A 144,179-nucleotide genomic window follows, 5' to 3' on the forward strand; every position below is an offset into this window, starting at 1 on the left:
ACTGTAACTCAACAGGGGTTATTTATGTCATTGTGTGCCCCTGTGGGTTTTTGTATGTAGGCCAGACAATACAGAGTCAAATGCTGTATTTTACAGCACATGAGCCGCATACGTTGCAACACACCAGGTGCCCCCTTGGTTGAACACTTTACCACGTTCAAACATGAGGCCACTAGCTTGAGGTGGTGGGTTATTGAGAAGGTAAAGGTGAATCCAAGAGGTGGTGACCATAGCGTTGTCCTGAGTAGAAGGAAATGTAAATGGATACATCAACTTGACACAGTAAATAAAGGATTGAATGAATTAGAGGAGATTAATAGACAGGTGTTGTTGTTGAAGGTATAATCATGCCCCCACTGTCAGTAGTTTTAAATTTTCTCTGCAATAATAGAACACGAAAGAGTCCCTTATGTGAATGGACATAACACTTCCAATATCTGTTTACTAACATACACTATGATTTCAACACATATGGTATAGATGTGACTGCTCTGATTTCACATGCGGTCCTGTTAACACATACTATGATAATTTTTTATTGTCAATTGTCTCGATTGTTGATTTGCAAAATGTAAATATTGTATAGCTTCTCAGTAATGTTTTGCTGGGACGTTTTTGTAATTATATGTTTGATTTTAATGTTCATTAGTGTGCGACCATAGTAAGGCGTCTGCAATTATAAAAGGAAATGGCACTGTATGAATTGCTTACAATATACTTTGACAACAAACCATCTTAGATAGATGGACTCGCTTAGGGCTGGTATTACAAGGATCACTGAGTTGAACCCTCCTGAGGCACAGCCGGGAGTAGCAAGGAAAACTGAGCATAACTTTGTTTTAAAACTGTAAAATGTCACTTTGCTTTTAAAATCACTCACCTTCCCTGTCACATCACCCCAGTGTGCAGGCACCCTTTCCTGCTGAAAAACGAGCACTGGTAAGGGCAAAATCGCCGTTTTCCCGCCAACTTCATTCCCTCTCCCTGACTGGGACACGCCCACTTTGAGGCCACGCCCCCCTCTTCAAAGTTATAAAAGACGCACTGACTACTAGCGCTTTAGATAACTTTTGAACCCTCCTGAGGCACAGCCGGGAGTAGCAAGGAAAACTGAGCATAACTTTGTTTTAAAACTGTAAAATTTCACTTTGCTTTTAAAATCACTCACCTTCCCTGTCACATCACTGCAGTATGCAGGCACCCTTTCCTGCTGAAAAACGAGCACTGGTAAGGGCAAAATCGCCGTTTTCCCGCCAACTTCATTCCCTCTCCCTGACTGGGACACGCCCACTTTGAGGCCACGCCCCCCTCTTCAAAGTTATAAAAGACGCACTGACTACTAGCGCTTTAGATAACTTTTGAACCCTCCTGAGGCACAGCCGGGAGTAGCAAGGAAAACTGAGCATAACTTTGTTTTAAAACTGTAAAATTTCACTTTGCTTTTAAAATCACTCACCTTCCCTGTCACATCACTGCAGTGTGCAGGCACCCTTTCCTGCTGAAAAACGAGCACTGGTAAGGGCAAAATCGCCGTTTTCCCGCCAACTTCATTCCCTCTCCCTGACTGGGACACACCCGCTTCGAGGCCACGCCTCTTGCATTGCTCCCTCCCTACAAATATGTGCATGTTCCGGAAGCGCAGCGGACAAGCGCAGAAGGCGCGCATAAGGCAAGCTCGTCTGTGCTCGTCCGTGCCGAGACCGGGCCAAGGCCCAGAACCTCTGATCAATCTCCACGACAGGCTCCCCACATCTACCCCAAATCCACATTGATGGCACTGCGCACGCCTAACACCGACTGCGCTCAATATAATCCACACTTATGGTCAGATACCACAAAATGTACATGTCCTCACTGCAACGTGAAGCTACAGATAACGAATGAAAAAATCAAAACACATGCTGTCACTGTATCAATGTCTTCCGACATCACCGCTGCACTAATCAATGCACGATCCCTTGTCAAGCACCGGCAAGAAATACACGATCTTATTATCAACAACAACCTTGATTGTCTCTTTCTCACGGAGACATGGACGGATGGAGCATCCGATCCTGACATGGCAGTTGCAACCCCCCCAGCCTATAACGCCTATCGCCTAGATAGAGTGGGGCAGCGCGGAGGAGGACTAGCCATCATCGCCCGCGACCACATAACGGTCAGAATATCTCACATCCACTCAACCTCCTGCGAAGCCCTTCTTTTCGATCTTAAACTCACCCCATCGTTTCATTTTAAAGGCATCCTATATCGACCACCAGGCTCTCGCACCAACTTTCTAGCAAATCTGGGTGCAATACTAGAAGTTCCAGCGCTGGAAGACTCATTTACATTATTGGGCGACTTGAACTTCCATCTTGAGAATGCAGCTGACAAAGATACCCACTCCTTGATATCAGACATGCACACTATGAGTCTTCGGCAACTGGTAACCGCCCCCACCCATATAGCCGGTCACACGCTAGATGGCATTTTTACTAATATGCAAGGCGTTAATATAATAGATACCTTACCAATGCCATGGACCGACCACTTCGCCATTTTAATAAAAATATCAGTCACATTAAATAGACTCAGACCCCACTCCGTACCGAAACCACAAACCATTAAAGTTTGGAAGGACATCGATCACACTGAGCTAACGAGTCTACTTGAAAAAACTCGTCCTGACTCGACATTTGATCCAAACTTGGCCACACGACAATTTCAGGAGTGGATAGGTACCGCCACCCACTCCTTAGCCCCAACTAAAAAATTCTCTAGAAATAGAGCAACGCCATCAGCCCCATGGTTTACAGAGGAGCTCCGTATTAAGAGGCAATTCTGTAGAAACAGGGAGAGACATTGGCGCAGATCCTACAGCGCTGAAAGCAAGACCAGCTATAAGGAAGCACTCGGACAATACAAAGCCCTTATAGTCGAGACAAAAAAATCCTATTTCACTGAACAAATCAATTCTGCTAAAAACTCAAGTAAAAAACTTTTTGAGATAACTAAGGTTTTAGCGGGAAACGCATCGGACCTGAATCCTCCACAATCCCAAGTCTTTTGTGATTCTGTGGCTGATTCTTTTTCTCAAAGGTGAATGATATATATCAAGCATTCTCCACAAAAACCGTAATCAGCCCCCCCACATCTAACAACGGGACTAACCATATCAAACTTTCTCAGTTCTTAGACCTTGGAGAAACACAAATCAAGGAAATAACGGCCACAATTAAATCAAGCTCAGCATTAGATCCTTGCCCTCTAAAAGTCATTCGTCCGATCATGGACTATCTCTCCCCTGACATTGTATCAATCTGCAACACAATGTTCAGAACTGGGATATACCCAGACTCCCTTAAAAACACCTTGGTCAAACCCCTACTTAAGAAAGCTAATCTGGACAAGGACCAACCAAAAAACTACCGCCCCATAGCCAGTCTCTCCTTTTTAGCCAAGGTAGTGGAAAAGGCTATGAACTCACAACTCTCAGAGGTCATAGAAAAACATCAACTACTGGACAACACCCAATTTGGTTTCCGCAAGTTCCACGGAACCGAAACTGCCTTAATAAAAGCTACAGAGGACATAAGAGTGATCCGGGACCAGGGAGGTACAGCAATACTCGTACTGTTCGATCTGTCAGCGCCCTTCGACACGGTCGACCACAAGATCCTGGTCGACCGTGCCGAAAACCTGGGCATCCGCCACATGGCTAGAAATCTACTTTCCTCCTTCTTGGCCAGTAGATCACAGGTGGTCACACTGGGGCCCTTCCAATCCCACAAGCTGTCACTATCGTGTGGGGTTCCCCAAGGTTCATCCCTTAGTCCGACACTATTCAATATCTACGTGTCAGACCTGGCCTCTGTCATCAAGGCCTATGGGATGAGCCTTACCTCGTACGCGGATGACACCCAGCAGGTGTTGGCCATCAACGGGAATGGAGACAAGGTAGCTGAAAACTTCCAAGAGGGCATGCGGGCGATCGGTGAGTGGATGGCCTCTAACTGCCTAAAGTTAAATGCTGAAAAAACGGAGGTCGTCATATTTGGACATCTCTCCCCCGGATGGTCAAACACCTGGTGGCCCCCTACGCACAGAACACCACCTACACCAGCCATCACCGTCAGAAATCTGGGGGTGATTTTTGACGATAAATTAAATTTCATGGCCCACTCAAATAAAATAGCAGCAACAGCCCATCACAAACTTAGGCTGATCAAGAAAATCATGCCGTTTCTACCAACCTCAGCAGGTAAGACGCTGGTAAGCGCCCTCGTGCTGTCATCTCTTGACTATTGTCATGGCTTATTCATCAACGCCCAAGCAAGAGTGACCAACAAAATGCAGACCATCCAGAATGCTGCAGCCCGCCTCTTGTCTGAAATCCCAAAGTTCTCACCAATTTCTGAGTTTATAAGAGACCTGCATTGGCTCAAGATTCGAAACAGGATCAAGTTTAAAGCGCTGTGCATACTCTATAAAGCACTGCACAACTGTGGTCCACATTTCCTGAAATCCCATCTCAGATACCAGTCCTCCATAAGATCGCTCCGATCTAACAACCTTAAAATCCTTCAAATACCACGAACAAAAACAGTTAAGTGGGGCGATAGACGCTTCCTTGTGGCAGCTCCTAGGTTATGGAACTCCCTGCCAGCTTCCATCAAAGACAGCCCATCCCTGATGCATTTCCGCAGAAAGATAAAGACCTGGCTGTTTGATCAAGAATAGTTACCGGCCTAACCTCGGGAATACATTCAAAGTTTCTAGCGCCGAGACGCCTACGGGCAATTGTACGCGCTGTATAAATCTCAAAAATGAATAAATAAATAAATCCCTTTCCAAGATGGTGGACAAAATTCCCTCGTTTTGTTTTTAATTAAATTTCCCCCTGTTTGGGTTTTGTCCTAATATCAGTTATACCTTCGAGTGCCCAACTCCCATTCATAACCGGCAAAGATTATCTTAATCTGATAGGGTTGCATAGACACATATCGGTTCCTTTCAGTCGGGAAGATCTAGTCTCTTCTCTATTTTTATCACTAGTAATACGGAAGCTGCGAGTTGCGGGAACAGAGGCTGCTTCACAGCTGTGATTCATGACAGATACGGTTGTGCTAGTCGATGTAGATACTCGGTAAGCATTACCGCCGCTTTTTACAGTATCTTAGTTAATGAATACGCTGGATAAGTTTTTGGTTCCGTGAATGATGACGGTTAATTAATTGTTTGTATAGATTTGAGAAGTGGGAATACACTGCCCCAACTAAGTTTGTGGTGATTAACACACCTTGAAGAGGAGCATCTGATCGACCCTCGTATACAGGTAATCGCTAGAGTTTCACGTGTCTTGCTTATAACGTATGGGCATGGTTGGAGCGTATAGTAATGGCTCCACTATCCCCTTTTTGCAGTAATCTACATTGTAGATACAGGCGAGAACTAAGTGATATAGATACACCTTTAGATCGAGCATAACAGACACCCGGAATACTAAGGTATAAATTCCTCCTTTTTTGAATATCATCTCACGAGTAGGATCTTTGTGGGATGTTGTAGGCACTGATAGTCATATTTGTATTGTTTACAGCGTTTGACTCGCTATTGAGACTGCTTCTTTTGGACTACACACCTGACATTCGAGAAGTGGGAATACACTGCCCTAACTAAGTTTGTGGTGATTTACATACCTTGCACAGGAGCATTTGATCGACCCTCGCATACAGGTAATCGCTAGAGTTTCACGTGTCTTGCTTATAACGTATGGGCACGGATGGAGCATGTAGTAATGGCTCCACTATCCCCTTTCTGCAGGAATCTACAACGTAGATACACACGAGAACTAAGTGACATAGATACATCTTGAGATCAAGCATATGAGACACCCGGAATACTAAGGTACATATAATTCCCCATGTTTTGAATATCATCTCACGAGTAGAATCTTTGTGGGATGTTGTTGGTACTGATAGTCATATTTGTATCGTTTGCAGTGCTTGACTGGCTACTGAGACCGCGTTTTTCTGACTACACACCTGACAATATAAATTCATGGAGTAAGCCATCTCCTTTGACGTTTTTGGTAAATATTGATATTGGAGTCTCATTATGATTATTGGACTTTTCCCATTGCGAGTTGAGTCTTTCTATATTTTTAATATTTATTGTTGTAGGATTGAAAGTCCGTGGGAACGTGTTTTAAAACGCCACTCCATCGTCTGAATAGGGTAAGCCACTAGGACATGATTAGGGCGTCCCTACCATAGAAGTGTACAGCAGCTTATAGAATTTATTGTCTTTTGTTGTAGGGTCATCTATTACCCTTGGTTTCCCCATCAGTTTTTTGTCCTGATGAAGACTCGCATGGCCAAGGCTGAACTGACCGATAGGCCATAAAGACGAGTCGAAACGTCGACACCCCTATTAAAAATAACTTGGACCAATTTGTTTCTGTAAATTGATGTGCAGTTCTTATCTCTGACACTGATGAGTCATCAACATTGAGAAACTCGGTTAAATTTGTTTTCCTTTGGCCAGGTTGAACATCACGATTAAATATATTTTTTCGTCCGTTGTATAAAAAAATTGTTATGTATATTGTATGTCACAAATATTCTCTGTGAATTCTTTTCCTTCTTAATCTCCCACACTTTATTCACTTATAACTTTTCTATCTGCACGCTCTAATTGGGGCAGCCATTGTTATTAACTAAAATAATGTTTGAAGTGATTAACTTGCTGACCTGGAGATATTAAACATTACACTGGGTTAGATATTGTGTTCCTCCTGCTGTTATACTTCTTGTGTTGTGTATAATGAGATACATTTATTGATTAGAGCTGATCCGTAGTGACAAGCTTCTGAGTATATTGAATTAGAAAGGTTATTGATTAATTCATGTATTGCAAAATATAGAGGTCCTGGACCATTTTTCTGTATCGTAAGATATTTTATATGTTTAGGGTTCCAAGTAAAGTTGGCGAACTTAAAATCATCCTTAAAGGTGTATTTGGTTACGGGTAGTATCTCACATTTTCCTATATTCAGTTTATAGCCAGATACCAAACCATAGGCCTCCACCTCTCTCATGAAAGCTGCAAGTGAAGATTGTGGTTGGGAGAGAAAAACTAAAATATCATCAGCATTTGCTGCCAACTTAATTTGTTGAGGGTCCGAGACAAAACCTGTGATTAAGTTATTCTGGTGTATTCTTGAGAGAAAGGGTTCTAAGCCCAAATTTAAACGAAAAGGGGACAAGGGTCATCCTTGGCGTACTCCTTGTTTAAGATTAAAGTATGGGGAGATGAGGCCGTTGGTAGACATGGCAGCCTTGGGTTCAGAGTAAAGCAGGGCTATTAAAGAAATTATGTTTGGTCCAAACCACTTAGGAGCGTGGAAGATAAATGGCAAGTATACCCTATCAAAGGCCTTTTCTGCGTCTAACGCGATTGCGGCTAAGGAGTCTGGATAATGTGATGATTTAGATAAAATGTCAAAGAATGAGTGTGTATTGGCAATAATGTTGCAACCTTTGACAAAACCTGATTGTACTTTTCTAAGCAGCATGGGAAGATGTGGTTCTAATCTTAGGGCTAGGGCTTTCGTGAAAATGTTATAATCTACGTTGACTAAGGATATAGGTCTATAATTCTTACAATAACGTAAATCCTTATCAGCCTTCGGTATTAGACAGATCAAGGCTTCGGAAAAAAAGCTAGTGGAATTACAGGAAGTAATAAACGAAGAAAGAAGAGTGTGGAAGTAATAAGGCCTGGGGCCTTGTCTTTTTTAAGAGTGTTTAAAGCATTTAACTATTCTGTTTGTGTAAGTTCAACTTCCAAAGAAGCTAAATCTATTTGGGGATTAATATGTTTTTGAATTGTGGAGACATAACGGGCTAAGTCTGGATCTGAGAGTGTGTTTTCTGGTGTGTAGAGGGATTGACAGGAAATGTACAAATTCTTGGAGTATTTCAGTGTCTTTGAATTTCGATGCTTGGCTATCATCTATATTGGAATCAATATAACGTTACTGTTGTTTAATCTTTAGGTAATTGGCTAGAAGTTTGCCTGATTTGTTTTGGCCACTAAATACTTTGCTGAGGATTGCAGTAAGTATAGGGAGGCCTGTTCGGTAGTGGATTCATTAAAGGCGATTTTTGCATTGATGAGATCCTTAAGGGAGTCCTTCGACTTGGAGGTATTGAAGGAGTGCTCAAGTTTTTAAATCTTAGCAAGAAGTGTGTTATGTAATGTGCAGGAAACCTTATGTTTATTTGACACAAATCTAATGATTAAATTCCGAGCAGTGGCCCTAAAGGCGTCCCACACTGTATGAAAGGAGACATCATTTGTTAAATTAATGTGAAAAAGCTCTTGAGCGAAAGATAAAAGATTAATTGAAAATAGAGTCAAGGAGTAAGGAATTTTTGAAGCGCTGTTTTTTTGGGAATGTGGATTGGTTTAAATTGTCTAATTGAATAGGAACTGGTGCATGATCCAAAATGAGTATAGGACCTATGTCAGCGGAACGTAAGGATTGGGAAATGTTGTGTGAAATAAAAATATGGTCTATCCGAGATTGTGTTTGATGTGGAGAGGAAAAAAAGGAGTATTCTCTTGTGGATGGGTTACAGAGGCGCCATGAGTCTAATAGGTTCCTCTGTTGAATAGTTTGTGTGAAACCCTTGTGTGGTGTGTTTGGGATAAAGGGGGATTTAGAATTCCTATCAATAAACGGGTCCATCACTTGGTTGCAGTCTCCTGCAAGAATAATGTTTTCTGATGGGTACTTGAGCAATAACTGAGATATGCGAGACCAAAACATGGCATCACCGCTAGTAGGGGCATAAATGTTAAGCAAAGACAGAAGGGTCTTCCCCAGCAGGAGGTTAGTGAGAATCCACCTACCCTCTGTGTCAGATTCTTGAGATACAAGCTTGTCATTCAGTGCTTTGTGACAGAGAGTTATAACCCCATTCCTTTTGCCATCTCCTGGATGAGACAAATATTTTACCAACCCAATTTCTTTTGAGTTTTAGTGATTCGCCTTCGGTGAGATATGATTCTTGTAATAACGCAATATTAACATCTAATTTAGAAAGGTGAGATAAGACTCTTTGTCGCTTAATGGGGGAGTTCAAACCTCTGACATTCCATGTGACAATTTTCAAAAACATGTGTGAAATAAAGGTAATAAAAACATATGTGAACCAATAAAATCCTGTGTATTGTGAACAATGGTACTTGTGAAAAATTCAACAATGAGAACTATAAAAAACATTGAAGTAAACCTTATATTAGGTACGAAGATATTGAAAGTTAAAACTAATTGAGAGAATCTGAAAAGGTAGGAAAACTGAAGAAAAGGAAGAAACAAGATTAGAAAAAGAGACCAATGATAGAAACATGTATGATAAAATGAAAGAAGAGATAATAAAGGCGAAGGTGTGAGAGGTGTAAAGAAGAAAATAAGAAAAAGGATCATATCCACATAGAAGTCAAAACAATGGAAGGGCGAGGGGGAGAGACCACATGGAACGATGACGTACCCGGACTCCATGAGGTAAGGCAGGGAAGACTTTGGGATGTAAACAACATTCAAAACTAAAAGGTCAAGCACATGAGGTTAGGTCCTGTGTAAAAAGAAACAAAAAAATGGTCAATTCAAACAGGATGGATTATGTCATGACTTATGGTGATATCAGAAATTATAAGGTCGTAACCTGAAATGGAGGAAGGTAATGAGAACAAAACAATCATTATACCATGACAAATCTATTCCAAAGTTCTGTACGTAAAACAACATATTGAAAAGATAAACCCTATTGCGGTATATAACAGAAGAAGAGCTATTTAAAGCGAGTACTAGAAATGTCCATCTTTTCTGGGCAATGTGTATTAAGGAAACTCTTCAACTTTGTTGGATTCTCATAGGTCGTGGTATTATTATTGAGAGTGACCTTGAACAAGCAGGGGTGGAATAGTCTGAATCGTTCTCCAATAGAACATAATGCTGGACACATAGCAAGGAATTATTTACGTCTATCTGCTGTGGATATGGTATAGTCCTGTAAAAAAAAGAAAAATTGATGACCAGAGAATGAAATACGCTTCAGGAGCCTAACTGCTGATAGTACTTTGAGGAGATCCGTATACTCAAGAAAATACAGTATGACTTCTCTTGGTCTTTTCGTACTTGAGGATGATAAATGCAGTGGGCCCAATCTATATTGTATATTGAGAGTAGTGTCCTCCGGTAGATTTAGTGTTGACGGTAAGAAATTTTGAAAAAAAGAGATAGGATCCGACCCCTCCACACCTTCTGATAAGCCATGAATGCGGAGATTGTTATGTTTGTTTCTGTTTTCAAGGTTTTCAACCTGTTTTTGCAAAGATGTGATTTGGGAGTGAAGAATGTCTACTTTGGAGTAAGATGCATTAAGAGTTTCATCATTATGTTCAACCTTATCGACTCTTTCTTCCAATTTTTCCCAACCGTCTGTTATGATTTGTATCTTGAAGTTTGTGTCTTTGACAAATGGTCGTAGGGCTCAGATTTCCTCCAGAAGTAGATTCATTGAAACAGACGAAGATTGCTTTGGTCGAGAAGGAACCATTAGCCATAGCTGAAGAAGCAGCTGTTTTGGAAGTTAATGCTTTAGAATTCTCCATTTGAAAGAAGTTTGCACGTGACTTTGAACGAACAATGAAACTGCGATGCGGGATACTTGCAGAGGGGATACTCTTTTTAACCTGCCCATGCAATAGGAGGAGTAAAAGCCTATACGTAAGAGGTTGCATAAAACTGCAAGATACAACTTAAGTGTGCAATTCCACTGAATAAAAATAGAAAAAAAACACACTGAAATGGAAATGATGTGCATTTGGCATGTAACAGATTATTGTAACACACATTTACCAATAAGCATGAAATAAGGTATAGTAGTGGTAACCTTAGGCTTAATGAGAAAAAGTGTGTGAAATGTAAGTCACCACAATTCATTACAGAAGCATGTCCATAGTATAGTGAGCAAAACAAAATGCTAAACTTAATGCTATATCCAAGAGACTCATTATAAAGAAATAGCTTTTTGGTACATCCATATAACATTGCAGGCTCTGGAAAAATCAACCAAGTAATGCAGATAATTCCATACAAGCAGATTGGCAATATAGAAATGAGTTTGCTAATATGCCTATTCAAAGCCTACTAATAATAAAAAGGTTAAGCGTATTGAAGAAAGGCCAAATTTCGCTTTTCCTCCTAACTTCTCGTGCCAAACATCAATAGTCTTTAATGTAGAAGTAATAAATCACTGCCCTCTATGAAAAGATACAGCGAGCTATAAAAGCTATTTCCTCAGCGTGCAGGCAACTTTGAAGTAAAAGTTCCTGTTTTATTTAGTCACCACGCAAAAAAGACCAGAAAGGGACATTGCGGGTCAAAAAGAGGCTATAAATCCTTGCATTACTTAGCTCTTGAACTCCGTCTCATACTGGTTCATTTCCTTGTCGACCGTGAATTCATGCTGTCAGTGGAATATACTAGAAAAAAGACAATTGTACCTGGTCTCGAATTTAAGTGCTGTTTTTTAATTATCAGCAACTAAGCTTTTAATTAAATTATAAAGCTTATGTGTATTTTCACATGTTTACATTATTAGAATCATTTTTTTTTGGTTGAAAACGAGGTTTAAACATAACCTTTACACAAACATCATACACTTATTGTGAATACATGAAAAGGATATTTCCGAAATGTGAAACATTTGTTCAGTGCAAAAAAGAATTACATGCAAATTACATATATACAAAAAACAATCAATAAATTCGTAGGTACACCAGTGATAATGAAGACAGTCCTATGTGCCTATTTCTTTGGCGGTCTTGGACTGTGAGACACCATAGGTTTTGTTTGATTTTAATAATGTCCAATGGTCTAGGACTATTGTTATGTGCCTTTGGTGAAATGAAGTAAAGGGATGACTCCTTTAGGAAAGCCGACGCGTTTCCAAACCCGGTCCTAAGTATATCGGGTTTTTCCTCAGGGCAATCTGGGTACCTGGTGTTGTGAAACATAAAAATAGACTTCATTTAGTGCCTACTCCTGAATTGTTTTGAATTCTGCTTCTCACTGTGCGGAACATAGGATTACCTTTTTGTTCCTGCGCGGTGTAGTCCTGTTTTGTCGGTTGAAGAAATTTTCGAACCTATAGTTATGAAAATAGACACTGTTTGTCTCTGTTTTATCGAACGGAAGGCATTTGACTTATTGTACATCAGATAGATTCTGGATTACAACTTACTTGTGAGAGCTTGTATGAAAGCCTGGTTCCAATGTGACGTGTTCCTAGTATTCTACCCCGTCTGGAGGAGAAAGACTAGTTTTAATTGCTTGTAGGTATGAATTACTGAAGGATAACTTTTTCAAGTATTAAACCAGCTTACTTGGGGCGGCACTGTTGTTGGACGCGGTGCTTCTCCTTTAATGATATGCTACCGCGGGAACTCGGTCCTACTGGGAGAGAATCAACAAAGACTAAGTGTCACTGTGTTCGAGCTAGCTTAATCTTTTTGTTTGCGGGATTAGGATTTGTATCTGCTCACCTTGTTTGGAGGTATAGTTCAACCGCACTTGCTCTAACTGCTGTTTGGTGTGCTGCTCCGTGGAATATAGCCATGTCTGAACTGGGGTGGCAGAGTGGGCTAAAGAACGGTGATGGATTAAACCCAGATCTTTTGACTGGGTGTGAGTGTTTGATTGATTCAGATGCTCCGTTCATCACCACCCCCTTTTGTACCGCTTTCGGCCGCCATAAGTGTGGCAGGGTATGCTCAGACGTGAGTCCCTTGTTCACTTTGCCACTGGATTCAAGCAAGCCGGGATGAAGACGGCTGGAATGCCAGAAACCGGTCCTCGAAGCTTGTTTTCGGTCCAGGGAAGACATGGCTTGGCAGTTCGGGCTGGACTGTTCCCATGAGGCACAGGGTCAGACTGATTTGCATACAGCCATGTCTGAACTGGGGTGGCAGAGTGGGCTAAAGAACGGTGATGGATTAAACACAGATATTTTGACTGGGTGTGAGTGTTTGATTGATTCAGATGCTCCGTCCATCACCACCCCCTTTTGTACCGCTTTTGGCCGCCATAAGTGTGGCAGGGTATGCTCAGACGTGAGTCCCTTGCTCACTTTGCCACTGGATTCAAGCAAGCCGGGCTGAAGACGGCTGGAATGCCAGAAACCAGTCCTCGGAAGCTTGTTTCTGGTCCAGGGAAGACATGGCTTGGCAGTTCGGGCTGGACTGTTTCCATGAGGCACACGGTCAGACTGATTTGCATATAGCCATGTCTGAACTGGGGTGGCAGAGTGGGCTAAAAAACGGTGATGGATTAAACCCAGATCTTTTGACTCAGTGTGAGTGTTTGATTGATTCAGATGCTCCGTCCATCACCACCCCCTTTTGTACCGCTTTTGGCCGCCATAAGTGTGGCAGGGTATGCTCAGACGTGAGTCCCTTGCTCACTTTGCCACTGGATTCAAGCAAGCCGGGCTGAAGACGGCTGGAATGCCAGAAACCGGTCCTCGGAAGCTTGTTTCCGGTCCAGGGAAGCATGGCTTGGCAGTTCGGGCTGGACTGTTCCCATGAGGCACAGGGTCAGACTGATTTGCATATAGCCATGTCTGAACTGGGGTGGCAGAGTGGGCTAAAGAACGGTGATGGATTAAACCCAGATATTTTGACTGGGTGTGAGTGTTTAATTGATTCAGATGCTCCGTCCATCACCACCCCCTTTTGTACCGCTTTCGGCCGCCATAAGTGTGGCAGGGTATGCGCAGACGTGAGTCCCTTGCTCACTTTGCCACTGGATTCAAGCAAGCCGGGCTGAAGACGGCTGGAATGCCAGAAACTGGTTCTCGGAAGCTTGTTTTCGGTCCAGGGAAGACATGGCTTGGCAGTTCGGGCTGGACTGTTCGCATGAGGCACAGGGTCAGACTGATTTGCATATAGCCATGTCTGAACTGGGGTGGCAGAGTGGGCTAAAGAAGGGTGATGGATTAAACCCAGATCTTTTGACTGGGTGTGAGTGTTTGATTGATTCAGATGCTCCGTCCATCACCACCCCCTTTTGTACCGCTTTCGGCTGCCCTAAGTGTGGCAGGGTATGCTCAGACGTGAGTCCCTTGCTCACTTTGCCACTGGATTCAAGCAAGCCGGGCTGAAGACGGCTGGAATGCCAGAAACCGGTCCTCGGAAGCTTGTTTTCGGTCCAGGGAAGACATGGCTTGGCAGTTCGGGCTGGACTGTTCCCATGAGGCACAGGGGCAGACTGATTTGCCTATAGCCATGTCTGAACTGGGGTGGCAGAGTGGGCTAAAGAACGGTGATGGATTAAACCTAGATTTTTTGACTGGGTGTGAGTGTTTGATTGATTCAGATGCTCCGTCCATCACTACCCCCTTTTGTACCACGTCAGTGGAAACTCAACACGCGATGAAAAACGGCTCCCTCAGCGCGCGAACAACAATGGAGTAACACCTGTCAGTGCCTCAGTTGTAAGCGTGAAGCATGGTAAAAGGGCAAAGCTTATCAGAAAAGGGTCAAACGTCCTGTTAATTGAAAGCGCTCACATTCCGACCTTCTTTCAATTCATTTGCCGAACTTCCAGGGGCTGGTGGTCCAGGAAAATCCCTTAGGCAGCGCGTCCTCTCAGGGGAGTCACTGGGGGGCTGCCATGTTCCTCGGGTGCTAGCCACGCCCCTTAAATTTACAAACCCAATAGGTAACATTGATCCAGGTGTTAGGGATCTATCGCTTTATAAGAGGATCATGTGCCTTATACTGACATCTCTGGCTAATAAATACGATTTTACACATTGGGACCATCAGGTATCTCGTCCTCCCAGTCTGCGCCCATGTAGTCACGAGCGTGACCCTGCGTGCGCCCAGGATTCTAACGCTAATACATGTGGGATCTACAGCACTCATCACCACTTGTCTATCACGATGCACAATTTTGTAGTTAGGAGTGCTACACTGTTCACGCCACTTTGGTAACGTTGAGCTTCGCGCCACTTTGGTAACGTTGAGCATACCCTCACGGCTCTTCAAATCAAAGAATGATGCTTGTGTTCAGCATCCTCATTCCCGGCGCGTCCCGGACTTTTACAGGGGCCGTAATATGTGATTGTAGTGGGTTTAAACTGTGAAGACATTAAACTGTGCATTACCGATTTTTGCCAACATGGATTTCTCCTGTGGTTTTCTAGTACACAATATGAATTCCTCAGCCATGTCTGTTTGTTAGTTTTTTCCAGTCTGTTTTCTCTGTTGGTTTTCATATATTGTTCTATTTTCTTTTCGGGAGTCTTAGCCTAGTCTATGTTTTTGGGTCTATCAGTGCAACAGTGAGTTTGCTAAACATTTACTATATGACATTATTTAATCTAGTGCTTATTCCATAAAGGCAAATAATAGTCGTTGAAGTGTTGCCCCGTGTTCTCTTAATCCCCACTTGACTGCCTTCGCGATCAGTGTATCTGCTATGTACGTGCAAGCTCATGAGCCACTCTACTTAACAGCGCATGCATACAGAGCACTTAAGCATGTGGGGCAAGGAAGAGGAGGAGAATAAGGAACCAGGAGTCCCAGGCAGGAGACCCATGTGCCTGCCAAATGTCCACCAGCCAGATTGAAAGTCAGCCAAAGAAAAAACTCAAACCAGAACTCAAACCGGGCAACAGATGACAGGGGGAAACCATACCACACCAAGCTGTGGGAGCACACAAACTGTGGACCACTCTGCACTCTCAGCCACAATCTGCTTGTCAACTACACCAGAGGGCACATGTGGGCTCTTCAATGGGATTCCATGTGTCAGTGGACTCAGCAATAAGGGAACCTGTCAGATTCCTTCCAGGATTCAGACGAAACTGCATAAGACCTGCAGTGGTGGCTGATTGACACCAACTGGACCAACTGCAGACCCCTCTACATTCTCCACACATAACTGATGGTAGTGAAGATGCGCAGTGAAGATGCATAACTGCGTAACTGCTGAAATGGGGACGTCAGCTTGGAGAGGTGGAAATCGGTTGCCTCTGTGTGGAGACTCTGGTCAACATCACCTTGTTGGAGTTACACGCAATTCACTTGACATTGAAGGCCTTGCTTCCAATCATCAAAGGGAGGTTTGTTCAGGTCCTTACAGACAACACCATTGGAGTGAGTCTTTGGTCCTATGCAAGGAGGGTTTACATCTCTGGACTTTGCTGAGCTGTGCAGGCATTTCCCTGGTTGTGAACCACTGGGTGGGCTCCTTAAGCACCAGCGCAGATGAACTAAGCTGTGGATGCTTACCGGATCACGAAAGGCAGTTACACCCATAAATGTTGCTGGGTGTCTTCCAGCACTGGGGAGAACCCTTGCTTAATCTCTTTGCCACCACTGAGAAGGCGCAATGTCAGGCCCGGACTGCCCGTTGCGGGCACCGGGCAATCCCCCGGTGTGCCGCAAGGGTGGGGGCCGGTTTTGGGCCTCTGGGGGCCGTTTTTGTTACAGGGCCATTTTTGCAGCGTCGGCCCTGTAACAAAATTGGCCGAAAACCGGCCCTGGCAAAGAGCGCAGTCGCACCCCCAAACACCCCCCACACCCCGGGGGCATGGGGGGGGCTGGCCGAGCACTTTGCCAGGGCCGGTTTTGGTTCCCAGTCCGGCCCTGCTCAATGTTAACACTTTTACACACTGGAGTACTCAAGATGTCTCTTTCTCTGAGAAGCATTCCACTTAGTGTGGTGCCCTGGACTCCTGTTTGCCTTCCCCAGGGGCGGCCCCTACATTATGGTGGAGGAGTGTCACTCACCAAATAAAATTCCCCCAGATGAAAAATGAAATGGTATTAAACATTACCATTTTATTTTTCATCAATTCTGCGAACCCGTGTCTCGGGCCGTGTGTAAGGATGGGGCGGGTGCTGCTGAGTGGAAGCAGCAGAGAGGACTGATGGGCTGGGCACTTTAAGTTTAAAGTGTGCATGTCTCTATGGTGACACACCCTGGAAATATAAAGGCATGTTTTGCTTTAGACTGTTGAATGTTGATCCCCTGTGACGGTGCTAAGGGAGCAGTCGGGCGAAGTCGGGCGGAGTCAGCTGGTGGTTATGAATCTTAAGGGTCATAAATGCCATCCTTCTCCCTGCCCTGTCCTACGGGCAACAGGCCTACCCAGAGGCATGTGCGCCCAGCCTTGACCTCTCCCAATGCAGGACCTTCAAACGTGTCTTCCAACGTCCCAAATACATACACAGGGCAAGATAATGGCTCTAGCTGGGCCTCTCAAAATAATCATTTACGCCTCTCAAAATAATCACTTACCTGCAAGGCCGACACCCTGCAATTCTACATTAGGGTACTAAAAGCCCCAGAAAACACTCTCAAAGCCTGCTTAGAACAAACATTCAAGTGCCCAGGGAACCCTTGGAACCCACAAATTCAAAAGGCAATAAGCTCACTTCAAATCAAAGACACAGTGCACAAATCGGACTCCATCCTCTACAGAGCCTGGCAAAGGGTCATAAACAGGCAGGTGAGATTTATCTTGCATCAGCAGGACATTCGGTCCATAAATGCCTCAACAATCCTTTCTCCCTTGAATGATTCTTATCTGCCAGGGAAACCTCAACCATACCTATTATACCGCCTAAAATGACTGTCGAGAAGGAATATCATGCCATGTTTTAAGATCAGGAAAAGAATGTTTTAAGACAGTTTAGCAACTGTAATACCACAAATTTGGTGTACAGGTTGCAATGTGAATGTTGTCTGGATTACATAGGCCTTACTACAAGAAAAATAAAAGCAAGGATCCAGGAGCACCTGAGTACGATAAGAACTGGTAAACTAACTACGAAACTTGTCCAGCATTGCAATACCACCAAACACAGTTTTACCTGGACAGTTCTTGAGAAAGTGAGAGGTGATTCCCAAACTGTAGAAAGAATGTTGATATCAAAGGAGGCATGATGGATTTTTCAAGAGAAAAGCGAGCAGTTGGGACTTAATGAACTTTTGGAATGGAATAAAGTACATTAAGAGCAGCAATTTTCCCATATCCAGCACCAGTTTGGCCAGATCCAATAACATCGCCCAGTCGAGTAGTGAAATACCTGTCATTACTGTCTTTTTCTTTACACAATTGGTCTTGGTGAAAGTGGATACTTGATATATGCCTCCTAAGCAGTCCCTATGAACATGTCTCCTAGGATCCGTCTATACTTGGTATCAGCGAACAATGCTATAGTGGAGTTTAATTATTTATAATGAGACTACATCTCATGGTATTGGAAGAATAGATGTTGGATGCTTAATGCCATTAGATTAGCCATGATAGATTAGCATGATACACTGGGGAAACATGGTCCAAGATGGCCGCTATGACCCGCCATAAAGAACATGCAGCCTATCAGGTACCCCTCTACACACGAAAAAAAGATATGAAGATTTAGTAGAAGTATGGGATTATTTAACTTGCTCCCGCTACTTTTGCAATCAGGACAGTAATTTATAGAAGTCCCGGCTAGGTGGGGACGCCCACGTTTTTATTTTGAATGTGCGATATAATTATACAAATCCTATCTTCTGTTAAATGTACTACTAAACTCTCTTTAGGAATTGAGCATTCCGAGCGTGTTTAATATAGTTTAATGTACCAGGCTAAGCATCAAAATCTAAAAACCTGCGGACGCGCACATACGTGATTGTTAGACGGACCGGGAGGGTCGGCCGAGGTACGGGGAGAGGTCTCCAGGGAGAGCCGTCTCCAACGACTGTACAGATGAATAACTTCCCCCCCACAGACGGACACCACACAAGACTGAAGGTTAACGAGACTTTATAGGCAATTCTTAGGTTACGATGATATGGTACAAGGAGGTCTGGACTCAGGGGTCCCCTCTAGCTTAGTCTTTGGTTGAGGAAAGGGTAGCGGGACAGTCTTTAGTTACCGGTAAGTTCAACAATAGCTCTCAATCCTTGAGCTCGGCGTTCTTGATGATCGGGCCGTGGAGGAGCCAAGCAGGTCCCGAGATGGTCGGATGAAAGATGACGGTCCGCGGCGGAGCCTGCAGGTCCCGATGAAGATGACGGTTACAACGGTCCGCGGCCACGCCAGCAGATCCGGACGACGATGAAGGATGAAGGTTACAACGGCTGTGGCAGCGCCAACAGGCAGGATGATGGTACACAGGACAGAGCTACGGCAGCGCCAGTAGTCCGTTCAGGATGAGTTCCTCTTTACGTCTCTCGACTCCAAGATACAACTGCCTTCCTGCTCTGGAGCTGCCCCAGTTATAGGGCTGGCGTGCTTTGATGTCCGGACCCTCGCACTTGGAGGTCGGGGGGTCCGGGATGCGGGGTTCCAGACACCCAGCAGGGGGGTGGAGCCAGCGCCCGGGGAGGCGATGGGCGAGCGGCACTTGGCGGGGAGAGCCATCGACACCTCTTTCTCCCATTGACTTGCCAAGTAGCCCGCTCACCTCCTGGGTGGATGGTGGTGCCGAGATGTCTGAGGCCGGGCCAGGCCCAGGGTCGGGGTCGATCGGGGGCCAGGCGACCTCGTGGTGAAGTGTCCAAGATGGCGGTTCAGGTTGGCCGCGTGGGCCGGCAGGGGATCGGGCCCACGAGGTTAGCTTGCCTCGCAGGCAGGGGCCCTGAGAGGGCAGCAGATGTACAATGATGATGCGTGGTACTGTCGTGGCGGTTCTCGGGCCTGGTTGGGCTGGGGGAGAGTGGCCCTTCATGCGGCCTGTCCAACATGCGTCCCCCCCAGCTGAAGGCGGGGAGAGTTACCCATCTTCTTGGGGACTCTCGTCGTCGAGGCGGAAAAACCGGGACAGGCCGTCTGCGTTGGCGTGGTCTGGTCCTGGCCGGTGTTCGACTGTGAAGTCCATACCTTGCAAGGAGATGGACCAGCGCAGCAATTTTGGGTTTTCCCCCCGCATATGCATCAGCCACTGCAGGGGTCGGTGGTCGGTCTGCACCCGGAAGTGGGTGCCAAAAAGGTAGGGCCGGAGCTTTTTGAGGGCCCATACCACTGCGAATGCTTCTCTCTCTATGGTGCTCCAGCGTTGCTCCCGGGGTAGGAGCCTCCGGCTGATGAAGGCCACGGGTTGATCAAGGCCTTCGGTGTTCACTTGGGACAGGACCGCCCCAATGCCCTGGTCGGAGGCGTCCGTCTGGACGAGGAACTCCCGGCTGTAGTCGGGGGCCTGGAGCACAGGAGCGGAACACATGGCGGCCTTCAATTGTTCGAATGCCGTTTGACACTCTGGGGTCCAGTTCACTTTCTTTGGTTGATTCTTTGACGTGAGTTCCGTGAGAGGCCCCACTATGGTTCCATAGTCCTTTACAAACCTTCGGTAATAGCCTGTGAGGCCCAGGAATGCTCGTACCTCGGTTTGGGTGATAGGGGGCTGCCAGTCCTGGATGGCAGCAATTTTTAGCTGTAGAGGGGCCACTAGGCCGCTTCCCACCTGGTGCCCGAGGTAGGTCACAGACCCTTGTCCAATTTGGCATTTGCTGGCCTTGATCGTGAGGCCAGCTCGTTGAAGGGCTTGCAGCACTGCTCGGAGGTGGTGGAGGTGTTCGGTCCAGTGGTGGCTGTACACAGCGATGTCGTCTAGGTAGGCGGCGCTGAACCCTTCGAGCCCCGCCAGGACCTTATTGGCGAGCCGTTGGAAAGTCGCTGGTGCATTTTTCATGCCGAAAGGCATGACCGTAAAATGATAGTGGCCATCGGGGGTGGAGAAGGCAGAACGTTCCTGTGCTCGGGGTGTGAGGCCGATCTGCCAGTAACCTGCTGTCAGGTCGAAGATGCTGAGGTAGCGGGCAGCTCCCATTCGGTCGACCAGTTCATCTGCCCGGGGGATGGGGTGTGCGTCCGTCCGGGTGACCTCATTCAGGCCCCGGTAGTCGACACAGAACCGGAGTTCTGGGGTGGTTCCGGGGGCGGCTGCTTTGGGGACCAGCACGACCGGGCTGGCCCATGGACTGTCTGAGGGCTCGATGACCCCGAGCGTGAGCATCTTGGCCACTTCCGCCTGGATGCAGGCCCGTACCCGATCAGGTACGCGGTAGGCCCGGTGGCGGATAGGAGGGCTATCTCCGGTGTCCACATCGTGCACACACCAGGACGTGACACCTGGGGTGAGGGAGAACAGGCTGGCGAACTGTGACAGGAGGGCTTGGCACTCTTGGCGTTGTTCTCTGGTGAGGGTCTCCGAGAGGCGGACCCCATCTACGGAGCCGTCTTGCTCCTGGGTCCGCAGGAGGTCAGGGAGAGGCTCGGAGTCGTCTTCAGCCCCGTTGTCTGTGGCCATCAGTAGGCTGAGTTCGGTTCGTGCAAAGTGAGGTTTCAGCCTGTTGGTGTGGAGGACCCGGAGTGGGTTCCGGGAGGACCCCATATCGATCAGATAGGTGGCAGGACCCTTGCGCTCGATCACCTTGAAGGGCCCCGTCCATTTGTCTTGGAGAGCGCAAGGTTCTGTGGGGGACATCACCCATACTTGTTGCCCCGGCTCGAATTCAATGGATGAGGCGTTCTGGTCATACCATTTTTTCATATCCTCTTGACTGGCCTCTAGGTTGGCTTTTGCTAGGTCCCTGAACCGCTGGGACTGGTTGCGGAGGGTGAGGAGGTACCGGAAGACGTCTGGAGGGTTCTTGGCCGGAGGCATCTCCCAGCCTTCTTTGATCAGGCTGAGCGGCCCCCGCACTGGGTGCCCGTATAGCAGTTCAAATGGGCTGAAGCCTAGTGATTTTTGTGGGACCTCCCGGTAGGCGAAGAGGAGGCACGGCAGCAGTACATCCCACTGGCGACGAAGGGGCTCTTCCAATCCCCCGATCATCCCTTTTAGTGTGCGGTTGAACCGCTCAACCAGTCCGTTCCCTTGGGGGTGATAGGGGGTCGTGAATCGGTAGGTGACCCCACACTGTTGCCAGAGTGATTTCATGTATTTAGAAATAAAGTTTGTGCCTCTGTCGCTGACGACTTCTCGGGGGAACCCCACACGGGAGAAGATCCCCATCAGGGCCCGGCCGACCACTGGGGCTGTCACGGTCCGGAGAGGTATAGCCTCAGGGTAGCGGGTGGCGTGGTCCACCAGCACCAGAATAAAGCGATGGCCTTGTTTTGTACGCGGGTCTAGGGGTCCCACAATGTCTATTCCGACCCTCTCAAATGGGGTCGTGACTACTGGAAAGGGTTGCAAGGGGGCCTTTAGTTTGCGGCCGCTCTTCCCACTGGCTTGGCACGTGGGGCAAGATCGGCAATGCTGGTGCACATCGTTTCTCATTTTGGGCCAGAAGAAGTGGGTCACTAGGCGGCTGTAAGTTTTATCTTGTCCGAGGTGCCCTGCCAGGGGGACATCGTGGGCCAAGTTTAACAGGAAGTCTCTGAAACGGAGGGGTACCGCTAGTACTCTGTTGGCCCCCAGCTCGGCGATTCTTTGCTCGCTGTACAGTAGATCATTGTCCCAGTAGACCCAATGAGTTCCGGAAGTATCCCCTGCGCCTTGGGCGAGCGCTTGTTGACGGAGTCCCTCTAGGGAGGGACAGGTCTTCTGCTCCCGGCGAAATTGTTCTTGCGTGGGTCCCCCCTCTTGGGCCCACTGGTCGAGGTTAGCGATGTCGGAAGGTTGAGCAGGTTCGAGAGGGGTGTCATGGTCGGTGGTCTCGGCTGGGGCGACCGGAGGCGGCGGCGCCGGCCATTCTGGTTCTTCGGGGTGAGGGTTGGCCCGGGTGGCCATGGACCGGGTGGTGACGCACGCCCAGTCCGGGACGCCTAACATCCCCAAGTGTTCTTTTCGCTCCACGGCTGCCCACGGGGAGCTCTCCAGGTCATTTCCGAGTAGGCAGTCCACGGGGGAGTCGTCTCGGACCGTCACCTTCAGCATGCCGGAGACCCCTCCCCACTCAAAGGGGACGCAGGCCATCCGACACAGACTTTCCGAGTTGTCGGCTGATCGCACAGGGCAGAGGATGTTCGGTAGATATTGTTCTGGGGTCACCAGGTGACAGCGGACGGCTGTCACACTGGCCCCGGTGTCCCGAAGGGCTTCGGCCCGTCGTCCATTGATGCTTACCCATTGGCTGTACTTCTGGGTGTTAGCGGGTAGGGGGACCCGCGGGACCATGTCTCTTCCCCCTAAGCACGCGAGAGTCATGGCGGCTGGCTCCCACTCTGGATACTCTTGCTGGTCTGTTTCTTGTTCCTCGGGGATCTGTTCTTCCCCTAGGGCCGCGGCGGCCATTTGGCGGGGTTTTGGACTCTGATACTGTGGGCAGCTTGGGTCATTTGCATAGTGGCCGACTCGCTGGCATCGGTGACATGTGACATTGGCTCTGTACCCCGGTCGCGCCGGGGTGCTGCCCCGGTTGGCCGGGGGGGTGGTGCTGGCAGCGGGGGCGGCCGGAGTGTTGTCTCTTCCTCGTCCTTGGCCCCCTCCTCTCGGTCGGTGGTGTCCATTGTTGTTCCTGTTTTGCTCGTAGGACCCATTCCGGCCCACTCTGGTTATCTCCCACCGGTCAGCTTCGGCTGCGAGCTGCCGGGGATCGGTCAACTTGCTGTCGAGGAGGTGTTGGCGTAGTTCGATGAAGCAATTGTTGGACAGATGCTCCCATACCATCAGATTGAACAGCTGCTCGTATGTCGTGACGTTGTTTCCTTTGATCCAGCCTTCGAAAGCTCTGCTAAAGTACGTTACATAGTCCACCCAAGTTGTACCCGGGATGCGTGTGCAGTCTCGGAACCTCTGGCGGTACATCTCGGGCGTGAGACCATAGCGGGTGAGGAGGGCCGCTTTCATATGGTCGTAGGAGGTCATCTGGTGGTCTGGGAGCTGTAACAGGGTATCGCGGCCTTCATTGAGGAATCTGCCCCATAGGCCGGCACCCCAGTCGGTTCTATCGATCCGGTGCGCAGTCATAGCGATTTCATAAGCCTTAAACCATTGTTGGATGTCGTCCTCTCGGAAATATTCTCGGACCACATCCTTGGGGATGTGTACTTTTTTCTCCGCGGTCCCCGGGGTGTGTGGTCTCTCGGGCACCCCTAACTCTTTATTCTGTTTGCGCAGGTTGATCTCGGCTATGTTCCGTTCGTGTTCGTACGCCAGTTTCTTTTCCTCGAGCTCCCTTTGTCTCTGTTTCTCTTCTCTTTCTTCTCGGAGACGTAGGTGCTCTAAGTTGATTTTTTGTTCGGCCAACTTGAGTTCTATTTCCATCTTGAGTCGGGCCATTTCTAGCTCGTGTAGTCGGATTTTTTCTCTTTCTTGGATCTCGTCTTGCGGGAGACCGGTTCTCTGCCCTTCAGGGGCTGTGGTGGTTTTTTTCTGCGGTGCTTTGCTCAGGGGCTTCGGTATCCCCGGTCTCTGCCCAAGATTGTAGGGCATGTTTAAAATCGTCCTTGGTGCTTAGTCCGGTGGTAGCGATACCTAGTTCGATGCAGAACTGCTTTAGTTCACGGTGGCTGTACTCCTCTAGTTTTTCCATTTGGAACTTCTCGGTTGATCCGCTTTCTTTAGTTGTCATTATGGTTTGTTGTGGGGTGAGCTATTTTCTGTACGTTATGCGGTGATTCGAATCCCACCGCTGCCACCAATGTTAGACGGACCGGGAGGGTCGGCCGAGGTACGGGGAGAGGTCTCCAGGGAGAGCCGTCTCCAACGACTGTACAGATGAATAACTTCCCCCCCACAGACGGACACCACACAAGACTGAAGGTTAACGAGACTTTATAGGCAATTCTTAGGTTACGATGATATGGTACAAGGAGGTCTGGACTCAGGGGTCCCCTCTAGCTTAGTCTTTGGTTGAGGAAAGGGTAGCGGGACAGTCTTTAGTTACCGGTAAGTTCAACAATAGCTCTCAATCCTTGAGCTCGGCGTTCTTGATGATCGGGCCGTGGAGGAGCCAAGCAGGTCCCGAGATGGTCGGATGAAAGATGACGGTCCGCGGCGGAGCCTGCAGGTCCCGATGAAGATGACGGTTACAACGGTCCGCGGCCACGCCAGCAGATCCGGACGACGATGAAGGATGAAGGTTACAACGGCTGTGGCAGCGCCAACAGGCAGGATGATGGTACACAGGACAGAGCTACGGCAGCGCCAGTAGTCCGTTCAGGATGAGTTCCTCTTTACGTCTCTCGACTCCAAGATACAACTGCCTTCCTGCTCTGGAGCTGCCCCAGTTATAGGGCTGGCGTGCTTTGATGTCCGGACCCTCGCACTTGGAGGTCGGGGGGTCCGGGATGCGGGGTTCCAGACACCCAGCAGGGGGGTGGAGCCAGCGCCCGGGGAGGCGATGGGCGAGCGGCACTTGGCGGGGAGAGCCATCGACACCTCTTTCTCCCATTGACTTGCCAAGTAGCCCGCTCACCTCCTGGGTGGATGGTGGTGCCGAGATGTCTGAGGCCGGGCCAGGCCCAGGGTCGGGGTCGATCGGGGGCCAGGCGACCTCGTGGTGAAGTGTCCAAGATGGCGGTTCAGGTTGGCCGCGTGGGCCGGCAGGGGATCGGGCCCACGAGGTTAGCTTGCCTCGCAGGCAGGGGCCCTGAGAGGGCAGCAGATGTACAATGATGATGCGTGGTACTGTCGTGGCGGTTCTCGGGCCTGGTTGGGCTGGGGGAGAGTGGCCCTTCATGCGGCCTGTCCAACAGTGATCATGCGCGCCCGGCGTTTGTATGATCATGAAGCCTGAGAGTCCCAATCCAAAATGGTGGCCGCGTCTCCTCGCCTGAATGGGCGCGTCCCAGATGGGATTTCGGGAACTGAGATCGGTTTAAGAGAAAGACCGGCAGAATACCTTGTAACCGGTGGAGGTAACGTACAGAGGTCTCTACAGATCGGTAAGGAGAGGGGGGCCCCTTAATACAATCACGCTACTGGAGCATTATTAGAAGAGCAGAACGCATTGGAGTCTTGACACACTTTAACAATGCGCGTTCTTTACATGTCTTTTTACAGTTAAAAAAACAACATGAGACCTGGGACTACCCACTAGAGGGGTCGAACCTAAGTTTTAATCTCATCCTTACGGCTGGTAGGAGTCACCTTGGCTTTGTAAGGGTAAATATGGAGTGACACTACGTTCTCTGTACAGTTGGTGTATTACATTTTGTTATTTATAAGTTTGTATGGGCATGTGGCAAAGGAATTTTAATTATTGTTTGTCTTTCGACAGTCATGAAGAATGGTGTGTCCAGCATTTGATGCAGTGGTAAAATTTACTTGCCCTGAAGAAATTGACTAAAAAGATATAAGGCAATGAAACATGTTGGCGTGTGGTATATGGTTATATCATTAATAGCCACTCCCTGCTTTTTAAATGATAGGTTGCACGAAGAAGAATAAAGGTCATATGTATGTGCAGACTCTATCCCGTCACATTACACTGTTTGCTTGTCTTGTGTGTTTGCACTTTCATCCACTGCACTTTAAATTGCACTTACACATTGGTTTGGACACTTTACTTTTAAGCTTGATGAATGCCGATGATGATAACAGGGCAACACTGGTGAGTACCTACCAGGTTCCCCGTTGGTGGTTCGCCCGTGAGGGGTCATCTCACTTTCTCACATTTTTTTCGCAAAACACTGTGTTGTTTGTTGTCCATTTTTTCTTGACTGTTTTAGAAGGGAGGGAGGCCTTTTAGATTTGGCATGGCAACACTGTACTCTCTACCCCATAGTTTCTAAAGGAAGGGGAGATAGTTGTTACAAATATTGTAATATGAGATACATTGCTTGAAGTAAACATTATACATTGCCTAATTGGACCAGGTCATTATTGTTTGCATGACTTTACAAGTGGAGGGCGACCTGGGTCCTTCTTTCCCCTCTATGTTCCTCATTGTATACACAGAGAAGGGATATCATGTCAATGCACCTGCTAGGTCTGTAAACTGTCGACTTCAACCAATGATTCACACGCGGAGTGGGAGGGGCCTGCAGACTATGTAACTTTATGACCGAATCATGGCTCCGCTTCCTGTGCTGTTGTCCTTTGCTGGACACTCCTAAGAGATCTCTCCTCAAGCCCCTCTATTTGAAAAGAGGCATCCATTCATGCCTTCAGGCATTAGCACTATGCTTCTCCCACACAGACACTCAAACCCTAGCGAGGTGTGGCAAATACATCAGGAAGCTGGAAGATCTACTATTACCTCACCAAGCCCCCTCCAAACCAACCACTGCCATTCAAATACCAATAACAGAATATTTTATGGCTTCACCCTAAGCTTTCCCTTCCTGTCAAATTCATTCACACTGGGTCAATATTTCACAATTGTCCACGAGAGATCGGGCTGCTATTAACCTTTACGCTTTTTAATTACATTTGGCACTAAGCAAGTTTTACCTAAATCATGTATTTAAGAATTCAGACCGACAAAGTGAGTGACCGGCTGTTGGGAGTGGGTATCAATGTCAAACTGGGTCAGTCCGGTCAAAACAGAAGCAATGGCTGAGCACCTTTTACTTTCAGTTGACAATCCCCTGCATCTCTTGCACATGGCGATGGAACGCTAGCTCACACCAATGGGAAGCAGCCTCTGACCTGGTCCCCCTCTCTGTCTTAGCCTGCAACTGGGACTTCTTGCTACAAACTTTTTCACTTGCCTTTCCTGCTTTTAAACGCTCATCTGATATCTCCTGCACATTGACAACTAAAAAGACCTCTAATCACTGCAGTCGCAAATCCGGTTTAATTACTGATATTTATCGTTTTATTTCTTCTTTAGCATTGCTTTCGCACAGGATGTATTTCCCTTGAAAGAAGATTTTATGCTAATACATGCACAACACAGCATTTCCAAAGTATTTAATGTTTTTTTTGTTGGCGTTATTACTGCAATGGTTTTAAGTAACTGTGCAAATAATCAAATCAATAAATAAAATAATTGTCTCTATGGCCGGTTGTCTTGCAACAGCCAGCCAGACACTGGCACTTTAAACCTCTCAACCCAGCTGCTTAGAAAGCAACGCCCCTGGTGCCCTTTGGAATGATGAGAGCCCGCTCCATCTACTCCTGGCCCTTCTCTCATGCTGGTTAACAGAATGAGTGTAGCACCAGGATTGGTTAGGAGAGTTAGCTGGTCCCCACTGGAGGTCAAAAGAACACCGGGACCAGAGCAAGGACGAGCAGCAAGGTAGGTGACTTATTTTTTTTAAATGTATTTTTATGTGTGTATGTATGCCCTAATAAGGCGACATGCATTACAATAACATTTTAAAGTTAAACATTTTAACTTTAGAATGATAATGTAATGCATGTCGGCGTGAATTTGGTCAATATAGGTTTGCCTGTGCATGCACCCACGACCCACTCTCTTAGATGGCAGTTGCAACTGGCCTTCCTACCTCTACCTCTCCTGCTCGAGGTCTGAAGAAGTTCAGCAGGGCAGGGTCCTTTACCCGGGCCTGCACAATCTACGTCTCCATGCGTGGATATTGAACACCCACTGTTGACCGTGTTTGACCTCCCTCCTGCAGTCGTAGATGTAATTCAAGTGGCAGGCGTCTATCAACAGGATCAATTTACACCGGATGCTAGGATTAGTTTGTATCCTGGCGTAGTTCCTGCCATAGATACCCATTGAACGTAAAGTAGTCAGATGCTGCAAGCTTTTTGTGCTATCTTTAGCCCAGCACAGACTTTGGCACTGTTAAAGTTATTTGTCAGCCCTCTCAGGCTTTTTGTCGTTCCCAGATCCAACATGCTTGTTTAAATCACCAGTTTTTATGCATTTTCTTACAGGTTTAGTTCATATGTTCCCACTTAACCCTTTTCCTTTTTTTGAGGCTGCAGTGGGACCTTAATTTGGTTCTCACATTCTTTATGTGTACCCCATTTGAGCTTATGAGCGGCTGCCCTTAGCGTCTCTTGACTCTTAAAATTGTCTTTATCATTTGGATAACTTCAATTAATTGCTTGAGTGAACTGCAGGCTCTGTCTGTTCAACTTCCGTACACCACTTTGTTCTCCAGACATACTATTATTGAGGACCAGAGAGATCTCCCATTTATGTTGGCAGTACTGCCTTGGCACAAGCAGCATTTTGCACGTTCGGTACTGCAAGACTTTTTGCTATGAGACATTCCACATTAGGAGGCATTGCTTTGGTATATATTCACAAGGTGAGGAATTTCCAGTTAGAAGTATCCATCAGAAAAACAAGTTACTTACTTTTGGTAAAAACCTTTATGGTGGTTACTCTTTCTAACCACAGATTCCTCACCAAGCTCCCACCTCCCCATTCTGTAGAATTGTCTCTTTTTCTATCAATAACAAGGGCCCAATCTAGAGATATCCACACTGTCATATCTGTTCAATTATTTTGCTCTGCGTCCACCAACACGGATGGAGTCAATAAAGAAACTGACATCAGCACTCAGGCATGGTGCAAAGCTGGTGCAGACCCACATAATGGCATCTGCTGGTGCACTGGAGCAATGCTGAGAAAAAATTCTGGATACAGTCTGGCATCTGATATTCACAAGGTTAGCAATCTGTGGTTAGATAGAGGATCCACCAGAAATTGAGTTACTGAAGGTAAGTAACTTGTTCTTATTTTCTTTAGGGCTAGACCTTTCTTATAAAATAATTAATGTATCCAGATTAGAGTTATTACTCAATTGAAGTGGATAGCTGACTCTATTCTAGAAAGAATTCATTATAGAGACCGATCACATGCACTTTGAAAGACAGAATTTATCGAAAAGAGCAGAAAAATGAGAGCACAGCTGGAAAAGCATCAACTGAGACAAAAAGGTTTTGGATGGTCGTTTGGCCAAAGAAGATACAAAAGCACTTAGGCTACACATGGGTCAGTGATCTGGACACCTTGGGCCTGATTCACAAAAGTAATCCGAGACAAAATCCTAATCTTACTACTTTTGGTATTCACAGAAGGCATTTAGTAGTAGTAAAGTTAGGATTCCTAACTTTACTACTACTAAAATCAGAAAAATCCTAACTTTACGACTTTCGGTATTCACAAAAGGCATTTAAAAGTAGTAAAGCTAGAAATCCTAACTTTACTACTACTAAATCCCTTTTGTGAATACCGAAAGGTCGTAAAAACGACATCTTCCAAGAGCAGCTCTTTTCCTGTGACTTTCATTGACTGACCTATTGGTCCTTTCCCTCCAAGACCTTCCCACTTGGTCAATAAGTTACATCTGCTGTTAAGCAGGGCTTCAGCACAAGTGCAAAGTATTTGCATTGGCTGTTAGTGTAGATACTCGGTGGGAGGGCTAAATATGATATTAGATTTAGTTGCATTTGAAAGCATTTGGATTTCCAATTTGGCCTGGGAGGAGTTTGTGGAGTTCCGCATAGCAGAACTCTGCGAAGTGACCCAAAAACTCTGCTGTGCTACACGGAGTTCTGCAAGCGGCGAAGTGCATTACATCCCTCACTCTGGTTTTTAGGACCAGATGTTTGTCCTGCGCTGTGAAATCAGTGCGAATAGCATCACTCACAGTGCAAAAGGGTGTCGCATCTTTTTGCCACTCAGCGGATGGTTTCTCAAAGCAAGCAGAAGCGACCATCCACATGGAGTGGTGATAAACTTCACAGACTATGCGAGCGGTGCGGAATTTCACACCCAGGCCAATTTCCAATATGGCAGATAATCTGATAAATTTAGAAGTTGTGTCACATGATTACAATGAATGGAGCATACATGGCACTACGACTTGTAAGTACAGTAAACTGTGGGCAAGTGTTTTAAGTAGAAGGGATTAGCAGTTGATGTGGTACAGCCCTTAACTGTTGAACAGTTAATCAAAATTCGGCCTGCAAGTTGGTCTTACTGATGAGGATGCTAGACCCAATGCCTCCGCTAATATGTTAACCCATTTTTCTTCCACGCTTATACTTGCAATGCCGACTCCAAAGTGGGATTAACTTGAAATTAATTAAATCTTATCAGTTGTAAATTGTAATTGTTCGAACTGTTGGAATCTGGAGAAACTGAGAACGAAGCAACAGGTTAGAAAAGATATACTAAAATTCAAGCTCAAGGCCAGTGATGCATTACTTACATCAAAGAGAGAGGGATCTTAAGAGCAGTTTAACAAAACAAGCATATAACATTTTTAGCTATTTATACAGAGTACTCTTCAGGCCATATTGGGGGCATTATTGACTGTACAGAAAAAGCAATCAACTACTGTGTGTGACGACTTAATTGAAACTAATGGGAAGATTTAAACTGGCCTAAAACAAGTAGCCCTTTGTCTCTCTGTAATGGTCGTGAAGAGACAAAGGTTGTTTTCTAATTGAGATACGCCCCCTGTAAAAGAGGCAATTGATGAGTTCATTAATTGTAGCATTACTCTCTTGAAAATTGTTAAGACTACCCCAATGTCACTGCAAAGTAATTTGGCCCTTCAAAATATGTGGGCTGGAGAGCTGGTCAGATTAATTGGTGATTCGAGAAAGGGCAGATATGTTAGCAACAAGGTCAGTTTTTTAGGCATCAGGCAATGGTGTACATTTTAAGGAGATCCCCAGAAAGAAATTTTGCAGAGGTTGGGGTAAAACCTAAGGGGAGGACTATCACTCAATGAGGTAGGTAAAATGGGAGATCGATGATTATCTCTCTAAGAGACCTGCTTGTTAAACACTTTGGACATTCGGGCTGTGTTGCACTAACTATGTCTGCTTGTGGAACTAAAGGGGAAAGAGCTTCCAGTGGGTTGTTGACGTTAGTCTCAATTGATACAATTAGATCCTACTTGAAGCTTGGCACATCCTATGAAGGCAGCTTAGCAGTACTAAACCGGCTAAATAAAAGTGTAGATCATTATGAGGAGCTGATCATACACAACCTCTGTGATAAATTGATGTAATTTGGAAGAATTAGCAGCAGTTTCAATGTGACCTGCTGAGCATGGCAAGGTTCTTCCCAAAGGGGCACACGATATTAGATGGGAACTTAAATATGAAATTGGATTCGAAGAAGATGGATATTTTAGAGTCTTTATTGGAAACCTTTAAAATACCTGAAGGGGAGTATGTTAACTGTTCTGATTCAAAATATGGAAGTGAAATAATATAGATTTTACTAGCTTAACATTTAATTGCTTTGAATGAGATAGTTGAAAAAAAGGACCCGTTGGTAAGAAGGTTACTCGTAGCCAATCTAAGAATTTGATTGATTACATTTTTATTTCCACATATTTCTGAAATGCCTACTTGGATCACTGAATGTCCTTTTGAGATAACAATGGTCATTACCCTGTTAGAGGGAAACTGTTGACTACCTTTTCCTCAAAGTTTGAGAATTTGTTATACTGATGAATCAGGTAACAGCTCTTCAGTTGAGGTGGAATGATATTCCCAAACTGACAGTCTGATAAGTCTTAGGACTGGTATGAAGAAATAATCAATAGGATCAGGACATGAATTACCTCTGTTTTGGCTGAAGCCAGGCATAAGCTTTGTACATTTACATGGTTTGGCAGGGAGTATTTGAACTTGGAAAAGTAGTTTAGAAAGTGGGAGGAGATTATATCTGACAATAAAGATAAGGATTCTACCAGTGTCAAGGTTGAATGCAGGAATGTGTTCTGCCTAAAGAAGCGCAAAGGCATCATGGACGAATGATCTCCGATGATCACTGTAGTAGAAAAAGCCACCTCAGGCAAAGGGTGCAAGAGCTTGTGGGAGATCAATGCACATGCAAGATAGAACAAATGTAGTAAAACTGAAAACTGTAACATTGCAATTAGTGGTGCTTAACAGAACCGAACACCTGGCGCAAGTGAATGATTTACGCTGCTGTTTATTTATTCATAGTCACCAAGAATTGTTAATAGAGGATTGAAGTAAATTATCATAGTCCTAAATCAATGGCGTGTGATAATGGCCGTCTCAAACATAATGCTATGCCAATTGTACTTTATTGTGTTACTCAAAACAGTGTGTTACTAAGATGACACTGCTGCTTGTGTTCTTTGTTCTTTGTTCCTACGGCTTTCTTGGGTCTTTCCACTTAGTGACACCTGAACAAACATTGCCCATAACATATATCAATGTACAAACCACTGCAGCTCATACAGCCTATGCTAAAGGGGGAAACGGCATTTACGACGCGGGCTGATCCATGTGTGCCGTATGCTTGCAAGCGGAAGAATAGTTGCCTAAACCACGCATCTGCCTTAACCATGCACATGCGTGGTTAAGGCAGACAGTGGTCTAGATGTGCGGATGGGCGGGGAGAGGAACATGACCAGGAAGAGAGAGGAAACTCTGGATTAGACCAGGTAAGTGAGGCTAGTTTTTACGGGTGGGGTTCCGTTTTAGGACGGGGGGCTGGAATCAGGGTCATTTTTTTGGCAAGGTTTTAGGCCTCAGGGCACGAGGAGGGGATGGGGTAGTTTTAGGGGTAGGGCATGTTGGTTTTAGGGCTCAGGGTGGGGGGTCGGGGTAGTTTAAGGACACAGCTGGTCAGTTTCAGGGCTCAGGGCCAGGGGCGGGGTAGTTTTCCGGTAGGGTGCAGATTTCTAGGGCTCGGGTGGGGGGGTCAGGGTAGTTTCAAGGGCTGGGGCTGGGTTTTAGGGCTCAGGGGGAGAGGGAGAGAAGGGGGAGTTTCAGGGGTGGGGGCCAGTGTCAGGACTCGGGGCAGTTAGGGTTGGGTAGTTTTTAGCAGGGGAAGGATTTTTGGGCTCAGGGTGGGGGGTCGGGTGGTTTTGAGGGCTGGTACCGGGTTTAAGGGCTCAAGCGGGGTGGGGGAGAAGAGGCAGTTTTCAAAGGTGGGGGTCTGTTTTAGGACCCAGTGCAGTTAGTTAGGGTTGGGTAGTTTTTTGGCAGGAGGCAGGATTTTAGGGCTCAGGAGGGGGAGGGTCGGGGTAGGTTGAAAGGCTGGGACTGGTTTTTAGGGTTCAGGATAGGGATGAGGGAAGGGTCCGTTTTCAGGGGTGGGGGTCAGTTTTAGAGCTCTGGGCTGTGGGTTATTTCTTTGACAGGGCACAAGGTTTCAAGGTGAGGAGATTTGGGGTATTGTTTTGGCAGGGGGCAGGGTTTTAGGGCTCAGGGCTGTCTGGGTAGTTCTTGGGGCAGGAACCAAGTGTTAGGGCTCAGATTGAGGGGTTGGGGTAGTTTAAAGGCCTGGGACCGGGTTAAAAATAGACCTCAGAGCGGGGAGGAAGTGGCAGTTTTCAGCGGTGGGGGTCGGTTTTAGGGCTCTGGGCAGTTAGGGTGGGTTAGTTTTTTGGGTGGGTCAAAGGGTTTTAGGGCTCACAGCGAGGGGTTTGGTAAGTTATTTTGCAGGGGGCAGGGTTTTTAGGGCTCAGGGTGGTGTGTGTATTTTTTGGGGCAGGGCCCGAGTGTTAGGGCTCAGATTGAGATGCCAGGCTAGTTTTAAAGACTGGAGTGGGGTGGATTGCATGGCTGGGGCGGGGTGGACTGCAGGGCTGGGATATTGGGTATTAGGGCACAGGACGGGGGGATGGGGTCTGCAATTTACCCTCGTATTACTTTAGCAATCAAGCTTTTACAACAAAATCTGTTGTAAAGGCAGGCGTGATAAAGGGATGCGTTGTAAACGCATGCCTTTATCACGCATGTTGTAAACGCATGCATGGTAAAGACACGGTCGTGGTTCAGACCGCGTTGTTTAGGCATGCTTGGTTGTATCATACAACCGCTAAAAAGTACTGAGGACTATTTTACAAATAGGGGAATCTTGCCTATGTGTTCTACTAACAAGTAACCAGAGTGTGTTTTAAATTGGCTGCTAACGCGGGAAAATGTACTTCGCATGTGTCGGTTGAACCTACGCAGCATGACGTCTTTACACTTGCTTCTGCACAAATGCATCTAAAATGGCCGCTTGGAAACTCACATGCTAAGCATCTGCTTTGCTGAAATTCAAATGAGTTATATACTAAATGCTAATGCTTGAAGTGTCTTTATAAGTAAAAGGGATTAGAGTAGAAATAGGTGGTATACAGTGAAATCATTTTACTTTGAAATTAATACTTTCTCTTTTGACTTCTCTATTAGTTTGTATTTGGGCCTCTGAACAATGCTAAAGTCCCCCACCCACGTGGTTTCTCCTGCATGCGCAGAAATGACAATATATTGACAATTTGCTAGTTGCCTCAAAGTCATGAGATGATTGTGTTCCATTGCTTTATTAAATCATTTGGCTGATGGAGGACACAAGGTGTCACCAGAGAAGTTCCAATTTTGACAGACTAGAGTTAAATATTTGGGACATCAATTAGAAAGAGGAGCAAGAAGAGCGACACGTGAAAGAATAAAAATAATAAAACAAATGCAGGTACCACAAACCCAGAGAGAAATCAGAATGTTTCTTGGTGTGGTAGGGTATTGTAGACAATGGATTGTAGGGTTTTCATTATTGGCTAAACCACTAATACAAATGACAAGAAAGTGAGCAAAGGACCCAATAGATTGGGATGATGAAAGCCTGGAGGCTTTTGTGAGATTACCAAATTGTCTATGTGAAGCACCTGCCCTAGGTATGCCAGATTATACAAAAGAATTTGCATTATTTTGTTGTGAATGAAAAAATCGTGCTTTGTCAGTATTAACTCAGTGACATGGTTTGATGCAACGTCTGGTAGCATATTTTTCTGCTACTTTGGACCCTGTAGCTTCAGCAATACCCGGCTGCTTAAAAGCTTAAAAGCAGTAGCTGCTGCCTGCATGAGTTTAGAACAAAGTGAGTCTATAGTGATGGGATACCCAGTGAAAGTGTTGTAAATGAATCTAGGACCCTAGTGTAATTTTCCCAATTCATGCCTTTATATAGGTATATATTACCCGATCCTTATATAGGCATAGAAATCATTATCATATTTAGACTGAGCCTAACCAAGCCCAAATACGGCATGTCTACTTCTACTAAGTTCCGAGAATCAACAACGATTTCTTAGAAAAACCCGCCTTCAGCAGCTAGGGACATCCCCTTGCCTGAATACTAATTTATGTAGGAAATCATTAAGTTTTCGAAGAACTGCATCTTCAATTACGTTATTAAGTCCAATCATACGTCAAACTCGGCACCTTCAAAGTATTAATATGCCTACATTTGCCCAGAAAAACACACGGTGGTTTGGAGCAGATAGACTATCTACTTGCCCGACACCTGCAGCAGCAAGTGCCGAAGGAAGCCGACCCTCCAGCAGATGCACTGAGAGACTCTGTCTTTTCTCCAGCCTAGAAATCCAGCTCCAGTGTTTCCAGGCTACCCTTGCCTGTTGCTGGGAAATCGAGTCCTAAGAGAGAGATACAAGACCTCCTTCATTCTAAACCAAGGTACGGAGCTGATTAGACCCTTAGAGAATTCTTGGATAGATTCTTGGCAGAGAAATACTGAACTTAATTTACTCCTCACTTACTTCCTCCCTTGTACTAGACTTCAGTTAGGTACACCGGGGTAGGCGTATTTTAGAAGCACCAGTTGAGTACTTTTAGTCATTATTTTATAACTGTATGCATTTTATATGTTTTAAGGCAATTTATGGCTTAGAAACCATATCATGCTTTTACAGTACTACTTTATAATACTTTTCATATTATATACCTTGTACTTTACAACAAGTATTACGATTGTAGCAGTACAATTCTTAATAACAAGTACTACGATTGTAGCAGTACATTTCTTATGCTTGAGAAAGAAGACTGTTCAATAAATACTTTTTATTGAAAATGCCCGTCTCTCTATTTTCTCAGCACCTCTGGTGAAACGAAGCATGCACGATTGACTGAGTAAAATAGATATCTCTTGTTTCCGCAACTCTGGAGATTGATTAATTATTCTTGGGAAACAAAGTTGTCATGTTTATGCGGTTGCAGAAGCTAATCCCTTCTTGTGAATTCGAGAACGTTTCCAGAGACCTCTGAGCTAGCTGGCACTCACTATTAAGTCTAATATATACGATAGAGGCCTAGTCGACCTCAGTCCTACGTCTAAACTATAGTATATGTTATTCCAATGTGCAGAGCCTATTGGGAATATAGGTACTACACTACAAAAGTTTATGTCCCACATTCAGTGGAAATTCTTTTAACCAGACTAAGAACTCAGTATCTTACTCCAAGTCGAATGACTAAGTATGGAAGAATCCTTTTGGGAGCTGAAAACGTGACAGTAATCAGGTGTACAATTCTAAACCCAGCCACCCTATTGTCCGATGTACATGGAGAAGAAGTGAGGGAAGACGTTGAGCATGATTGCCTAGATGTAATATTGTACCAAACCCCGCCCAGACATACAGGAAGAGCCTCTGAAAGAATGTGAAAATGAGCTTTTTGTGGATGGGTCGTCCATGAGGCATGAAGAAGGATGTTTAAGTGCTGCTAATGCTGTCTGTACATTGGCTGGAATAGTCGAAGCATCCTATTTACCAGGAGTCAAGTCTGCACAAATAGCCAAATTGATAGCTTTAATCGAAGCATGTAAAACTGGGAAAAATTGGAGAGTAACCAGGTACACTGATTGTCAGTATGGTTACGGGGTTGTGCATGACTGGCCAACTTTGGATGCAAAGGGATTTCATGACTTCTTCAGGAACCCCTATTAAAAATGGAAAATTTGTGAAAGAGGTTTTAGAAGCAATACAATTGCCAAAAGAAATGGCAGTGGTCAAGTGTGCTGCACATCATTCTGGAGATGACTATGTGACTACTGGTAATCGATATGCTGACCAAGATGCCCAGTACTGTGCCAAAACCAAAATGGCAGTAAACAAGAAAATTGAAACAAGTGGAATCAGATGCCAACTTATGTTAATTTCAGCATTGGAAACATGGGATGAAGTAAGACATTTACAGGATTAGGTAGAAGTGAGTGAAAAGGAAGGTTGGATTGAAACAGGCGGTTACAGGAGAGCAGAAGATGGTGTCTGGATTTATCCTAATGGTAGAACGATCATGCCAGGCTGCTTACTTTCACAAATGGCCAGGATGTACCACAGTGATACACACTTACGGACGCCATGATCAGACTATTTAGACAACATTGGTATAATCTGAAATTAAGGACTGTCGCAGAGAGCCTTTGCCAGACATGTTTAATTTGTCAACAGAACAACCCAGGCAGACAAACAGTGGTCAGTTGGGGAAGAATTGTAAGATTGCAGATTGATTTAATTCAGTTACCACCATGTAGAGGATTGAAGTACATTTTTGTCATAGTGTGTTTATACTCACCAGGGGTGGAGGCATATCCTACTAGAAGAATTGACAGCATAGCAGTTGCCAAATTTGTGTTGAGAGAACTGATTCCACGTTTCGATTTTACAGTAACTGCGGAATCAGATAGAGGATCTCACTTTAATAATGAAACAATTTGTTTGATCTGTGAAGCATTTAAAATTGAACACCAATTGCACTGTGCTTACCGTCCAGAGACTTCTGGGGCGGTAGAACAATTGAATGGCACAATTAAATCAAGATTGGCAAAGGTGTGCGAATCTACATCACTGTGTTGGCAAGATGCACTACATCTTGTTCTGATGGGAACTCAGAAACAATCCTGACAGAAACACAGGATTAAGTGCCCATGAAATTCTCATGGGAAGAACAATGATATTAGTCTTTATACCAGAACATAAACTGTTAAGTATAACTGTTGATCTGGTATTAGACTATTGTCAAAGATTGGCTGACCTGGTGAATTCTGTCTCTCATCAGGTTGGAGAAGACGCAGTTGCCAGACAGCCGGATCCAGCACATGATCTCAATCCTGGAGACTGGGTGGTGGTGAAGAATCACACCAGAGAGACGTGCCTAGCACCCAGGTGGGATACCCCAAAATAGGTTAAACTGGTTACAACAACAGCAGTGAAATGTGCAGATTTGCCTAACTGGATACACGCCAGTAATACCAAGAAAGTACCAGCTCCTGAGGAAGAAAATTCACAACTGATACCAGCAGTTGAGGGTGTTGAAGGTTTTGCAGCTGAGGAGTCTAGAACAACAGACTGTGAAGTAGATGATCAAGAACAACCAAGCACAAGTCAGGAGGATTGGATACCAGTGGTTGATGTACCTGAGGTAAATATCAAAACAAGAAACTAGAGAGGACCAGACAGGTATAGAAGAGCAAGCTCAGGAAATTGAATTTGAAATTGTTGGAGACCCTGAGCAGGAACAGATGAGGAAAGATAAATATACTCAGACAGAGGTGAACCAAAATATTCACAAATCTGAGAAGGGGCAGACTGGATTAGAAGAACGCATTCGGGCTGAAAACAATCAAAGTGCAGAAAGACCTGAGCAGGACCAGTTAGAAAAAGAAGAGCTAGTTCAGGAAGAAGAAAGGGTTGAAGAAAACCTGAACAGGATCAGATAGAAGAAGAACACGTTCAGGCGAATGGTGCCACAAAAATAAGCCCTGTAAAAGATGAAAAATTACTTGGCCCTTTGCTGAATGACAATATTAAATTGAACCGTAGTTTATATTAATTTCTGTCTGTAACCTGCTTGCAAATAAACAGATCCCACTAGTCAAAATGAAATGTTGCTCCATGGTGCACGGCTGGTGCACAGAGGGTTAAATTAAGTTGTCTGAAATTCAGCTGAAACCAGGAAAGAAAGGCAAGTGAACTTGTGCGTGCCCATTCTGTTGAAGCTCCAAGTTGTTTAATGATTTATTTTATTTATTTATTTATTTATTTATGGAATTTTTAATGCGCAGCTACTACCCAAGGGTGTCTAGGCGCAGTATGATACTTTAAGATACAGTGGTAAGCACAAACCTATTGGTTGAAGAGCCAAGTCTTCAATGCCCTACGAAAACAGATGAGAGTAGGAGCAGTTTTGATATGTGAGGGTAGAGCGTTCCACAATCTAGGAGTTGCTACCAAGAAGCGTCTGTCTCCCCAGGTGGCGGTTCTTGTTCGGGGAACAGCTAGTAGACAACTGGCTGCTGATCTTAGGTTCCTTATAGGGGTGTATGGCTGAAATGCCTCTCTTAGAAATTTCAGGTCGATATGATGTATGGCCTTATAGGCAATACATAATGCCTTAAATTTAATCCTGCTCTCCACTCTTAGCCAATGAAGATGGCGTATAGCTGCCGAGGTGGACTGGCGCCTTGGAATGTTGAGGAGGACTCTGGCTGCCATATTTTGAACGGATTGAAGCTTGTTCAGAATATATTTGTGCGTGATAAAAAAGAGCGCATTTCCGTAATCAAGCTTGGAAAACACCAAGGTGGTAATCAGTGTTTTTCCAGCTGATGCTGGCAAGTACGGTAGCAGCTTTTTTTATCTTTTTCAACGTGAAAAAGGCAACTGAAACAACCTTATTTACATGATGTTTGAAGGACAGATGTTTATCAAAGATCACTCCAAGATTCCTGACCTTTGCAACTGGGACCGGAGGCGGACCCATCTGAGTAGGCCACCAAATCGGGGACCATTCAGGAGAGATGTTAACGAAGGTCATAACCTCCGTTTTCTCCGCATTCAGTTTTAGGCAATTGCTGTGCATCCAAGCTTGTACCTCCAATATCCCCTCTTGAAAATTAGCTGCCACCACTGGGCCGTTCTTATGCACCGCCAACACAAGTTGGGTGTCATCAGCGTAGGTAGTTAGGCGCATCCCGTGAGATTTTATGACCCTTGCCAAATCTGCAACATAAATGTTAAAAAGCGCAGGGCTTAACGACATCCTTGGGGGACCCCGCATGGCAGTTTGGAAGTCGACGAATAATAATTGCCCAGTTTAACTGCCTGTATGCGGTTAGCTAAAAAAGAAGCTATAAGATCTTTGGCCAGATTGTTAATCCCCAGGGCTGTGACACGGTCGACCAAGATGGTATGGTCGACCGTGTCAAAGGCCGCCGAGAGATCCAAAAGGATGAGCACTGCTGCTCCTCCCGAATCCAAGATGTTTCTGATTTCATCGGAGGCCTTTATCAGCGCTGTTTCGGTTCCGTGTCCCCTCTGGAAACCGAACTGTGTATCATCCAGAAGTTCATGTTGTTCAATGAACTCTGAAAGCTGCTGGGTCATGATGGCCTCTACGATTTTAGCGGGAAAGGGCAGGCAAGCAATGGGTCTGTAATTGGCCGTAACAGTGGGGTCTAAAGAAGGCTTTTTGAGCAAAGGTTTAACGATGGCCTTCTTCCAGATCTCCGGGTAGACGCCTGTTTTAAAGATGGCATTACAAATGGTGGTGAGCGGCTGAGAGATGGTATTGTGGAGTTGGTTCATTATATCAGGAGGGCAAGGATCAAGCGGAGAGCCTGATTTGATCTTGGCAGCAAGTATGCTAACCTGATCTTCTGTCACTGGCTTGAAACCAGAAAAAGAAGGATGGATCACAGCCAAGTGGGAGGATGGTTCAGTCCTGACTTCCGCCGGTAACTGAGGGAAAATTGAATAAATATCCATGACCTTGGTGGTGAAGAAATTGGCCAACGAGTTACAGAATTCCTGAGAATGTTCAGTTGCAGAGCCAGTGGGAGGAGTAGAGAGAGAATTCACGACCTGGAATAACATCCTTGCTGAGTTCTGGGCTTGTTCAATTTGACCAGTAAAGAATGTGTTTTTTTGAGTGATGATAGCTTTCTTATAAATTGCCAGAGCATCTTTATAAGTTTGCTTAGCAGAGGGGCTATAATGCTTTCTCCAGCGTCTTTCTAGACTTCTACAATATTGACGCTGGAGGCGCAGCTCCTCTGTGAACCACTGGGCCGATGGTGTAGCTCTATTTGGGCAGTAAGATTTCTCAGGTGCCACTTGATTAGCTGCATTTAGTAACCATTCCTGAAAGCTAGTAGACAGAGTTTCAGGATCATAAGAACTTTCCGGGACTGAAGTCCTAAGGAGGTTTGCGAGATGGAGAATATCGGCAGTTTTCCAGGCTCGTGTTCCCAGTGATGACCGGGCTTTGGTCTGGGGGGGGTTAGATTGTACTGCTCGGATTCTGAAGATGATGGCTTGGTGATCAGACCATACCAATGGTAGTACTGCTATCAGGTCAATACCTGGATTATTTGTGAACAGACCGTCTAGTGTGTGCCCCGCTTCATGTCTGGACCCCCAGGAAAGAAAGGCAAGTGAACTTGTGCGTGCCCATTCTGTTGAAGCTCCAAGTTGTTTAATGATTCACTAGCTTTTCACCTATGTACCAGAGGCAGTTCAGTCAGTTCAGCGAGCCTTTTTCCAGGAATCGCTCGCTGACCTAGAACGTGACAAGTTTGGCCTGCCCTTGCCTTGTCATCGTAAAGGGGCAAAGTGTTTGCCCAGCACAGATAGCAAGTGCGTCATTGTGTGGGAAAGCAGAAAACACGGGCCTCTGCTGATAGTAGATCAACACTGCATATGTACATTTCAAGATAACCGGCCAAGGCAAGGCTGACACGGGCCTCTGCTGATAGTAGATCAACATTGCATATGTACATTCAAGATAACCGGCCAAGGCAAAGCTGAAAGTCAGGAGGTGGTGGTTTAAAGATTAACCTGTAGCTGCATGGTCAGATGCGTCGCAAATAATGTAAAATGTGAACGTAGACATATTTTTGAAATGCACCTTGATACTGTAATGTACACGTGGATCTAATTCTAGCATGGTCACACCATGATGTAATAGTTAATGAACAACCTGTCAAGAGATTGTGAACATATATAAAGGCTGATTTCTTTCTGTAAAAACCAGATCACTTTGCACTCCTGCAAATTGTCTCAAGCTGCAGCTTTATTGGCAATAAAGCCACTTTCTTTTGAAACCTTGTATGTGCCCTTCTTCTTGTCCCTATTAATACATTTTTATGCTTTAACAGATGGCGCCGTGACTCTACAGGAACTGATGGTCTCTGCAGGGGATAAAGAACTGCTGTCTTTGGATTCTTCAGGAGCCTTCCTGTCTCGGTGTATTCTGCGCAGCTACTGAGAGGACTTGTTTCCTGACACGCCCAGATGACAAGGCTCCCGCTGATAAGCCTTTGACAAAAGACACCACCAGCTTCCTTTGAGCCATCAGGTGATTTTGCCACAGCTAAGAAGGGTGCATAAAACGGCATACAACTGGTCTGATGATCAGGTAGGCAGGGCTTAATTGCACTGAACTCAATTTTATCAATTGAATAGTGTTTTTCTAAAATACATAAGAAAGTACAAACTGAGATTCATTAGGGGTCTCTAGGGGAGGTCTGAGAGCGCCTTTAAGATAGGTGCCTGAGGAGGACTGTCCAACCTGTGAAAGATCTTAAGGATCCCAAGGACAGGAGAAGGACCGTGGGTGGTCGCTTTTAGGAGAGGGACCGTGGGTGGTCGCCTTTAGACAGAGCATGCTTCTGAAAGACGTCTAAAAAAAATAAATAAAAGTACATATGCATATTGTTGAAATAGGTCATACAACTGTATCTTGCAAAAAGTGTTGAAAAATAGTATAAAAAGTGTGTAAAATAGTGTACAATAGTGTATTTTAAGTGCACTTTAAAATAAAATGAAATAAAAAGCGATAGAAGAGGAAAAATAATAAAATTAGTAACTAAATAAAATTCAAAATGCTTAGCAAACTATTTTTGAGCACAGCTAAAGGCCGCAGGGCAGCCTTAGATGTCACTCAACCAACACCTCCTCGTGGCACGCCAGCATGGTACGTGTCACGGAAAAAAGGGTACCATACAGCTATTCACCTAGATCAATGGACTCATTATACCAGGAAAAATCCTGATCTACAGTGGCCAGAATATGGGACATTTGACAGAGATAAAATGCTTTATTTAGAAGATTGTTTAAGGAAACGTGAAAAGCAAGGGAAGAAAGTACGTTTATTACAATGGGATGCATTTCATGCATGGCGGTCATACGCCGCTAACAGATGGCCAGGGGAACCTAGGACAACGAAAGGAAAAGCTTTGGCACATGATAGGGAGAAGGCAAAAGAAAGATGTGTAACAAGTTGTAGGGAAAAATAAATGGAAATGGACAAATGCCTTACAGTTCACAAGCCGATACCAGATGTGTACCCCACTCTACCTAATGCTCCCTTAGAACAGGAACATACTGAAGTTCCTGTAATAGAGGCATTATTAACAACTCCACCACCATACAGCCCGCAAACAATGCAAACTTCACAAATTTCATCAGCATCACACACACGCACACCACAAGCTACGTCACCAACGAGTAAGACAGTACCTATACCACTACAAGAAACGCCTCTTTCTACCTCTGGTAGATAAGGGTTACGGCCAAAAATAACAGAAAAAGAACAGAAAATGATACACGATTGGGTGATGGAGGTTATGAAAAATGGTACTTCTACATGGCGTAGTGCAAAAAACCGCTTCCCGCCTGAATTCACGCCTGCACTTCAACGCAGTGCTTTGGATAAATTGGACAAGAAAAGTTAGCACCCTTGAAATACAGTATAGGCCCAATTCAGGACACGCATTCATTCCTTATATCAGACAAATGTGCATTTAATTTGTTGGGATTAGACTTGCTAAAAAAGATGAATGCCACTATTAAGTGCACTGCAGACGGAGTTTTCTTGGAAGTAGATGGACCAATGACAGAGGAAATGGGCAACTGTTTCCTATCAATAGGAATACAAAATATTGCCGCACAAATAATGGATCAGATAGATTCAAGGATATGGGCAAAACACAAAAATGACACAGGGAAAAGGAACATCACACCTGTAACAATTACAGTCAAACAGAATGTAAAATTACCAAGAATACCACAGTACAAAATAGCTCCAGAGGGTCTAAAGGGATTGCAGGATATAATAGCTGACTTACTAAAAGAAGGGATTGTTAAAGAAATATCAGGCAGTCCTTGTAACAGCCCTATTCTTCCGGTCTTGAAGAAGAGCGATGGAAATACTAATGAAAGAAGTTACAGATTCATAGTTGATCTAAGAGAAATTAATAAAATAGTGGTGCCACAGTTCCCGGTTGTCCCAAATGTAGTATCAATATTGTCAACACTGTCACCAGAAATGGCATATTTTTCTGTGGTGGATTTGAAGAATGCCTTCTTCTCAATTCCAGTAGATGAAGGTAGCATGTACCTCTTTTCATTCTCTATAGGCGGGAGAACGTTCTGCTTCTGTAGGATCCCTCAAGGGTTCACAGAAAGCCCGAGCATTTACAACCAGGCTTTAAAGAGAGAACTAGACACATTCAATTTATCACCTAACTCTGTGCTAATACAATATATTGATGACCTGCTGCTTGGTAGCATCTCTGAGGCACAATGTACAACTGACACCATTAATTTGTTAAATTTCTTAGCTGAACGTGGTCACAAAGTTTCACCAGAAAAGATTCAATTTGTTCAACAGGAAGTATCCTACCTAGGACACATCCTGTCGAAAGGACAGAGAAGATTGGATGATAAGCGCATTAAATTGATTCTGCAGACACCAATGCCACACACCCAAAAACAGGTGCGAGCCTTTTTAGGCATGGCCAGTTATTGTCGACATTGGATTGCTAACTTCTCCTTGATTTCAAAACCCTTATTGGCCCTGACCCACAAGGACACGCCCGAACCCCTTCAGTGGATGCCAGAACATGAACAAAGCTTCCTTGCCATTCGGCAAGCTCTCTGCTCTGCTCCTGCTTTAGGCCTACCAGACTATTCTAAGTCTTTCCAACTTTATGTTCACGAGTCTGACGGGAGTGCTCTTGGGGTTCTATGCCAGCAGTTTGGTGACCACAAAAGACCATGCGCATATTTCTCTGCCACCTTGGATACTGTAGCCAAGGCTTTACCTTCCTGTATACGTTCTGTTGCAGCAACCGCCTTAGCACGACAACGTGCAGAAAGCATAATAATGGGACATGAAGTTGATGTCTATGTTCCACATGCCGTAGAGCTGATACTAAATAAGACACGTACGCAGCACCTCACAAATGCCAGGCTCACGCAGTATGAGATCTGTTTATTTGCAGCACATGTGACACTTCACAAATGCAATGTGCTTAACCCTGCCACTCTGTTACCTATTCCGACTGATGATCTAGTGGACTCAGACCATGATTGTATTTTGTTAACTGAAGAGCAAACAAAAGGGAGAATAGACATGACGGACATAGCCTATGCAGATGCAGAGGGAGAATTGTGGGTGGATGGTTCCTGCCTTAGAACAGAGGATGGAAATACATCAGCAGCCTATGCAGTTGTAACAAATAAAACTGTAGTTGAGTCCTGTAAGATACCTGAGTTGTCTGCACAAGCAGCAGAACTTGTGGCACTCACACGAGCTTGTGAATTATCTGAAGGAAGGTGTGTTAACATATATACAGACAGCCAATATGCCTTTAATGTGGCACATTCCTTTGGAAGACTCTGGAAGGAAAGAGGTTTCATTACCTCACAAGGCACAAAGATACAGCACGGAGTGCTCATCACCAAATTACTTAACTCCCTGGCACTTCCAAAGAAATTGGCCATAGTTAAATGCAGCGCTCACAAAAAAGTTACCGACAAGGTAGGCCAGGGAAATGCATTTGCTGACATAACAGCAAAACAGACAGCAAGAAATAATTCAGCACTAGTACTAACTGTCCAAGAATTACCAGATGAAGTGAAGTCACTAGATCTAACAAGTGAAGGTATAAGACTAATGCAACAAGGAGCAACCGCAGAAGAACAGATGAGTTGGTCAAAGAACGGGTCATTTGTTCAAGGATGTTGGATGAATGGCGCCAAGGATAAATATATGTTACCAGACAGGATGGTCTACTCTATGTGTTTGGCCATGCATGGCCCAGCACATATATGCAGGGATGGAATTGTAAATTGCATGGACAAATTCTGGGAGAACAAGAACATAAGAAAAATAGCACAGGAGATATGTCAAACATGTATGGTATGTGCACAGTACAATGTGGGTAAGACTGCTCCAGTACCCAAAGGCCACTTTCAGAAGCCAACAATGCCATTTGAAGCCCTGCAAATAGACTATGTGGAGATGCCCCCTACAAATAAGTATAGGTATATCCTGGTGGTGGTGTGCATGTATTCAAAGTGGATAGAGGCATATCCGGTGAAACACAATGATGCCATCTCAACAGCCAAGTGCTTGATAAAGGAACTGATCCCACGTTTTGGGGTCCCAAAAACAATATTTTCAGACAATGGCAGTCACTTCTGTAATGAACTAATAAAGCTGACATGCAAAGCCTTGGGAATACAGCAGAAGCTTCACTGTGCCTATCATCCAGAGGCCGCTGGTGCAGTGGAAAGAAAAAATGGCGTGCTTAAGTCCAAGATAGCAAAAATATGTGCTGACACAAAATTGACCTGGATGGATGCCTTACCTATTGCCCTAATGAGCATGAGGAGCACACCAGATGCCAAGACCAAACTCAGTGCACACGAGATTGTCACTGGGTTGCCAATGGTAGCTTGGGGAGTTCCAGACAAAAATGCTCTGCCTATGATGACGAATGAACTGTTGAATGATTACTGCATGTCACTTACACGTACTCTTGCTTCTATCAACCAGCACGTGAAGGGAGCCCTTCCAGAGCCGCTGCAGGTCGAGGGGCACAAGTTCAAGCCCGGTGACTGGGTGCTCATCAAAGCATTCCAGAGGTCCAACTGTCTCCAAGCTCGCTGGAAGGAACCACAACAGGTGCTACTCGCCACAAAGACAGCAGTGAAGTGCACCAACAACAAATCTTGGATTCATGCCAGCCACGTCAAGAGGGCACCTCCTGAGACTGCATCCAGCCAAGACCCAGGTCAGCAGAACATGCCAACACCAGAACTGATCAAAGAAGAAAAAAGGTACAATTTAAGATCTACAAAGAAGAAGGAGATGAAATGTCAGTAATTCTGGTACCTGATCTTCTGCAGGAAATAGATGAAGTACTACTATTAGATATTATCCTAACAGATATTTTGACGACGATTTTTGACTTTGAGAATAGCAGTGAAGAAGACAACGAAGACACACTCAGTTACCTTGAGGAAGTATTTAGTCAGCTAGAATACCAACTAATGCAAGATTTAAATAGTCTAGCATTACAAGAAGCCTTGAATAGAGTACTTGATGACTGAGAAAAATAAACTAGGGTATATTGCACACTACCACCAGGAATAACAGCCTGTCTGCATAACAGGAAGAGACTACAACACTTCATCAGGGAAGTTCTTAGTAAAAAGTGGGCCAGTACAACGTTGAGTAGATGAACTGATCCAGGAGGTATTTGCGAGTCCTCCTGTAACTGCATAGTGCCCGTGCCACTGCAGTAATTAGTAGATGAACTGATCCAGAAGGTATTTGCGGGTCCTTCTGTCACTGCGAGCACCCGTGCTGCTGCAGCAACCAGCAAAGGACTTGAACGGATCCAGAAGGAATTTGCGGGTCCTTCTGTCACTGCGAGCACCCGTGCTGCTGCAGCAACCAGCAAAGGACTTTTTCCAGATCATCAGGACAGCCAGCTTCAGAAAGATACATTTGGGGTGAGGTATAGTGGACACTCCTGTAAATGTAAATGTGGCTTCACTAACAATTGATATTCATGATCAAAGGGTCGTGTTTTACAAGAATTACATGCATATCTTTGGGAGGAGAGAAGTACCAAGAAATACTCAAAGACCATCTGAAATATTAATGAATAGCTGTTCGCAATATATTTTATACTACAGCCTCACCTTATATGTGTTTATGCTTTTTGTGTGTTTAGCTTATATTATAGTAAAGATTCATAGTGATAATTCACAACATAGTGTCATCAATAGCACTACATCCAATTAAAGAAAGTATAAGAATAGATAGATATGGATAGGGAAAATACAGTTCTAAAAATGAAGAGAAAATGGTACAAGTCTAAAATGTGCATATCTGGGGTGATATTCTGTCTGTTATTATTAGCATTAATTACTGTATATCTATTAGATGTGTTCTATCCCATGGAAAAGTTGATCCCAACACCAACAACACCTGCTACAATACCTGCATATACTTTGTCACCTGAAGAAATAGCCCACAGAGAAGATATGCACCACAATTCCTTTGTGACTTTGATGCATCATACCAATAAGATATTAACAAGGGGAGATTGCTGGATATGTTTGCAATTCCCAGCTTCTGTAGACCAAAGTTTGCCCCTGGTTCAAGTCCCACTACCGTTTGCAGCATCCTGTTATGCCATTTACATAACAATAGTAAAAATAGAACTGATAGCTGTTTTGCAGAACTTAAAGAAAAGTACTGCTGGTGCAGGGACAACTATGGCCCCACCTGCAGGAACATTATATAACAAATATATGGCAGATATTCTGACACTAGGGAACTGCACGGAAGTGATAGAACAAAATGCAACATTTCCCCTGTCTGACATCTTTACTCCGCTCTTTCCAAATAAGAATACAAGCATTAAGATAGCAGGCCCATCAAAAGAGGCAAATAAGAATATACCATTTTTAAAGTTAAAATTAAGAAAAAACAACGCAATAGGGAGTATATGTATTAAGAGTAATGGGACCTATCAGGTGGGAAATAGCACAAATTGTAACATGACATTTGAAATGACGGCCGGAAATATTAGCATTCCACTTTACGTAGGTGACTCAATTTATTTCATTTGTGGAGAGAAGGCTTATACATGGCTTCCAACAAATTGGGGTGGTTGTTGTCACCTAGGTTTTGTATTACCTGCTATAGCAATAAAAGACACAAAAGAAGTTCGAAGGGACATGCAGAGACATGCACCACGGCGAGGCAGGAGAAGTGTGGATGTGGATCAAAGAGATACAGCATCACAGATAGCGGGTGACATATTTAAAGGAGTGATACCATGGATTGGTCCAGCTATCAACTCCAGAGATATACATAGATTATCCAGGCTACTAGAAGCAACAATAAATGAAACAACAAGTATACTTGAAAATATTACAGTAGAGCTTCAAGCTGTGAGATTAGTTTTGTTACAAAATAGAATGATTCTCGACATGATGCTAGCAGAAAGGGGAGGAGTCTGTGCAATTATAGGGGCGTCCTGTTGCACCTATGTCCCGGACTCCTCTGTTACTGTCAGGGAAGCAATAAAAAGATTGCATCATATAGGTGTAGAAGCACATCAGGATTCTGGTACATGGGATATAGGAGGTTCACTTTGGAGTTGGTTGAGCGCATGGGGTTGGAAGATAGGAATGGTGTTCATAACAATTTTCCTACTAATAATAGGCTGTTGTCTATTAGTTAATTGCCTGCCAATGTGCTGTCAACTATTGGGACAGCTGACAAAATGCCAAGTGAGGAAATTAAAGGAAAAAGAAAGAATGCTGATGCAAACAGTCACTACTGAGTTAATGAACATAGACATTTCTGACGATGATAAGAATGAACAATATAATTATTAAATTGTGATATGCTGCGTGATGAAATTATTTTAAACTGAGGTTCAAAGGGTCGATTTGTAAAAGATGAAAAATTACTTGGCCCTTTGCTGAATGACAATATTAAATTGAACCGTAGTTTATATTAATTTCTGTCTGTAACCTGCTTGCAAATAAACAGATCCCACTAGTCAAAATTAAATGTTGCTCCATGGTGCACGGCTGGTGCACAGAGGGTTAAATTAAGTTGTCTGAAATTCAGCTAAACCAGGAAAGAAAGGCAAGTGAACTTGTGCGTGCCCATTCTGTTGAAGCTCCAAGTTGTTTAATGATTCACTAGCTTTTCACCTATGTACCAGAGGCAGTTCAGTCAGTTCAGCGAGCCTTTTTCCAGGAATCGCTCGCTGACCTAGAACGTGACAAGTTTGGCCTGCCCTTGCCTTGTCATCGTAAAGGGGCAAAGTGTTTGCCCAGCATAGATAGCAAGTGCGTCATTGTGTGGGAAAGCAGAAAACACGGGCCTCTGCTGATAGTAGATCAACACTGCATATGTACATTTCAAGATAACCGGCCAAGGCAAGGCTGACACGGGCCTCTGCTGATAGTAGATCAACATTGCATATGTACATTTCAAGATAACCGGCCAAGGCAAAGCTGAAAGTCAGGAGGTGGTGGTTTAAAGATTAACCTGTAGCTGCATGGTCAGATGCGTCGCAAATAATGTAAAATGTGAACGTAGACATATTTTTGAAATGCACCTTGATACTGTAATGTACACGTGGATCTAATTCTAGCATGGTCACACCATGATGTAATAGTTAATGAACAACCTGTCAAGAGATTGTGAACATATATAAAGGCTGATTTCTTTCTGTAAAAACCAGATCACTTTGCACTCCTGCAAATTGTCTCAAGCTGCAGCTTTATTGGCAATAAAGCCACTTTCTTTTGAAACCTTGTATGTGCCCTTCTTCTTGTCCCTATTAATAAATTTTTATGCTTTAACAGCCCTGAACCAAGACAGATGGAGTGGGATTCAGAACACGAAGAAAATCAGATTGTGCCACAACTTAACAAAAATAAAAGAACTCCTGAGAGAGACGAGGACAGTGAAAGAACAGTGCAAGGTAAAAGGGTAAGAAAAGGAGATTGCTGGCCTATTTGTGTCAAAAGATTAAAATATCACCTAAAGTCAATAAGTGAAGAACCTGAAAAAGTTAATAAAGTTACTAGTTGGTCAGGAAAATCAGTTGAGAAATGCAGGCAAAGAAGTCAAAGGCTAAAAATACTGAATAATAAATTCAAAGGCCCTGAGTGGACCTATGTGATTCTACAAGAACTTGAGAATTTAGATTTAAATGAAGAAAGTGATGAAGAAATAATTGCTGAACAGATTGACGAAGGAGAAGTGATACCCCCTTGAACTAAAAAAGAAATTTAAAAATAAAGTGAGAGAAATAAGAGAAATCTTCTTAAAATGGCTAGAGAAAGAGTTGCTGGAAGACCGAAACAAAATTGCTTAAAGAAGTATTGTAGAATATTTATATGTAGCATAGTATTAGTGATGGTAGTTTGGTAATGTTTAACCATAGCAATACCTTATTTGATGAATGTAGAAAAGAAAAATAATACAGACACTAATGGAAAGTTAGCTAACATAAAGGGAGATAGAGTAGAATTAGAAGCATCAGACGAGTCAGAAATACATCACACAGTAACAGATAGTAACACAACTTTAATGTCTTCACCAAGTTATTCTTCCAGTATGTAGACACTATGGAAATTAGTGATTGTTATGTATGCATGAAATTGCCAGCCTCAGTAGCAGAAGGTGTCACATATCAACATATACCGCTAACATATGGCATATCATGTAGTGTATTAACTAGCCTATTTTATAGAACAGGAAAGATACAACATTATTATTCAAATTTAGATGTGATATTTCCGGAGGTTCCTTTTCGAAAGAATATGAATCCAATGATTAGTAATCAAGCTGCACAGTTTATAAGTTAATTTTTCTTAACACAAAAGACAATAGATATAGCAGAAGCTCATAAGAACAATTTAACTTGCACATCAAAAGAAGAAGAACTTAGTAGACGAGAGGAGACAGGATTTTAAGAAGAAAGCAAGTGAACTGAAAAGCCATATTCCTCCATGGGCTGAAAAAGAAAGGATTTATACACCTGACAAGACTCATGCTGTGATGTCTCTAGATGTCGAAAAGAAAGGGAAAACCTGTCTCCATAGATTAAAGACTGACTATAACAATGTATTTGTTGGTTCCAGTGAGTGTGAACATAACTTCCTAATTTTTGGAGGTTGGGGACTAAAAGGGGGAACTGATCTAGTATTTCCTGGAATTTATTCTGTATGTGGGAATGAAGCTTATTTCAAGCTACCCTCATGATGGTATGGGAATTGCTTTTTTGGAATAGTATTCCCTAAAGTTTATCATGTGAAAAGAATCACTGGCAGCAATGAGAACAATAATGAACTAATCTGTAATAAAAGAGCCAGTTTCTCTGAAATAGTAGGTGACATATTCAGTGCATTGACACCTTCAGTGGGAGTAATTCTGAATTCACAAAGAATTTGTCAGTTATCAACAGTAGTTGATCGCTCATTGACTGACACTACAGGAGGGTTTCTCATGATCAATACTGAAATGGTTGTGATCAGATCAATGGTTTTGCAAAATCAACTTGCCCTTGATATATTATAGGCAAAAGAGGGTGGAGTTTGTAAAATGCTGAAAGCGCAACATTGTTGCACTTATATTCTGGATAAAAGTGTAGAAATTGGAGGGTACATTAAAAATATTACAAAATTGGAAGTAGATTTGAAACCATTGGAAGTTGATAATGTATGAAAGAAATTAACAAATAGCCTAACATCAATAGGGTCTTGGTTTGCTAACCTAGGTAAATGAGTTGTAGTTCAAATAATACTACCTATGATCGGAATAACAATAAAAGCTCTAGTAATAATGATATGGTTCAAATGTTGCTGAAGGAGAAGAAAGTGCAAAGTCAATAAACAGAGAAAGGAAAGGAAATATGAAGAAATCAAAGTTGAAGAAATAAAGGGAGAATTGTACAAGAAAATGAAAAACATGAAAGATAAAGTGGAAATTGAAAAGACAGGGAAGGGATTTGAGATGTGATGAAGTTGCAATCTTGTTGGGTATAAGTAGTTTATGATGGCATAAATGCAATCAGAGAGGGGATTGATGGAGCAAGGACTCGTATAAAAAAGACTTGCTCAGACGAGATCCTCTCATATAAACCCGTAACGAAGTATTAACAATGTAATGTTATACTAATATGCACAACATTTCATATATATTTGACAAATAGGGGAAGCTTGCCTATGTGTTCTCCTAACAAGTAACCCAGGTGTGTTTTAAAATGGCTGCTAAGGCGGGAAACTCTACTGCGCATGCGTCGGTTGCACCTATGCAGCATGAGGTCGTTACGCTTGGAGGGAAAACTTTGCTTCTATGCAAATGCATCTAAAATGCTGCTTGGAAACTCACGTGCTAAGCATCTGCTTTGCTGAAACTAAAATGAGTTATATACTAAATGCTAATGCTTGAAGAGTCTTTATAAGTAAAAGGGATTACAGTAGAAATAGGTGGTTTACAGTGAAATTTTATTTTGAAATTAATACTTTCTCTTTTGACTTTTCCATTAGTTCGAATTTGGGCCTCTGAACGATGTGCAGAAATGACAAGCGCGAAACAGTGACAACAAATCTATGTTCAGCTGGTTCCCAGGACATGTACTGAGACTGTCAGTGGACGAGTTTCACTCTCCACCTTCATATACTTTAAAACTACAATTTCCCCCATCTATAATCTGTAGCATCAAGCTTACCACAAAGGGCCCCAGGTAGTGGCAGAGGCAAGATACCTGACACTCTAGTATTTGTCTATCATTAAGTCCATTTTTTAGAAGGGGGGATTTATCTGATCAATCAGGATTTCAATCAGGATTTATAAAGAGTGTCTAATCACCCAATAGGGCATCCAGGCGCTAGCAGGCCATAGAGACTTATTCGAACAACCAGGTTATGAAGGACATTCGGAATTCCAGAAGTGAGGTGATTGTCTGGAGGTGCATGGGGGGGGGCTTTCGCAGGTCTTTGCTGCGATGTGGGGAAGGAGCGTCTTCCACTTTTGCTTCGATAGATGTGGAGAGTGTATGGGCAAGTGAGAGGGAGGCGGAATGAAGGTTTCTCAATGGTTGGTGGGAGTTCAGTTATATCTGTTTATTTTGGATTCATGATCCATAAAACATACAAGAATTAAAAATATACGGTTTGGTACAGTAGAAACATCCTAGCTAAAAAGGATCAATACATTTCTAATATGGAAACAATGATTAGCTCTGCAACCTACAGTGCAAAATAGCAATACAGTAATTCTTTCTAACATGATAGGACACACTTTCATACTTTCATGTGGAAATGAAGTGACACGAAGTAAAATGTATCCTTGTACTTGAGAAGATTTATAAGATAGCTAAGTAAAAGTGCATCATAATAGAATAAAAGAGAAAATAGGCAGAGCAGCAAGAATATGCAAATAAGGTGTACTCCTGGTAGAATGTAGGCAGTCTATCAAATATTACTGGAAGGACTACAAAAGGTGCTTTCAAGATAATGTTTTCATGTAAGCCAAGTGTTGTAATGTATCTAATGCTTACATATTGTTAGAATGTATCCTCACTAATGTTCTCTAGGTTCTGTGTTCTTGTATCCATGGTGATGCCTCTTGATTGTAGGAGGTTGAAGACTGAAGCAGCAGCAGGCATCCGTTGGTGGTGTAATCTTGAATAAATAACTTCTTCCTCCTACCCAGTGTATTGCTTATTTAACACTGGCGACGAGGGAAAGCTTGGAAGGGACAAACTTCTACACCACCCTGAACCCTAAACCCATGGAATGTTTTTAAAAGATTTATTTTATTTTTGAAAGCTTATTGTGCCTTGCTTCTGCGCAAAATAAAGGAAAGGAAAATTACTAAGTAACAAACTGGACTGCTTCTACACATAGAAATATCAAAGCTACAAACTGTGAGTATTGTCCTTAGCTTTGTTTCCCTTCAAAGAAATCTTTGGATTCATCGTTCGTCTTGAGTCTTCTAAGGACATATTATCAAAGAATAATTGCTCCTTTCGACCTTCGCTTTGCGGTTTACCCGACTTGTGACTGTTTTCCTTCAAAACTCTTTTTATGGCATTTTGAACTATGTGGCTTAAAGACTCTTCGTATCATCTTTAACTAATGCTGCCTCAACGGACAACGTTCCTGTTTACCTTTAAATTGCAGGACTCGAGCTTCTCCTACTTTGTTTTGCTCGCGCTATACTCCATTCTCCAAGCGCATCCGCATCGTCACTGCACGCACGCATTGACACTGACGCTCTGTGTCATCCCGTCAAGAACGTGCGTGGCGGCCTTCTTGGATCTCCATAGTAACGCGTATAAACGTGTTTAACTCGGGAAGCCCTGCAACTTGTGCTCTGTTCGCCACAAATGTAAAGAACTTGTGTGTCATTTCCTTATTACCAATTGTACAGTAAGACTCATACTTTTATAAATTTATTGTACATTTACTACAAGTTGTTTTTACTGGAACTTTGGAACTATTCAGTGTTACAAACACTTCACCATTTTTCTTTTTATTCTAAAGAATAGTGTTTGTGTTGAGTTGATGCACATACTTTTATTTTTGTCCACATTATATTTGAGTGCCCACGCAGGTTTTATCTCTTACTTCAACAGGCTGCACAATGTCTTCTACTTCCATGACTCAACCTCCTGCGTTTTTATCGGAAAAAGGTGAACCTCTTCTTCCATGGAAGAGATGGAAGAACTTATTTGACTCTTACTTAGTAGCTATTGGAGGTGAAAGATTTTCTGCAATTAGGAAACAAGCTATACTTCTCCATAATCTGGGAGTGGAAGGTTGTAATATTTATGACAGTATTGATGAAATTCCGAATGGTGAGGGTTCTGGTCAATCTTCCGACGTTTTTGAAATGTCATTGAAAATGTTGGAGAATTATTTTGGTACACAAATTAATGTTGTCCTTGAACACCACAAGTTTTTTATGAGGGCACAAGAGTCCAATGAAAAAGTTGGGAACTATGTTGCTTCCTTAAAGACATTAGCACGAACTTGCGAATTTGGAGAACTTACTCTCCCAGGGTGCAAGAAAAACTGTTATCAAAAAATCCTTCTTTGAAAGAGGCCATATCCATAGTGGAAGGTATAGAGAATAATTCGGGATGGGCGAAAGAAATGAAAGAGCATAAGTCTTCTGCGGACTGCTCCCACACTGCCAGCAACATTCATGAAGTCTCTAATAGTTCCTAACCAACTAATGGGGCAATTCATCCAAGTACAATTGGAGATAATGTATGTAAAGTTCTTCAAAACCGAAAAAGAGTTCAAATTGATCATAGGTAGATAAAATGTTATCGTTGTGGAATGTTAGTTATGCTAAATCAGCAACATGTCTTAAATGTGGTATAAAAAGTCATTATGCTAGATTTTTGCAGATCCACTGGAAAATTACAGAGTATTGAGTGTGTAGAAGCGGTATCTGTAAATCCTAGACTAATTATATCCAGTGTGAGAGGTGATGGTGTGATTGATGCTGATCCTATCACCATGCCTGAATGTAGCGTTGAAATTGGGGGTGAGATTTTTATTGTGTTAGCAGATTCTGGTTCTCCCTTCACTATTATTGGTAATGAAATCTGGAACAAAACATTTCCCAATGTACAGTTACTTGAACCAGACATTAACCCAGTTAGCTATGGTGGTTCTCATATTGATGTTTCTGGTTATACTGTTATGAGGATACACTTCAAAGGTCGTGAGACTGTTGGTGAGATATATGTTGCTCATAGAGGGGACAATCTTTTTGGGTTGGAGACACCAGAGAGATTTGGGAATCATTCTCAATCCGAATGCCCTTAAACCATCTGATCAAGTCATGTTAGTTGACCAAGTTTCTTCTTCTAACACATTTTTTGATGAGTTTCCGCAAGTGTTTTCAGACAAACTTGGGTTACTAAAAGATTTTGAACATCGCATCATTCTCAAAAAGAATTCTGTACCATCTGTGCAGAAAGTTAGGAAGGTCCCTAATATGATGTTGACCCCACTCAAACATGAGCTTTCCAGACGTAAGGAATTGAACATAATTGAAGAGATTGAATCTTCAGAGTGGTTCGCCCCAGTGGTTTTGGCCCCAAAGGATGGTGGGAAGAGCATTCGCATGTGTGTGGACCTTAGGGGATTAAATAAATGGATATGGGTGGATCGCCAGCCTCTTCCGAATATTGCGGAATCTATCACTATGTTATCTGGAGCCAGTACTTTATTTGTCTTCGGCATATCATCAGGTGCCTCTTCATCAGGGTTCAAAGCATCTGACGTCCTTACCATTGGGGACATTTCATTTTGTAAGAATGTCTTTTGGTTTGGCATTGTCCGCAGCATGTTTTCAAAGGATAATGAAGTTGGTAGTTGGTGAGATGTCGAATGTTATCTTTTTCCAAGATGACATCTTAGTTTATGGCAAGGATGACTGTGAACGTGATTCAGTTCTGAGGGAAGTTTTGAGGAAATTGGCTAATGTGAACAAAGCCAAATGCAAAATTGGAGTAACTTCGGTGACTTACCTGGGCCATGTGATTTCCAGTGAGGGGATCCAACCAAAACTTGAGTTAGCTAGTATAGTAGATGCTCCCACTCCAGGTGATAAGATTCAAGTCAGGTCCTTTCTCGGTTTGCCAAGTTTATCAAAGGTTTTGCATCAGTAGTTGAGCCCATTAGGAATTTGTTAAAAAAAGGTGCTAATTTTGAGCGGAATGATGAATGTAAGAATGCTTTTTTGTTTGTTAAAAAGGCGATCAGCCAACTACCTAGTCTTGGTCATTTTGACACTAAGAAGAAGACCTTTTTAACCACTGATGCCAGTTTGTCATGTTTGGGAGCTGTCCTTACTCAAAGTGATGCTGGAGGAGAAAAAGTTGTAGCATTTGCTTCAAGGGCATTGAAGAAGGCTGAGGGACAATATTCATGTATTGAAAGGGAAGCTCTTGCTATAGTTTGGGCGGTTAAGCATCTTAAGTTTTATCTTTGGGGTAACCCTTTCATTGTGAGAATGGATCATCAGCCCCTTGTACAGATATTTTCTTGTATGGAAAGTGAAAGGTTAACCCCAAGACTTAAACATTGGAGTGAAGGGCTGGAAGAGTTTAACGTTCAAGTGTAATACTTACCTGGCTCTTCTAATAAGGCTGCAGATTGTCTTTCCAGGTTGCCCATACAAAATCAAGATTACATTATAGATGTTGGCTGTGTCAGTGTTTCTTGGGTTAGAGAAAGTGCTATTTCTCTTGAAGAATGGGGTGAAGATAGGTCTCATAATCAAATATTTCCCCTTGTGAAAGATTTAGTCATAAAAGTTTGGCCTGCTCGCAGCAAGGGTCTTGATGCTGACCTTATGCCTTTCTGGTCTGTAAAAGATTAATTGACTGTAATTGATGATGTCCTAATGAGAGGTGATAGATTAGTTCCTCCTGTGATTTTGAGACCTAAGTTGATCAATTTGGCTCATGAGGGACACCTTAGAAGGAGTCTCACAAAGTCACGTTTGCGAGAGCGGTATAATATGGACCATGAAGTTGAGTATGTTGCCAAAGATTGTTATCAATGCGCTTCTAATGACAAATCCAAGGTGATCAACAAAGTACCCTTGTCGCCAGTTGATATTCCCAGTCAACCCTGGTAAAAGCTAGGATTGGACATAATGGGTCCGTTTGATTTATTGTCATCCTCTGAAAGATTTGTGATTCTCTTGGAAGACTACACATCCAAGTGGGTTTCTACCAAGTGTGTGAATTTTGTCAACAGGAAAGTTGTTTTGGATTTCTTGAGAGATGAGTTTGCATGTGAAGGAATTTCGAAGTTCATTATTTCAGATAACGGGGTGAAGTTTGTCTCCATTGAAATGAAAAATTTCCTGGATGACCATGGTATTTTCCATCTCAAAACTGCGCTTTACTCTCCACAAGCAAATGGTCTTGCTGAACGCATGAACCGTGTGGTTAAAAGCTGTGTTCAAAGATCTTTGGATACAAAGATTCCCCTCAAGGATGTTTTACGTGACACGTGGTGGGCTCATCGCACCACGGTTAATCAGGTCTTCAAGAACTCCCCGTTTTTTCTATTACGGGGTAGGCAAGTTAATTCTAAATTAAACCCTACATGGCTTCCTGCTCAAAATGTTATTCCCTTGGATAAGGAGGAGGTGGAGTCTAGAATTCATTCTTATCAAAAGAAATATAAGGAACGTTCTGATTTGAAACATTCTACAAGAGACAGATTGTGGAATATTGGTCAATGGGTCATGTGAAAAAAACAAGGTTCCATAAGAAGGGTGTTACATAATTTATGGGTCCTTTTAGAATTATTGGCATACAAAGAAATGTTGTAACCATGCAAAATGACAGTAAATGGAGCACGTCTAGACTTGTGAAATTCCCTGATGTTAATTCTCCATCTTCACCATGTTTTGATGATGCTTCATCTTCTTTTTCCAATGCTGGAGAAGTTCAACCAAACAGGTTTCCACAGAGATCTTGTCGAGCTCCTGCACGTTTCAAAGATTTAGTTTAGTTTATATTTCTGTTTATTTTTGTTTCTATTTTCTCTTTTATTGTAGCATTTCCATTTAGTGTTAGTAAAGGGAATGTGTTGCAATATATCTAATGCTTACATATTGTTAGAATTTATCCTCACTAATGTTCTCTAGTTTCTGTGTTCTTGTATCCATGGTGATGCCTCTGGATTGTATGAGGTTTAAGACTGAAGCAGCAGAAGGCATCCTTTGGTGGTGTAATCTTGAATAAATAACTTCTTCATCCTACCCATTGTATTGCTTATTTAACACTAAGCAGCATGCAAACATATAGCAACACTAATGACTACCACAGCTCTAGTATCAGACTTCATAATTCTTAGGGCAGTCTTATATTGCCTGAAGCCTAGCAATTGGCAAACTGGTATGTTCCACTTCTTGCAAGGGTACTTATAAGCATTGCAAAATAGAAATAAGTGATTCCTTGTTTTTGGAACAACCTTGCATGCAGGGCAAAGATTGGGGCGATTTATCAAATCCAGCTTCTCACGGTCTTACTTTGGTTTTAGATGTTATTGATTATGTTTTTGAGAAATTCTAATTGTTGTGTTTGAGATACTGGGGTTCTTCTTTTCAATAAATCCCTGTTGAACTGGTGGGATTTCATGCAGAATGCTCGATGATGGATTAATTTTCCTTAACTGAGTACAGATCGTCCTCGCTGCAGCATTTACACAATGAGCATTAGCCTCCATGACAGAAAACTCCAAAGAAACAGTTAACCAGCTATTTTCTTATCTCTCCAATATAGCTGACTTCCTCTTCCCCTTAAGTTTCATAAAAAGGAGAGTCACCCAAGCACAAATCCTGTTTTCTAAAGCCTAAAAAATGAAGACGCCCAACATAGGCTGGGATTGATGGGAAACTATATTTTAGTGAGACAGAACCTAGACTCAGCGTAATAAAGATTACCAGTAAGTAACTGAGTCACTACCGCCTCATCTGTCTTCATTGCCCCAGTATTTACACAATGAGCTGATACCAAAGGTAGAATCAGCTTCAATTATTACCTTCACAATTATACATACTCATTAATCATAACTACATACACCAGGTTTTAATCCAAATCACCAAAATATGTTCATTCATATATATATCCATCTATACTGGAGCTCAGTACTGAAGTAGCCAAAGACTTTGGAACACGACATCCTACTTCCAACCGATAGTTTCCATAAAAGTATGAGAAGATGACCATGTGGTCACATTGCAAATCTCCTCCGTTGAGACACCTTTGAACAAAGCCCAGGAAGTGGACACAACTCTAGTTGATCGTTCCTGAATCTGACTCACCACTTCCCTATCTTGTGTCTCAAAAGCCAACAAAATTGCTTGTTTTATCCATCTACTGAATGTAGAATTTGAAGGTTTCAATCCATTCCTTACTTGACCAAATGCCACAAACAAACTGTCCACCTTTCTGAAATCCTCCTTTATATTTAGGTAGATTAAGAAAGCCATCTTCCCATCTAACAAATGCATCAAACAAAGCTTCTTCAATCTTAGGATCAGGAAAAAAAAAACTAGTAGAATTACCTCCCCAGACCTGTGAAAATAAGAAGGCACCTTAGGTATGAAAGTAGAATTAGATTTCAAAATTACTTTGTCAGAAAAACCCTTAAGAATGGTTCTGCGAGGGGTGAGGCCAACCATTGTGGCCGTGTGGACATGATCTACGGGGGCACAGCTAAATATCTGTGATCCGATCCCAACCACTTGCTTTTCAACTAGCAGAGGAATGAAGATAAAGTTCTGCCTTAAGTGAAACTTCAAGAGCTCCGTTTCCAGCCCATGGTTCGTGAGCAGCTCCGGACTATGGGGCTCGCCTCTGGATCCTACAGTTTCATGGCGGCAGTAGAGACAGAGACGACTTCAAGCCCTATCTGTTATTAATGGAGGAAGTGACCCGCACCAGCCAACACCATGATGGGGGAGAAGAGTTGGGGAGTCTTCTATTGGCGGAGAGAGACGCATTTCCTTCGGTCCCTCTCAACAAGATGGCAGCCGAGGATTTTACATTTGGTCTTGACTCGTAGGTAGTAGATGATGGAATCCCTTCAAGGTCGCTGGAGGACAAGCACCCCTATGTGATTCTCTTACCACAAGGGCTGCTGTGGTGAAGAGATGGATGAACGGAACAGGGCTCACTCCTGTGTTGCCTGACCTTACCTTGGTGACCTTTCTGCCTCACAGTCAATGCATTTTCTTGCCAGTAAGTTAAACAGACCACCTCTGTCACTTTGCAACTTCCACTGGAGTGACATAGGCCTAATCCTCCTGCAAATACCCTTGAGGAAATGTTTTTGACAGTTTGGACTGGCTTTTTGCGACTAACTGTCATGACTCCCTCAGCTAATGACACTGAGCTTCTTACAAGCCTCTATAATCCTCTGGGGAAATCAGTGATATCTGTGAGTGGGAAAGAATACCTCCCAAAGATGGAGGCAGCTGTCACCAGAGAAAGCCTTTGAGTGTGCTCCATTCTGATCTCTCCATGCTATACTAGCCCAGTTGTGGGCTGAATGACCTGTCGACTATTTGAACAAAGATGCAGCCTGGAGCACTTGAAACTCCTATACCTGCTGGACATTCCCTTTAGCAGCAACCAATCTTCTATGCCTTTCTGCATCACAAGCTACTTTAGGTCTATATTCCACCAAAGAAAGTCCAACATATTAGGGTGGCCAGCTACTTCACCCCATCAGAAGCAAGAACATCCAATACAAACTCCTCCCCAGAAGCAACCATGGCTTTAACTAAAGAGGAGCTCCTCTCCTCCCTACAGGAATTTAAGAAGGAGCTTAGAGAAGAGCTAAAAGCTGACATTGCCGCTTCCTTTGAATCTTACAAAGCTGACGTTAACTCACGTATGGTCTATCAACAATCTGATATTGACTATGTTGCAACACAAATGCTAGACCTGAAAACCAAATATCAAGACCTGGATCTGCGTTTAAACCCATTGGAATGTACTGCAGAACACCTTCAATCCCAGTTGCAAACTGCTTTTCTCAAATGCGAAGACCTGGAAAACCACTCCAGATGGGATAACAATCGAGTGAGAGGTCTGGAGAAGTGTCAGGGGCTCTGATTTGGAGGCCTTTCTCTGACTTGTTGGTCGACGACCATGCAGAGGTGCAGCTGGAAAGACTGCATGGAGTGAACCTTCCTTCCTAGGAAAGAGGGAAGAGGCCTACAGATATTCTGGCTAAACTGAACTCTTTCAAAATCAAAGAACTGATCCTCTATGCAGCTCGAAAGTAAGACACTATCTCTTTCCAAGTTACGACCTGTACTCTATACCAAGACATTGCTCCCGCAACATTGGCTCTGCACCTGCAATTTAAACCACTAACGGAAGCTCTGCGCCGACATTGTGTCAAAAACACCACATTACGGAGTTAGAGGATGCAGTTTCTATATTAGACCTTACAATATCCTCACCAACCGGACCTGAACGACATGGCAAGGGAACATTGTCAGATCTCAATGACAAGACCAACACCGAATCTGTGGGGTATTTTGGCAGGTTTGTGTCCATTACGCCCGCAAGGTTTGACCTGTAGAACACACGTCTTAGCACCCTTATATGGTACTTAAAACCTTAACATGGAATGTAAAGGAAGTTAAACACTCCACCAACTCTGGAAATATAATCATGATTGGCAACTTGATATCATATCCCTCCAAGAAACACATTTTGAATTAACTGAAGACTTCAGACTGCGTCACAAATCGTATCCCCTAATTACAAATCATCTGCCACCACTAAATATAATGGTGTTGCACTCCTCTTCCACTCTTCAGTGAAATGTTTAATTACGGGTTGTAAATCAGATAAAGAAGGAAGAATCCTGATGGTTAATGGAGTTATCAAGGGTCGCCTCTGGACTGTGGCCATAGTTTACCCGCTTAATTTGGTTCAATCTGAGTTTCTCCTTTCCTTCCTCTCCCTACTGGGTGTGTTTGCTGAGGGAGACATTATGTGACTGGGTGATTTTAATCTGGTGGGGGATCAGAGTACTCAGCCCCACAAGAACACAGCCTGGTAGATTTATTAAAAATAGATAATCAGCACTTCTCCAATTGGGTTTACTAGATGCATGGATGGCTCTCAATCCCACCCCATGCGATGATACCTTCTTTTCCCACTCCCATGGTACTTATTCTAGACTTGACCACATTTTCATTAGCTAACTCCTATGACATAATGCTTTATCTGCCACTATATACCCTATTACTCTTTCGGATCATGCCAAGGTTGAAGTAGTGATGGTCTGGAGCACCCTTATCTCTACCAATCGTGGATTTTTTTCCCTAACATTCTTACATGTGATAGTTAATTTCAAGATGAACTCTGTAAAACAATTACAGAATATTTCCAACTGAACAATCCCCAAGATATCTCTCAATCAACAACCTGGGACACCTTTAATGTGGTTGATGCTAGGAAAATGCATCTCTCTGATGACTATCCTGATCCAACCAAATACCCAAGGAACAACATGTGCTAGAAGCTGAGCTCCTTCAAGCCAACAAAGCCCATAGGCTTCACCCACTCTTACCCTTCAGAGGAAGGTTACAGCTCTAAAGGGTAAGATCAACGCTATATACAGCAAGAAGGCAGAAATGACCCTCCTACATCTTAAAAAGACTACCCAATAACAAAGCAACAAGGTAGGTTCACTACTAGCGAGACAATTGAGATCCAAACAGGAAAAGGAATACCTATGTCAGATACAAGAGGAGATCAGGTTTGTTCACTGCACGGAGGAGGGGATGGCTCAGGCCTTTTGCAACTTCTACAAACAACTCTATACTGCGGATCCTACGGATACTTGCGAACACTTAACTTGCCTAGACAAAGTTATGTTACCTCAAGTTTCCCCAGCTGTCAATGAAACATTAAGCTGCCCCATAACAAAATAAGAGGTGCCTGCCGCTGTAGACTCCCTTAAGCTGCATAAAGCACCTGTCCCTGATGGCTTTACCGCCCAATTATATAAGGCCTTCAGTTCAAACTTGATCCCACACTTGACAGTGCTATTTATTCATATTGCAGACTGTCAAGCTGTGACCCCCTCAATGGGAGAGGCCCTGGTATCTGCTATCCCCTAAGCCATATTCATAGTGCGGGCTTGTAAGAAGCCGATCTGGCTTCTCTGAATTGTGCCCCACTGATCTGCAGTGTATGATTTCCTGCTTTTGTAATGATTATTTCCAGATTAATATGGTAATAAAGCAACAATAAATCCAAAGGTTTAGTCTTTCGGAGAAAGAGGATCCATCATACGTGGTGAATTGCTGATGTAATACTAGAAAGTGTTTTCCTATCAATCTATTAAGATGTGATTCTCGAAGTCACTTGTGGCAACACTGAAATAATGTTAAGGCTAATGTTATGTCTGTAGTGAGTGACTTAGCTAAATATGATAAGACGTGGTGGTTTTCTCGTCCTCCCTTATTAAAGGAGGTTCTTGGAAAGGTTGTTTCAATAGCTTGATTTATTGCCCAATGTTGCTTTTAGTTGGCCAGATACATTTTTCTTTGTTGGAAGCAAAAGTCTAATAAAAGGCATTGGTATTTCCAAGTTCGACCATGCTACATCCTATTAGATATAAATGGGGGTCTTACCTCTTGGGAACATCTGTCCCAAATGAGAATAATTGACAATCGGACTGGGATGTCTACTGCTGTATTAGGAAAGCTGTCTATTTTGATTTTAATTGTGTCACTCAAAATTATGGAGAGCACTGAATCCCATTAACAATATTTATTAGTGTATGTTGGTGTTTCAGTGATTATAAGAAAGTTTCCTCTGAACAGGACATTTTAACAAAAACAGTAAGAGTGGTTCTGCGAATTTATCTGGGGAAAAATCGGTTTCTTTAACTTTGGAGTATTTGGGCAAAAAAAATACATGTAATTATCTTCATGAATTCCCTGTTAAAAGCACCAAAGTCAACATTTTGAAATGGAGATTGGGGTTTAACTCTGTATGGGTCATTTAGAAATTCACGGATGAGGTAAAGAATAACAACATTTTTTGCTTATGGCCTTTAATGTGTTAATTTGGAATCTGCCCTAGATGTGATGCCATTGTAGTATTAGGGGAAACAGGGCCCCATGCAGAAACAAACAAATGCAAAGAGAGGGACCCCTTCTAAGCCAAAGAAATGGGGTTCCGTAATCAGCTCCAAAAAATAAATATTTCCTTTAGCAAACTACTAAACATTCTGCATTCACTACAAACTCATTCCTCGAATTACCTCACAAAATCTTTGATTCTGTTCCAAACATGGTGGAAATCATGCTTTCCCAAAGCATGTGTCACTTTGCTATCTGCATATCATCAGGTCAGATGCTTTATTTTTTCAATAAAAACAAACGATTCATAATTTATATCACAAAAAGCACAATAGGTTCAATACAAACAATATTCCATAAAAAATCCCAACCCTCAAGAATTTGTAATTTATGTTTCAGAGTTTAAGATACATTTTGCTAGTGACAGTAAACGATAGAAAAAGAAAATAGAAAACAGAGAGAAGAGAGCTTCTAAAAGACAGTGCAATTTCTCATTAATCCAACCCATCAGTGACCAATTTGAGTTAAATGCTGGAACTCTTAGAACCGGCGGGAATAATGAATGCCCTCTACTATAAAAAAAAGAAGCACACGATCACAGGTCCGACACTGCACACAGTACGTGTATGGTTTGATGCTCAGCGAGCACTCGGCTGGGAAGGAGTGGTCAGGAAGGCTATGCCGCTGTGGGATACCAAAAAACAGGGGATGCTAGGTAATACGAAGGGGTTCCGTAACTGGTACTCAATAGGAATTTCAACCTATGGCAGAGAGGTGGGGTGGTCACCTTCTCTCATTTCCAAGACACATACGGCCTGACGGAGACAGAGAGGTTTAGATACATGTAGATTACACACACATTGCAGTACCTGATACCGCCAGACACAAACCCGGAGGACTCCTCCCCGCTGGAGGATAGACTCCTAACAGATCACCTCCAGAAAAAAGCGATATCGCTGACATACAAAAAAATTGTGAACAACAGAGCAGACCCAACAGGGACCCTGAAGGCTAAATGGGAGTGCGAGGTAGGAGAGATCGATGAGGCAGAATGGAGAGAGGCGCTGGCTTCCCCTAGAGAGGCTGCTAGTCCATCACGGCTCTGGCTAGTGCAGCTAAAAATATTGCACTGTACATACTATACTAGGGCACTTCTACAAAAAATAGGACGAGCGGATTCACTACTCTGTCTTAGGGAATGTGGGGAAACGGGATCCTTCTATCATACTATCTGGAGTTGCCCAGTGATTGTGAGATATTGGATGGCGGTCATGAGGACACTCTCTCAAGTTACGCAAATCACTATACTGCCCAGCCCACAATGCTGCCTCCTGAACATCTGGGACCCAACGGACTTAAACAAGACGACCCAGGACTGGGTGACTTTAGGAATGACTGTAGCGAAGAGTAATATAGCACAATGCTGGGGCTCTAGAGCTAGTCCCACTCTAGATCAGTGGTGTAGAGATATGGACTTGGCCATGGTGGCAGAACGATCAGTGTATATCTATAGAGGCTGCCCAAGAAAATGGGAGAAGATATGGGGAAAATGGAACACTTACAGAGGTAGCATCTGTGAACCCCCGCAGTCTGACTCTGACTCAGATGGATGTATGTGATGATATTATAGTAGGTGGCTCCCTCAATATGGCTGCGAATGGGTGGGTTGGTCTGAGAGGGAAGTGAATAAGTGTGCTATTTGGTATGTCTGTAGCAGGTAATGGGATCTCAATGATTATGATTTTACCAAAGTCAAATGTCATGCTGTCATTGAAATGCTCTGCAATATGTTTTAATAAAAATTGTTTTAAAAAAAAAAGCTGGAACTCGATAAATAATCAGATTTTTGTTTGTTGTGCCAGCCAACGTCACAGATTTAGGACTCTAAGCGTTGACTCGTTTCGTTGCTATCATCTTGGTTTACACCATCTTTTTCAAGACAATTCCATACAGTCTCATTCTGTTTATTCCTAATGAGTGCAACAAAATAAGCGGCCTGTATATAAAAAAACTCAATTGCTTAAAATATTCAAAAAAGGACTCTCCTTATGTTGCCCAGACAATCAGTGATAATACAAATAGATGAATTCCTACAAAGTTACAACATGAAATAAATAAGACATCTATTAAAACAGTTATGATTGCCTAATTGCATGATGGCACAACCCATAAATCCCTTTATTTCAAATTCAAATCCATAACAGCATACTGTTTTGTCTACATCTTAACGTTATAGACAACTAATATTAGTGCCTGTTATAAATAAATACAGATGGCCCACAATGCCCGTAAGGAAAACAACATAAAAATATTAAACAGAGGGTTCATGAGCAACCTTGATTGGGGTCAATCAGACATGATCTTCAACATGTCGGGATATTTTTTTTAAATATACTGCTAAGCACTGCATTTTCTATTGTATATTTCATTTTTTTGTTGTTATTGATTTTAACCCCATTTTAAGCAAGGAAATGCAAAGTATAAATAATACATTATAAATGCATTAAACAATAAAAAAACAATCAAGCAGTCAGAACAAAACAAAGAGAAATATACATAACATCTGTAAAGTGCTCTAGATCCAATCTGTTATAGGTGCCCATATCTTAACTCCCATGGCCCTCTTTCTCCTTCCTTAAGTTTTATAAATAGCCAATTCCAAATTATACATTGCTAATAATCTTTCACGCCAACTGAAAAAGAGGGCGGATCTGAATTGATCCAATCTTTTGTAATACATGCACGTACTACAGCCATGCACATGAAGATAAAACATATTGTAGCTTTAGATCTTATTTGACCAGATATTTCGGGGCTGAGACCAATCAACACTAATTCACCAGTTATACTCATCGGTCGTCCCAATATTAATCGCAAGAACTGTTCAAGTGATAAGAAAAATTCAGATAGTTCGGGGCAAGCAAAAAACATATGTATGGCATCAGCAGCAAATTGTCCACACCTGTTGCACTTGGTCCCAGTAGCAGTGCTCCATTTAGAAATCTTTCTTGGAGTATAATATAAATCGTGTATAGCCATATAATGCTGTGATCGCATCATTCTCATCATAAGAACCCGATTAGCCAACAAAAATGATTCAACAATATTAGCTTCAGCTATCCCTAGTTTAGTTACCCATTTCATTTGACAGCTTTCAAGATCATCTTGGAGTTCTGGGACAGGATAAAAATAAAACTGTCCTACTGATGTTTTTTTTCCCCATACTCTCGATGAGAGGAAATTTCGTCAATTGCTGTTCTATCCCAGGACCTAGAGTCTGCAAAAAGCTACTGATTTGGTGAAATAAAAAAAAAATATTTTTAGGTAGAACAAAATTCTTTTGCAATTCAATAAATGAGACTAGATGTTCCTCTTGAAAAAGGTCCCCTAAACATTGAATTCCTCTAGTGCCCCACCTATTGGCAATTTGATCACGAATAATAAAAGGTAGTAAATCGGATGCTGCGAACGGTGAATAAACATTTTATTTTGGAATTCCGATATGGCGCTTAACCAATTTCCATACCGCATATGCAGCTTTTAAGATTTAATTCATATTTTTTTTAAATAGCTAGGTTCTACTACTTTGACCAGACAGCCATTAATTGCCTTGCCCATTCCGAGCTCATAGATAGAAGGGGTATTACAAGACAATATCCAGGCTCTATCCCTAACTACAAGTGGACTGATGAATTGCAAAGTTGCTGCAACGTAATAAAACAAAAAAAGGGTATTCCCCAACCCCCCGGTCTTTCGGCAGTACCATCTTTTTATAAGCTCTTCGTTGTCGCTTATAACCCCACAGAAATCTAGAGGAGATCCTCTCTAGTCTTTTAAAACATGTAGCTGGAAATTCGATCGGGATTGTACGAAACATATATAAAAGTTTGGGTAATACCAACATTTTAGCACATTAGATCTACCATATAGAGACAAGTGGAGGAGATCTAACCTCTCTAATACTGAATTTATTTAGTCAATGCAGGGTTCATATTTAGTTCTGGAATATTACATACTGGAAGTGAGATCTTGATTTCTAAATAGGTGACTTCAGGAACAATAATCATGTTAGACGGGGATCTTCACCGACGTAAAGAATCCGGGTTTTGGAAATATTAAGCCTATAGCCCGAAAATGAACCAAACTGGGCCGCTAATTCATTAATGATAGGAAGTGTAGTACCGATGTCTGTTGTAACTACTACAATGTCATCCACATAGGTGAGGGCTCGATAATCTATATGACATAAGCGGATGGGTTAGATATTTTCAGCTGCATCTAGCTTATTCAAAAAGGGGTCAATATATAAGGCGAACAAGACTGGTGAACACGGACACCCTTGCCGTGTACCACGAGAGATTGAAAACAAGGAAGATGTTTGACCAGCCAAGCGTATACACGCGGTGGGGGGATGGTAAAGAGCCTTTAACGCGAATAAGATACCAGGACCAAATCCTTTCCGGCCTAAGGCTTCCCACATTTAAGACCAGGAAACCCTGTCAAATACTTTTTCAGCATCCAACAGGGTTACCCCAATTGTGGAGCTAGTTGCTTGCGCCCAATCCAAAAGGGCGATCAAGCGCCGAACATGATCAGCTGTGTCGCGTCCAGGAATAAATCCATGCTGAAACTTTGACACAAGAGGTGTAATTATGCCAGAAAGACGCGACGCCAGGATCTTGGAGTATATCTTGCCATCTGCATTGATAAGCGATATAAGCCTGTAAGAAGAAGGTATTAAAGGTGGCTTGTCTTTTTTAAGAAAGATTGTAATTATTGAATTCCGCCACGAGAAAGGTGCATTCCCCTTCTGAGCTTCCAAAAAGACTGCCATTAGTTCTTCTTTTAGGGCTGTTCGAAAGACCCTAAAAAATTCGAGAGGAATGCCGTCCGGGCCAACAGCCTTACCCACCGCCAGTGATGTTAAGGCTGCCTCGACCTCTTCCCATGTCATAGGTGTATCTAATTCCTCAGTTTGCTCAGGCGTCAATATGGAGGTTTCAATATTAGAACGGAAATCTGCTACATTATCCTCAGTACCACAAGTAGTTTCCTATGTATACAATTTACTATAAAATGTACTAAAAACCTCCAATACTTCGGCAGGTTTGTCATGCATTTGCCCCGAATCATCAAGAATACTATCTATCCTAGCAACCTCTTTCTGATGTAGCCTTTTAGCTAATAATCTCCCAGAGTTTTTTCCCACCTCATAAATCTCTGATCTATAAACTGCTTTTTGCGCAGCTAATTTTGTGGCAAAGTTCTGGTACAATGTTGCTTTCTGAATGGCTAGATCCCTTAAAATTTGAACAGTGCTCACCCCTCTACCAATTGCCGACATCAGTTGGATTTCAATATCTCGTACTTTTCCCATCTCAATATCATGTGCCTTTCGTATTTCACGTTGTTTATTAATTGAATAGCTTAATGTTTCTCCCCGAACCCCCGATTTAAAAGCATCCCATACCACCTGAACCGGAGCAGACCCACGATTAATTTTAAAAAACTCAACAATCCATTTCCCCATCTGCTTAACATACAGAGGGTCAAATGGTAATTTGCACTCAAAAGTCAGGGGTCTCGGAGGAGATCTAAAATTAGTATCTAACTCTAAGATGATAGGGTTGTGATCGGAGATTATTTTAGGCAAAATATCAAACCTGACGTTATTGGCATTATTGATATATCCAGCGGTTACAAAGAAATAGTCTAAGTGGAATTGTATATTTCAATTGCGATATTATTCTCCTACGGGCCATATTTAAAAATGTGCAGAAATTGTGGCTAAGCTTTAACACATAGCAATTATTTTCTGTTGTATTTAAAGATTTAGATATTTTTCTCCCTCGCAGATATTTGGGTAAATTCATGCAAAATGTTGCATTTAATGCAAATTTGTCATATATGAATGTAATGCATCTTAAAGACTAGGGTGCATTGGGGTGGATTGGGCTTCTTGATTCTCTGCGTGACCAACACATTGTTTGCTTCTGGGTGAATCACTTTTTGTTCCAGTGACTTAAATTATTAGTATATGAAAATGGATAATAGAAAATGTTAAAAGAAGAGCTGCACGTGGTACTGTCCAAATCACAATGCTCCCATTCACAACTTTCTGGTCTCTGTAATCTGGTTTCCCCTTGACCCCAATCACAACATATATTTGAGATGCACCAGCTACATAAACAAAATGATCATTGCAAAGCCCTCCACTCCTTCCTGCAGCTTTGTCTGGGCTCAATCAAATCTCTACAAAACTATATTTATTTATCATCTCCCTCTTAAATTCTCCTCCACTCCAGTGGAACTTGCTGAACAAATACAGAACTCACCCTTTCTCACTCAAAAACTCACACTTGAGATTCACAAATTGGCAAATATTTTGTCTGCTAAATATTTGGACATTTAAGAGTTAAGACAGCCCTAGAGCACTCTGGGCATACAGCTGACAGAATTGCTATCAATGGATGAGTATCAAGCTTTAACTCCATCAATCTGCACAATATGTGAAGGCTACACAGTCAGAGAGGTCTCTAGTACATGGGTATGCATGCTGCAAAGTTATACAAGTGTGTGCAGTCTCTGACAAATACACCATTTACAGCGTTTAATATATGCCCAGTATATTCAGCAGGTCTCTGATATATGTAAAGAGTGCACAGCTGCAGGCCTATTGACAATATGTAGGCCTTCAACATGTATCAGTTGTCTGATAAATGTCTGATAAATGTGTTGTTAATGCGTCAGACTGTGTCTGCATGAAATACATATAGCAAATAAAATGGCATAGTAAGTTAACGCTCACCCCTGACATCTTTTGTGATCTGCAGAGTACAAATTTGAATCTAGCATGGCCAAGTCAGTCTCCCATCTTTCCTAGGTCAATCAAATGACTACAAGTATTTTGAGTAACCAGAGTATATGCTACATACTGCAAGTAGCTTCTTTAGAAAAGGGGAATGAAACACTATATAAGAGTAAGATCTTATTATTATTCCACATGAGAGCACGAGCCATATATGACAGGCATTTATATTGTTGTGTATCTGAGGTTTACATATAATGAGTATATCAGATGCCTGCACACTGTGCATATATGCAAGCTTCGTTCAACACACACTCACACACTCGCACATGCACACACAAACACGCACAAACACCCAAGCATACACCCGCACGCACACACACACGCACACACGCATACACCCACACACGCATACACCCACACACGCACACACCCGCACACGCACACACCCGCACACACACACACAAGAATATGTTGGCATGCTATCCATGTATCTGAATCTGGACCTTAATATATATACATTGGATATGCATATTCAACTGTAGGAAAAAACGTATTTGTAATAAGAGCAAAAAAAGGTTCTTTCCTAAATAGAGGGAACAAGCCCTTCGGACAGACGTAGTGGAATGAGTACTACATACATTCACTGTCTAAAAAAACACATTGTATTAGAGTCTAGATTTTGCTAACTTGATTGTTCAGTTACACATTTTAAATTATTGCCATTTGAATCTTCAGACGTTTGTGTCATCATCATCAACCAGTTTATTTTCGCACTTCATAAAAAGGAATAAAAGTACACACATAAAATAGCATAAAAATGCATTAAAATTCACCGTACAAAATTTAAAAGCAGTTTCAAGCCCGCTGTTAAACATTGCGCATAAGTGATAAATCCACAAATACATAAATGGACTAGAAAAAAAGACAGAATAAAACAGTTAAAATGAATCTCAAAGTGCAAAAGGTGTAGTACATAAAACTTTACATAATCTCATAGCGGCCAGTAAGAAGGAGGCTAGCGCAAAGCAGACCAATGGGGTTTCTACTGAGTAAAATAAAAAGAGAGTAGATGCTACAGAACTCATTGAAAATTTCCTCAAGAGTGGAACAATGAAAGCCTTTCTCTCAGTCGTGTATAATGAACAAAAAAGGACGAGGTGTGATGTTGATTGGGCTGTCTTGTTGTCACAAGGACAAGGCGGTAATAAAAAAATATTATTAGGGTAGCCCAGCATTAACGGGATAAGATTCAATCTGAATCTAGTCAGAATGAAGCAATGCTGGTTATTCTGACTAACCGTAAGTATGAATGTAGGTGATTTGATATCTGTGGTATTGATTCATAAAACTTTACGGTTTGTTTCCTTTTGTGACTATTTCACCTATCATGAGCGACTTTATTTATAAGGATGGCCTTTAATCTCAATTTAGGGAATTGTTTGCAGAAAATCATAGAGGCAAGACCCAAAGAGGTAAGAGTTTCTCTGAAATATAATAGCCGGGGGATTATGTAGGGATGTTACAAATTTAAAATGACTTTAAAGATTTTTTGATTTAGGCCCCCAGTACCCCTTTTTCATATAGATAGCCAGAGAGAGAGTGCCGCTAATCTTATGGCGTCCGTAATAAAGGGCATGCTGACTTCTTGGTGGGCTATGAAGTTGTTACTCGATTGTGGGATCGACAAATGCCTTTTTATGAATTTGTCTTCTTGCACTTGGAGAGAGGTTACATTACTGATACCCCAAATTGCTTCTCCATAAGTGCCTATTGGGAGTGTTTTTGCAAGGTAAATTGTGAGCATTTCAGGTATCGGCTTATGGCTATTTCTTTGGAAAATCTAAAAAGGGCAGCAATGCTTTGGATCATTAGGTTGATTTGGCTTTGCAACATCTCCCTCCATGATTGTTCATTATCAAAAACCACCCCTAAATAGTTAAAATGAGGTACCTTCTCTAATGTTTCCCCGTCTAGTGTGTATCTCAGTCTCTTCCTTTTATCACTACCTATTACCATGACGTAGGATTTGGCTTTATTTACGTGCAGGTTCCGAATTGTGCATACAATCTGAGTATTGGGTAATAAGATTTTGTAGTGCCATGGGTGTCCTAGGCAATAAAACAGCATCATCTGCATAGAAGAGGGAGGGCAGTGAATGAGACTAACGGAGTGTCCTTCACATCCTCAGTTAAAACCTTGATTATCTTGTTAATATAGAGGGCGAACTGAAAGGGTGCCAGGACGCAACCTTGCCCTACTCCCTTTTCAATTTTAAAAGGTTTAGTACATAAATAAAACTAGTAGTAATACATCCTAAATGTACACATAACAAAAGGAGTATAATACACAACTAATACCAACAACAATGGAAAAAAGTGCTGTTTTAAAAATAGGAAAAAAAAGTCCTACAACTCTTTCAATTAAATTACTTTGACCAGGAAATAACCAAAACGGATGTTAAAACAAACTAAAATAAAACAGGTACAAAAACTAATATAACAAAATAATTTTTTATATTGTCACACACCATTAAAAACAAAAAAAATATTAAACAGAAAACATTACTTTTTAAATAACGTTGCAGACCGCAAAACGTATAAAAGGAGCCATCCACCATTTTTAAAATTGTAGTTACCTGATTGCCAGAGACTGCACGCAGGATTATACTTTCCAAAAGCTACTCGTTGAAAAAAGCCAACTAAAACTCAAAGTAAGTACAAACTATTGAATTATATAGCTAATTAACAATTTTTCGAAACGCAAATAATCTAAAGTCAAGCATATTATTTGTTTTTACAGTTTGTTTCAAAACTTTACAACCTCCAAACAACTTTACTGAATAGACTGTTTTGGACAATATATATCAAAAGTAAGTCACCGAGGAGGAGCCAAGATGGCGAAGTGAACGGACGTGAAGTCTCTCGGCTCCCCGATCCTTTGTTCCCCTCGTCGAAATCTTGACCTTATCCTGCCACGAAACAACAGCGAGGGGACGGGGACAGTGTGCGGACTTGACTGGTGCTCTCCCGACGTTCCTGCCTGCCTGGGACCCATTGCACGGCCGAGAAAACTGCGGAGCTCGTCTCTACCCCTGAGACCGAGACCCAGGCGGACACGCTGGCATGGCGGCTGCCGGTGCTACCGAGGCTACAGAGGCGGAGTGAATCTAGCGCCTTGACTTGCGCTTCTGCCTGCTGCTAACCACGCCTGCCCTTCATTTATGCACGGAGTGCCTGCCGACCGGGAACTTCTTCTGGCGCCTCCGCTGCCGAGGTCTGCTAACGAGGTACGCAGCGCTCCCCCATGATGGCGGACATTTAAACACCGCAGCTCTCCCTCAAGCCTGCTCCCGACCACTGTGGGGCTTCTATTACGAATCGCCCATTGATTGGGTGTCAGCGGTCGGACAGCGATCTATATCTCTGCGATCTCTGTGGCGTTTGTGCCCCCGCGCCCCCTTGCCTCCCCCGGCGGGGCTCTTGGAATGGCTGACCGGGCTGCATCTACTGCTCACGCTGCCTCAGATGGGACTGGGACTGTGCTGAGGTCCCCCGGACATTGTCCTGTCTGGGGACCCGCGCCTGTGCTCGAGGCGAATATGGACGCCCCAGCGGCCCCAACTTATGGCTCCATTCTTGCTGCAATCCATGACTTGCGGGCAGAGATGCGTGTGGGCTTTTTATCGTTGTATGAGAGGTTTGAGACTGCTACGCCCGTGGTGACCTGCACATCGCCGATCTGCCTCTCTCACTGGGATGATGTGACTGTTGCTACTCCTGCCCAGGCTACGTTGTTGCCAAACAAGTGCTCTACCCTTCAGCCTCCCAGCAGTGTTGGTGGACGTGAATTGCTACCTATTCCTTTCACCGGCGCTACAATGTTTCTGCCTCCACCAGTGCTCACAGTTTCCATCGAGGCTCTGCTACCTTTGGTAATGCCGCCACAGACACAGCAACCAGTAAGTCTGCCTGCCCGTGTTCATCTGGCCCTGTTGCTGATACTCAATTTCTTGCTGACCAGTGTGCAACCATTGGAGCTGTCTAGCGGGATACATGGAACTGGTCGCGGACGGATCCGTCCACTTTGTTATGGAACACCATCTTCCTGCCGAGGGCGGCCATCTTGTCTCCTTGTTCTGCCAGTGTGGACTGCCGTACGAGGGTTTTGGCTGTGGGGGCGAATACGTACTGGTCAGGGTTAGCGGACTTTTTTGGTGGACTGTGTTTTCCTGGCTGACTAAAATCTCGGTATGCATCGGTTCCTGCGTTGTGCGAATGTAATTCTCCTTGCGTTATATGGTGTTCGCAGCTCACTGTTTTTGTTGGTACATATGGGGGATGGGACGACTAGACTTGTCAGGCGGGTGGGACCTCGGGACGAGACACCCTTTATGTGAGTACTGCTATGATAAGTGGGATCTCTCCCTATTTTATTTCGTACTGTACAATTAATAATCCTGAGGTGATATATAGGGTGGGAGTTGCTGCATGGTTGGGGTGTCCGAGAGACTTGGTGTTTGGTGGGCTCCTCCCCACATTCCTTTTTATTGGGAGTTATAGATTAGGATTTCCTGTTCTTTCTCCCTATATTCAAAAGTGACTTTTTTCTTTCTTCTCTTCTTAGGGTTTTCCCTCTCTCTTTCCTTGTCTATATTTCGGGTTCTTTAGCGGGCGACAGACACACTGCGGGGGGGGGGGGGTAGGCCGTAGCCTCTGCAATGATGTAGGGTGGGGGGAAGGTTTTAGTTCTCATGTTGGTTTCTATGGGCCTTATTTTATTCTTTCTCTGTGCTTTTCTTACCTAATTTCTGTTCTGGGTCCGGGATAGGGGCGTTTAGGGAGTGGGCGGTTCTGTACATGGCGTGGAATTGCTACACTGACGTCTTTGTTGTCTTACTCGTACCCGCCATATTGCCTGGAATGGCTTTAACGCTTGGTCTCCTGTAAAGCTCTTGCCTGCTCATGCTGTGAAGTAACTGTATGGACTCAGCTCTCCTGGATTTCTCTTCTTCACTGTCATTATTTTAAGATCACAAAAACTTTAAAATTAACCTTCACTGCTCCTGTTTCTCGGCGACACGAATCTACTTGGTGTACTGATAATTGATTGCTGATTTAACCTGGTGCCGCTGAGGAATTGTATTGTTCGCTCCAGTGCTCAAACGTATCGTGGCCGGCCTGATGGTTGTGGGCCCGTATTTGTTATATTTTCATGCACAATAAAGGTTTACAAAAATTTAAAAAAAAAAAAAAAGTAAGTCACCACAGGTTTTTTTTCTACAGGATGGTAAAATTAAAAACTTACTTTTCCTTCTCCAAAGAGTGTTTGCCTCAGAGAAAATGCTGGATAGTGTTTAGGTTAAAATAACTATTCCTACTCCAAAAGATACTTGCCTTAGAGAAAGTGCTGGATAGTGTTTAGGTTAAAATACCTATTCCATCTCCAAACGATGTTTACCTAATAGTGCTGGATAGAGCTTAGGTTAAAATGAATATTTCAACTCCAAGAGGTGCTTGATTCTAAAAATATACAGGACAGTAGAATTAAAAATTACTATTCCTACGTCTCAGAGAAAATGCTGGATAGTGTTTAGGTTAAAATAACTATTCCTACTCCAAAAGATACATGCCTAAGAGAAAGTGCTGGATAGTGTTTAGGTTAAAATAACTATTCCAAAAGCAAAAGATGATTGCCTAATTGAAAGTGCTGGATAGTGCTTAGGTTAAAAGTACTATTCCAACTCCAAGAGATGCTTGATTCAGAAAATATGCAGGATAGTAGTATGTTAAAATTACTAATCCAACTCCAAAGAGTGTTTGTCTCAGAGAAAATGCTGGATAGTGTTTAGGTTAAAATAGCTATTCCTACTCCAAAGGATACTTGCCTAAGAGAAAGTACTGGATAGTGTTTAGGTTAAAATAACTATTCCAACTCCAAAAGATACTTGCCTAATGTTATGTTATGTTATGTTAAAATAGGATTTCTAATGTGTATGTAACAAGGACCCCCTGAATTAACGAATTTTGTAATTCCTAGGTCAGGGAAATAAGTACACTTGAAAAGTAACAACCTAGGCAATTTGACACTTTAAATCACATATAGATCAAAAATATATAGCAGTAGACTACAGCTGGCTAAAACACAAGTTTTTATTATTCAATTGACACAAATTAAAAAAGTTCATTTATATAACATTAAAATAGCAGTCAAAAATTCATAATATATAATTGACATTCACATATTAACAATTAACAAACAATAAAAAATGGGGGTAGGTGGCATGAAAATTCAGTCTCTACGCGCGTTTCGGCGGCCAGCGCCTTCTTCCTGGAGCAGCCACACAATATTAATAGAAAATTTTAGCAAGTAGTTGGACAACAACGCACACAACTGCAAGGAACTCTTCAACATCGTGAAAGAGCTTTCCAACCCCAGCGCAGGAAACAACGACATCACCCCATCGCAAGACCTCTGCAACTCCCTCGCTTCATACTTCCACAACAAGATCGCGGACATACACAACAGCTTCAACAACCAACCAACGCACACCTTGACAGAACAGCCACCCCCCACCACCACCCTCCACGCCTGGACCCCGATCAGCACCGAAGACACCATCCGCACGATGAACTCCATCCACTCCGGATCACCGACCGACCCCTGCCCTCACCACGTCTTCAACAAGGCCGACGCTGTCATCGCACCCCACCTGCGAGACATCATCAACACATCATTCGACACCGCTACCTTCCCTGAGAGCTGGAAACACGCCGAACTCAGCGCCCTACTCAAGAAACCAACAGCGGACCCCACCGAACTCAAGAACTACCGCCCCATCTCGCTCCTCCCGTTTCCTGCCAAAGTCATCGAGAAGACCGTCAACAAGAAGATGGCCGCCTTCCTCGAGACGAACGGATCCCTCGACCCCTCACAGTCCGGCTTCCGAGCCAATCACAGCACCGAGACCGCCCTCATCGCCGCCACCGATGACATCCGAGCCCTGATGGACAATGGAGAAACAGCGGCCCTCATCCTCCTAGACCTCTCCGCGGCATTCGACACGGTCTGCCACCGCACCCTAGTACAGCGCCTCAGCAACATCGGAATCCAGGACAAGGCGCTGGAATGGATCATCTCCTTCCTCGACGGAAGAACACAGAGAGTCCGCCTACCACCGTACAAGTCAGAGGCCTCCGAAGTCATCTGCGGCGTCCCTCAAGGATCATCTCTGAGCCCCACCCTCTTCAACGTCTACATGAGCCCCCTCGCGGCCATCGTACGCAAACACAACCTCAGCATAATCTCCTACGCCGACGACACCCAGCTGATCCTCTCCCTGACCAACGACCCCGCCTCCGCCAGAGCCAACCTGCACGAAGGGATGAAAGAGGTAGCCGAGTGGATGACGACCAGCCGCCTGAAACTGAACTCTGACAAGACGGAGGTCCTCATCCTGGGCTCTTCCCCCTCCGCCTGGGACGACTCCTGGTGGCCTCCCGCCCTGGGCACCGCACCCAAACCGACAGACCATGCACGCAACCTGGGCTTCATCCTGGACTCCTCCCTCTCCATGACCAGGCAAGTCAACAACGTCTCCTCGGCGTGCTTCAACATCCTACGCATGCTACGGAAGATCTTCCGGTGGATCCCCACCGAGACCAGGAAGACCGTCACCCAGGCCCTCGTCACCAGCCGACTGGACTACGGCAACGCCCTCTACGCCGGTACCACCGCCAAGCTCCAGAAGAGACTCCAGCGGATCCAGAACGCCTCAGCCAGACTCATCCTCGACATCCCACGAACCAGCCACATCACCGGACATCTGAGAGACCTTCACTGGCTCCCCGTCAACAAAAGAATCACCTTCCGCCTCCTCACCCACGCACACAAAGCCCTACACGACCAAGGCCCGAGCTACCTCAACAGCCGGATCAACTTCTACGCTCCCAAACGCCACCTCCGTTCAGCAAATCACGCCCTCGCCGCCGTCCCCCGCATCCGAAGAGCGACTACAGGAGGAAGGTCCTTCTCCTACCTGGCCGCCAAGACCTGGAACTCCCTCCCGACCGACCTGCGCCTGACCCAAGACCACCTCTCCTTCAGGAAGAAGCTGAAGACCTGGCTGTTCGAGCAGTAGCGGCACCCCCCCTCCCCCTACCCCCCAGCGCCTTGAGACCCTACGGGTATGTAGCGAGCTCTATAAGTGTCACTGATTGATTGATTGAAAATAAATTTTCATTTTCTTTTTAGAATCCTTTCGATGTCAGGTATGATAAAACTGATTGTTTAGGTGATTAAGTATTTAGACCCGCCAGCCGGAACCCTTTAATGTGGTTGGGTGCTTGATAGGATTCGTTCCTGGATATTCTAGATTTCTACTGGACTTTATCTAGTTCTTTTAAGATCTTGTCATTAGATTTGCAGTTTGTTGATATGTTTTTTGGTGCAATTCTGAAAGCCTAAAACGATGGGTACTTGTCTTTTTCAGGTCTCAGGGACGTAAGGAGATTCTTGGTCCTCAGAGGTGTAGAGATTAAGAAGTTAAAAGATCTCCCTGCCTAATGATGGTCGGCAGGGCTCCCTATGTCCGGTGGCAGGTGGTACGTCTCGATGAATGGCGAGCGCGGGAAAAAGTGGTAAAATAGGATTTCTATACTGCTCAGCTACTCCAAGGAGTGTCCCGGCGCTTCAAACCCGATGCGGAAACAGGAACAGGCGAAAAAATGGTAAGTACTACTGAACAAACAACCAGGACTTCAAATCCTTCCTGAAGGCAAACAGGTTGACATTCCTTCTCAAAGAAACTGGCAAGGCATTCCAAAGTTGGGGCGCCAAACGCCAGAAAGAGCGACCTCCAATGCGTGTTCGTCTAATGCCCGGGACAGATGCCAAGGCCAGGGAAGCTGACCTCAGTGATCTGGATGGCTGATAGAAACCTAGCCGTTTCCTGATGTATTTGGCCCCGGAATCATGAAGCGCTTTGAAAGCAAGCGTAAGCGCCTTGAAAATGATCCGTTTTCGGATTGGGAGCCAATGAAGAGTTTTCAGAAGATCAGTAGCACTGGCTCTCTGATGGAGTCCAAAAATGGCTTGTGCAGCCGAATTTTGCACTATTTGCAAACGTGAAAGGAGATATTCCGGCAAGCCGAGATAGAGCACATTCGCATAATCCAAGGGAGAGCCAATTAAAGCCTGCACAGTAATTTTCCTGTGGTCAAGAGAGAGCATAGGAATAAATTTCCTGAGCATTTTGAGAAGGCCAAAACATTTCCCTACTAGACCAAGAATCTGAGGCTTCAAAGTGAGGCCGTTGTCAATCTGCACACCAAGATTCGTGGCCATGGATGAAGCAGCTGAAGGAGGGAACAGGCCTGAAGGCCACCAAGACTGTCACCTGGGATCAGATGGGCAACCAAAAAAGAGCACCTCAGATTAATCAGAGTTGCACTTGAGGCTATTGAGCTGGAACCAATCAAACACAGCCCCAAGACAGCTTCTGATAATCACACCATCAAAGTCAGAGCCCTTCTTGCAGGTAAAAAGAAGCTGGGTGTCGTCCGCATATGAAACGATCTGGGCACCATACGACTCCGCCAGTGCAGCCAAGGGGGCCATAAAGATGTTAAAAAGAGTCGGGCTCAAAATTGAGCCCTGAGGAACTCCTACCTCCAAAGGCGGCACCTCGGCAGAGAACGGAGGGGCCCAGACCGTTTGGCGGCGGTCCGCTAGAAAGGACTCAAACCAGCTAAACACCGCTAGAACGTGCTGGATAGTGCTTAGGTTAAAATGACTATTCCAACTCCAAGATATGCTTGATTTTGAAAATATGCAGGATAGTAGTATGTTAAAATTACTAATCCAACTCCAAAGAGTGTTTGCTTCAGAGAAAATGCTGGATAGTGTTTAGGTTAAAATAGCTATTCCTACTCCAAAGGATACTTGCGTAAGAGAAAGTACTGGATAGTGTTTAGGTTAAAATAACTATTCCAACTCCAAAAGATACTTGCCTAATAGAACGTGCTGGATAGTGCTTAGGTTAAAATGACTATTCCAACTCCAAGAGATGCTTGATTCTGATAATATGCAGGATCGTAGTATGTTAAAATTACTATTCTTACTCCAAAGGGGATATGCCTCACAGAAAATGCTGGATAGGGTTTTGGTTAAAATAACTATTACTACTCCAAAAGATGCTTGCCTGAGAGAAAATCCTGAATAGTGTTTAGGTTAAAATAACTAATTCAATTCCAAAAGGTGTTAGATTCACAAAATGTGCATGATACTGCTATATTTATATTACTATACCTACTCTAAAATATGCTTAACTCGAAGATAATGCTGGATAGTGATGAGATTAAAAGAAATATTCTTACTCCCAAAGCTGCTTCTATAAAAAACATGCATAATATTAAAATGGGTAAACTACTATTCATACTCTAATTTTCTTTCTATATCAACGGATTATTACAATACAACATTAAAAGTAAACAACACCTCAACAAAGAAATCTGAAAATACACTGGACAACCGCAACATCATATTCCAAGGTAATGCTCTCAAATGCAACAAAGTAAGACAAATAAATACTGGATAGTGATAAGATTAAATTAACTATTCTTACTCCAAGAGCTGCTTTTTTCCAAAAACATGCGAAATATAAAAAAGTTAAAACTACTATTCGTACTCTAATTTTCTTTTTATAGCAACAGATAACTTCAATACAACACCAAAAGTCAACAACACCTCAACAAAAAATAACAAAATACAGTGGACAGCAGCAAACCCATATACCAAGGTAAATCTATCAAATATACATTTCTAATTCAAATTTATTTTATTTGTTTGATTAATTAAAATCTTACAAAAAGCAGCTAAAACATTTACAGGTATAAAATGCTAAAACAATCCATATGTTCAAATAATTTCCATAAGTCTTAGATATTTACTGTACACAGTAGATGATATAATAGTCAGTCATTTAAAAATATTATTATTGTAATTTTTTTTTTTTTAAGTTTGGTTCGGGAGCTTCGTATTCACACAGCCCATAATTTAATCAAGCACAGGCTTCCAACTTTTTTTGAACCATACAAAGGAGTTTGACGAAAGCTGAATTAATTGGTAGGTCTTCATAATTTAAACTTGCCATTAAAGCCTGCCTACAAGTCCTTACACCACGTTCATTAAACAGTTTCTTAAGTGTACTTTTTCTTTCAACTTCCAGATCCGGATAAAGACACAATAAGTGTAAGATGGCTTCTTGTCCTGATTTACATAGCCTACATAGGCAGTTATCATTTGTTAGTTTCCATGGTGCCAAGTGGCATAGGCCTGGAAGATAGCCAAACCTAGCGTTCATAAATTATTATTTTATTTCGACCATGAAGTTTCCAGGTAGGTTTGAACCTTTTTTTTTCTTGAATCCATTCACAATCGGCCATGCATGCTTTCTTTTAATTAAATTGTCTTTGTCCTTTATCAAGGAAAGATGATCAGTAAGTTTATTTACTGTTTTTCTAAGCTCTCCTGCACAACGGTGGTTTTCCAAATAGGTGCTATACCAAATTCGTCGATTGCTCTATTTAAATAGGAGCTGTCAGTTAGATTCCTATTATTTTTTATTTCTTGCCACAGTAGACGAGACATTTAATAGTCCTGATTGTTTTTTATTCTGTTCCACACTTTCATTGTGTGTCCTTTCCTTGCATACCATTGGTTGTTTAACCCAAATTCCAGTCTCACTTGGGCTTGTGAGGCGTTCCTTGGGAGAGAAAATAAAATTCTGTACGTTTTAGCGACCGCGGTGTTGATGATCTCTGCGTCTTTCCCGTTGAGCACTTCGCTGCCATATGTTTGAGTAGGCAGTAATTTTGCTGCAATTGTTTTTAATAAGGGGCGATAAGACAAGTCTCCTATAGTTTTCTGGATTGTTCTAAATGCCCCAATGAGGGAGTTCGCTTTCCTTGTAATGTTGAGTTTTTGAGTCTCGAACTTGCCGTTATCGTTGAAAGTTACACCCAAGTACTTATAGTCAGCTACTCGCTCCAGTGCTCTACCTTGCAGGATCTATTTATGTGCGTGTTTTAGTCGTACATTTTTTGTAATTACCATTACCTTGGTCTTGGCTTCGTTTATATACATACCGTTTTCCTTAGAATACTCAGAGATGCCATCAATAAGTTGTTGCATTCCCACCTTAGTATGACTTAAGAGTATGACATCATCCACGTATAATAGGCTGGATATCTGACTATGAGCTAACCTTGGGGGGTGTGCGTTGATGTCATTTAATTCAGTGGGAAGATCAGCTAAAAATAAGTTAAAAAGTAAGGGAGCCAACACACATCTCTGTTTAAGACCGCTTGATGTTGGAATTATTTTGGTTAATGTTGATCCATTACCCGTACTCACCCTAACCCAAGTTTCAGAGTGCAAGAGCTTAATCATCTTTAGCAGCTTTTCTGGTATTCCTTTTTTGCTAAGTTTATCCCATAAAAGTTCTCTATCAACGCAGTCAAAGGCAGATTTAAAATCTACAAAACACAAATATAAGGGTTGTTTAGCTATAATTGCCTTCTCAATTAATATTAAAATATTGACTGTCGTACCAAGGCCTTTGACGAAGCCTGTTTGGTTTGGGGGCAATACCCGTTTCTCTTTTGCCCAATCAGTTAAATTTGTCAATAGAATTCCAGCAAACAGCTTGGCATCCGTGTCCTGTAAAGTAATTAGGCAATAGTTTTCTGGCAGTTGCCAGTTTCCTTTCTTAAATATAGGCGTTATAAGTGATGCTTTCCATGATTTGGGGATTTGTCCCCTCTGGACCACTTCGTTAAAAACATCTGTAAGATAAATTGACCAGAAATCGGGCGCTTCTTTGAAAAGTGCAAAAGGTATGCCATTAGGACCAGGGGCCCCATCCTTTTGCTTTTTTATCAATCGTGCCACTTGACTTTTGATTATTAAAATCTCACTATCACCTTCTTTGTCGACTTTTGTGGAGCTTGCGTTGGCGGTACGTTGTATCTGTGTTGGTTGATTTAAATTTAGATGTGTTTTAAGAAACGTTACCCATTCTTCTTCGGATAGATTGGATCCAATTCCAACTTTATTTGGTCTAGCTAGGCCGTTAATTAATCTCCAGAACTCCCTTGAGTTTGCTAATGTGCTTGCGTGGAATATTTTTGTCCACAGATCTTGTCTGGCTTTGTTCTTTTCGTTCCAAATCAATTTCCTTAGGGTATGGTTTGTATTTCTCAGTAAGGCAACTATTTGTTTGTTGAGCGGAGACTTCGTTAACTGTTTCCTCAGCCTGTTTCGTGTACATCTGAGTGTCCTAAAATCTATCAAATATAACAAACTTTACAAAAAAAAACATACAAACACAAAATATATCATCAAGATTAAATATTTCCAATGTTCATTTTATTTCCAGCTTTCAAAGGTTCAAACAATACGAAAAAACTAAACAAAAGCAAGGTAATTTGCACATCAATAATTATTAACATTTTAAAACTGTACAGAAATGTTTTCCCAGACAATAATATGTTCTGTTACATAAAAATATATAACTGATAAATAAATGTATTATACTTGACTATAAGATATTCACAGAGAAACACAAATGTAAGTATTAGCATAAGAAAAGTTCTTTTTAGATAATAATAAAACATGATTGTACTGCTCCTTAACCAATCAAATGCTATTATATTGCTGAGATCGTATGTAAAAAAATATGAAAGCAGTAAAATTAATTTTCTTTAATCTTTTACAGAACCCAAAACAACTAAAAAGATCTAATTAAGGAATAAACAACAACAATAACAATTTTCTAAAGCTAAGATTACAAGGAGGGGGAAAATAACAAACAATCCTCATAAGTCTGCCTCTTGGTATACTACAGTATGCTTATTTCTGACATGTGTTCAACATCAGAATTTTAAATTGTTAATGTTGGGATTCCCTCAGGGGCTGTTGGGAAATGTCGAGGAGCGGGGGATAGATGTGGCACCATGACAGTTCTACACTATGGGGTCGATTAGGATCGCGGACGTAAACGTGTTCCGTCCGCCAAGGAAGGTGGCAAGATACTCCGGACCGGTCCGCGGATAAACCGCCATAGCGATTAGGATAATATTTGAACGTAAGTCCGATCGCGGCGGACTGAGCACACCAAACTCCGTCCCCGGCGGTCGGAGTACACCTGAGACCGCCGCAAGCGGACGCAACCGATGAAACACCGTCCTCCACGTACGCACATGACCGCGTGAACAGCCACATCTCCCGCTATACCTGCGGAGGCTCCGTGTCCGCGATTAGGATAACTCCGCAAGTACCCCGGTACGCACCGCAATCCACGTCCGCTGCGGTAACAATGCAACGAGAAAAAGTGCATCACAGCGGAAGGCCAACACGAACAACATCCCTACCGTCAAACCAATGACAAAAAGTGCGACGGAAGTAAATAGCAAACACAGGAAACAGAACTAACATCCACATGAAACTTTAAAACCAATCACAAGACACAATGACCCACCCCCAAGTACCAAATAATGCACACTAGTCAACACACCCACCTAGCACCTGACTGCCAATAACCATTGAGACAGGACCAAGACACAGACTATAAAATTACTCCCACCGCTACCACAATCCTTTGCATCACAGCATAGCTGCTAGCAAAAGGCCCAAGACTACCAACAGCACACACCTATAGAAGAAACACAACCACCACCCAAACGCACCCACAACACAAACACCCACCACACCATTCCTACACACCACACACCTGCACCTCCCAACTCACTCAAACCCACACCCTGAGCACCACAAACCATGGCACCCAAAAAGAACCCTAAATTCACAGACACCGAGTTAAAGGTCATGGTAGATGAAATAATACGTGTTGAACCCCACTTATTCGGGGCCCTAGTGCAGCAGACCAGCGTAGCCAGGAAAAACATGTGGGACCGGATAGTCACCAGGGTGAATGCGTCTGGGACCGTGCCGAGGACCAAGCAGGAGATTCAGAGGCGGTGGCATGACCTCAAAACCCGAGTCAAATCCATCCGTGCAAAAAAACGTCTCCGGGCAAATCACACAGGCGGTGGAACCCCCCCGGAGCCCTTACCCTACACCGACTGGGAGGACAAGGTGTTGAGCATCCTGCACCCAGAGACCCTTGAAGGAATTGAGGATGGAGAAGAGGCTGGTAAGTACCAACCAAGCACCACGAGCACAACAACATGGTGTGCCTCACACAACTCAGAAGACACATCTCCCAGACCCCAACCCATGCATGCAGTCCACATACTCACCAACGTCTAAACCACTCCAACAGGCTCCCATGTCCATAGGGATGGCGGTGGTGGTGTGTGGGGTGTGTGAGAGGACGGCACTACAACTCCCACCAGGCCCCCATGTCCATAGGGATGGCGGTGGTGGTGGGTGGGGTGTGTGAGAGGTCACTAGTCCAACTCCCACCAGGCCCCCATGTCCATAGGGATGGCGGTGGTGGTGGGTGGGGTGTGTGAGAGGACGGCACTACAACTCCCACCAGGCCCCCATGTCCATAGGGATGGCGGTGGTGGTGGGTGGGGTGTGTGAGAGGACGGCACTACAACTCCCAACAGGCCCCCATGTCCATAGGGATGGCGGTGGTGGTGGGTGGGGTGTGTGAGAGGACGGCACTACAACTCCCACCAGGCCCGATGTCCATAGGGATGGCGGTGGTGGTGGGTGGGGTGTGTGAGAGGTCACTAGTCCAACTCCCACCAGGCCCCCATGTCCATAGGGATGGCGGTGGTGGTGGGTGGGGTGTATGAGAGGACGGCACTACAACTCCCAGCAGGCCCCCATGTCCATAGGGATGGCGGTGGTGGTAGGGTGGGGTGAGTGCGAGTGGTGACTGAATAGTCAACAAAATGAAAATAACACGTAATGCCCACAGTACTCATCTTCACAATCTTGTTTTGCAGGTGATCGTAATCTCACAGGTGGAACCACCACCCGGCCTCCAGACTCGCCTCACTCAGGACTCTCTGGGGACGATTGCCCAGCCAGCTCCGGTGCGGAGGATGGTGCGGGCACAAGCAGCCAGCCAGGGCCATCTGGCTCCCAGGTGATACCAGCACCGACTACTACGGCCTCTGCTATTCCCACCACACCGGCCACTGTGACCTGCACAGCCACCACCACCACCACCACCTCCACCACCACCAGTACCACCACTCCTGCCCCTGCCACCCTGCCTAACCCACCGCACGACGCCGGGCCTGCGCCATCCCAGCCACGCAGGGAGAGTGTGCGGCAAACCAGAGAGGCAAGGCCACATCCGGCAGGCAGGAGCACAGCGCAAAGACGTTCTGAGGAAGGACACCCACCCAATGCCGTGGCACAGTCATTGGAAGCCCTAGCCAGGGTCCATGAAACCTATGAACGTGGCCAGGCACAGGCAGATCGTGCCCACCAGGACTCTGTTGAGAACACCGAAATGTTGGGGGCCATTGAGAGGCGGCTTGGCCAACTAGTGGACATCATGTCCCAGCACACTACCATGTGGATGGGATGGATAGCCGCCAAAACAACCCTCCCCACACCCCCTCAAACAACGCCACAGGCAGCAACACCACCGCCACCGCCACCGCCACCTGCGCCCCTGGCGAAGGATGTGGTACCAGATCAGCCTGCGCCCCCAGCTGACTCCGTCCCGACTCAAAGACGGAGGGGCCGTCCGAGGCTGGAAGTGGGCGAGAGCAGTGTGGATGCTCCTTCCACACGCTCCAAGAGCCATTCACCCTGCCAACTATCCTGTCCCACCTAGCCAATCATTGGCACAGGCCTGCTGCACTAGGCAGACACCACCCTATGTGGTGTCAGCCTGGACATTTCATCTGCCATTACCTTTAACTCACACTCCCCCACCCCTTCACTCATTTGTAAATATGCACCAACACCAATGCACAATCTGTAAATAAATACCACTTACTCACTCAATGATGTGTTGCCTCCATGTTTATTCACATGATTGCATCAGAAACAGACGTTACCAGGTTCAGGGATCCAAGTCGTACAGAATCATGCCGCAGCGGGAGTGACCTAGGGAAATATAGAAACCGCAAAGACACGTCAGGAAACAGATTCACACTCATCACAACACACTGCAGTGCAACATTCCACAAACCACACTCATCACAACATGATTGGATGAGAGTACACACATCATGGAGACTTGCATGTCCAAATAAATAAACACACACACACACACACATGCATACATCACATTGCAGAACACATAGATGATGCACACCACAATGACACAACACCAGCAAACATACACAGGGCATACACAACCATCACAAGAGGAGCACACTCACATTCAAGGGAAGTAGCGATCAATGAGCTGGCGCCTCTGGTCCACACCTTCCTCCTCACCACTATCCTCATCAGTCGACATGGGTGAGTCGGGAGGGCAAGGAACTTGCTGTTCATCAGGGTCCAAGAGCAGTTCAATGTTATTGCGCACAGCCAGGTTGTGGAGCATGCATCAGGCAATCACGATCCTGCATACTTTGCCTGGTGAGTAAGGCAGGGCCCCTCCAGTCTTATCCAGGCACCGAAACCTAGACTTAAGCAGGCCAAATGTACGTTCTACCACTCGACGTGTCCTTCCATGGGCATCATTGTATCGCATTTCTCCCGCTGTAGTTGGATTGCGTATGGGACTCAGCAGCCAAGGCCTGTTTGGGTAAGCCGAGTCGCCTATGTTGGTGGAAGACAGAGAGAGACAGAAACATCACAACCAGAATTGGTGGGCACCTCATGCCACACAGATATCACTCCTGTCACCACAGCATACTCACCAACAAGCCACGCTTGTGCCGGACGCAGATTCGGCACAAGCGTGTCAACTACCGCCGTGCCAGGCCGGCACGGCGGTAGTGGATGGGGCCTGGCACGGCGGTAGTTGACATGGCCGGCACGGCGGTAGTGGATGGGGCCTGGCACGGCGGTAGTTGACATGGCCAGCATGGCGGTAGTGGATGGGGCCTGGCACAGCGGTAGTTGACATGGCCGGCACGGCGGTAGTGGACGGGGCCTGGCACGGCGGTAGTTGACATGGCCCGCCCGGCGGTAGTGGACGGGGCCTGGAACGGCGGTAGTTGACATGGCCGGCACGGCGGTAGTGGATGGGGCCTGGCACGGCGGTAGTTGACATGGCCGGCACAGCAGTAGTGGATGGGGCCTGGCACGGCGGTAGTTGACATGGCCGGCACGGCGGTAGTGGATGGGGCCTGGCACGGCGGTAGTTGACATGGCCGGCACGGCGGTAGTGGACGGGGCCTGGCACGGCGGTAGTTGACATGGCCGGCACGGCAGTAGAGGATGGGGCCTGGCACGGCGGTAGTTGACATGGCCGGCACAGCGGTAGTGGATGGGGCCTGGCACGGCGGTAGTTGACATGGCCGGCACGGCGGTAGTGGATGGGGCCTGGCACAGTGGTAGTTGACATGGGCGGCACGGCCGTAGTGGATGGGGCCTGGCATGGCGGTAGTTGGCATGGCCGGCACGGCGGTCCTGGGCAGGGCTGGGCCGGCCGGTGTAGGGTGGATGATGCAATGTCACTGTAAGGGGGGTCATGACCTGCCATGTCCATTGACATCAGCTAATGGATGTGTTGGCCTGCACCTCCCCCGCCGAATACGTGCCCCGCCATGTTGGCGCCAGTGATTGAACATTGTTGCAAATGAAGCATCCGTCCCGGAAGCTTCCACATGCGGGTGCCGGTGTGTGACCGTGACGGTCTGTGCACGTGCAGCCAATGGGAAGTGGGAACAAGGCCCGCATATGCCCAATCGAATGTAGCGTATGCTGTGCACCGCAACACCAGGGCCAGTCATTGGCCCATTTCCAAACACGCATCCAGGGCTGACCAATGGCTGGCGCCGTATGCCACTGACATGGCCTCAGGGCCCTATATATGTGTGATGTGCAAAAGCACACATTCTACGATGACCACCGACTGCTGCCTGTGACCATCACTTCGACCTGCTGCTGCTGAGCTGACCACCGACTGCTGCCTGTGACCATCACCTCGACCTGCTGCTGCTGAGCTGACCACCGACTGCTGCTCTAGTGCCATACTCCGTGAACTTGCCATGTCGAGAGTCAAAGAGGTCCGGTCTCGTCCCTTCACCACTGCGGAGCTGAATGTCCTCGTGGACGGTGTGCTCCGCAACTTCGGACGGCTGTACGGCGCCCCCGGACAGGTGGTAAGTGCAGTGGGGGACATGTTGGTGTGCATGAGGTGGTCAATGACTCCTGGCCTCTGCAATCTTGGCTGTGTGCTGTGGGCACAACACATTTATCGGAATATGCATGGCTGCTGACAGATACGTGTTGCCCCTATCTGTGTGACTGGCAAACTGTCCACTGACTTGCACCCTTTTGTCTCCCATCATGGTAGGTCAAGCTGCACCTTTGCAAGGACGTGTGGAGGAGCATTGCACGTGATGTACAGGCAGTGGGGGTGTCCAATAGACGACATACACACTGCCACAAACGCTGGGACGACATTTCCCGGTTGAGCAAGAATGTAGCGGAAGTGACACTGGGGATGATTCCAAGAACGCCACGTCTGGCCCGACGCTCCATGACCCCTCTCATGCACCGTATCATTGCTGTGATACATCCTGACCTGTCCGAACGGCTGCGTGTGGATCAACAGCAAAGTAGCGGTAAGCAGACTGTCTGTGTATGTTACTTGGGAGTGCAATGCATGTATTGTTGCTCAGACACATTAGTGACTTCCGTGTTGCGTATGTATCGTTGCAATGGCATGTTGGTGCCATTGGCGGAGTCTAATGTGACTTCCAGGTCCGGCATGTTGACACGCCACATGCCTAGCAGTTGAGTGTTGGAGCACATGCCGTAGTTGTCCGTCGCCCCATGGCAAGACATGTGTGCAGATGTACGTGCTCCTGGCCTGTCCGCATGCTGTACATGTTTCACGACCAACACCGCTTCTTTCATGTGAGGATGACTGATAGGGGTGGGCCGTGTGCCGGTTGGGGGCTAGATGTACTTTGTCAGCAATGCCATTGGGGATTCCTTGTCCTACTGTACGTGAGTGTGCCCATGACTTACACCTCTTTTCTGTGCATTACAGCTTTGGCAGAGGGCACTCAGCCACAGACGGCGGAGATCAGCGGAGGCAATGCATCCGGATCAGACTTCGCGCACACGCAGACTGACACAGCAGCGCCGGAGAGGGGGACAGGTCCATCCCTGAGGACTCGCATATGGAGACACCATCGTCCTCATCTTCCGACAGTGTTGGTGAGTCAGCACTGTCGTCACAGACTGGGAGTGGGCAATCAACACCTTTGGTCGGGACACAGCACACAGGGCCCACACTGCAGCCAACTGCACCATGTACTGTTCGTGCACGCAGGAGTAGGGGGAGCAGAGTGGCGTTCGGTACAGGCACCGTTGCCCCAGCCTCGGTGACCCAAAATGCACTTTGTGCTGAGGCTGTTGATCTGCTGCGACAGCTGTGTGTGGGGCAGACCAATATGATAAAATCCATTCCAAGACCACAATAGGAAGTTGGGGCAGGTGGTGGCATTCATGGAAGGGATGCATAGCGATCTTGCTGGTCTACACAGGACAGTTCAGTCATTGTCAAGCAGTGTGTCGTCTGCCATTGTACAGTCGCATGGACTGGGTGCTACTTCTGTTTCCCCATCTACACCACTGGATGTCTCAGGGGGGAGTGAATATTCTGACCAGGACTCAAATACAGGTTATTGCACTAGAAGCAGCATCAGACAGCACGTCAAGGCACGGAGGGCACAGACACCATCCCCTAGGTCAGCAAAATCTGTTCACAAAGACAACGTCAGATACACTGGAGTTCACACACAGGATCCACAAGTGGTGTTGGGGGAAATGCCTTCACATGCTACACAGGCATCCCACACTAAAGGTACTCCCAAGGCAAGGGATACTCCCAGGTCCATGGACACTCCATTGGACAAGGACAGTCAGAAGACAAAGGCACCTCAAAAGAGCAGGGACACTCCCAAGGACAGGGACACTACTAAGGAAGGAGCAACTCCCAAGGGCAGGGACAAGGACAGTCAAAAGACAAAGGCACCTCAAAAGAACATGGACACTCCCAAGGACAGGGACACTACTAAGGAAGGAGCCACTCCCAAGGGCAGGGACAAGGACAGTCAAAAGACAAAGGCACCTCAAAAGAGCATGGACACTCCCAAGGGCAGGGACACTACTAAGGAAGGAGCCACTCCCAAGGGCAGGGACAAGGACATTCAAAAGACAAAGGCACCTCAAAAGAGCATGGACACTCCCAAGGACAGTGACACTACTAAGGGAGGAGCCACTCCCAAGGGCAGGGACAAGGACAGTCAAAAGACAAAGGCACCTCTGAAGAGCATGCACACTCCCAAGGGCAGGGACACTACTAAGGAAGGAGCCACTCCCAAGGGCAGGGACAAGGACAATCACAAGACAAAGGCACCTCAAAAGAGCAGGGACACTCCCAAGGGCAGGCACACACACAGGGAGAAGGTGTGTTCTGGAGACAGGTACACCACAGAATACAAGTCTGCTGCCAGTTACAGGTCACCATCCAGGGAACAGGGAAAGTCCAGAGACAACATTCCTCCTACGGAAAAGGAACATCCAACGGACAAACCTTCTCCCATTGACACTGGCGCTATCAAGGACAGGCATACATCACCCCTGGCTGCACTGAGGCTGATGTTGTTGAGGGAACGGAATACAGATGTCTCCGCGGTGGAGTCACCCCTTACGTCCACTACCATCAGGGCCCGTCAGGAGCAGAGGAAGGTGGACCCTGTTGTAGCATCCCCCATGACACATGTTGCAGAGGCCAGAAGGCAGCCACACAGCAAACGAAAAGCAGGCTCCAGCACGTCCCCAGAGAGCAAATCCCCGGCAGCAGATGCTCCACCTATGGTGGGTGATATTTCATTTCAGTCCGAACCACTTGCCAGTCCTGTCCTGTCCAGGGTGCACTCACATATCCCTAAGAGACGTAAACACACACCATTGACACATGCCCACCCCGATGTCGCTCAAGTGCAACTATCCCCAGCTCCCAGAGCCACCCTGCCTCCTGGCCCATACAGCCCTGTGGCTCATCATTTCAGTGGTCCCAGTGGCGCAGGTGCAGTTGACTCGCATGTGTCAGATACTGGCACTGTGTCTGTTGTTTGCTGTCATGCATCATGTAGTAGCACTTTCTCAGTTGTGCCCTCTCCTGTTTCTGGTGCTGGCAGTGTGTCTGGGTCTCTGTGGCTCAGGTGTCAGTCACTACATCTGTGGCTGTGTCTCACACTCCTGTTTCTGGTGCTGGCAGTGTGTCTGGGTCTGTGGCCCATGTGTCAGTCACTCGAGCTGTGGCTGTGTCTCACACTCCTGTTTCTGGTGCTGGCAGTGTGTCTGGGTCTGTGGCTCATGTGTCAGTCACTCGAGCTGTGGCTGTGTCTCACACTCCTGTTTCTGGTGCTGGCAGTGTGTCTGGGTCTGTGGCTCATGTGTCAGTCACTCGGGCTGTGGCTGTGTCTCACACTCCTGTTTCTGGTGCTGGCAGTGTGTCTGGGTCTGTGGCTCATGTGTCAGTCACTCGAGCTGTGGCTGTGTCTCACACTCTAGTTTCTGGTGCTGGCAGTCTGTCCGAGGCAGGTAGTTCACGCAATCCACCTGATAGTGTGATGTGAGGTGCTGCTCACTTCACTCAAATGTCATTGCACATGGTGTGTACATTGTCCATTGTAAACAGACTTGCACTGTTGTGGTCCTTGGGACGGGTTGCTTCGAACACGTACTTGTGCTGCCTCTGATGTACCTGCTCTGATGCCCACAATGCCCTGTTGCTGTTGTGATACTGCAGTCTGCCCTCTCATGTGCTGCCTCTGCTGTACCTGTTCAGTGCAATGGACTGTCGATGCACTTAGCCCCTCTCATGTGCTGCCTCTGATGTACCTGTTCAATGCAATGGACTGTTGATGCACTTAGCCCCTCTCATGTGCTGCCTCTGATGTACCTGGTCTGATGCCCACAATGCCCTGTTGCTATTGTGATACTGCAGTCTGCCCTCTCATGTGCTGCCTCTGCTGTACCTGTTCAGTGCAATGGACTGTCGATGCACTTAGCCCCTCTCATGTACTGCCTCTGATGTACCTGTTCAGTGCTATTGACTGTCCATGCACTTAGCCCCTCTCATGTGCTGCCTCTGATGTACCTGTTCAGTGCAATGGACTGTTGATGCACTTAGCCCCTCTCATGTGCTGCCTCTGATGTACCTGCTCTGATGCCCACAATGCCCTGTTGCTGTTGTGATACTGCAGTCTGCCCTCTCATGTGCTGCCTCTGCTGTACCTGTTCAGTGCGATGGACTGTTGATGCACTTAGCCCCTCTCATGTGCTGCCTCTGATGTACCTGCTCTGGTGTCGACTATGCCCTGTTGCTGTTGTGATACTGCAGTCTGCCCTCTCATATGCTGCCTCTGATGTACCTGCCCTGATGCCCACAATGCCCTGTTGCTGTTGTGATACTGCAGTCTGCCCTCTCATGTGCTGCCTCTGCTGTATCTGTTCAGTGCAATGGACTGTCGATGCACTTAGCCCCTCTCATGTGCTGCCTCTGATGTACCTGTTCAGTGCAATGGACTGTTGATGCACTTAGCCCCTCTCATGTGCTGCTGCTGATGTACCTGCTGTGATGCCCACAAATACCCTGTTGCTGTTGTGATACTGCAGTCTGCCCTCTCATGTGCTGCCTCTGCTGTACCTGTTCAGTGCAATGGACTGTCGATGCACTTAGCCCCTCTCATGTACTGCCTCTGATGTACCTGTTCAGTGCTATGGACTGTCGATGCACTTAGCCCCTGTCATGTGCTGCCTCTGATGTACCTGTTCAGTGCAATGGACTGTTGATGCACTTAGACCCTCTGATGTGCGGCCTCTGATGTACCTGCTCTGATGCCCACAATGCCCTGTTGCTGTTGTGATACTGCAGTCTGCCCTCTCATGTGCTGCCTCTGATGTACCTGCTCTGATGCCCACAATGCCCTGTTGCTGTTGTGATACTGCAGTCTGCCCTCTCATGTGCTGCCTCTGCTGTACCTGTTCAGTGCAATGGACTGTTGATGCACTTAGCCCCTCTCATGTTCTGCCTCTGATGTACCTGTTCAGTGCAATGGACTGTTGATGCACTTAGCCCCTCTCATGTGCTGCCTCTGATGTACCTGCTCTGATGCCCACAATGCCCTGTTGCTGTTGTGATACTGCAGTCTGCCCTCTCATGTGCTGCCTCTGTTGTACCTGTTCAGTGCAATGGACTGTCGATGCACTTAGCCCCTCTCATGTACTGCCTCTGATGTACCTGTTCAGTGCTATGGACTGTCGATGCACTTAGCCCCTCTCATGTGCTGCCTCTGATGTACCTGTTCAGTGCAATGGACTGTTGATGCACTTAGCCCCTTTCATGTGCTGCCTCTGATGTACCTGCTCTGATGCCCACAATGCTCTGTTGCTGTTGTGATACTCCAGTCTGCCCTCTCATGTGCTGCCTCTGCTGTACCTGTTCAGTGCAATGGACTGTTGATGCACTTAGCCCCTCTCATGTGCAGCCTCTGATCTACCTGCTCTGGTGTCGACTATGCCCTGTTGCTGTTGAGATACTGCAGTCTGCCCTCTCATGTGCTGCCTCTGATGTACCTGCTCTGATGCCCACAATGCCCTATTGCTGTTGTGATACTGCAGTCTGCCCTCTCATGTGCTGCCTCTGCTGTACCTGTTCAGTGCAATGGACTGTCGATGCACTTAGCCCCTTTCATGTGCTGCCTCTGATGTACCTGCTCTGATGCCCACAATGCCCTGTTGCTGTTGTGATACTGCAGTCTGCCCTCTCATGTGCTGCCTCTGCTGTACCTGTTCAGTGCAATGGACTGTCGATGGACTTAGCCCCTCTCATGTACTGCCTCTGATGTACCTGTTCAGTGCTATGGACTGTCGATGCACTTAGCCCCTCTCATGTGCTGCCTCTGATGTACCTGTTCAGTGCAATGGACTGTTGATGCACTTAGGTCCTATAATGTGCTGCCTCTGATGTACCTGCTCTGATGCCCTGCCCACAATGCCCTGTTGCTGTTGTGATACTGCAGTCTGCCCTCTCATGTGCTGCCTCTGCTGTACCTGTTCAGTGCAATGGGCTGTTGATTCACTTAGCCCCTCTCATGTGCTGCCTCTGATGTACCTGCTCTGGTGTCGACTATGCCCTGTTGCTGTTGTGATACTGCAGTCTGCCCTCTCAAGTGCTGCCTCTGATGTACCTGCTCTGATGCCCACAATGCCCTGTTGCTGTTGTGATACTGCAGTCTGCCCTCTCATGTGCTGCCTCTGCTGTACCTGTTCAGTGCAATGGACTGTCCATGCACTTAGCCCCTCTCATGTACTGACTCTGATGTACCTGCTCTGATGCCCACAATGCCCTGTTGCTGTTGTGATACTGCAGTCTGCCCTCTCATGTGCTGCCTCTGATGTACCTGCTCTGATGCCCACAATGCCCTGTTGCTGTTGTGATACTGCAGTCTGCCCTCTCATGTGCTGCCTCTGATGTGCCTGCTCTGTTACGAACACTGCCCTGTTGCTGTTGTGATACTGCTGTCTGACCTCATGTGCTGCCTCTGATGTACCAGCTGTGGTGGCCACAATGCCCATGCTCAAGCATACACTGTGATTATACCCCTATTATGTGTAAAAAAAGCAAGTCAATCATGTGTCGTGGTTTGTCGTAGTCATTCCTGCGTGTGTGATACAGGTGTGTATTTGTATTTGCTTCAAATCAGTGGGTTCAGATACATGACACTCCCCCTCCCAACGTCATGACCCTTGCAGGTACTCCCCTCCAGACAGTGAATGGTTTGTAGCGTACCTGCGTCGTCCTCGATAGTGGGCCAAGACTAGGACGTGGTGGATCGCGAAGAGTATCGGGTAAGCGTGTAGTGCTGGGTCCATGTCGGCGAGCTGCTCGTGGTGGGTATCTCAGCTATGTAAGGTATCTTCGCAGTGGGGCATCCGCAGTGTTCAGGCAGGTTGTTTTTCCGCAGCGCTTTTATGTGTATTTTCCGCCATCTTGATTTGGAGAACGGTCGTAGACGTCAGTCCGTACGGCGGAGTCTCTGGATTGGTTACGTCCGCCGCGTGGTCGGGTGTAGTTGTGCGGCGGTGCGTGCTCTTCCGTCGCGGATGGAATTTTGACACTGTTTCCTATCCTGATATGGCGGACGGAGTGTCCGCGGCAGGCGGACACAGAAAAGGCTTGTTCCGCATACTCCAGGGCTGCGGACGCACTTCCGTCCGCCATCCTAATGAGCCCCTAAATGTCCTGGAATGTCAATGGTCTGCGTGTATTATGCAGTACTTGAGGGACTCTCCCGCGCAGATCATTACCATCCAGGAGTCACATCTTCTTAAAAAGAGGCCGCAGAGATACTTAAAAAACAGAAATGGGTCGATAAATTCTGCTCTACCGACCATAATGCTAATATCAGGGGGGTACTATTTATCTTCAAAAAAGCTGATAAAGCCCAAATTCTGGATCTCATAGAAGACCATACAGGGAGATGGCTGATACTGAGAGTCTTGTTGGCGGGTCGGAGCTGTACCTTGGTGGGCTATTATGGCCCTAATTCAGATGATCCAACGCATATGGAAACCATTAGGAACCATCTGGTACTTTTTCAGGATCCGGTGATCTGGATGGGCGATTTCAACATCGTGCTGAATCCTAAGTTGGTTAAATCAGTAAATTTGAGGGCCTGCTGTTCACCAAGGTCCAGGCAAACTCTTATAGCAATTATGGCCCAGCTTGGCCTGACGGATCTATGGAGGGAAAGAGCAGGTAGTAAAATGGGGGTTTCCTTTCGGAATAGTCGATTCAAGCACAAATCTAGAATCGATTACGCTCTGTTCAGCTATAATTTGAAAGACATCCTGACAGCGATAGAGTATATCCCATCTCATCTATCAGACCATTCGGCTCTTGTTTTTACCCTTAGATCCGACAGCAGGATGGAACACCCACCTTGGTAATTTGACCGGACACTCCTACTTGAGGAAGAAGATGTCAACTTTCTGGTCGCAGAAACAACTGCATTTTTTAAAATAAATCTTGAATCCTCAACCCTGGCGGTGGTCTGGGAGGCCTTCAAGCAATTTTTAAGAGGGTGTATCACTAGCAGGTCCTCCTATCGGAGTAAAAAATACAAGGAGATGATAGCCAGTTTGGAACAGGAAATGAAGGATATTGAGTTTAACCTAGGGCAGTCTCTAGGTTCCTTAGAGGAGCAGGCAAAACTGGCTGAGCTAAAGCTCCAATTATAAAACATCTTACAAGAGAGGGTTAATAAAAGGTGGAAAGCATGTAAGATTTCCCATTTTCAGTTTGGAGAGGCCGCGGGCAGGGTATTGGCATGGAAAATAAAATCTGACCAAGCCCTGAAATACATCAGAGAAATCAAGGTAGATGGGGAGGCGGCGCCAAGGGTATCTAAGCTGGAGATTGGCAACGCCTTTTTTGAATTTTTTGAGGCAATCTATAGGGAAGAGCTACCTAATGATCAGACGGCAAGGGATACGTGGCTGGAAGGGATTATGCTTCCAACCCTCTCAATAGCACAAAGCAATAGCTTAGAGACTGTAATAACAGAGCAAGAGGTGAGGGAAGCAATGCGGCAAACAAAAAAAAAGAAAGCATCTGGCCCAGACGGTCTTCCTGGAGAGATCTATAGAGCTTTGGGGGATGCTATCGTCCAAGTATTGACAACCCTTTTTAATGGCTTCCTAATAGAGGGGATGCTACCGCCAAAATCGTGGGGTGAGGCCACAATTGTTCTTATCCCCAAACCAGGGAAGGATGTTTCGGACTGTGGGTCCTACAGGCCAATATCGTTGCTGAACGGCGACTATAAGATCTTTGCCACCATAATGTCAGCAAGATTGGGAAGAGTAATAGGCACCATTGTCCACCAAGACCAAAAAGGTTTTATCAAAGGGACCTCTCGGACCTTACACACGACTTGGTAGGGGCAATAGATATTGCCTCGGCTTTTTCCCTTCCACTGGCTACCCTCACTCTTGACGCGGCAAAGGCCTTTGATAGGGTCAATTGGCCCTATCTGAACGACGTACTAAAAAAGTTTAACTTTGGGAAGGGCTTTTGCAGAACCATTGCCTTGCTTTATGGGGCCCCTTCGGCTAGGTTGCTGATTAATGCGGTCTTGACAGAACCCTTTAAGATCACTAGAGGTACGAGGCAGGGCTGTCCGCTCTCTCCCCTCCTTTTCAATTTATATATTGAGCCGTTTACCCAGGTTCTGAGGGCAGATGAAAATATTCCATCGTTCAAATTTAAGGAGTGCGAAAGGCGGACAGCACTATATGCTGACAATATTTTAATCTTTACCTCGGACCAGGTACTGTCCTTCCCTACTGTGATCCAAAGGGCCGAAGAGTTTGGTAATGTCTCGAGCTACAGTATCAACTCAAGCAAGACCGAGGTTATGGTGTGGAATATTCCAGATCTACGGTTAGGCATAAATACCACCACATCTATGCGCTATCTCGGGACCCGAATTACCCAAGACATCGGTACCATTGCACAAGCTAACTTAGCCCGAATCTCCAGGGAATGTAAGGGCCTACTGAAATCTTGGACTCACCTGCCACTCTCTATAACGGGTAGGGTGAACCTAATAAAAATGTGTATCCTTCCTAAGTTCACATTCATTTTTGGTGCCATTCCTTTGGGGTTTGATGTCAAGATGATTGATAAGTGTCAGCAAGAGATTAATTCCTATATCTGGAATTACAAATCTACTAGAATTGCATGGAAGAAGTTGAGGAGGAGGAGGGAAAAGGGAGGTCTTGCCCTACCGGACTTAGTATACTACGCATGGGCCTTTCAGTTATCTTATTCTAGGATGCTTTTCAAAACACCATCTAATCTTCCTGGGGGGATGATGTATAAAGCCATGTTAACCGGAGCAAATCTACCAGCTGATGGATTTCTGTTTAAGTTTGGGAGCCAGAAATTCTTTAAGAAAATAAGGCTAAAAATGTTACAGTCATTCGCTAAGGTATGGTTAACCATTAGAAAAAGACTGGGGCTGTCCTACTATTCTAATTTCGCTCCCATATGGGACTCTCCGGGTCTACCGGAGTGCGTAAGGGACGGCTTATCCTCTTCATTAGAGGAGGCCGGGATCACTAGATGGGGAGAGCTAATGGTGGAAGGATCAGTAATAGCTTGGGATGAATTATACGATCGTATAGGTCTAGCGCTTTCCAGATTTAAATTCATCCCGCTGGAAAGCTGGGGGAGGGCTCAGGGGTGTAAAGACGTACACTTTGGGAAGTCAAGCTACCTGGAGCAATTGCTAGTGGAAAGACCTAGGGGAGGCAAGGAGGTGGCCTTTTGGTATTGGCAGCTGCAGGAGGAAATCAATGGGTATTTTACCCTCGCAGATGAGCTGTGGGGAGAGGTGACTGGCTTTCAGTGTGAGGAGGTATGGTTAAAATCTTTTGCGCTCCTTTATAAAGTTGTGAAGTCATCATGGTTAAGACGCAACCACCTGTTCACAGCCCATCGGGCATATATAACACCGTTGAGACTTTCCAAACTTCTCCCAGACAAGAAATGTAATAAATGCAATTTATTGGAAGCATCGGACATTCATATGTTCATGGAGTGCCCTGACATCGGCCGGTTCTGGGAGGAAGTGATGTCTACTCTGAACTCTATCCTGAGTACATCATTAGTAATCTCATTGCCACTTATCATCTTTGGCTTGGAGGATAGGATCACCGGCAAGGCTAGATCTTTTTTGTTCTACGCCATTTTGTTGGCTACAAGGCAGATTTGTATACAGTGGGTTGAGAAAATTGCTCCATCATATTCAGGTTGGCTCATGTCCCTATATGAAATATCAAAGGTGGACATGGCTAGATCTTGCAATAAACGTAACCTGGCCTTTTGGGATCTGTTGACACAATGGAGATAGTATTCTGGGTTTTTTTGTTTTGTTTTTTTTCCCCCGGGTCCTATGATTATGCCATCATTACTCCTTGGACCGGGTCTGGCCTCGTTACGGTTTTTGGTCCTATAGGTTGAAATATACCATGATGGAGTCAGCCCAAGATCTTAAAACTCCTCTTTTTCTTGGGACCTCTCTGCCACTAGGAAAATATTCTCGGGTTCTGGCGCCAGAGATGGGCAAGATTATCTTTGCTCCGCCTCTTGGTCAGGAACACGCAAGGTGGCTGGTATCTCCTAAGTGGGGGGCAAGGCAAATGAGGACTTAAATTTTTTTTTTTTAAATTTAAGAAAAAAAAAAAAAGATTACAAAAACACAAACCAACTAATCTAAACACCTATGTTATTCTCACTAGGAACCTTCACCAATAAAATACAGATACCTAATAAACTCTCTAAAAATTATTTTTCCAGAAACACAGACAACAACAACTAATTTACCAAAACAAAAAACATTACAACATCTAATTGAAAGGTAAGATAAATTGATTTATTTTCCTGTACAATGAACAATTTTGTCTTCCTCCCAATAAAGCAGAATTGTTTATGTTCAAATACAACAAAAACTAGAGATGCATCAAATGAAAAACAATCGCAAAATATAGTAAATGCATACATTATGAACTGTGACAATAATAATGTAAACATACTGTCATTTTCCCTCTAAACAGGTAAACATCACTAATTTTAAAATAAATAACATTTTTTTTATCTTTACAGGAAAAAAATGGCAACACCATCCAAAGAAGCTAAATACATACAAAGCAAAAGAGGGAACGTACTGCTGAACCATAGTGGGTATGTTTATTGTAATGAGAGACTATCTGAACCCAGATGTCATTGGAGCTGTGTAGCAATATTACTCAACCCATTGCACAGGCAGAGCGGTTAGCCTTGGTAACACTTCTTAAAAAACAACAGACCATAACCACTCTGCCTCTGCAATGGAGATTGAAGTTCGTGAAAGAATAAATTAAATTAAATATATTGCATCCACCTCCAATGAACCACGTGGTTCACTTTTACGGGAGGTATCACAACAAATACTCCCACATGTTGCAAGTAGTATGCCCACAATACCTAATTGGAGAATAATTATACAACCTCAAAAACAGATAAATAACCCACAAAGAGTAACACCCCAACCATACTCTGACATTATAATTCCACCTGAACTCTCTATTACTTCTTCTAATGAACCTTTCCTATTGCAGGATAACGAAAACCCTCAAAAAAGAATCTTAATATTCAGCACACCACAAAATTTAGTACAGTTGGAAAACAGTGATATTTGGATGATGGATGGAACGTTTAAAAGCACGTCCCATCCATTCAACCAAATATACACTATACACGCATACATTAACAATACAGTAATTCCCTTTATATACAGTTTACTGCCTGATAAACAATCCTCAACATACACTGAATTCTTATCAGTAATAGAATCAAAACATCTAACAAAAGCCCTAGAAAAGTAATAATTGACTTTGAAGTATCTATGATTAATACAATTACAAAAACATATCCAGAAACCCAAATTCAAGGATTTTTTTTCACTTTTCTTAGGCATATTGGCGCAAACTTCAAAAAACATCCTTAACTGAGGATTATATATCAGACAGTAAGCTACAGTTTGAACTTAAAAAAATAACTGCCCTTTGCTTTGTTCCTCCTGATAGTGTAGATGAGTACTACACCTCAATAACTGAATCTGAATATTTTACAGCAAATGAAAAAAAATTGGCACTAATACTAAATTATTTTGAAGACACATGGACTGGCCATCTAAGCAGGTCAGGTCACAGAAGGAGACCACATTTCCATGTGGACTGGTGGAACTGTTACTCGACCTGCTTAGATGGAGGAGCAAAAACAAACAATGCCATAGAGGGATGACACAGCTCCTTCAATAAAGCAATTGGAAAACCTCATCCTAATTTCTATCATTTCTTGGAAATTTTGAAGAAGGAGCAAAGTTTCCAAGAAATGAGAATGACTCAATCATACTCTAAACCCACGTATTTCTAACGAAACTAAGGAAATGTCAGAAAGACTATTGGGTGTAATGCAACAATTTTCATTGCAAGTGGCTTCAGACTACCTGGATAATCTTGCACACATTATATACTTTCAAACACATTACTTTTACTTGTCTATTTTACCCTAAAACAACTCCTACTAATTCAATTGGCCATAATCAACAAATATTAAATTTAAACATTAAAGTCGGGTCTTCTTACCTTCAGAATTCTTCTATCTTCAACTCTTGGATTTACATACCATCTATTTCTTCACCAAGAGTCCTTTTATTCTTTAATCCATAGTAAATAACAAATAATCCATGTGAAAAATCCATTACTGGATGAAAAAGATGTTAATATGCATACATCAAAAACTGCACCCAATAAAAAAATCCAGTAAATATTTTTTTTCGTAGAAATAATGCAAAAAACCCAACGATGCCATCCAATGCTTTTTGTAATCCTTCGAAATCCAAAATAAGGAACCCCTTCAAAAAAAATCATGATAAGTATGTTTTTTGTAAATATCAAAAAACGCCACAAATTTCCAAAAATCAAGACCCCAAATCCTGTAGAAAATAAGTTATTAGTTATATAAGTTATTAGCGCATCCAAAAGATATTACATTTTAAAATGTGTAAATACATCTAACCGCGAATATAATAAAAATGTGTTACTTATTAAACAAAGTACCGCTAAATGAAAAAAGTACACATTTACAAACACTTTTATTAAATTAAGTACTTAATATATATGACATCAAGTACCTAACTAACAAAAACCTACGTAAAAAAAAAATACTAACTAAATATACCGACCTCTTCTCTCCTTACAATAAACAATGCCACTACACTATGGTCATCATTAGGATGGCAGGCGGACTTTGTCTGCCCGCCATCCTAACGTAGAAAGGACCACTCGTGGGGGTGATTAGGATGCGCCCACCACACTGGCGGGTGCATCCTGCATTCTTGACATTGCGGCGGGCGGTGCTTTCAGCAATGCCCGCCGCAATGCCAAGAAGGCATGTCATGCATTTTCAGGCACAACATGGCAGGCACCGCACGGTGCCTGCCATGTTGTGCATGAAACTGTAGGGGGTACCATAGGTACCCCCAATGTGCACCACCCACCCCACAACTTCCTGGGGGCCCGCGTTGGGTCTCCAATAGTAAAGACCGCATGCCTTTCTGTGGCGGCGTGCCGCTGCAGAAAGGTAAATCCCCACATGCATCTTGATATGGATCGCGGTGTCTAACAGACACCGCCACCATATTAAAACTTTTTCCGCCCGGTCAACTCATTGACCGGGCGGAAAACCAGCGGACGGTCTTTCCGTCCGCCGGGTCCCCCCCACCAAAGTAATATGGCAGGGGAATGGCATGTGGGAGGAAAAGAAATGGGCTTCTAAGTATTGTAATAACGTAAATGTATCTTACCTGAACGCAGTTCTCCCTTGCTTCTATTCTCTCCAGCAACACTCTCCGTAATGATGAAACTCACATCTAGGTCATATATTTCTGTAAAAATGAAAAAAGGACAATTTCTCTCATTGAAACCAATGAAAAAGTGTGAGAAACTTATTAAAAAGTGTATTATAAAATGTTACTATACTTAATAAAATGCAAAAATATTTTTATAAAAAATAATTAAATATAATTCATTTGTTTACATTTTTTCGGAATTTATTACAACTATTCTAAAAATAATAAATTATCAATAAAAAATGTGAATAAAAAGTTACCTGTTTTCTATTTCTTTATAATTGTTTATTAATGTTTATTCTAAATTAAATTTGAAAATGTATTTTGTCTGATTTATAAATTTAAATATATACATAACAATTTATTTTTATTTAATAATTATTTACATATGCTTTACATTGTTAGATATATAATATAATTCACAATTTTCTTTTAACAAAAATAACTTTTTATATTACAAATAAATACTTTTTAAAATTAATAGAAAGCTAAATATAAATAAATAATATTTAAAAAAATAAACTTTATATCAAAATAATTAATTTTTGAAAACAAAATTAAATATGTACCTACATAATGAATACCTGGCTATTTTTTAATTTCATAATTAATAATATATATTTCTATAAATATATCCATATTCATGATAATAGTAGCATTATTATTAATACCTGAGTACTAATTTACTAAACATTTTAGCCTACACCTTAAAATAATAATTAAAAATATTTCCCTAAAAATATTATATTTACCAACAAAATTAATATCTGGATATATTTTTTGTATACTAGAATAATAAATATATTTCTAAAAATATTTCCATATTAATTTCAACAGTAGCATTAATATTAATACCTGAGTATTAATTTACTGATAAATAACTATTTCCAAAACTATAAATATATTTTTATATTTTGTAAATAAATATAACTTACATTTTTTTAACATCAATAATATAAAGTTATAACAAAAACTTACCATACTATACTTACCAATGTGTTGTAACAGCATGCGCTGTACCTACATATGCGTAGTTATAGTATGCGTTGTAAAATCCTATGATGTAGTTGTCCCTGCGTTGTAAAAGTTGCGTTGTAAAAGCATTGCGTTGTAATGCCTGCGTTGTAAAGGATGTTTCCCATTTAAGTGCCATGCGCAGATTTGAAGAGGCAACAGAGTAGTTCTTATCAAACTACTTCTATGAGGTATGATCTTTTGCAGACAGTGGTCATATTAGCTGTGATCTGAGATACATTAATAGTGTATTAAAAGCCTCCCCTATACTGGTCTGATTTAAGGATGGGTCCAGGCAGGTTTTTTATATCCTCCTGGTTAGCCAAAACAAAACTCGTACATAGGGTGTCTACATCGACCTTATCCCATTTCAGGGTATGACCATTAGTTCTACCTAATATTAGTTTAGGTATTTTAGGGCCATTAGTGGGTTTCGTCACCTGCCATAATAGCACACTTGACAGTGTGGCATGGTCGCTGAATTCAGTAAAGTTGGTATTTAGTTTGAAAAGGTTTGAGCTGAGGGACTCAGAGGAGATAATCTAATCTAAAGTAGATAAGTATTCACCTCTTTGAAAAGTGGGAGAAAATGACCCTGTATGTGGATCTCTAACGTTATGAATCACAAGTTGCCATTTCATTAGTATGGTATTGAGGGCGTTCCCCTGGTAATCATGGTGAAAATGGGGGATACAGGCATTCTTGTGGTTCAGGATCCCACATAACTCCACGGAGTTTCGAGAACATTTAAGTTAACATCTCCCATCCAGAGTATATATATTGGTTTAGGATGGGACTCCACTAGGTCATCTAGCAGGTTATCCAGAGACTGAGGCACCACTGTTGGGTCGGTGAAGTTGCTATTATAATAATTTACCAAAAATAAATTCCATGTGTCACGCCCTTTGATGACTAGAAGATGAATGTTTGGGGATGTGTTTATGAAGATCAGAACTTTAAATGCGACTACGATAGAGATCAGCGTTTATAAACCCCAAGGTTTGAAAAGATCGATAGCCATCAATGAGGGTTTTGTCTGTCTCCCAGGTTTCATGGAAGAGAAGAATCTGGAAATTGGACAAAGCAGAAAGCCATTCTACATTGTTACGTTTGCCTCTATAGCCAGCTATATTCCAGGACACAAGGGGGTATGTTAGGTCCCATGCAACCCTAGTGCGAGCTGACCTAATCCGTTGGACAGTGACTAACAGGTGTGAGTCAGGAGGGTCAGGCGAGCTCAGGTGTTCAATTATCCCCGGCGAGACCTGGCATGCGCCGGTTTCCACCCCTGTTACCTCCACCTCTTCTTGCTGTATTCGGGCAGTCCTCTGGCAAACAGCCGTATGTCAGTTACAAGAATCCAGACCTGACAGTGGGGCAAATCTATTGGTAGTAGCGTATTTTGTAAAATTATTCATCAGGGTTCTGTTCACATGTGAATGACGGTCTGGTGCTATTTTTTTGACCCCGCCCTGATATAGTGTTTGTGGTTGATAAAAGAAGCCCAGGGATACTGGACAAATCTTACTTACTAGATTAGAATTAGGTAGAGGGTGTAACAGTAAATGTTTTACCAATTGGGGGCTGTCAAAATTTAAAAATAGCGCAATCACCCTCATAAGATTTTAAAGAGGGGCCCACCCAGGAAGTTTTCCTCGCCAATAACAGATGATGTTGTATTAGGGGCCCTGCCTTCATATGTCTGATTAACCAGTAGCGTGCTTTGGAAGTGAGCTGGGTGGGGGATTCTCTTTTTAGGGGAGTAAGTACCAGGACATTTAGCAAAACTAATACAAGCGGTCAGGCAGCTGGCAGGAGAGCAAGATTTTGATGTCCGGGATGACTCTGTGTGAGAACTGGCTGAGAACGGTTGACGTGGCTCAGAGTGCTATCTCCTAATCCCTCAGGGGGGTTGGAAATGACTGGTCTGTTCTCAGCTATAGGGAGGAAGGGTGTAAGAGATATTAGAGCGGGGGTATTATTGATGTTTCCCCGCATTAGCTGGGTGCCCCCATTTAAGTGTTACCCAGGATGCGGGGCACTCCCATTGGTCGTCCGGTCCTGAGATACAGTCTGATTGAGGTTGGGGTGTGCAGGTAGGAACGGAATTACTCAAAGTGTGTGTAATGTGTTGATTAGTGGATATGATATGATGTGTTGAGGTTCTCCTTGTACCTAGTAGCTTCTCCAATTTGAGTTCAATAATGTCCAGGTGGGATAATATCAGAGTAATTAGAAGAGAAAGTCTTGCTTAACATTTGCTAGGGGGACCAGTGTCCATGACTGTTTAGTGCCTTGCTCAGCTCTGGGTTGGTGAGGTGATGATTTCCTGGATTTCTTTGCTCTAGGGGAGGGTGGCTCCTTTATGGGACCTTTCCTCTTCTTGTCGTTTACTGTCAGTTGGGAAGGGGGCTTAGCTTGAATTGAATTACCAAGCGGGGGGAAGAGTATCAGTGACAGGAGCGGTGACATTTGTTGATAAGTCACTGTGGGTAGTTGTACTTATATTGGGCTCAGCCGATACGGGTTCAGTGATAATGAGATCTTTGAGCTCATCATTAGAACCAAGGGTTCCATCCCCCAGGGAAAGTCTGCACTCCGTCAAGGCAATCTCCCTAGAAATAGCGCTGTTCACTTTGGTCAAAAATGAATCAAAGGTGGATATGGTTAGTCCAAAGTTAGAAGTAGTAGTGAACTTCTTCTTACCCATCTTGATGAGGGCTACAGGCGGCGTAACGGTCAGAAGTGAGGGAGGAGGCTCAGCCCAGTATCCTTAGGGCTCCTCCGAGCATGGACGTGCATGGCTCAGGTGTGTCCAGCGCTATGGGAACATGGCTCATTTTTAAAGGTCCTTGGAGGTCCTGGGAGGTCCTATGAGGCAGAAACAGGTGACTGGAAGTGCTGACAGGGGGAGATGAGACTTGTAGTTTTGTCACCGGCGGTGCCCCGAGAAGCACAGCTCTCCCCTCGGCTTCCCTCAATGGTCAGAGATGTTCTGGTCTCACCTCAGCTCCCTTATGCTCGGCGATTCAGTGGCCAGGTCACATTCTAATGCAAGCACCAACAGTAGGCATCTGTCATAATGACTTCAAGACCGCCTACATCAAGCTGATCATTTGCAACCAATCTGCAACAGGCCATTCTGGCATGGGTTTAAAGCCTAGAAGATCTTGGTGTCATTGGAATTCCTAGAATGGATCTCATCTTATCTCTCCAATAGATGAAGCATCATCTCATGCCCACTGTATGCTTCAACTCCTTTCTGCATTGACTAGAGACGCCCATAATATTTCATCAGCTCTGTACACCTCAGGCAACTCCTGGAACTCATCTGATCCTTCAATCAGATCCATATCAACCATGCTAATAACATTGGCATTCTGAAGCTTGAAAACCTGACCTATTTTCCTCTGTCCGAGAGAATTGGCTCCAGGCCGTGGATGAAGAATACTGATCAACTGCCTGAAATGTAACTCATCAAAAATGGTGTGAAATTGGAAAATTACCACCATACGACCATCTGGCCTCAGGAACTGGATCCCTTCCAATGACATGCAAGAAACCTGAGAGGTTACATGAACTTAAAGTTATCTAGTTGCTGGTCGCAGAGCAAAAAGCAGCAAACAAGGGTTTCTTAAGCAGACAGTAATTCCTTTATTAGATGCATGACCTGTTGACAGCTTGTAACGTCCACCCCTTGCTCTTGTCTCAACATTCTGCTTGTCACAGCACAGCATTCTGCTGATGACTAGGAGAGGTTCCACAGAGGACTATTCAGACCAATCATTAGACATCTCACCTTTTCACACAATTTTACAACAATAACTTGAACACAAGATAAATAACTAATTAGGCATTGATAACATGAATATAAATCTAAAAACTAAAGTAAGCATTTAAGAAATATTGTATAAGAAATAGCAGATATGGAAACTGTTGGACTGGAAAACACACATCAGTCCAACAATTTGCAAGGACATTTCCTTACTTCGGTACTACAATGAAGAGACTTTCTATGGTCACCCCCAGAAATCGGAAGATCAAGAAAGTTATCAGAATTAGCTGTAACTTAATTTCCAGGTCTGACCCTAGCTAGCTTCCCAAATTGCCATCATTGCTCTACTTTCCCCTTTGCTGCATTCCCTCTTAACTCAAGACTTTTCACTGGCTCACAACATTTTGAAAAACGCTTTCTCAACAAGGATGCCTTAACTCTGACTATTCGGACATTAGTCAACACTTTCACAATCCCTCAACCTGTCGTGTTTGGTTAGATGCAAATCTTAAATAAGTTTGGCAGAAGTCTACATGCCTGAAAGAGGTACATATTTTTTGGACATACTTTTACCATCTAATTAGGATCAGAACAAGGGGGCATATTATCAAGGGGGTTTATCTCCGCTTTTTTGGCTTTTAAAGCCAAGAAAGCGGAGATAAAATTATCTCCCTATTACCTAGCTGTCGATAACACCAGTTAGCGACAGCTAGTAGGAGATAGCGACCATCTTGGGCCCCACTTTGCATGTCAGTGATATTTATCACTAATGACATGCAAAGTGGGCGTGCCAAGATGTTAGCGACTGGAAACAGTCGCTAACATCGCTATCTCCTATATGGCTGAGATACCCGCCACCCCCTCTCAACACAATCCCCAAGAATTGGGAAACCGGAAACAGTTCTTGAACTTTTGGAAGGCGGGAAGGGAGTCACCCTTCCCGGCCGTATTTATTAAAATATGAAACAAAAGAAAACATTAAAATAACAGTTTCATATAATGTACAATTTCATTTCCACATTACGATGTTTGGCTAACCTTAACAGTTCTCTAATACAAAGGTTCTCCTAGCCGAACTAACATCCTACAAAACATTTGACTTGAAATTGTACATCCTAACGTTAAGGGCCAACGGCAAGGTCGTAACCGGTGTCAGATCCCTAAACCAGAAATACCCCCCTCACTTGTGAGAGGAGCGACCGCACAGAGGCGTACCTCAAGTGCATCTACCAATTTCCCTTTGTACTTGACGGGGGCCCCAATAAACTCGACGCCATTTAACGGTCGTTCGAGGACTCGTGTGAGGTGTCTAAAAGGTAGCGTAAACCCCCTCCCGCACCCCACACAACTTACCCATCTGCCGTCGCAGATGTCCTGGCCCCGGGAAATTCCCCAGGAGGGGCCGTAGCCCCTCCTATCCAGGAAGGGGCCTTGACCACCTTTCCTTTACTTCCGGCGGCCTCTCCTTAGACAGGACCGCCTCCCCGTTGAGGGGCCAATTGGCCACCTCCCCCGCGCGCTCCCATCCATAATGGGTGACGCCCCCTCATAGGGATCTTCGAATTACTGCTCACCGATCATGACCTTACCGCCCGATCAAAAATAAATACGACAAGTCTAACTAAGTTACTAAGATTACAAAGCAAACATCACTTATTACCAAGCGTGAATACTGCTCAATCCTTGTTCCAAAACTTTATTTGCAAAACATACTGAAAATAACCAATCTTTATTGCATTTAAGAAATTTCACGATATCAGCACAACCTGTAAGAAAACAGAGAAAACAAAAAGATACTATATCAACTGTATTCACAACGAATCGCTGTCCTCAGCGGCTGGTGGGTGGGTCAAAATTGACTCTTCGTTCCGTCTCGAGCTCACGTGCAGCGGGGAGGTGCAGCTTCAGAGCACAGGAACAAGAGGATGCTTTCTTGGCTTCCGCTCCTTTTATCTGTCTTCAGGGTGGGCGTGAACCCGCCCCCGCCTGCCTCCGAGGGCGTGGACGGCCGCGTCGGTGTCTAGGCCAGCCCACTCTAGGGCGGGAAAAAGGCGCGCCCCGGCTACGCCGCTTCGGGCATACCAGCCGAGACTCGCCTCCCGCCCAAGATGGTTTCCCAGGGGGATCGAGGTACTCCACCATACGTTCGGGGGGACCGAATGGTCGCCCCTTTCCATATGGCTGAGATACCCGCCACCCCCTCTCAACACAATCCCCAAGAATTGGGAAACCGGAAACAGTTCTTGAACTTTTGGAAGGCGGGAAGGGAGTCACCCTTCCCGGCCGTATTTATTAAAATATGAAACAAAAGAAAACATTAAAATAACAGTTTCATATAATGTACAATTTCATTTCCACATTACGATGTTTGGCTAACCTTAACAGTTCTCTAATACAAAGGTTCTCCTAGCCGAACTAACATCCTACAAAACATTTGACTTGAAATTGTACATCCTAACGTTAAGGGCCAACGGCAAGGTCGTAACCGGTGTCAGATCCCTAAACCAGAAATACCCCCCTCACTTGTGAGAGGAGCGACCGCACAGAGGCGTACCTCAAGTGCATCTACCAATTTCCCTTTGTACTTGACGGGGGCCCCAATAAACTCGACGCCATTTAACGGTCGTTCGAGGACTCGTGTGAGGTGTCTAAAAGGTAGCGTAAACCCCCTCCCGCACCCCACACAACTTACCCATCTGCCGTCGCAGATGTCCTGGCCCCGGGAAATTCCCCAGGAGGGGCCGTAGCCCCTCCTATCCAGGAAGGGGCCTTGACCACCTTTCCTTTACTTCCGGCGGCCTCTCCTTAGACAGGACCGCCTCCCCGTTGAGGGGCCAATTGGCCACCTCCCCCGCGCGCTCCCATCCGTAATGGGTGACGCCCCCTCATAGGGATCTTCGAATTACTGCTCACCGATCATGACCTTACCGCCACAGGCCGGATAGTTGACCGGCTATCCGGACCCCCCACAAAACACTCCTACCTAAAGGTCATGCTGTAACCCCTTAACCAGGCTATGAAGTCTCCTATGAGTAACTCGTTCCCCACCCGGGACAAATGAACACCGTCCCCCAAATACATACTGTCCCCCTTGATACAACCATGCGAAACAGAATGCAGTGTATTTGAACGAAACAATCTACTCACTTTGTTATTTATCTTCCTAACTGAATGATTCAGTGCAGTAACCGAATTAGCCCCCCGCCACACTTTCCGTGGGATCATATGGGACCATGCAATAGTGCACCCTGGAACTCTTCTTGCCAACCAACTTACTGTGGAAAGCATTGCCTCAAGAAGAAGTCGTCTACCAGTGGCCACCAGATCGTTACCCCCAAGATGGACTATGATTATAGACGGCTGTGACCTCGTCCGCTCTAACAAACCCTCAAAAAAGAATTGAAACTGGTCAATACAGAGCCCGCCCTTTCCGTAGAAGGACACCCTGTACCCGTATTCCCCAGCCACGTGACTCATATCACCTGCTTTGAATACGTCCGCGGCACGCCTCACGTATGAGTGGCCCACGACCCACACCTCCTTTTTCACAGCCGGTGATGTGTGACCGCTGGTCCCCAGGTGCTGGGTCCACTGCACAGTCCGCCCCGCCTCGTAGGCTTGCGCAACTGAAAACCAAACAAAACAAGAAGCGTGAGTACATCATTACAGCTTCACAACATGTGCAACCGCACATACCTCTTATAACAGTTCGAGGACCAACGCCCCACACGTTTTACTTGTTCTACACTCAGACCCCTGGCTGTAGCCTCTGTGGCAGCCCCTATCCGGAAGGAATGGGTCCCGAACTCGCCGGGGTTCAAGCCCGCGGCCGAAATTGACATCGCAAGCACCCTCCGGAACTGAAACCTCGTCAGTGGGGTGGCGTCAGCGTGTCTCAACAAGGTCCCCCCCTATGCTGCCACCCTCTGCGCTAAATATTCCTCTACGCATACAACAGGGCACATGGAAGACCCGGGGATCCTCTGAATGATTACGCAGTCCCCGATTGCACTCTGATCGGATTTGGACCTAACAAACGAGACTGTCATCGTTTCCTCCCTGACCTGAATGTGCTCCCGGCACAGTCCCCCCATCGTATCTTGCTTGTTCTTAGCCACTAATTCGCTTACCCGCATAGCCCCATGGAATGCCAATGCAAATGCGGCTCGGAACAACACTGCTTCGTACTGGGATGAACACGTTGCCGGTAGCACAGACAATAACAGGGTCAACCTATCCAGACCTATCGGGTGCCTATCGTCTACTCTGCGACCCTCAAGGCGTTGTCACCCACGTAGCGCTTTCTGCACAACGAAAGCTGTCGGGTCCTGGATCCCATAAGCCTTTGCCATAAAGGAAATGGCGGCCCGATGCTTTTGGGCCGTGGCTACTGATTTGCCTGTCTGATGTAAAAAGAGCAGGAATTTCACGACAAACTCTTCCTGACCCCAAAGCTCCCCCCCGGCAGTACCCAAAAAGGCCCAATAGGAACGGAACGCCCCTTCGTATGCCTTCCTTGTCCTGGGTGCTAAACTCTCTCCCACGAGGTTTTGTAGTTCGGGGCACCGAGAGACCAGAGAGCTTCGGGAAAGGGTGCCGCCACCGGGTCCGCTGTGGGCAGAAAACCCCAGAAGGCCTGCATACGGAAACGAGAAAGCGCATCAGCCGCTTGGTTCATATGGCTGAGATACCCGCCACCCCCTCTCAACACAATCCCCAAGGATGGGAAACCGGAAACAGTTCTGAACTTTTGGAAGACGGGAGGGAGTGACCCTCCCGGCCGTATTTATTAAAATATGAAACAAAATTAAAACATTAAAAATAACAGTTTCATATTATGTACAATTTCATTACCACATTGCGATGTTTGGCTAACCTTAACATATTCTCTAATACAAAGGTTCTCCTAGCCGAACTAACATCCTACAAAACATTTACTTGAAATTTTGAAATTGTACATCCTAACGTTTAAGGGCCAACGGCAAGGTCGTAACCGGTGTCAAGATCCCTAAACCAGAAATAACCCCCTCACTTGTGAGGGGCGACCGCACAGAGGCGTACCTCAAGTGCAACTACCAATTTCCCTTGACTTGACGGGGGCCCCAATAAAACTCGGCGCCACTTAAAGGTCGTCCGAGGACTCGTGTGAGGTATCTAGAAGGTAGCGTAGACCCCCCCCCCAAACCCCACACAACTTTACCACATCTGCCGTCGCAGACGTCCTGGCCCCGGGAAATTCCCCAGGAGTGGGCTGTAGCCCCTCCTACCCAGGAAGGGGCCTTGACCGCCTTTCCTTTCCTTCCGGCGGCCCATCCTTAGAAGGGACCGCCTCCCCGTTGAGGGGCCAATGGCCACCTCCCTCGAGCGCTCCCATCCGTAATGGGTGACGCCCACTCATAGGGATCTACCAATTAGTGCTCACCGATCATGACCTTACCGCCCGACCAAAATAAATACGACAATGCTAGCTAAATTACTAAAAGACTAACAGCCTGATTCATGTACGGGCCGTTTTGCGTGTCCCTAATAGCGAATCATAGCGATTCGCTATTGAGGACACGCAAAACGGCATTCATGTAGGAATTGCTACTTAAATAGCGATTCCTACATGTTCTTTATTTGCGAGTAGCAATTTGCTACTCGCAAATACTCCCCATTCATTCCTATGGGCCAAGAGGCCCATTGGAATGAATGGGGATTTGCGAGTAGCAATTTGCTACTCGCAACTGAGATAGCGATTTTAAGGGTGACAGGGGTGTCCAAAGGACGCCCTGTAGCACCCCTAAAATGCACTTTTGGACAGGTGTTGCGCACACACATGTCCAAAGGACATGTGTGTGTGCTACATGCAACTTTGAAAAATGCTTTTAAAAGCATTATTCTGAGTTTTTGCTATTTACCGACAGGTCTGACCTGTCGGTAAATAGCGGCCCCAAAAGTCCAAAATTGCTATTTTGTTGTGTGTCATGAATAGCATTTAAGGAATCTCTATTAGAGATTCCTTAAATGCCATTCCACGCAAATATGCGAATTCTTAAATAGCGATTTTTCCATTTGGTATCATGAATACCAAATGCAAAAATTGCGCTCGCAAAGGGCCAGATTCTGAGAATCTGGCCCTTTGCAAGTGCAATTTAGCTACATGAATCAGGCTGTAAATTCCTAAAAGACAGTAACAACAACAACTTTATTATAAGCATGCTTACTGATGAACACTAAAGCAGGATTACTTTATTTGCAAAACATACCACAAATTGACCATTCTTTATTGCATATTCAAAGTCATCACTATAATAATCACAACCTGTAACGGAAAATCAGAATTACCACAACAAACTTTATCCAAAACCACTTGCTGTCCTCAGGGGCTGGTGGGTGGGTCAAAATTGGCTCTTCGTTCCGTCTCGAGCTCACGTGCAGCGAGGAGGTGCAGCTTCAGAGAACAGGAACAAGAGGATGCTTTCTTGGCTTGTTGCTCCTTTTATCCGTCTTCAGGGCGGGCGTAAACCCGCCCCGGCCTGCCCCGAGGGCGTGGCCGGCCGCGTCAGTGTCTAGGCCAGCCCACTCCAGGGCGGGAAAAGGCGCGCCCCGGCTACGCCGCTTCGGGCATACCAGCCGAGACTCGCCTCCCGCCCAAGATGGCTTCCCGGGGGGATCGTGGTACTCCGCCATACGTTCGGGGGGACCGAATGGTCGCCCCTTTCCATATGGCTGAGATACCCGCCACCCCCTCTCAACACAATCCCCAAGGATGGGAAACCGGAAACAGTTCTGAACTTTTGGAAGACGGGAGGGAGTGACCCTCCCGGCCGTATTTATTAAAATATGAAACAAAATTAAAACATTAAAAATAACAGTTTCATATTATATACAATTTCATTACCACATTGCGATGTTTGGCTAACCTTAACATATTCTCTAATACAAAGGTTCTCCTAGCCGAACTAACATCCTACAAAACATTTACTTGAAATTTTTAAATTGTACATCCTAACGTTTAAGGGCCAACGGCAAGGTCGTAACCGGTGTCAAGATCCCTAAACCAGAAATAACCCCCTCACTTGTGAGGGGCGACCGCACAGAGGCGTACCTCAAGTGCAACTACCAATTTCCCTTGACTTGACGGGGGCCCCAATAAAACTCGGCGCCACTTAAAGGTCGTCCGAGGACTCGTGTGAGGTATCTAGAAGGTAGCGTAGACCCCCCCCCAAACCCCACACAACTTTACCACATCTGCCGTCGCAGACGTCCTGGCCCCGGGAAATTCCCCAGGAGTGGGCTGTAGCCCCTCCTACCCAGGAAGGGGCCTTGACCGCCTTTCCTTTCCTTCCGGCGGCCCATCCTTAGAAGGGACCGCCTCCCCGTTGAGGGGCCAATGGCCACCTCCCTCGAGCGCTCCCATCCGTAATGGGTGACGCCCACTCATAGGGATCTACCAATTAGTGCTCACCGATCATGACCTTACCGCCACAGGCCGGATAGTTGACCGGCTATCCGGACCCCCCACAACACTCCTACCTAAAGGTCATGTTTTAAAGTCCTTAGCCAAGCTATCAAGTCTCCTATGAGTAACTCGTTCCCCACCCGGGACAAATGAACACCATCCCCCAAATACATACTGCCATCATTAATACAACCATGCGAAATAGAATGCAGTGTATTGGAACGGAACAATCTACTCACTTTGTTATTAATTTTCCTTACTGAATGATTCAGAGCAGAAACAGAAATAGCCCCCCGCCACACTTTTCGTGGGATCATATGGGACCATGCAATTGTGCACCCTGGAACTCTCCTCGCTAACCAACTTACAGTGGAAAGCATCGCCTCAAGAAGAAGTCGTCTACCAGTGGTGACCAAATCATTGCCCCCAAGATGTACTATGACTATAGACGGCGGTGACCTCGTCCGCCCTAGCAAACCCTCGAAAAATGATTGAAACTGGTCAATACAGAGTCCGCCCTTTCCGTAGAAGGACACACTGTACCCGTATTCCCCAGCCACGTGAATCATGTCACCTGCTTTGAATACGTCCGCGGCACGCCTCACGTATGAGTGGCCCACGACCCACACCTCCTTTTTCACAGCCGGTGATGTCTGACCGCTGGCCCGGTGTTGGGTCGACTGCATAGTCCGCCCCGCCTCGTAGGCTTGCGCAACTGAAAACCAAACAAAAACAAGAAGCGTGAGTACATCATTACAGCTTCACACCATGTGCAACCGCACATACCTTTTATAACAGTTGGAGGACCAACGCCCCACACGTTTAACTTGTTCGACATTCAGACCCCTGGCTGTAGCCTCTGTAGCAGCCCCTATCCGAAAGGAATGGGTCCCAAACTCGCCCGGGTTCAAGCCCGCAGCGGTAACCGACATCGCAAGCACCCGCTGAAACTGAAACCTCGTCAGTGGGGTGGCGTCAGCGTGTCTCAACAAGGTCCCCCCCCCATGATGCCACCCTTTGTGCTAAATAATCCTCTACACACTTCACCGGGCACATGGAGGACCCGGGAATCCTTCGTATGATTATGCAATCACCCATCGCACCTTGATCGGTCTTGGACCTGACAAATGAGACAGTCATTGTCTCACCTCTGATCTGAACGTGCTCTTGGCACAGTCCCCCCATCACATCCTGCTTGTTCCTCGCCACTAGTTCGCTTACCCGCATAGCCCCATGAAATGCCAGCGTAAAAGCGGCTCGGAATAACACTGTCTCATACTGGGATGAACATGTTGCAGGGAGTCTGGATAATAACAGGGCCAACCTATCCAAACCTATCGGGCGCCTTTCATCTACTCTGCGACCCTCAAGGCGTTGCCACCCACGTAGCGCTTTTTGCACAACGAAAGACGCTGTTGGGTCCTGGATCCCATGAGCCCTTGCCATAAAGGAAATGGCGGCCCGATGCCTCTGGGCCGTAGCCACTGATTTGCCTGCCTGATGTAAAGACAGCAGAAATTTTACTACCAACTCCTCCTGGCCCCAAAGCTCCCCCCTAGCAGCCCCCAAAAAGGCCCAATAGGAACGGAACGCCCCTTCATATGCCTTCCTCGTCCTGGGTGCTAAACTCTCTCCCACGAGGTTTTGTAGTTCGGGGCACCGAGAGACCAGAGAGCTTCGGGAAAGGGTGCCACCACCGGGTCCGCTGTGGGCAGAAAACCCCAGAAGGCCTGCATACGAAAACGAGAAAGCGCATCAGCCGCTTGGTTCATTACCCCCGGCACATGTCTTGCCTTAAATAGCACATTCAATTGCATACACCATAACACAATTTCTTTGAGCAGTCTCAGAATCCATTTGCATCGTGCTGCCTGGCTATTGATACACTCAACCACGGTCATGTTATCAGACCAGAACACCACAGAGTGATCTCTGAACCCCTCAGGCCAAGTTTTCAGGGCCACCAGAATGGGGAAAAGTTCAAGAAAAGCAATGTTACTTGTCAGCCCACACTCATGCCACCATGACGGCCATTTTTGAGCCGACCATTGTGTGCCGAATATGGCACCAAAACCAATGCTCCCAGCCGAATCTGTCCACAGCCCCAGCTCTTCGGAGGACACCACCGGTTTGTTCCAGACAATTCGACCATTGAAATCCGCCAGAAATGCCAACCAAATGCGCATGTCCTGGCGAACCTCTGCCGAGAGCCTTGTGCGATGATGACCCTCTTTCAGGCCGACCATGGCTTGAGCGATCGAGCGGGAAAAGGGGCGGGCCATCGGTATAACTCTTAGGGCAAAATTCAACTGTCCCACCAATTGTTGTAATTGATGTAGCTTAACCTTAGACTCACTTAAACACATTTGCAGGGATGCCCTGAATCTTGACACTTTGTCACCTGGTAAACGAAAACAACCTTCTTCGGAGTCGAGCTCGATCCCCAGAAACTCGAGGCAAGTCGAGGGACCCACAGTCTTACCTGGTGCCAATGGCACGCCAAACTGATTCATCAAGACACAAAATGCAGCCAAAGCCTGCCCACATTCCGGATCCCCGGCTGCCCCCAGGAACAAAAAGTCATCGAGATAATGCATAACATGCTGAAACCCCGTCTTCTTTGTGAGGACCCATTGCAGGAAACTACCGAACTTTTCGAAATAGGCACAAGATACAGAGCACCCCATCGGCATACACCTATCCATGTAATAATGACCCTGAAACATGAAACCAAGGAGATGATGATCGTCTGGATGTACCGGGAGCAACCGGAACGCTGACTCGATATCAGATTTTGCCATCAGCGCACCGGGCCCCAGGCGATTCAAAATGGCTACGGCCTCATCGAAGGATGCGTACCGCACCGAACACACTTCCGGGTCTATCGCATCGTTTACGGAAAGACCACGTGGGGCTGATAAATTATGTATCAGCCGAAACTCACCCGGGTCCTTCTTGGGGACCACCCCTAAAGGGGAACAAACAAAGTTAGCAACTGGCGGCACGCTAAATGGACCGGCGACTCGACCTCGAGTAACCTCTTTCCGGATCTTTTCCTGTACCACGGTCGTATGCTGTAAGACCGATATCTGGTTTTTACATTTCGCTATACCCTGAAAGTCCCCCACTGGGATGCGGAAACCATATGAAAACCCGTTCCGCAACACCCCAGCGGAAGCGCGATCCGGGTATTCGCTGAGCCAGGGAATCATTGCCATGGTATCAATCGGGGTAGGTAAAGGCGCCCCTCGGACTATGTCAGACCTGTTTGGCGCCTCCTCTACCCCCGTTATCACCCGTTTTGGCTCTGCACATGGACTCAGGATGGGATGATTGCCCACACCCACTACATTCGTGCCTAAATTTGCATGACCCCTGGGGCCTAGTACATTTACCCCTGTTAAAGTTCCAACAAACCCCCCTTTTACCTGCGCTGCCGGTTGGCCTTGAGTGGTTGTCGTTACTCGTACCTGATCGAAAGGGCGTCCCCGCATATTGGCGGGAGGATTCGCCAACGTTACTCCCTACCAATGGCAATTTCAACATACCAGTCTCCTCCATTTTGGACCAGGACACAGAATCATAACAATCCCAAGTTAAGTTTTTATCATGTTCTTTCGCTTTTCTGAAGATGTTATCATAACAGAACCAATGATTACCCTCGTGTGATACAGAGTACCCCATGATCCGTGACTGATAAATCGGCAATTCGGATAGCAATTCAGGCCTACGTTCACCCAAGATGGATGTAAAAATCCCCCATGCTTTGCCCCAATTGCCAATGTTTTCATTTACCTTAAAGGCGGCCATCTTTGCGCGCCAAACACTAGGATGCATGACCTCCTTCTGGCATTTAACATGCTCCATCTCATAATGATCAGTAAGCAACGAGAAGATGTTTATATACTCGCCTGCCCATATCTTCTCTTTGATAGCCAGAGGGACGTGTTGACCCAACTTTTCCCTTCAAGAGGGTGCCGACTCATCCCTCGCGATCGGCAATGGCCGCTTACCTGAACCGGAAGCTGTATCTGCGACTGGACCTGTCCCCAGTGGTTTCTCTACTGCCGCAGCCGGCGATGGTGCCTTCGCCGCTTCCCTTGTTTCACGCAGTTGCTTCATCAACATCTGCGCGTCGACAGCCGTGGCGCCCTCGCTACCTTTACCCAACCACGCTGCTAATTGTGCTGCCAGCTCGGGCGGCATATCCTCCCCGGACACGGGGGTGACCACAACGGGAATCGGATTCCCTTCCTCCGGCACGAGAGTGGGTGCTTCGAGTGGGGTACTGGGAACCGGGATGTCTCCCCCAGCTGCTCCCCTTCTGGGCCTCTTGCCTTTTCCTCTCGGAGCTGCTCCTGCCAAAGGACGTTTCGGCCCCCCTTCCTCGTCTTTATCCGCCATTCGCCTTTTTAGGTCTGTCACCTCCTTCATGAGAACACGCAGCATCTCGTCGGTAGTCATTCGCTTTCCCGCCTTCTTCGGCATTCTCCGACAGAGTATCTGCAAAACAAACAAGAGAGATTACAACGCTCAAAATTGGCTCTTCGTTCCGTCTCGAGCTCACGTGCAGCGAGGAGGTGCAGCTTCAGAGCACAGGAACAAGAGGATGCTTTCTTGGCTTGTTGCTCCTTTTATCCGTCTTCAGGGCGGGCGAGGGCGTGGCCGGCCGCGTCAGTGTCTAGGCCAGCCCACTCCAGGGCGGGAAAAGGCGCGCCCCAGCTACGCCGCTTCGGGCATACCAGCCGAGACTCGCCTCCCGCCCAAGATGGCTTCCCGGGGGGATCGTGGTACTCCGCCATACGTTCGGGGGGACCGAATGGTCGCCCCTTTCCATTACCCCCGGCACGTGTCGCGCCCTAAACAGTACATTCAGTTGCATGCATAACAACACAATTTCCTTGAGCAGTCTCAGAATCAATTTGCATCGTGCTGCCTGACTATTGACACACTCAACCACGGTCATGTTATCAGACCAGAACACCACAGAGTGATCCCTAAACCCTTCAGGCCATGTCTTCAAAGCCACCAGAATAGGGAATAGTTCGAGAAAAGCAATGTTACTCGTCAACCCGCACTCATGCCACCATGACGGCCATTTTTGAGCCGACCATCGTGTACCCAATATGGCGCCAAAACCTACACTCCCGCCGAATCTGTCCAAAGCCCCAACTCCTCGGAAGACACCGCTGGTTTGTTCCAGACAATTCGACCATTGAAATCCGCCAGAAATGCAATCCAAATGCGCATGTCCTGGCGAACCTCTGCCGAGAGTCTTGTGCGGTGATGTCCTTCCTTCAAGCCGACCATGGATTGTGCAATCGAGCTGGAAAAGGGGCGCGCCATCGGTATCACTCTTAGGGCAAAATTCAACTGACCCACCACCTGTTGTAATTGATGCAGGTTTACTTTCGTTGCACGAATACATGTCTCCAGGGATAACCTGAATTTTAACACTTTTTCCCTGGGTAATCGAAAACAACCTTCCACCGAGTCGAGCTCGATCCCCAGAAACTCGATCAAGGTCGAGGGACCCACAGTCTTACCTGGCGCCAATGGCACACCGAATTGATTCATCAGGACACAGAATTCATGTAAAGCCTGTCCACACTCAGAATCCCCGGCTGCCCCCAAAAACAGAAAGTCATCGAGATAGTGCATAACATGTTGAAAACCTGTCTTCCTTGTGAATACCCACTGCAGAAAACAACTGAACTTCTCGAAATAGGCACATGAAATCGAGCATCCCATTGGCATACATCTATCCATGTAATAGCGACCCTGAAACTGAAAACCAAGGAGACGCTGATCGTCTGGGTGTACCGGGAGCAACCGGAACGCTGACTCGATGTCCGATTTTGCCATCAGCGTCCCGGGCCCCAGGCGATTCAACATGGCAACGGCCTCATCGAAAGATGCGTACCGCACCGAACACACTTCCGGGTCTATCGCGTCATTCACGGAAAGACCACGTGGGGCTGACAAATTATGTATCAGCCAAAACTCACCCGGGTCCTTCTTGGGGACCACCCCTAGAGGAGAACAAACAAAGTTAGAAACCGGTGGCAAATCGAATGGACCGGCGACACGACCTCGAGTCACCTCTTTCCCAATCTTTACCTGCACCACCGCCGTGTGCTGTAAGACCGACATTTCATTCTTACAGTTTGGTACCCCCTGAAAATCCCCCACTGGGATGCGGAAACCATATGAAAACCCGTTCCGTAACACCCCAGCGGAAGCATGATCCGGGTATTCGCTGAGCCAAGGGATCATTGCCATGGTATCAATCGGGGTCGGTAAAGGCGCCCCTCGGACTATATTAGACCTGTTTGGCGCCTCCCTTACCACCGTTATCACCCGTTTTGGCTCTGCACATGGACTCAGGATGGGATGGCTGCCCGCACCCCCCACACTCATGTCTGAATTTGCATGACCCCTGGGGCCTAGTACATTTCCCTCTGTTAAAATTCCAACAGATCCCCCTTTTACCTGTGTTGCCACTCGGCTTCGAGTGGTACTCGTTACCTGCACCCGTCCGAAAGGGTGTCCCAGAGTTTTGGCGGGAAGATTCCCCCCCGTTACTCCCTACCAATGGCACCTTCAACATCCCTGTACTCTCCATTTTTTGCCATGACACGGAGTCGTAACAATCCCAAGACAACAATGGGTTGTGTTCTTTAGCTTTTCTAAACAGATTGTCATAGCAGAACCACTGATTGCCCCCATATGCCACAGAATACTCCATAATACGCGACTGATAAATGGGTAACTCGGTCAACAACTCGGGCCTGCGCTCACCCATGATGGAAGTAAAAATGCCCCACGCTCTGCCCCAAGTACCAATGGTCTCGTCGACCTTAAAGGTGGCCATTTTTGCGCGCCAAACACTCGGATGCATGAGCTCCTTTTGACTCCTCACATGCTCGATCTCGTAATGGTCGGTAAGCAATGAAAACATGTTTACATATTTATCCGCCCAAATCAATTCCTTGATTTCTTGTGGGACGTGCTGGGCAATCTTCTCCTTTCGAGAAGGTACAGACCCCTCCCCCGCAATGGCAATCAGCAATGGCCGCTTACCTGAAGTAGACCCCGCGCTTGTCGCCGAACTTGGGCCTGCTGTACTTCCAGCCGCCGGAACCTGCGGGGGAACAGAAGATGTTGCCTTCGCAGCCTCCCTAGATTCCCGCAGTTGCCTCATTACTGCCCGGGCGTCGTCAGCCGTGGCGCCCTCGCTATCGTTTCCCAACCACGCTGTCAATTGTGCCGCTAACTCGGGGGGCATATCCTCCCTGTTCACGGGGGTGACCACCACAGGGATTGGATTCCCCTCTTTCGGCACCGGGGTTGGCTCCTCTCGTGGGGTCTCGGGAACCGGGGTCTCTCCCCCAAGTGCTCCCCTTCTGGGCCTCTTGCTTTTTCCACCGGGGACTGTTCCCTGCAAAGGCCGTTTCGGTCCTCCCTCCCCGTCCTTAGCCTCAACCTTTTTCTTCAGATCGGCTATCTCCTTCATGAGCATGCGGAGCATATCCTCGGTACCGACCCGCTTTCCGACTTTCTTGGGCATTCTCAGACGGGATATCTGTAAGACAAAAAGAAAGATTACAACGCTCAAAATTGACTCTTCGTTCCGTCTCGAGCTCACGTGCAGCGGGGAGGTGCAGCTTCAGAGCACAGGAACAAGAGGATGCTTTCTTGGCTTCCGCTCCTTTTATCCGTCTTCAGGGTGGGCGTGAACCCGCCCCCGCCTGCCTCCGAGGGCGTGGCCGGCCGCGTCGGTGTCTAGGCCAGCCCACTCTAGGGCGGGAAAAAGGCGCGCCCCGGCTATGCCGCTTCGGGCATACCAGCCGAGACTCGCCTCCCGCCCAAGATGGCTTCCCGGGGGGATCGAGGTACTCCACCATACGTTCGGGGGGACCGAATGGTCGCCCCTTTCCATTATCAACTTTTGGAGATATTTGCGCTAAGCGCGAATATCTCCAAAAGCTAACACCTGCCCTGAGCAGTTCTTAGCCATGTTATCCAATGGGAGGTGGATAACATGGCTAAGAGCATTAGCTTGCTAATGCATGAATATCGCGGACTTTTCAGCGATATTCATGCATTGCGGCCGATTTTTATCGCATTTGCGATAAACCTTGGTAATACCAAGGTTTATCTGCGATAAAAATCGCCGCAGGTCTGCGATAAATTTTTGTCTCTAACCAAGCAATAGCAATAATTATCGCTATTGCTTGGTAATATGCCCCAAGCTTCCTTCCTCGCATTACCTCAAAAGGAGCTAACCCAGTTGAAATATTAGGAGTTGTGTGGTAGGGCCCCAATGTGCATGTCACAGCATCAGAAACATCCAGACTGGTAAGCATCCTGCGCACACTCAAACAGCACTTTGTTAAAGTGTTCAACTAAGCCATTGCTTTCAAGTCTATATAATGCTGTTCTGATGTGTTTAATCCCAGATTTGCCCATAAAAAACATAGGATTTATGAGCTGAACTGAACACCATTGTCGGTATCTTATAGCACAAATATCTTGAAGAACAACACAAATAGCATCAGCTGTGGGTTCACAAACAAATTTTACTTTAACTCGGGATAAGTGATCAACAAAAACTAAGATGTACCTGTACTGGACTGGTAAAATGGTAAGTGGTCCACAAAAATCTAGACCAGCTTTTTATGAGTTCTTTCTGGTGCAGTTGCTGTGCAGTCTAGTGACGGAAATGTTTTTAAGTGTTTATCATTCATGGTGCAGTGCGTTCACTCCTCTGCGTACTTTTGTATTTCGGAATCCATGCTGGGCACCCAAGAATCTTCTTATAGTCTTTTTTTTTGTTAGCGTACACAGAAGATGACCACTATGAGCTGATTATATAATTCTGTGTCTCAATTTAGTGGGAGGAACAGCTTCTCACCATCAAATAACAAACAGTCAACTTCAGATGGTTCATTGGCAATTTTGCAAAAGGGTTGGAGAACAGGATCAATGATTTTCTCCTTTGGCCTCTCCTTGATCATGAAATCAATTGCCCTTTGAATGGTGCCATCCTGGGACAATTGAGTTTTCCGTATTTCCTCACTCTCACACACAACAGTGTCAATCCCACAGTTGTCGATATTACACTTTTTAGTGTCAACAGAATCTCAGTCTTCATCACATTAAACTGGAAGCCAAGATAATTATAATAATAATAATAATCCACATTTGTAAAGCGCACAATCACCCATAAGGGTCTCTAGGGGCCGTCGGGAAGATTAAGCAAGCTATTGCCCAGAGTCACATGGTGCTGGGCTAATCTGCCGCCGGGAATCGAACCGTGATCCCCAGATTCCGGAGTCAGTCGCCCTAGCTGCACACCTCTTAACAATCAGCTTGTGCATTGCGGGGTCCAGGAATGTATTCTATATGGAAGCCATACTCCAAAAGCTTTGTAGCCAATCTGGCTATCCTTGCTGTAGATTTATTTTAATCTTTTCTCCGGAAAGAATGTCTATGATTGGCCTGTGATCCAATTAAATTACAAAAGGGTGGACCCAGATTTACAGTGAAAGTTCTCTTCTCCCCATACACAAGCCAGCATTTCTTTTTCAATCACAGAGTATCTGCATTAAGCTGGACAAAGTATACAGGAGGCAAACCCAAGTGTTTTCTGCTTTTGGTTGTCAAATTCTGAAAGAACTGCACCAAGTCTGTAAGCACTGGTACCTACAGTTATGTCACAAACAATGCATTCTGTAAAAGGTTGTAGGTCTGAGGCTTCTGATAGTAGTTTCTTAATTTGAGGAATGTTGTCTCACATTCTTAACTCCATAGAAAATCTGAGCCCTTCCTTATTAAAGGTCTAAAACATCTTGGCAGCAAAGATGTGGAGACATTTTGAATAAAACTCACACAATCCATGAAACAACTTAAGTTGGTCTATATCCTTGGGTGAGTGAGCATTGAGGATGCTATCCACCAAACCTAGTCTTGGCTTGATACCATCCAAAGTAAACACATGCCCTAGGTACTCAACTTCAGAGGAACTAAAAATACACTTATCACTGCTTAGAGTTATACCATGTTCCTGCAGTAGCTCCAGCACTCACTCCACAGTACTGTCATGCTCAGCCTAATTCTTGCCATAAATAAGAATGACGTACTGAAATGCTACAATTTTACAAACCCTTTTCAGGATTTCGTGATGAGTCTCTGAAATGCTGATGCTGCAGATACCAATCCAAAGGGTAAGCGACAAAATTGGTAGGTGTGAGTGGGTGTGATGTAAGCTGTGTACTGCACAGGATCAGAAAGAATTAGGGTTTGATGATAAGCGGATCTTAGGTCTAGCTTTATAAATCACTTGAATTGACCTACTTGAGACAACAAATCCTCTATTCTGGAAAGAGGGAAAGATCCAACCCATAGAGCCTCATTTAGTTTCCTAAGGTCGACACAAACACAACGCTTGCCACTTCTCTTCAATGCTAGGACTAACAGAAAGTTGGAAAGTTGAAGTTTTTATATGGATGACAGTTATTTCTTACATCTTGTGTTGAGTCTATATTCTGTAAAGGGGAGATGTGCAGGAGCGGCCCGTGCAGGTACAAGTGGTGGGGAGGCTAATTTTCCCTCATTCTCATCTACCAAAATCCCCCGCTCTTACCTGTACGGGCTGCGACTGGAGATGTGTGGTGTTTGATCTAAATAGCCCTTTGTGAAGCCTCGCCAGGATGCTATGCGGTGAAAAGGAGAATGCTGAGATGAGAGAGAATCTACAACGGGCTATTCAGACCAATCCTCACAGGACACTGACCTATCAGTATTTGCACAAGTGAAGTAAGTTAGAGAAAGTGTCTTCCTCATCATGGCACATTTGTTCTCCAATGTTTCCCTCAGAATGTCTGGCCACCATTACCTTTATAGTGTTCTACCAGGTCTAGTCAAACTCATTATATGTTCCACCCTACAAGAAAATGTGTATTGGTGGTACAACCCTGTCTCTGCTGAAAGCCAATCATTAGAATTTACTGCCAGCAAAATGAACAGATATTCACCATCACCTGGCATTTAAAGAGGTAGAAAAAAGATAACTATATGCAAAACGTGGTCTCCCTTAATTTAAACACCACCAAATGAGTCCCAGACCTTGAGTACCTAAGCAAAGGAAGATCAGCTATGCACAAATAACTATTTATAACCCACCCTTCACTTTGTTCGATGATAAAGCCCAGCTACAAGATCACTATGCTGTGTAAAGCGCACCTCTCTGGTTCTCATGTACAGTACAAAAACTCTTCCCACATAGGCTACACTATAATCCAAAACTCTACCAATGTTGTACAATAAATGGAATAAAAGGGATAAGTTCAAATCTAAGGAATGCAACTCAGTCTTTCATCATTCTGAGGTCTCTACGCTGAGTAATTGTAAAAACCTTCCATTTACAGTGCTTAGAAGCAGAGTGCTGTATGAATTGCTATCTAGAAATAGGTTTCCAACAGTTATCATTGGGAAAAATATATGTCTAGCTCAAGGTTAAAAAATAAAGTTACACAGCATTCCCCCTATCATGTAGGTCAAAATATTTCCCCTCTTTGAAATGGCCCTAATACTCCCCCACCTTTGTAACGATCTGGCACGTGATTTATATGCACAAGTATTGGGTTTTTATGCTGAGTCTGCCATGGAGAGGCTCTTCATTTGTCTTCAGGAGGAGCGGCCCTCAGAACTATTCAGTGAACTAATTCCATCAAAAAAGGAGTTTAAAGCGCAAATTTCATAACCGTGGGAATGTTTATTTTAGAGAAAGCAGCAACATAATAAAAGGGTAGGCCTGTACTGATGAGCATCAGCTCCGCCAGCCATCCGAATATCAACTGGGACGGTGACTCTTCAGGATTGATTGCGATTGGGGCACCTATGCTTGTACATTGACTCACAAACATAACAAAAATCAGTCTATTCCTCCCTGACATGTTTAATGGTGCAAGGCTATGTAGAGACAATAATTGACCTAGCGGGTATATCCCAAAAAGTCCTTGGACTGGGGCAGAATATTTGAACTTTCTTCAATTACCATTCATTGGGGATGTCATGGTCTATAATGTTTTGGTGCTGGTCACTTGGAACCGATTGGCCTGCCTTCTGCTGCCCCACACTACACTTCTATAATGCGCACTCTCTGAGGCCGGAGCAGCTGCCTTGCCACCGGAGCCTTGAAAAGCCCAGTAATTTGGTTGGGTTTGTTGTAGTTGCATACCTCAGCGCAAGTGGTGCAGTGCTCAAAATTAGCTCAGATACATTTTGACAAACTTGTCACATCAGTCAAAAATCAACTTCAAGCCTGGGGAGCGCTGCCATTGTCTTTTCTTGGCAGGTCAAATCTTCTAAAAATGTCGGTGGTCTCAAAGTTTACCTTTCTATTCAACACCATCCCCCTGGAATTTAATAAAGCATGGTTTAAAAAATACAAGGAGAGTTCACCAGTTTTATCTGGGGAAATAAATGTCCCAGAATTGCTCTGAAGAAATTACGCAGGAAGAAAGAGCAAGGTGGTATAGCCACCCCAGATTTATACCAATACTACTGAACCTTCCATCTAAAGAACTTTTGTCAGCTTCTAACGGACAGCTCTAGCTTAACTCCTCATTTAAAGGCTCTTGTAAAGGATCCCCACGTCCAATCAGAATTTTTTCTCTTTAAATTTGGCCACAGTGATTTAAAAAAAAAAGTCAAATTAAAGATCCTTCAGAATGCTGCCAAGTACTAGTATTATATAAGACTCACATTGCAAATACCATATTACTGAGGTTCTATTCCTATTTGGGACTCTCCGGGCACCCCTGTCTGACTTTTGGACTCATTAGCAACTCTGCTGCATGAGTGTGGGATTAATCATTGGGGGCAACACCTGGAAAATTCTAAACTAATTTTGTGGCAGAGACTGTCGGAGATTTCCAGAAACTCTGTCTCCAATTTAAATACTATCAATTAGTAAGCTGGGCAAGTACACTGGACAAAAATGGTGAGGGGAACCTGGAGGCTGAGTCTAGGATAAAACTATGTGCCAAACTGCGGAAAGAAATTGCAGAGTGCTATTGGTTGTTAATTCAGCCAGAAGAAGGTGCACAAAATCCAGTGATGGAGAGCTGGAAGAGGTAACTGCTGGATAAGGATCATGAATTATTATGGCAAGTATCTATGGCTTATTTATGGCACTATCAGCCTGATTCATGAAGTGAAATTGCGCCCGCAATCGCTGCGAAAACGCAATTGCGGGCGCAATTTCCGTAATCGGCATCCAACAACAAAATAGCGAATTCGCTAACACATATTTGCGTAGTCGCTAAAATAATCGCAGAATCCCTGCCGCAGAGCATTAGCGATTCGGAATTAGCGACACACCACGGAATCTGCGAAAATAATAGCGAAATCGCAATAGAAACTCGCTATCGGCATTCAAGAACAATCGCAATGTGCGAAAAAGCCAGAAATCGCTATTTGCACGGCGCAAAATAAGGACAACTCAAAGCAGGTGGTAACCATGAAAGGCATAGAAAAATTTTTTCAAAAAACCGTTGACCTATCACCAACAGGGCCGGGCCTGACCAATCACACATAAGGACATTCAGCAGCAGCATTAGGCTTTCCACAATGCCAGGGATGTACATGGTGGTGAGGCGGCGAAGGCTACAGCGAGCAGCACGGAGGAGACGCATGAGGCAGGCAAGGATTTACCGGCTGCGGGTCACCTTGCTGGGCCAAACCAGAGAACAGATTTATGCTAAATACAGGCTGAATGGGGAAATGATCACCTGGCTGATACAAGAACTCGACCCCATCATGCAGCACCCAACAAGGCGAAACAATTCTGTGCCCACACATGTGCAGGTATTGTGCAGCCTGCACCTCCTGGCCTCCGGCAGTTTCCAGGGCATAGTAGCCGCTGCTGGGGGGATATCCCAGCCCACCATGTCACGCTGCCTCCACACTTTTGTTGACGCCATGCTCAGCCAGCTCCACCGGTACATCACATTTCCCACGAGCCAACAGGAATTGGACCTCACTAAACTACAATTTTATAATGTTGCCCATTTTCCCCATGTCCTCGGCTGCATAGACTGTACCCACGTCGCCATCTGCCCACCAGCTGGCACGGAGTATATGTACCGCAACAGAAAGTGCTACCACTCCCTCAACATACAGATGGTCTGCAATGCCAAGAGCATCATCACTGACATTGTGGCCCAGTACCCAGGGAGTACCCATGACTCCTTCATCTTCAGGCACAGCGGACTCCACACACGACTGATCAGGGGAGAGTTTGGGGAAGGACACCTACTTGGTAAGTACACTTTGTCGACAATGTCACATTGCTATGAAGTAACTGCGCTGCACAGGCAATCAACATCTGCTCCTCTCATTCAGGTGACAGTGGCTACGCCCTACGGGAATACCTCCTGACCCCTTACCTCAACCCTGCCACACCTCAGCAACGGCGCTACAATGTTGCGCACATCCGGACAAGGAACTGTATAGAAAGGACATTTGGCCTGCTCAAGAGCAGGTTCCGTATACTGCACAAGACAGGTGGGGCCATGTATTACAGTCCTGCAGCGTGCTGCCGCATTGTGGCTGTCTGTGCTATGCTTCATAACATTGCTACCAAGCGGCGGATACCAGTTGACATCTCAGGCAGTGAATCTGAGGGGGACGACCGGCCACCAGCAAATGCGCACCATGCATGCGGGGAGAACCCAGCTGAAGGCCACAGACGTCGCAACCACATCACAGATAACTATTTCTAGCCCACCCCCTTCCCCCACCCCACATATCACAAATGCATGCTAAATATAATGATAACACAAGGCAAATGTATGCTTCAAAATAAATGTATTTCTTTGATTCACAACAGAAAAGGGACATGGAAATAACTATTTACATAAAAAATACAGTATTCCTGCATACTGCATGTTATTTTGCTTGGCAGGCTTATCCTCAGCCTGTGGCTGTGTCCCTGACACAATGTCAATGCTGCTTCCTGCGCACATTTCCAAGCCGCCTTTGAGGCTCCTCATCCTCATCCAGCCCAGATGGACCAGGCGTTGCCCTGGTGCTGCGCCTAGGTGGGGGGGCCTGTGTGGCAGAGTTGCTGCTCACACTGGAGGCTGCCTCACTCCCATCGTCTCCCCCAACGACGGCCGGTACCACAGGTTGGAGCAGTGGGACCACGGCGGTGGTCAGGTGCTCCAGCACTCGGGTGACCTCTTCGCAGCACTGGACCAGCTGGTGCTGCTGTGTCATTGAGCGTCGGGAGAGCTGGGAGGTGGCATTTGCCGCCACATAATTGGATCGACTGTAGGTTGCCATCTGGCTCACCAGATGGTGGTGGCGCCTGCGTGCAGCACTGCGCTGCTTCCCCAGCGCAGCTGTGTTTGCCTCCATAGCCACTGCCATGCGCTCAATGGCCGCCGTCATGCGGTCCACACGCTGGCCCACTCCTGCCACATTGCGGCCGATCTTCTGCAGCTGGAGCTGGATGGCTCCTTGCTGCTGTGACTGCCTCTGGTGGAGACGGAGCATTCGCCGCTCCACGGACATGCAGGCATGGAGATGCCCTTTGCCCCTCCTGCTCTTTTGCCGCTGTGCTACGGATGTGCCTGGGCCAGATCTTGGAGGACGAGCTGCAGGTGTCGTGGCAGCTGGCGTCGCAGGTGCGGCAGGCACTGTAGGTGCGGCAGGCACTGTAGGCACATTGGTGGGGGGCCTGAGCTTGGCTGGCGGTGGTCCTGCGGATTTAGCTGCAGGTAAGGTGGTGGGCCGGGCTGCTGGTGTTGCCGCAGCGGCAGTGGATGGTGGCAGGGTGGCGGGTAGGGATACCTCCTCCTGGGCCTCCTCGACAATCACCAGCCTCTCACTGTCACTGCTGTCGTCTGCACCTGTGAGGGAAAGTGGATACTCATTAGGTGCATGTGACTGTCAGACGTGCAGATGTTACATGCATGCTGGGTGACATTCCCTGGATGGCTGTGGATATGTGCGCTTAGGCACCTTTCAGGCCGCATAGTGGTACGACTACATTGTGGACATACTACGTCTCCCACTATGCCTCAGGGCATTTCCTGCTGCACAACATAGGCATGATAAAGGGCCAATGAGTTAGCCTATTTGGGCAGGGACGGTCATAAGGGACAGGGTCGCAGTCGCATGCCACTTACCTTGGGTGTTGTGGGTTGGCCGGGAGGAGTCCAGGGAGATCACACCAACACACGCCTCCCTCTCCAGAGTGTCCTCAACCTGGTCCTCCAGGGGGGTGTTGGGTGGGACAGTCGGTCCACCACCTCCGGTGCCTGATGACTCTCCGAGACGCGCCGCCACCCTCTCCTTGGCACGCCCTCGGAGGTCGTACCAGCGCTTCTTGATTTCTTCCACCGACCTTGCCGCTACGCCAACTGCGTTCACGCTGGAGGCAATCCCCACCCAGATCCTCCTCTTCTCCTGTTCGGGGACCCTCCTTGAGTTTGCACCAAACAGCTGGGCGTGGTGGGCCACCACCCCTTCAATGAGGCTCTCCAACTCCGACTCGGAGAATTTCAGCTTGCGCTTTCGGCTAGCGCTGTTGCTGGGGCCGGGCAGTGGTTCTTCAGCCATGGCGGACGCAATTTCTGCCGGTTCGGGAGTCGCTATCGGCGGTTAGGCGGCTGCTTTCCGTGGAGTCGAGTCGGATGACTGCGTCACTGTGGTGTTTGGAGGAGCGATTTGGCAACTTCCTGGTTGTGATGTCATCACGGTGCTCCGAATGCGTAATCCCGTATTTCCGGATCCCGCGATAATGCGACACGCAATCCCGATCGCACGGGATTGCGAGTCGCTATCCCGTGCGATCGGGATTGCGTGTCGCAATCCCGATCGCTGGTGGGCGAAAATTGCGATTTTTCTGCGTTTTTTGTAGGTCGCTAACGGCATTTGCGCCCGCGTGCGAGTCGCTATTTTTTCCCATGAAAATACATGAATGCCGTTTTGCGTGTCCTCAATAGCGATTCGCTATGAATCGCTATTAGGGACACGCAAAACGGCCCGTACATGAATCAGGCTGCATGTGAGATCTGCCCCGCTAAGAAAAAAACATATTTTCACTGTCCACAAGGCATTCTGGACACCTCAGAGGTTATCGAAGATGGGAAGTCGGCAGTAAAAAAATGCTCTAAATGCGGCGAAGAAAATGCAAACGAAGAACATATGTTTTAGCAGTGTCCCTCAATGCAGACCTTCCGGGAGAAAGTGGGTAAGATCATATCAGAAATCATAGGCCAAGAACTAAAGGTGAGCTTGGATATAATTATTTTGGGGGTTTTGACGGGTGGGTGGAAAAAATGGTAACTTTACCAAAATTAAAAAAAACATTATTTTTTTCCTAATTTTTGGCAAGAAGGGGGTTGTGCATCAAATAGATACTCCTATGTTCCCTCACAGAGGTGGAATGGATCAGTTCAGAACAAGGGGCTGCAATTCTCGATCGAGCTATTAAGAGGGTTAAGAGAACAACATTTTGGGAATTATGGGACATATGGTTAGAAGCTTATGGAAATAATTTCCACTCCTTACCTTGATATACATCTATTATCTGGAATTTAACTTTGAAATACAGTCTTTTGCTTTTCTGTTTTCTTCCTTTGTTATATATCTGGTCCTATGATTAGTAATATGCTTCACAGGTTTGGCCTGTTTGTCTCAGAGCCACTATTTCATTTACCTGTTTCAGTGAAGTTGGTCCTTTTGACTGGACAGGGGATATTACTCTAAAAAACCTGAGATGTTCACAACATTCCCTCCTTATGGAGAGGCCGGGTACCCCTAGTCCTAGTAAAAATGGACCCTTTTGACATGGTTTTGCATATTGACAAATGAGGACAACAAGAGGTGCAGTGCTCGGCACCTTGGCCCGTAGAGCACAACCAGTGTTAGGCCTGGAACTGGCAGCATAAGGACGCTGATGCTGGTTTGTGGTCAACGTGCAAGAGGTAATTTATTTAAAACATATATATCTATGTAAAACACTGTTTTTTGTTGAAATAGGTGATAAATATAAAATGAAGAGGTACTTTATTTAGAGTCAGGATTGCCCACAGTACAGTCTGGGAGCCTGTGTCCCTGAGGAAGAGCGGAAGAGTGCGATGCGGCAGGGAGCGGCAGCGTTGTTCAGGTACGTTTTTTTAAAAGTATTTTGTTTGCCCTTGTGTCACTTTTTGTGACATACTAGTGGCGCATTTCACTGCTCCATATTTACAAGGACAAGAAAAGCCACCCTGTGTGACATTTCCTGTCCTTGTAAGTATGGCCGCTTTACACGCAGCACTTTATGTGGAAGGGGCATTCCATAAGTGTTGCTGTGGGTGTTCCCATCGAATCAGACACATTTCCAGGTTTATGAGGAATCGTAAATCTGGAAATGGGTGTGAATGCTACGCCTCCCCTGGGGATGGCATATTGAGGTGCAGCGAGGAGAAATGTTTTCCTTTCTCCTCGTTTTTTCTACTTTCAATGCGTGCTGCCTTCTACAGCAGACATTGAAAGTGGAAAATGCCTGTAGTGATTGTTTTTGTGCAGGTATTTGCCCCTTCCTGCACTAACACAATGTCCCTCACGACGCATGCATCCTTGCACCATGGTGCAAGCGTGCCTGCGCCGGAGCATGGCTGGAGTTTGTGCACCAGCGCAGGGACATGCACAGAGATGCGACATATTGTTATAAATATGTTGCATCCCTGTGCATTGAAAGCGACTCAGTGCGGCACAGCCAAATGGTCACTTTCATTGTAAATCTGCCCCAAAGTGTTTAGCCCAGAATCACAACATTTCATAAAGTGGGCAAACTGGGATTGAACTCAAGGGGCCTCATTTATGAAAAGTGACGCATCGCTGCATGTAAACAGCGATGCGTCACTTTTCACTGCGCACTCCTTGCGACAGCAATGATGCGTCATATTTAATGTATGACGCATCATGTCGCAAGGACTTACAGATACGTCAGTATTTCTGACGTATCTGTAAGCGCAAAAGTGACGCATTGCTGGAGTGTGTCACAAAAGTGACGCAACTCCAGCAATGCGTCCTTTCACATGGGGAAAGCCCCATGTGAAAGGGCTTGCGTCAGTCTTACGCCTGCTGTGAGGCAGGCGCAAGATTTTGACGCAACAGCATCCTAAAAGTGACGCAGTGAAATCTCATAGATTTCACTGCGTCACTATTACGAGGCTTTTTGCGGGGGAACGCCCCCTCTGCATACATTATACCTGACGCAGGTATAATGTGGCGCAGGGGTTTAAAAAGTGACGCATCTACCTAGATGCGTCACTTTTTAAATATGGCGCAACAAGGCGCATATTTTACGCCACTGGTGCGTCACAAAAAGTGGCGCACCGGCGGCGCAAAACTGACGCAAGGCCTCATAAATAAGGGCCAAGGTCTACAGGCTTCGTATTCAGCACATTTTAACTAAACTATAGGGCCTTCCAAGTAAACCTCTCCTTAGGGATAGCTCTCAAATAATTATGAATGCCAGCTGAGAGTCTTTAAAAATCAATGCATCAGTTAGAATACCTCTGGAAACTCACACAATGAAAGCCCAAAATGGTGAATCTACTCATTTCCATCTGCAAGTATTAGTTTTAGTACTAAAGTTAGGTTAAATTATTTTATCAACAAGACTTTGTATTTCAGTAGCAACGGTTAACCTAATTGGATTTTTTTCAGTTTTGTACCTGGTTACTGAGTTATCCTTCGAAGGTGGATAATATGTATTTAATAAAACACAGACGTGTGGGTAAGAGAAGTTAATATTTTTAAACTTAGTTTTTGATTTACTGGCCTTGTATTAAGAAAAACACTTATTTTTTGAAGGGATTGTATTCCCGCTCTACAATTCGTTTAGCTCATTCTCAGTAACGCTCTACTTAACAATCAAAGTAAAGAGCCTTTTTAGAAAAGTAACATTCTGGAAAAAAAGTATTAAAAAAAGTAGAATTTTGGTTATAATCATTCAGTTCAGTTGCTGTGTGTTCTGTTCCTATATTTGTGAACTGAGAAACCATCAAGACCCAATAACTATTATTCTTGAGACCCAAGTGTTTTACTGCTGCTCTCTTCCCCCACTCTCACTTAGGGCCAGATGACCGACCCTTCCATTTTGCAACTCGCAAATTGCGTCTTTTTGCGACTCGCAATTTGCGACTTGCAAAATGAAATTTATAACAGTGTCTCAGTCACTGTTTGTAATTCCTAATAGGGTCGCAATTTGCGTGCCTCATTAATATTCATGAGGCAGGTGCAATTTGCAACCCATTGGGAATGGCTATCACTCCCTGGGATGGTGGCTTACTGGGGTCAGAAGACCACTATTTCTGTGTTGGCTTCTTAAATAAAGCAGTTATTTACATGCATTTAAAAAATAAAAATGAAACTTTTCTGTTTCATTTTGTAAGAGTAGGCAGTGGTCCACGTGACCACTGTCTGCTCTTAAAAAGATATTTTCAATGCAGTCACAAAGGGGAAGGTGTCATTTCCATTTGCGAGTGGCTTACCACTCATTTGAAATGTGTGGTAAACTGTGAGTGTTTTGTGCAGCAAAACAATCTTACATTGAAGTGCACCTGCTATTAGGAAGGGACGCCCTTGGCACGCCCCTTCCTAATAGTGAGTCGCAAGCCCTATTTTGCGAATCTGTAATAGGTTACCGACGCGCAAAATAGGGTTTGTAAATAGGGTAGACCTATTTTGCGGTCACAAACGGGCTGATTTCCCATTTGGGGCTGCAAACAACGGTCATACATCTGGCCCTTTGTGCGTCCGCCATGGGCTAATCCACAGCTCCTCCATCCAGCCTAGTCTCCCATGGAGAGTTGCACCATGATTACCATTCTGCTGTGGGAAAGGGTACTGCACCTGCAGTGTACAATCAAAGCAGAACTTGAAGAAGCTGTATGTTTGCCTGGGAGGAAAAGGGTGGAAGCATTGGGGTGAATAGGAGTCAAAGGACACATTCTAAAACTTAGGGACACGCCTCACAACTCCTCCAGAAGTAACACATTTGAGACCATGGAAAATGTTGGTTCTGGTTAGGAGGATGTCAGTTTTAGTTCTATGGCATTCAGAAGCTAATATCAGCTGTATTAATACAAAGATTCATTCAATGTAATTAGGTAAAAGTTACAAGCTGCTATTTCCTGCAAATGCCGCATGGAAGAAAGGACCAAATATATTTAGCAATGTGCAAATATTCTGCAAACTGATTTGAAAATGCTAACACACCACAATGCAATGTGTGACACTTAAAAGGGGTATATGCCTAAAATTAGCTCAGGCTAGCGTACATTTTGGAAATGTGAAATTTTCAAATTAAATGGTGACTTGCATATGGAGATTTTCCTCTAGTAAGGCCCAAATGTATTTATAATATTTTCCCAATTTTTTATTAGTCTCAAAATAAGGCTAACGTAATCAGAAATTACCTTGAAGTGGAAGCATACGTTAACCAGGTACAAACTATGGAAGGACATCAAGATACTACACCAGATTGCACCATTGTAACACTTATGCCATGATGTGATGGATGCAAGTTCTTGGAGCTCCTTGGAGAAGGGAGAAATTATTTTAGTACAGTGTTACTTTCTTTGGCCAACATGAAGAGGACATTTATGGGATTACAGGCTCGGTGGACACAACTTTTTTAATTCTACTGTATGCCAAGACCTTTTGATTTTAACAAAAGTGTATGTCTAATACACTTACTCATAGGTGCTTTCAGCCAGCTTATCTTCTATTGACTTTTTATTGTGTCATTCACATTTTTTTCTGTCCACCACCAGTCGACTTAAGCCACTGGCGAACTTCACTGTGAGTGACAGCATTCTACCCTTTCAGAAGAAGCATATCTACACAAGGTAGTTTCATTCAGTGCTAGTATTTGCAATGACAATGTGTACTTTTTGAGACCAGAAAATATTTTTGCTGTTATCTCATTTCTTTTTAGATTGAAAAGGATCCAGCAGCTTTCACAACAATAAGGTTTTGCAAAAACCATTAAAAAAAACATTGCCAAAGCTCAAAGGCTTCTGGTCAGTGCTAAACCTATTGGCTTTGCCAATGCTTGATAGATTTTTGAGGAGCTCTGACCACCACCAGGAAGAGAAATGCAATACAGACGGACAATAACAACACATGTTCAGGTCTTGTGCGCTCTACAGCTGCTTGCTTCTGGATGCTACCAATCCACTAGTTCTATGTCTGGAGGCTTGTACCAAAGTACATTATCAAAATCATTAGACAAGCTCCTAGATGCAATGTTAGTCAGAATCAAATCACATAAGACATTTCCATGCACAGCAGCAGAATTTAAGGACACAAAGGTCAAGTTTTATCAGGCTGCAAATGTTTCTAATGCTAAGGCTGTGTGGGTAGGACACCCATATTTCTATGCCCTTCCACCCCCCTTTGCTATTAAGTACATTTATAGGAGCAATAAGAGCCAGCACTTGATCATCTTTCAAGTGGTGTGCAATGATCACAGACATATGGGTACATTATTCAGGGAGCACACATGATTTCTTCGTCTAGCATTTAAGACCTTGGTAATAGCTCGCCATTAGATTATTTAATATGAGAGTACAATCATAAAGGAAGAAAGAGCACACACAATACAAAGCCTATTTGGTGTATCCTAAACCAGTGATGGGCATGTACCATAAAAAATATATCCTGGCACATCTTTGTGGCAGTTCGCTTTGACGTCACTGTCCCTTATGCCCATCAACCACATTGCTTTCAACTGCCTTTGCTATAAAACAGTGCTTTCATCAACACCATGAAGTGCCCAACTGTTAGATTTCACTAACAACCTAAAATGCCCATGATTGTGGTCCCACATGTTTTGTTTGTTTCTAATTGCTACTATGTACTCTAGATTAGCCAGTGGTAAAGCAGATTCTCCGGCCAGGGCCAGGAATGAGGAGGTGGTACTGCCGATTTTGGTTCAATGCATGAGGAGGTAGTTGTTGGGCGCACACTGCTGCCTGGGCTGCTGATATAGGCAGTGGAGGAGCAGCTATCTGTCCACTTCACGTGGTACTTCAGCTTTGGTGTCATTGTGTTTCTTCACATGTTCACCATAATTATCATCGCCAGGATGGCTATTTTTGTCTAATATGGTAGGGAGTTGGAAGGTTGCATGTCAGAAGTCAGTGTCAACTACTCCACGTATATACTTTTGGAATATATAGAAACATGCCACAAGGCATACACTCATTGGTGTCTTTTTTGGCATGTAATAATTACTTGGATAACACTGTAGGAGGACAGAGGTAATGTTCCAATCACTTACTGGTAACCTTCATTTCTCCTAATCCTGATTGTCCTCGATAAAAGGATTAGGAGCTGCCCAAGTGGTTGCTCTACAAGTTTCAGAGATTGACATAACACCTAATTTATCCCAAAAAACTGAAATCATCTAGAAGACCAACTCTGGATTTCTGTTAAGGGAGGCCTGTTAGATAAAGAATACGCCAGAGATGTTGTCTGGTTGATCCACCTACTAACAAAGGATAAGGAAGGCTTCTTGCCTTTGTTTGAGGACCCAAAAGTATTAAACAAGGAGTTTGACTTTCTAAAAGATTTTGAATGCTCCAAATAAATGTCAATGCCCTTTTAGCATCCAATGAATGCCATGGGACCTCACTACAAAAGACAGAAAGAGACTTAAAAGCCAGAAGTAAAATTTTCTGACCTCTATTAAAAAAACTAGGAAACCTTTGGAACAAAGGTAGATTTCAATTTGAGTACATCCCCAATCTAAAAAAATGGAATGAAAGGACTCTCTCGCTAAAGTGGCAAGTTTATCAAGCTTCTGGAAAATATTATAGACACCAAAAACCCACTTCATTGGCGGAAATTTGATATCCATCTCTGAATGCGACTCACAAGAATGAGTAAGAGTCTTGAACAGCAAAGGCAAATCCCACAAAGGTTATAATGGTTTGAGGACACCAAACCCATGTTATCCAACAAATTCCCTGATGGATCACAAAATGCTGTGATAGCCGCCAACTGTAAGCATAAAGTAGAAACTGTAAGGTTCTTCTCATAGTACTCCCAAAGGAACTGCAAAACAATTGTGATTGCAGCTCCCATACCATTTCTGAATTTATGCCAATGCCGCCTATAAGATACAGAAATGTCTATGAGACTGCTGTATAGGCTAGACAACCCCTTACTTTTCAAAACCCTCCTCTCAACTTCCACACCAAGAGTAAAAGCCTCGGGAACGAATTACATCTGGAGATTGCAGGGGTGAAGGATCAAGAGGAAGAAGCCAGGACTCCTGAACAGCCAGGTTCCTCAGCACAGGGAACCAGGACCTCCTGGGCCAAAATGCAACTACCAACACCATCTTCATGTCCTGTTGGCAACCTGGCTAGAAGCTTTGGTGTCAAAGGAAAACAAGGAAAACATAAAGGAGTCAATTTGGCCATTGAACTGAAAGCACATCCATTCCCCATGACCTTTACTGCACACAGATGTTAAAATGTGTTATTCAGAATTGTCATTATTTCTCCTTTAGCAAAACCTTTTCAACTGTGTGTCGTGGTGGGATGCCATGAGGTCTAAAATGGGACTGCCTGAATAGTGACGCTGGACAATGTCATCTCTTGAGATGCCATTTGCTTGTTTAGGTTTGCCACCATCACTATATTGTCCGACCAGACCACCAAGCTGAAAACCCTGAATCGATTGTTGAAAGTGCGTCACTGCTCTCATGTCATCAGTGAGTTCTCTCCAGTTGGATGAATGATGGCACTCAAAAAGTGTCCATCCTGCCTGGACAGGGCTTGAATCAAGCGTCACTCCCCAACCTAAGGCATTTGCCATCTTTAGAACCTTTGGAGGGTCCTGCTGCAGGGACACACACTTCAAGAGGGAATATGGATAAAGCCATCATTTCTGCTCCTTCCATATCTCCTCTGTGACTGGGACCATCTGGTGGTCAAACCCCTGAGACCTTGGATCCTAACACAAGTGAATATAAAGTCAGAATGGATGAAGATGCAGTCTCGCCTAGGGCACTGTGAGAACTCATGCCACCATGTGCCTATATAGCTTGAGCTACTGTCGCACTGGAAGTGGCTCGCTTTGAATGGTGTTCAATGCAAAGTGAAACTGCCCGAACCTCTGGTAGGAACACCTTGTTCAAATCTGTGTGAAATCTCACTCCTATGAAAGTCATTTCCATTGCCGGAATCTTATTGCACTTGCTGTGATTCAACAGAAATCCATGTGACCGTAGACATT

Source organism: Lissotriton vulgaris, chromosome 9 (assembly GCF_964263255.1).
Source record: "Lissotriton vulgaris chromosome 9, aLisVul1.2, whole genome shotgun sequence".
NCBI classification, from domain to species: Eukaryota; Metazoa; Chordata; class Amphibia; order Caudata; family Salamandridae; genus Lissotriton; species Lissotriton vulgaris.